Source organism: Dipteris shenzhenensis, chromosome 1 (genome assembly GCF_047967505.1).
Source record: "Dipteris shenzhenensis isolate YYH24624 ecotype China chromosome 1, Dip_SZ_1.0, whole genome shotgun sequence".
NCBI lineage: Eukaryota > Viridiplantae > Streptophyta > Polypodiopsida > Gleicheniales > Dipteridaceae > Dipteris > Dipteris shenzhenensis.
This window is the reverse complement of record NC_141596.1, coordinates 3254655-3398833: the sequence shown is the minus strand read 5'-3', so window position 1 is coordinate 3398833 and position 144179 is coordinate 3254655. Positions and strand designations below refer to the sequence as shown.

At 44.6% G+C, this 144179-nt stretch overlaps 1 protein-coding gene across 2 annotated transcripts; it reads left to right on the top strand.

The window, feature by feature from the left end:
* Positions 1 to 56919: 56919 nt before the first annotated feature.
* LOC147905265 (polyadenylate-binding protein-interacting protein 12-like) lies at positions 56920 to 120452 on the top strand. 2 transcript variants are annotated; one of them, XM_087396939.1, is made up of 11 exons: positions 56920 to 57665; positions 57797 to 57907; positions 58304 to 58348; positions 58461 to 58533; positions 58649 to 58761; positions 58969 to 59028; positions 59253 to 59291; positions 59405 to 59473; positions 77646 to 77707; positions 119870 to 119945; positions 120037 to 120452. In XM_087396939.1, the coding sequence occupies exons 1-10, from the start codon at positions 57162 to 57164 to the stop codon at positions 119925 to 119927; spliced, it is 1134 nt and encodes a 377-aa protein (XP_087253065.1). In that variant the 5' UTR covers positions 56920 to 57161; the 3' UTR covers positions 119928 to 119945; positions 120037 to 120452. The 2 variants fall into 2 exon arrangements, with proteins under 2 accessions (XP_087253065.1, XP_087252992.1); XM_087396866.1 differs by having other exon boundaries at positions 59244 to 59291.
* Positions 120453 to 144179: the final 23727 nt, after the last annotated feature.

The following is a 144179-nucleotide window of genomic DNA, read 5'->3' as shown; positions in this document are numbered from 1 at the left end:
CTTAATCTAGGTAGTATTGACTTGCGTGAAAACTAGCATCCCCATCGGATAAGCACTTGTTCAAATAACACACCTAGGACAGTGTTTTTTAATGGTTGTTCATGACACTGAGGCAAAAATTGCGTTTAATGCTTGATCAACCATGCAAAGCATATCCGATCAGCACAATACTTTTCACATACCTCAAAATAGGTGGTAATTACTTGCATGCAAAGTGGCAAACCCATCTGGTAATGACTTTTTTGAATAACACACTTGGGAGCGCGTTTTTTGATGAATGTGCATAACACTAGAGGGAAAACAGTGTATAATGCGTGATCGACCATGCAAAACATATTTGATGGTCACAATACTTTGCATGTATATCAAACTAGGTAATATTGACTTGTCTACAAAGTGGCGACCCCATCCAATAAGTACTTGTTCAAATAACACACCTAGGACCATGTTTTTTTATAGTTGGGCATGACACAAAGGCAAAAACGGTGTTTCATTCTTGATCGACAATGCAAAGCATATTCGATAGACACAAGACATTGAAAGTGCCTCAACCCAAGTGGTATTGACTTGCATACAAAGTGGAGCACCCATCCCATTAGTACTTGTTCGAATAACATGCCTATGACCATGTTTTTTTATGGTTGTGCATGACACTATGGCAAAAATGGTGTTTAATGCTTAATCGACAATGCAAAGCATATCCGATGGGCACAATACTATGCATGCACCTCAACCCATGTGGTATTTACTTGCATACAAAGTGGAGCACTCATCCCATAAGTACTTGTTCGGATAACACACTTAGGAGCGTGTTTATTAATGGATGTGCATCACACAGAGGCAAAAATGGTGTTTAGTGCTTGATTGACCAAGAAAGTCATATCGGATGGACACAATACTATGCAAGTACCTCAACCTAATGGTATTAAGGTGCATGCAAACTGGCATGCCCATCCCATAAGTACTTGTTCAGATAATACACTTGGGAGCGCATTTTTTAATGGTTCTACACAACACTTGGGCAAAAATGGTGTATAATGCATGATCGACAATGCAAATCTTGTCTAATGGGCACAATAATTTGCATGTGACTCAGAATAGATGGTATTGACTTGCATGCAAAGTGGCACCCACATCTAATAAGTGTTCGAATAACACACCTACGACCGTGTTTTTCGACAGTTCTGCATGACACTAAGGCAAAAATGGTATTTAATGCTTGATGAATCATAGAATTATATCCAATGGGTACAATACTTTGCACACACGTCAACCTAGGTGGTATTGAATTGCATGCAAAGTGGTGCACCCATTCGATATGTACTTATTTGGATAACACACCTAGGGGCATGTTTTTTTACGGATGTGCATCACACTGACGCAAAAACGGTGTCTAATGCTTGATCGATGAAGTAAATCATATCAAATGGGCACAATACTGTGAAAAGTGCCTCAATTTAGGTGTTATTGAGTTGCATGCATAGTGCTATGCCCATCCCATAAGTACTTGTTTGGATAACACACCTAGGAGCATGTTTTATGACGGTCGTGCATTACACTTGGGGGAAAATGGTATATCAGGCATGATCCACCATCCAGAGCATACCCTATGGTCACAATACTTTGTACGCATCTCATTCTAGGTGGTATTGACTTGCGTGCAAAGTGGCACTCCTATTCGATAAGTACTTGTCCGATTAACACAATTAGGACTGTCTTTTTTTACTTTTGTGCATGACAGTGAGACAAAATCGATGTTTAATGCTTGATCGATCATGTAAAGCATATTTACCTAGGTGGTATTATGTTGCATGCAAAGTGTTGCACCCATCAGATAAGTACTTGTTCGGAAAACATGTTGAGGAGCATGCTTTTTTATGGATCTACATCACATTGAGGCAAAAACGGTGTTTAATGCTTGATCAACCAAGAAAAGCATATAGGATGGGCACAGTACTATGCGATAACCTCAACCTAGGTGGTATTGAGTTTCACGCAAAGTGGCATGTCCATCCCATAAGTACTTGTTCAGATAACACACCTGGGAGTGCATTTTTTAACGGTTGTGCATAACACTAGAGGCAAAATGGTGTATAATGCATGATCGACCATGAAAAGCATATCCGATGAGCACAATAATTTGCAAGTGCATGAAAATAGTTGGTATTGACTTGAATGCAAAGTGGCACACCCATCTGATAAGGACTTGTTTGAATAGAACACCTAGGACCGTGTTTTTTTACGGTTGTTCACGACACTAAGGGAAAAATGGTGCTTAATGCTTGATCAACCATGGAAAGAATATACAAGGGTAAAATACTTTACAAGTGCTTCAACATATGTGGTATTAAGTTGCATGTAAACTGGAGTGCCTATTTGATAATTACTTGTTCAGATAACATACCTAGGATCGTGTTTTTTGACAGATGTGCATAATACTAAGGCAAAAACGGTATTTAATGCTTGATCGACAATGCAAATCATATCAAATGGGCACAATACTTTGCACACACCTCAATCTTGGTGGTATTGACTTGTGTGCAAAGTGTTGGACCCATCCCATAAGTACTTGTTTGGATAACACACCTGGGAGCACGTTTCTTGATGGTCCTTTATGACACTAGGGAAAAAATGGTGTATAATGCATGATCAACAATGCAAAGCATATCCAATGGTAACAATACTTTGCATGTGCCTCAAACTAGGTGAAATTGACTTGTCTGCAAAGTGGCATCCCAATCCGATAAGTACTTGCTCGAATAACACTTCTAGGACCATGTTTTTTTATGGTTGTGCATGACACTAAGGCAAAAGGGTGTTTAATGCTTGATCGACAATGCAAAGGATATCCGATGGGCATAATAAATTGCACATGCCTCAACCCATGTGGTATTGACTTGCATGCAAAGTGGCGTGCCCATCCCATAAGTACTTGTTCAAATAATACACCTAAGACTGTGTTTTTTTACAGTTGTTCATGACACTAAGGGAAAAATAGTGTTTAATGCTTGATCAACCATGGAAAGAATATACAAGGGGCACAATACTTTGCAAGTGCTTAAACATAGGTGGTATTGAGTTGCATGTAAAGTGGAGTGCTCATTTAATAAGTACTTGTTCGGGTAACACACCTAGGATCGTGTTTTTTGATGGATGTGCATAACACTAAGGCAAAAATGGTGTTTAATGCTTGATCGACAATGCAAATCATATCCAATGGACACAATACTTTGCACACACATCAATCTGGGTGGTATTGACTTGCATGCAAAGTGGTGGTCCCATGTCATAAGTACTTATTTAGATAACACACCTACGAGTGCGTTTCTTGATGCTCCTTTGTAACACTAGGGGAAAAATTGTGTATAATGTGTGATCGACAATGCAAAGCATATCCGATGGTAGCATTACTCTGTATGCACCTCAACCTAGCTGAAATTGACTGCAAAATGGCACCCCAATCCGATAAGGACTTGCTCGAATAACACACCTAGGACCGTGTTTTTTTATGGTTGTGTATGACAGTAATGCTTGATCGACAATGCAAAGGATATCCGATGGGCATAACACATGCCTCAACCCATGTGATATTGACTTGCATGCAAAGTGGCATGCCCATCCCATAAGTACTTGTTTAAATAATACACCTAGGACCATGTTTTTTTATGGTTGTGCATGATGCCAAGGCAAAAACGGTAATTAATGCTTGATCGACAATGCAAAGCATATCCAATGGGCACAATACTTTGCATGCACCTCAAGTTAGATAGTATTGACTTGCATGCAAAGTGGAGCACTCAACTCATAAGTACCTGCTCCGATAACACACCTAGGAGCGTGTTTTTTGACAGATGTGCATCACACTGAGGAAAAAGCGGTGTTTAATGCTTGATAGACCAAGAAAACCATATTGGTTGGGCACAATGCTGTGCAATTGCCTCAACCTAGGTTGTATTGAGCTGCATGCAAAGTGGCACATACATCCCATAAGTACTTGTTTGGATAACACACCAGGGAGAGTGCTTTTTTATGGTTGTGCATAACACGAGGGAAAAACAGTATATAATGTGTGACCGACCATGCAAAGAATATCCAATGGAAAGAATTCTTTGCACTAGGTGAAATTTACTTGCATGCAAAGTGGTGCCCCCATCCAATAAGTGCTTGTTCGGATAACACACCTAGGAGCGTGTTTTTTGATAGATGTGCATCACATTGAGGCAAAAACGATGTTTAATGCTTCATCGACTATGCAAAGCATATCATATGGGCACAATAATTTTTACGCACCTCAACCTAGGTGGAATTGAGTTGCAAATATATCGCTCTCCCTAATCATGCATTCAATCCCACTGTCGCCGTGGCTCTCCTTGGTCCCTTGGGCCTCCAAACTCTCGATCTCCATGCCACATGATTGCCAAACCACGTCATACTTTGTTTTCCCCAATTGCATCACTGCAAACTGTAGTATTAATCAATCGCCCCTCACATTAATTCTCTGACTCCATATTCCCACCTACTCGCTATCTCCCTTGACTCGTGCATGCACTTTGTTTCTTTTCCTACCCAAGACTACACCCAATACCCATGTATTTTAACCCCGGTGCCTGTTAGAAAATGTACTCCCTCACACTTTCAAAGACCTCCTTTACTAGCAATACCTTCTGCCATCTTTTCTCATGACCTAAGCCTACCACTTCCTCATGCCTCCCATCCTCTTGAGTCTTGACATCGGAACTGCGTGATCTTCCATCCATGCCCCTCACATGAATGGATGCATAGGTTCTTTCCTCTCCCTTTGAACAGATGCATTTGTCTTCCCCCACCCCCCGGCCGCCCAAACCTCTTCCTTTAAACTCTCATGCTACCCTCTCCCACCCTTCTCTTAAACTTTATCAAAATTCCTTATTTAATTTTCCCTTTTTCTCTTTATTTTCCCTTTCCCCCTTACAAACCTACTTCTAACCCCCCTTTTCTTCCTTTCAATCTTTCTCTCTCTCTCTCTCTCTCTCTCTCTCTCTCTCTCTCTCTCTCTCTCTCTCTCTCTCTCTCTCTCTCTCTCTTTTCTCTCTCTCTCCCCTTTTCCTCTCTCCCTAAAATATCCCTCTCTCTCTCTCTCTCTCTCGACTACCCATCTCCCCTACTTCATTCATTAAAGTCAATTGTGACCTTTTTTTTGTAAAATTAAAAGCAGGGATTCACCGACTTGTACAAACTTTTTCGTTAATGCAATTAGTCCCATTCCATTGTTTAGCTTCACTCTTTTGTCTTTTCACTATGCAAAGGGGTGTTGTCAAGTCTTCCACACACACACACACACACACACACACATACACACATATATGTATGTATGTATGTATGTATGCTTGAATGATAAAAGTCGGTGATACCATCTCCAAAATCATTCTAGAGAAATGTTCAGATGAAAAGGAAAGCAATGAATAAATTCAAATTGGACCCTTTTTTGGGGAAATGACATGATTTTTTAAGTTTAGGAAACCCTATCATTAAGAATGTAACTGCAATGGGCAATGGAAATGAATGGTAGGTGGTCACTAGTGTATATAGGTTGAGGAAAATCCGTTGGGAGTGAAGTTTTTAAAAAATAATTCAAGGTTTGATCATGAGACTATTCACATTTGGTAGGCCAAAAGTTCAATGTCATGTGTGCCAAATATAATGAGACCCCTCCCCTAGAGGAACCATAAATGGCCGTGAAGCTCTTGAAAAAGCTTCAAGAGCCGGGCAGTCTATTTAGGAATTTTCCCAAAATAATTTCTACTTCATTGTAATCTTGTTAGGCAGCAAAGCCAATAAGAGCAGTGAATGTATGGGTGTATGTAAGTATGCATGTTTTTTTAAAGACAAGGATGTGGGGGGGTTACGCAAGAATGAATCTAATGTTTTGGGTAGTAGGAGATAGGAGTCAAGTCCAAATTTTATGACCTCATATTGAGGAGTACAACTATGCAAATAAGAATATCTCAGATTTTAGCTCCCAAGACTTCTTGTCATGGATCTTCTTAATCGAGTTTGGTTCCCTAGGCCAATAGGTTTGGGTCACAAGTACATCTTAACATTTGCCAATTGAGTTGGCATGGAATTTAAATGTCAAGAGAGTAAATATCCCTTTTTCAATAGTAGCACCGAGAGTATCAGTGAAAGCATGTTGCACTTCAAAAGTGCAAAACATTTGTCTATCATTCCACAGGTATTCCAAAAGACCACATACTTTGAAACAATAACATTATCACAATCCTTTGCATCAATATGATCATCTTTGGCTTGCTTGAAGTTCATCACATGATACTCATAAATAAGCATCATTGCATTCATACTTTGAAGGAAAACAGCCACTACTTCATCTTGAGTGAGTTCCAAGTGTAGCACCAAAATCCATAATGCATATATATTACTTTGATCTCTTGAGCTCAGTCAAAGTGAATGCACAATAAACAATCAATCAATAGTAAAAGCCCCAATTGTTTGGTTGATTAGTCGAGCATTAACAAGTTAAAACTATCAAAATATGCTTGCAGAAATAGTGGAAGATTGGAGAGCAAATTTGAACAATCAGTAGCAGCTCTTTAAGGGCATTTGGTGCGCAATAAAAGGTCTATTGATAGAGAAGACCTACAACCAAGCTTGGGCAAAGAAATGCATCAGGTTGCCATTGCCAAAAGCTTCAATCTTGACTGGTTTTTTCATCAATACACCTTAGATAGTGGACCATTGGACTTCAAAATTCATTAGCAGATTCCTAATAAGGTCTCCCAGTAGCAGCTCAAAGCATTTGAGGAATGGTGGCTTCGGCAGGCTCAATTTCTAGAAACGACATGGGATGAAGAAGGAGACGGCATGGGCTGTAGAGACTTCTATCCTCTAATTCCTCCTAGCTAGGGGAGCGCCTCATCATGCAGATACTTGAGTTGAAAGGATGTGGGGAATGGTTTAGACATGGAGGAGAACAAGCTCAAGGAAATTTCGTGGGAAGGAAGGGGAGAAAAGCTTCAAAGTCCTTCATTGTGAAGAAGATGATGACATGGCACTCAAGGAGGTCTCAAGGAGGGTGAACCAATGCTCTGATACCACATGTTGGAGTAACAAGAAGGATTCAATAAGTGAAGCAAAAGGGAGTGTTTATTCAAGAGAGATAGGCCCAATATATAGGCACAAGTTACATAGAGTAGTGACATCATATGTGAGCTTAGTAGAGCTTCTAGATCCACAAATCTCTGAATCAATTACCACACACCTAGATTCACTCAATCCCACCTATTGACACCTAACCAAGCACACCATGTGTTCACATACAACCTTAGACATTTGGTATGGCCCCATTACATCAATTCGTCCTTCAGATCTTCTTGGCTTTAAATCCCTCAAGCCCAAACTTTGAAAATTAGTTAGGATTCCCATTCCATATATGAATCTTTGATTCTAGAAAAGGTAGGGTCTTGAAAACATTAAGTGAATTAAAGTCTTCTTGAAGGAAAACTAATCACTTGAACATGTTATGGATGGGATTTTACCTTATTACACCCAATATAAGCTATGTATTAGCCAGTCAGTTGATTAATTGATTGATCGTGGTAAGCTCTTGGCGTACCTATGTTAAGATCTTCTTAGAAGCATGCCACATATCTCTATTTGAACAAATGGTGGATACATGCTACTTGGAAACTAAGTAAAAATTGTATGGTGCCAAGGCTTTACAATAGGATCAACTGGCATGACACAAGTTCCACAGCCACTGAACTAAAGACATGGCAACCCAGCTACGTGCTCGCAATGAGCCATAACTCGAGGAAGGGTAATAAAATGGATCTAGGAGTATGTTGTCTATGTGCCAACATGGACTTAGATAGTATAGAATGTGTGTGTAGAGTAGTGGCAAAGCTCCACTTGTACTTGCATAAGGCTAGGAATTAATCCCTCTTAGAAATCCAACTTGCATGTTCTACATGCAAGTTCAACATATGATTCCTACATGCAACACGTGAGTTCTATATGCAACTCCTACATGCGAGTTCTACATGCAAATCGTACATGCAAGTCCTACATGCAACTCCTACATGCAAGTTCTACATGCGAGTCCTACATGCAACTCCTACATGCGAGTTCTACATGCAACTCCTACATGCAACTTGCAACTTCTACATGCAACTTCTATATGCAAGTTCTATATGCAGAGAGAGAATGTCTTATAATTCCTACATGCAAAGAGAGAAGGTCTCCAACTTGTATAAATACCCCATAATGGAATGAAGCCCACACTCTTTGGGGCATTGTGTTGAGTTCTACTTTGGTATTCCAAGCAATTCTCTCAAGTGTCCATGCTTCCTTGCACTCCACGTCCAAAAGCATGTCCTAACCTTGCAACTCCTCCTCCCCTCTCCTCCAACCTTGCAACCCATCCTCTCCTTCTCCTCCTCCTCCCTTCTCCTCCTCCTCCTCCCCCTCCTCCTCCTCTCTCTTCTTTCCCCCATGCTCTTACACCTTCTTCCTCTCCCACTCCTATGCTCCCCCTAATCTCTTAGTTCCTTAACTCTTAACCTCCATGAGCTATGAGGGAGGCGAGTTCTCCACCACGTACTCTACCCTGAACCTTGGATCCTCCCTCTAAACCTGGAACCTCTTCTAAAACCTTGGAACCTCCTTCTAAACTTTGGAACCTCCTTTTAAATCTTGGAACCTCCTTCTAAACCTAGAACCTCCTTCTAAACCTTGGAACCTCCTTCTAACCCTTAAACTCTTCCTAAACCCTGCAACCCCCAATGAAGGCGAAAGCCTTCATTACCTCAACCATGATGACTTACGTTTCTTTCACACATGCATGCACTGTGTTTGCTTACCACACTTAAGCTTATAGTATTTAAGCATATTAATATGAGGTGACACAATTTGAGCATTTAAGCATATTAATACCAATACTTATGACAACAATAATATTGGGGTCATTTCAATGTCAAGTAATACAATGACAACCTTTGAACAAAGATAAGGCACAAGTTAACACGAAAACCCCTGTTGAGCACAAAAAATGAGGATACTACTTGCAATTTTGGTTTACTAAATGGGATGGCAAGTGACATTGAGCTTGCCATCACTTGCCACCATAGGCAAAGTGGAGAGGCAAAGCAAACACTTCCATACTATCATGTTTGCAAATGTCATCTCAACCATTTATTCAAATGCAAGTTTTGTATAAATGTATGTATGTAGGACTTGAATGTTTAGAATGAGAAGCTAGATAGTAGTGTTTCCTTCATCTTGGAACATTACAATAGTGCACCAAAGAGATTATGAACTAGGGTCTAAAAACACCATCTGATGATCATCAAATACTTATTCTCAAAATCCAATAGTTCTTGATTGTCCTCCTTCATGTGGTTCTCAAGGAAATCCATAATCATAGTTGTTAGCTCTTGTCCTCCTTCCCAATGACGAGTGAGAAATAATCATTGGATACAACTTGAATCAACAATAGCAATTATCTATAGGTTCCTTCATATTAATTGCTTGTAGCACTTGGAGAAAATTCACTGAGAGAAAAACTCCCTAGCAAGTCATTGATGGCATATGTAAAAGGTATGTATAGCCCAATATTTTCACCTCTTTTTGCCAAGAATTAGCCTCTAAAACAAGGGCATACAATGTTGTACATAAGGATCATTGAAATCTATGAAGCCCATATGTGTGTGTGTTGTTGCCTACATAAAATTTAACTACTCATATAAATCAAACTTCCTACTATGCGTTTGTACATAGTAGGGTCTTCCAAAAGCTCACCTGCATCTGTGCTCAACTTCACATTCTACTCCAAAGGAACTGAAATAGGCTTACAGCCTGTCATCCCATATTTGGACAGCATGTCCAATCCATACTGCCTCTTTAAGAGCCATATCCCACTTGTGGATCTAATCACCTCAATGCCCAAGAAGTAACGCAGCTCTCCCAAATCCTTCATCTCAAACTTCTGCTTCAATAGCATTTTCACATGAAGGATATCTTCATCACTATAACCTCTGACGATCAAATCATCAACATAAATAACAAGCAGCATAATGCCTTTCTATGTTTTTCTCACATAAAGTGAGAAATCTGCCTTGGAAATCTGAAAGTCAATAGTGACAAAATACTATCCTATCTTGTTAGACCATGCTCTGGGTGCTTGCTTCAAGCCATACAAGGCTTTCTTCAACCTGCAAACAAACTCAGGTTGAACAGCATGAACATAACCTAGTGGCACCTCTTCCAGCATTTGAGTAGAAGATAGCTTCTTTTGAAGTTCCTCCTGAAGAAGATGCACCACCATTTCTCTGCTCTTCAGAAATTAGAAGAGCAATCAACTCCTCAAAATCAGGAAAATTCTCAAGGACGGCAATGGATGTCCAGAATTGTGCATAATCCTTTTCTAGACCATTCAAGGTCACAAAAACTAAATCATCATCTTCCACTGGCGACCTAATAGAAGCAAGTGCATCTGCAGTCTTCTTCACCTTCATGTGGTAGTCAATGCCTGCAACTCTTGTTGATTGGGAATGTTAGGAATAACTGGTTCTTGTTCAGCTCTAGCAATAAACTCCCAATAGCCTTTTTCCTTAAGGAAATTTGTCATTCTAAACTTCCATGCTTGGAAGTTGTTCTTATCAAGCTTTTCAGTGACAATCTATGAAAGAGCATCAAACGCCATTATAGAACACTGCAAAATATTCTGTCACTGCAAAAAAACACAACTTATGCCTCACAAGGGCAAATCTAAAAAACTGACGAGAGTGGTATTTGACCACACAGTCACTTCCTAGTGACGATTATGCATCAACAGGCAATAAGAATGATTCTGTCACTCCCAATATCTCTGCGTACACGCATAAGATGTAATTTCTGTGATAACTTTTCACCGACTTGTAGAATAGTGGTCGCACAACAAAACGAGGCACTTTCTTGAGATGTTAAGAGAGTGGGAGAGAAGGAAGGAGTCTCACTTGTAGCTTTCTCACATACAACCCTATATGTGGGTCTCAAACCAAACTCGGCTAACTAAGGTGGCATACTAACTGAGCCACTAACTAGAGTACATGAAGATAGCTGTCATCCAGCTATTATTCATGGGTGGTGTAGCAACCACATCTGTAGCTAACAAGTCGGTGACATAAAGCACAATGGTTACCCTAGCATATCACGAGTGGAGCTCGATATCTCAACACCTATGCATTGATGGAGTGGTAAGAATGGAGAAAGTCCCTGATATATGTGGTCATTGTAGGACTCTCCTCCAAGGATTTTACTCTCTCATGCAAACTACCTCGACCCCTTTGCTCTAAGTAAGATGTTGCTTTGTGGGAAAGAGCATAAGTCGATGTAGGTGGTCAAACAAGTTTCAATGACTGGGCCCCATCAATGATTATGTAGGCCGATGGTGACTGGGGTGGCATTTGTTCTTCTTGGTCATGCATTGTCTCCTCCTCAAAGCTATCGCTCTAGACCACAAATGCCAGTGGTTGCCATGGTTGAGAGGATGTAGATGGCTGTGAACTCTAGAGGGGGTCTCATGGTTGAGGCGGTGGGCTCTTTCTATGCATCCTCTTTAGTGGTGGCATTTTTTCTAAACTTGCATCCATGTGCATGTGGTGTACCATTGATCATTAGATTAGTTGGCATGCAGGTGTGACCTTTGTGTGTGTTTTTGAGAGATCTTATTTTTATACATGCTTTGAGAGTGTGAAATGAAAGTGTGTGGCACAATTATTCATGCAATCACCTATGTGTCTAAGCAAAAGCATGTGAGTGGACGTGACCTAGTAGCTAGGTAGGGACTAACTATATGCATTTTTTTGTTGGTGGGATTTCATAGGGCAGCTAGAACTCAAGCATCACTTCTGAGCCCTAGGTTAAAATTGATTGATGCTACCTATATGTGCAAAGATGTACATATGCAAGTGAGTGTTCGTGATACAATCTAATCCTAACTAAGGAAGACTTGGGTTTCCCAAATCTTTGTTTTTGTCGGGGATGGCTTGCGTGCTAAAGTGCGTAGGCTTGGTATTACAAATTTTAGTGGGACCACAACTTCAAGGCCGTACACCAATTGAAAAGGTATGTTGCCTGTACGGACCTTGAGTGTCGTTCTATATGCCTATAAGGCTACATTCAGTTTGTGCTGATGTGGATGAGCTTGCCTGCTCATTGATTAGTGGAGGTGGAGGAACTTGTGCTTTCTTTTTAAGAAGTGGCTTTGGTTGGATTGGAATGTTAGGGTCCTTGGTGGCCTCTTTCTGCTGGCATGTAATTACATTCACGAGTTGTGATATTATGCTTGCTGGCCCCAGACTTTGATGAGCCACCCCAATGATGTTGATTGGGACATCATGCTTAACCTCTGTTTGTTGTGGGACCTTATTTTTCATGGGACAATCCATACAGGCATGTCCTATGCCACAATCTCTACAGAGTGGTTGGAAAGTCGTGGGCTACCACGATGAGGGCACTCTGCGATCCGGTGATTTTCCCCACACCCATAGCACTTGATTGGCACTCGATATGTGTTGGGATGTACTTGATTTGCATATACATGTAGAACTCGCATGTAGGAGTTGCATGTAGAACTCACATGTAGGAGTTGCATGTAGGAATCGTATGTTGAACTTGCATGTAGAACATGCAAGTTGGATTTCTAAGAGGGATTATTCCTAGCCTTATGCAGGTACAAGCGGAGCTTTGCCACTACTCTACACACACATTCTGTACTATCGAAGTCCATCTTGGCACAGAGACAACAATTTCCTAGCAAAAATCTTATGGATGGAAGTTAATGGCTTTATGAATCCTCAAATAGAGCTAATTGAAGGAGCTTTACCAATGTAGTGATGATTTTATCAATTGTTGTGTAAAAAATGGTTCTAGGAAAGGAAATTTTAGAAGAAACTTCAAGGGAGGGAGCATTTTGCCCTTTTTTTTGTAATAGGCAATAGAATGACTTCTTGACATAAATGTTGATCAACATTACGCTTGAAACAATGGATAGCATTAAGAGAGTTGATCAATAAAGAAGTTTGAAACAATGGATACCATTAAGAGAGTTGGGAATGAGAGTTGCTTGCAAATGATGGTAGACAGGGGATGGTATTCCAAAAAGTATTGAATAATTGAAGAGAAGGGCCTAGTAATCCATAAGAGAGATGATTATTATGCAAATAAATTTTTGTTGCTTTAATTGGTATACTGGATGTGAATAGGGAATGCTGATAGCAAGAATCTACTTGGATATATTCCAAAGATTTCTTGACTATCCTTGGTTTATGACGAGTGATATTGTCTAAGCTCTTTTGACATTTTTCTGGCAAGCTTATCCATGTCTTTATTATGATGAAAATTTTAGAATTTTGGTAAAGAGGATAATGATTATAAATTGATATTGATGCTTGTCTTCCTCAAAATGACATTGGAATTTCTAACTTGATGCATTATGGGATGGTGTGATAGGTGAGTCAAGCCTACCTTCAATGTAGTGAGGATAAAATGAGAAGACAAATACCTGAGAAGCTACTATTGATTTCATTATTGGGATCTCTTATTATTGTTTAGTAGGTAGGTTATCTAGAAAACCAATCCTCATACACTCCAAACACTACAAAAGGCCCATGAAACTCAGAGAATCCCAAAAAATTTTGCAACCAGAGAGTTCCTAGAGAAAAGCAATAGGTTAACCTAATGTAGCAAACACGTCAAGATATTGACCCAGTGCACAATGAGTTAATTTTCCACTGGGATAGCATTGAATCCTCTGGGTTAGTATTGACAACATGGGGATAGGCTTGACTTTGTGGGGCTAGCCTTTTGTCACTCTGACATCATCTGACACTGATTGACAACTTGACATCTGACAAAATCCCTGACAGCTGGAATAATTAATGATCAAATATTTTCCAAAATAAGGGTCAACAATAAGCCAATGCATGCAAGGTTACTAACCCAATGGACACATAACTTTACAAAACCCATGCACACCAAGTTAACAACCCAACGCACGATGGGTTAACATCCTAGTGCACATTGGGACACTAAGCTGATGCATATGCCGAGTTAACTGGTTGACTGGTAGAGAGAGAGTGAAAACTCCATAGGCAAACACACATGGAGAGCTACCCTAACCCACCTACATGCTATTGAGATTTGGAAAAATCTTGGGAGCTAAGCCAAAACCGGAAGATAGTACCTCCAACAACTTGATATCCGACCAAAGAAGCACCCTAGTATCAACCTCATTCGAAAACTCAGTCCCGAGTTCATACTCTGTATAGAGCACTTTACAAGGCAATAGTTCAAGTTCGGAAGACTCAATGAGGTTCAATGCTGAGATGGGGGAGAGCTCGAATCTTGGGGCCAGCAAGGCTCCTAACTCCATCTCGATTAGGCCCCAATCCCCCACACCCTTGACCACACCCTCACGATTGAGGGAATCATTCTCTAATTTTATGGGGCAGTCTAGCTTGTTTGACCCCAACTTTAGTCAGCCCCTTCGCCAAGCAAACTTGAGTATCTAAAGAGTGGCAAGAGCCTTTGCCACTTTTTGCATCGGATAATGCTCAAAGTGACCCCAAGCCTACCCTGACCAGAGATCCTATGGGCCTTATGTTCAGTTCTATGAGGGTGAACCATCCTTTACTAGAACCTCTGAGCCGTGGTTACCTAGGTTTTGGCCTTCGAGTGCTGAAGGGCAAAGAAATGAGACAAATGGGCTTTAGGGTAAATACCTTTCCACATAGATGTCCTCTTTTCCTAATCTGTACTCAACTTGGGGAGGAGCCCCTGAGGGCACTCCTTTCCCTAAGGATGCACCATGGCAACTAGTGCCTAATGTAACAATTCCTATGTCTAGGCCCATATCGGTGCAGCCAATACACTCAAGCCCACCACGTGTGCTGGCTCCAAGTCCTATTAGGCAAGGACTAGCCAACTTAACACCTACTCAGGCTACAACTTTCTATAATCCACCCCAAGGACCACCCAATTACGGTACCATGCCAACCCCTCAAGCACCTCCGCCCCTCAAGCACCTCTGCTTGCACCACAGATGGTACTGACAGATGAGGAGATGAGGATCCTAGTCCAAGCTCATAACTAAATTCTTTAGAGAGGAAGATCCAGTGTCCCTTATCAAGAGGTTTGAGTAGAGTTGCAAGACCTTTGGGAACATGGGTGACTTGGACAAAGTTCATGCATTTGGGTAGCTGAGCCTTGAGGGAAAGGTAGGCCAATGGTATAGGGCGGCAAAGAAAATCAACTGGGAGTTGCTTAGACAAGCGTTCATAGTGGGATTTTCCCCCACTAGTCCCAGATGGAGCCCTATTAACGAGTTGTATGAGGTCAAGCAGAAGGAGCATGAGATATTATGGGAATATATCACAAGGATTAAACACTTGAATTCCTACTACTATGAGCCTCATGAGAGGATGAGTGATGAAAGCTTATTGCCTTGCTTCTTGATTGGGTTAAGGGATGCAAAGCTACATGGTCATCTGCTCACCCTTAACCCCACATCATTTGAGTTGTGCAGCAAGACCACTGTACTCCTAGATGACAATATGAAGGAAGACTACTAGCATGGGTGAGGCTAAGGAGAAAACTCTGATCACCAGAGAGTGAACGCTAGAGGATGTGGCCACCGATCTTTCAAACTGAGTGGCCCAACAACTTAAGAGGGGATTGGCAAGAGAGGGCCCCAACAATCCTCGCCTATTCCTTAGGAGAGATAATGTGTGGTGCAGACTGTGCATGGGCAACCACCGTACAAATAAATGCCCATGCCTTAGGGCTAGGTCGGCACTATACTGTGCCCATAATGCTAGATGGGGGAATCACAAAACCTCCCAATGCCATTATCCAAAGGTAAATCCATAGTTAATGTATCAATAGAGACAACCTTTGATATTATCGGTGCCACCCAACCAATTTAATCAAGGTCAACTAGCAATACATGGTGCCGCTCTTGCCAACCAAGTGTAATATAGGGCTCAAAACCTTCCATTGCCACCATTTGTATTAGGCCCTCAACCCCCACCACCTTGGGATCACTCCCATGAACCAGGTGATTATTGAGGGACCCCAGAGCGAGTGGGAGTAACTGGATTATACCCCATCGGCAAATGACTCTGGCCCATATGAAGGTTCTTCATACCAACTTGGCCAAATAACTCACTACATTTTGCAAGATGAATAGTATGTCTTGGTAAATAGAATGGCTCCCACCCCTCAATGGGCTAGTGATGTCAAGACCTTGATGCAAAGACCAGCCATACAATGTTATACATGCCAAGGCCCACATTGGGCTAGTGAGTGTCCCTACATGACTCAAGCCAACCAGTCGGTCTCCTACTTTAATGGCTAAGGACCTCACTTCCTAAGGGACTACCCCTATAAGGAGGACCAACCCTTACCTCCAACAAACACTTTTAACCCAAATTCCCCATTGTGCTTGGGCTGTGGGGCGGATTACCTCTTCAAGGACTGCCCAATGAGGAGAGCCCCAAAAATGACCTCAGATCCTAAGACTAGCATTAACCTACTGAGCATCAAGAGGGGTCAAGTCTCTTTGGTATCTTTGAATGTGATCATTAGGGCACAAGCTAGGGTCATGAGTAAGGAACTTAGAAAATAGGCTTAGGGGGATTAAGCAGCTTTGACCTAGTCTACAGACAAGATCCATTCAAAAGCAACTAAAATAGGGAAGGGATCGGATGAGGTTATCATCCAGAGTGGGTTCAATGAGGACACTGCCATCGTATTCACTTCCACCTCATCTAAAGGCACCTAGTTGGTGCAAGACCATGCCTACCTCTGGTCTATGGAAAAGGGTAGTGAAAGAGGGGTACACTCACATAGGTAGAACTTAAACTTGGCTGGGCACAGTGAAATCCCCCACCCAACAGTCAAGAAGCAACACCTCTTGGAGGCACAACTACTAGTCCATGACTGCCAAGAAAAAATTGAGGAAAGGCTCAGACCAATAAGGGCATGGATACCTTGCATCCAAACTAATAGGACCACAACAGAACCCCTTAGGCCATCCCTACCCTAGAAAGGGTGGTTGAGGAAGGCTTAGAAGGCAATTAGGTGGGACGGTTGGTCCTGAGACACCGGTCCTGAGACACAAGATGTTCGAGGAGGACCCCAAGTCGCACCAATCTGCAAGAGAGGGCCCTATGTCCTTTCATGGTTTCAAAGAATCGTAGTTGGAAGGTAGAGAACAAATCACCCAACCTAAGATGTCATAGGGCTAATCGCATTCTTGTCCATGGTGGTAAAAATGCCTATAGCAGCCCTGTTAAGAGGAAACCCCATCCTTTAGAGAGGTCTCTCTAATTGGATGAATCGGTAGATGGTCACTCCTGATGAAGTGGCTACCATTGAGGTAATTGAAACTCCCACAGAAGATTCTAGTCAACACACTGGGCCACTACTTTGAGAGCGATGATACAAATGTCGTACTCCCAATCACAAACCAAAGAAAGAATGCCATGGCAATCTTGGAGGGGTAGGTCTCAACATTATCACTAAACAGTGCTAGGCTAAGTGGGGAAGGTCTAAGATTGAAGGAACCAACATGGTTGTCAAACTAGGCAATGGAGCAATGGCCCAATCATCGAGGGACATTAAGATCCAAATTTTTGGCCTCACCTACTATGTCAGGTCTGTTGTAATGGACTTCCATGGGTAGCTAGATGGGTATGATGTCATTTTGGGAAGACCCTTTATGCATGCTAGAGGTCTAGTTAATGTGACTGGTCCTCAAATAGGACTTATATGTGCAAGAATGAACAAATTGTGAGGGTTGACCTCCAAACGTGGAAAGCCCACCCTATGACCGACAACTAATTTGCTGATGAGTCGGATACAACATAGAGGACTACTCCCTGCATGTATTTTAACCATGTAGACATGGGAGAGGACCAAGATGAAAGAACCCAAGTTCTCACAAAATTGGACACACATCTCACTACTATAGATGTTATTGAGAGGACAGGGACAAAGATGGCGGCCTACAATCCCAAGGTGCCCTAGAACATAGTTCCCTTAAACATGTTTAATATCTTAAGGAGACTAGAAGATGGCCAGGGGTACAAAAGGTAAAGATAGATCTTCACTGGTGGAGATATGTGGGTGCCATTATCGCACACCGTGAGTTCTCAACCAATTGGGGAGCTAGGTTGAATACAATGATCAAGGCTCCCTTATGATCCCTCAAGGTAGAGGAAATCCCTCTAGCTATGGCTAAGGGCATCTAAGGAGATAATCCACCACAGAAAGGCAAGGCTTCAAAAACCAAAGCCACCAAGACTTCTCCTAAGGAGAAGTAGCCTATCCTAAGTCTTAGAGAGAGAGAGAGAGACAAAGACAGAGAGAGAGAGAGAGAGTTCACGTGGAGCAAAAAATGCTCAACTAGTGCAACTTTGGTTTTCAACTCCAATTGTCTGAATTTATCATGCATGAACCAGATGGTGGCATTCAATAGAAGTAGCACAGTTTGTCTTACTACTGTAGTGGAGAGCTCTGTGAGATGTAGAGTTGTACCTGGTCATTTTTCATTGATTGTGTAGTGCAAGAGGAAACATTCAATGCAATGATAGTGCCAAATGTCAAGACGCTATTGGATAGAGAAAACATGGCACTCCGGTGCCCAAATCTGCAACCTCCAAAATCAAGGTTCCAATTTGAGCACCAAATGTGCATTGGAGTCGCATGAGTTGGGAAAACATTTAGGTGCATGAACAAAACTATTGGCAATCATTGGAAACATTAGCAAACACCTACTGGCTCACAAAACCACAATGTTACAAGCTAAACTAGCTAATGCGGCAAAACAACTACGATTTCATAGATGCACTAAACTGTTTTAGAACTTGTACACATAGTGTAGAGCAAATTAAGTACATCAATGAGCATTGCTATCATACACCACCACAAGACCCTACTTTCCCACACCTTTACTACACAAACTTGGACATGAACAACCATAACAAAAGAGTATTTCATGGAACAACAGGCAAAGAGTAGAACATCAAAGCAATAGATACATTCAATAACAATAGCCACATTCCATAAAAACTATTACAAAACCCTAAAGCAACAGACGGCCTAAGAACAAGTATACAAATTAAAGAAGGAATGTTAGTAGAAATATGCTCGAGAAATATTAATCAACAAAATGGACTAGTGAACGGTGTAGATGGTGTTTTCATGAGCATGTCCACATATCAAAATTCATGATGACATTATATGGATTCTATTTCAAAATCCACAAATAGGAAAAGAGACAAGTCAAAATAATTTCCATGCATATACAAGAACTAGTAATCGTAAATAGACACCAATATTAAGAATCACAAGAGAAACACAAATTAGCCCTTCTAAAAAAACAATCCTCACCTGTCAACAATTCCCAATCCAACTAGCTGTTGCTACAGCATGAACATTTCATAGAGCACAAGGGCATACAATGGAAAAGGTCACTTTTTCACCAATAGCAATTCTAACACATGGCCTCACGTACACATCTCTATCGTATGAGTCGCAACATTACGTTTTTCAGATCTATGGATACTCTAATCTTGCCATTCTTTTTTAGCCCTATCAGCTTCAAACTTGATGTACATGCTCTTGTACTTTTATTCTTTGAAAGGATCAAACATGTATGAAAAGAAATTTTTTTTGTCATTGGGTAAAGCTATCTCTAGAGGTCGGTATGGGAAAAAACACTCTATAAAACATCGCTATATAATGATCTTATTCAAGTCTGTCAAGTGTCACTATATAGCGACACTTTTTAAGCCTGCTTTGCATACAGATGATTAGCGTCCCACACGCGCTAAACATCGGTGCTTAACCGTCAGAATAAGGCCCGTGTGTGGTAGTGGTGATCACATCCAAACAAGTACTCAACAGTAATGCATATGTGCCACGTCTAAACGAGTACTTAATAAATAATCCATATGTGCCATGTCCAAACGAGTACTCAAGAAGTAATCCATATGTGTTCATTTGAAAGACGTTGAACCTTGCCATGTGCAAATGGGTACGCAATATGACCATGTCCAAATGAGTAGTCAATAAGTAATCCATATGTGTCCATCGTGAAAGCCAGATAAATATGTGTCACATCCAAATGAGGACTTAGTAATAATCCATGTACCACATCCAAACGAGTAAATATGTGTCACATCCAAATGAGGAGTCAGTAATAATCCATGTACCACATCTAGATGAGTACTCAAGTAGTTAACCATATGCCACGTCCAAATGAGTACTCAAGCAATTAGCCATATGTGTTCATAAATATTGTCACCTGAAAGATGTTGAACCTTGCCATGTTTAAATGAGTATGCAATAAGTAATCCATAGATGCCACAACCAAATGAGTACTCAATAAGTCAGCCATAGGTGTTCATCATGAAAACCATATAAGTATACCTCACCACATAAAGGGTGAAATAAAAGTATGCCTTGCTTGAACCAATAAGTAAATACATACCTAAGTCATCAATAAGTTACTGGACAAAGAAGGAACAAATCATTGGTCTAGCAAGACCTTGCATGCACTTGTAAATATAGATGAGTATGAAAAACAAAGTAGATGTACTCATCCTATAGGTATCGAATGTACACCTTGGAAATAAAAGAGTGCCTTGAAAACCACAAGAAAACATGTGAGAAGCACCTTTGCATATGTGAAGTAATGTATCCAAGGAGTAATGATATCAAAGCTAAACAAAAAATTAGAAACATAGAAAGAAAACATGTTAGAATGTTAGCAACATAAAACATTTGGTGAGTCCTTTTCTTTTATAGGATGGATCGACTTATGAAACTGAAGCTAGTGTTGAATACATGACGGGCAAGTCAAGCAAGATATTAGCTTATAAGAGAGAGAAACATTAGATCGACATTTTCTTTTGCATATCAAGCACACCTACATGATATTTAGACTTCTCCAAATCAAATACAATGGATGGCCTACAGGCATGCTTGATTAACAAAGATGAAAGAGAACCTGCTTTCAAAATCATAAGATAATCAAAAGTAACTCTCACCTTCAAAATAACATAAAAAATTAAGGAAATCAAAAGTAAATGATACTAGCCTCCAATACAGTACAAAATATTTTGGAAGCTCCTTTGAATCAATCAGCTCATGTTGAAAGTAAAGCTTGATATAGAATATTTGGCAAGTCTCTTTAACCGAGATTTATGGAAACTTGAAGCTGTAGCTAAACTTGCTAGCAAAACATAATAGTACATGTATTATCATTGTGAATAAAACTGCACCAAGCATATGAATGTAGTGGAATACAAATAACATAACCTTTCAAGTAGAATATCAAGAACAAAGCATTGTACTGCAATAGCAACTAGAAGTTGAGTAATTGTGGGCCATTGTGGTGGCTGGTAATTAACTGCTAACCTAGAGGGTCTAAGCCACCACCACACAATTGGCCGGGAATCTTGGATGCCACCACCTTTAATCATTCATTACCATGCAAGATAGTATTGCCGCTTTGAATTATTCAAAATTCAGGCCAACCACCGTGGCGGTGGCTCTCACCTTGATAGTAGTTGGGCTACATTAACTACCACGGTTAAATGTGGGATGCATTTCCAAGTGGTGGTGTTGTACCTTCAGCAATAGTAAGTGCAGCAGTAAGTATGCCATCTATAACATGTAGCTCTCAAGTTATACTGCCAATATCTATGGTGATAACTACGGTAACTCCGGCAAGAGTAACTACAATATCTGCGACAGTAGCTACAGTATCTCCAATTGTACCTACACCATCGATTGCTACAACTATAGGAACAAGAAGGAGTGATCGTGGAGCAGATTCAAGTTCTACAGCTATTCCCAGAAAGAGAGCAAAAATAACTCCTACTCCACGTGTAGATCGTTCAAGTGCAGGTTATTTAAAACCAGGCGAAAAATTGGATAGCGATGAACAGGAGGATCCGCAAGAAGAAGATACAAGTCTTGAAGACTTTTCTATAAGTGTGGCAGACTTACATCCTCCAGAGGATGAGGGGTACATTTGGGGATTTTCACAATTTAGGGTGGCCACAATGCTTATTGATCGAGCTTCGTTGTTCACAAATCAAAGAAAGCTAGATAAGACATTTGCACGCAAATTGTATGAAGATACAAAGAAAACAAGAACTCCAGTTGCCACTAACATCACTCTTCGTCCTATGGCATTTAAGATACTTCAAGAAGATGATCCTACATTGCCTGATGTCACATTTCAAAAGCGTGTGGACTTTCTTGATGCTTTTGAGAACTTTAGAAGGAGTGACTTTGTTCGTGGAGAGGCTTTGTACCAAAGCCGATATGGGACTGACATTGAGAAGAGATACATGCTGGCAAAGAATAGATTCTTGGGTTCCATATCCAATGCCAAAAGATCACTTGCAAACTCATAATGATTAGAAAACTTGATCCTGGCATCCTGGCAACAATGTCTGCTGATCATGTGCTGTCCATTCGCGATCTCCACTTTCAGACCATGGTCTATCTCTATAGCAACTAATCCCAATCTTTGCAATGTTCTACAATTAATGAAACTGTGAGTGCTACCACTATCTACCAATACATGGACAGATCTACCATTAATCATTCCCTAGGTTTGAGCCCATTGATGGGCAACACTTTTGTGAAGCTTGTAGGATCTCCCTTGATGAGGGAAGAAAAGGAAACTTGCCACAAATTGAGTGGATGGAATAGTTTCAATAGGTCATTTGTCATGTATGCATATTTAACGATGACTCGAAGTACATTCTAGAATTAAAAAGGCTGAATTCTGCTCTATTTAGGTTGAAAAAAAGCTCTTCTCTTTCTGAGATGTTGATAAAGGCAAGGGAGTTATGGGTGGGCTATGGAAAGCCACAAACAGTCAAGGGCAGGAGACCTACATCTGATGCTTGAAAGGTGTTGTAAGTAATACACAAGGCATACCAAGTAATAAGGTTGAGGCAAAGGATTTGAACACCGCTGTTGCAAGATACAGGGATGTTACTTGCATTTTCTTCCACGAGGACTCAGTGTTTCAGAGCATGGTGGATGTTTGCCAAGCATATGAAACAAGGAAGATATCCTTTGAGGCACCAGAGCACACTACAACTCAAAGCAAAAAAAATAAAGAAACCGATGTCTATTGTTTGGTTGAGAGCATTAAGGTTTGTTCCAGATGCAACAACATAAGAAGTATGCAAGAAGATCCTAAGTGGTGACTACTTCTTTGGAAAGAAGAGCAAGCATAGCAACTTGGATGAAGTGGTCATCCGAATGATTCAAAGTGAGGCTGCTCTCTTGGCACTATTGTTTTTATTGAAATCTGATGATGAGTTAGCTGGCAAGCCAATTGATGTGGATAAGATGAAAGCACTTAGCCTAGGTCAACTCCTTGATAAGACATGGGCTAGAAAGTGGTTGGCTTCAATGGATGCAGATGCCACACCAACAAAGGATCTAAGAGCTAAAATGCCAAAGGTTGTTGAGACAGAATATATGGACATCAAGAAAAAGGCCTTGCAGTCCACTGCCCAAGGTAGAGCAATTGGTGGTTTAGATTATGGTTGTCCATTCAACTTCTCCTATGATATCCTACTATCAGAGAATGATACAAAATTTGCTCTAGGTTGGGGCGATGCGATAAAACACTCTAGATGGAGGCTTAATTACTCCACACATCAATGGCATTGATACAGAGCATTTCATAACAATGAGCAGTCATGCTTGGGAGAAGCCATGCTTATTTTTCATAGATGAATTGCAAGACCTTGCACTGTCACAGATAGTTGAACTTGTGCAGTTTATCATAGAAGGTCCTATGGCAGATAAGAAAAGATCAACGTTGGTCCTGTTCGTGACAAAATCACAAAGGGATGCCTTGTATGTGAGTTTGACATCTGCATTTGGGTGTTTACTTTCAAAAGTATACCATGGTATAGTCCTACACAATCATATGACTATCATAATTCGATTTCCTGGAGAAACTATTCTGGAGGAGGCCTACCGCTATTCAAGAAAAACCTAGAAGCAGCTATCAGATTGGAAGGTCCACATGACAAATGGTCTTTGAAGAAAAACCTTCCCGGAGAGGTGAGATGCCCTCCGCTTCTATGACGAAATCATTTTTTCTTAGAATGCATGCAATCGTGATACAAGAGTAGGAAGAGTGACTAATCCAAGCAATCTATGCCCAAATTGTACATGCTGTGAAGTACTCGTGGAATAGAACTCTTCCACGAGTAAACACTATGGTATACCTTGATCATTACGGAATAGATGATGTGTGGCTTGGAAAGATAGTCTATCGGTAATAATTTCCCCAAGCAACCAAACACAATTAATCGTTAGGATGTAGCATATGCTATATACTAATTACTACTATCCTTGACATAAAGCACATTGCACAATGGATTACCTTCCGTAAATAACAAGAAACTTCTTACTCTAGGCAAGGCAGAGTTTACTCGTTGCCAAAAAGCCCATAAGCAAGAGCTTTAAGAATTAAAAAGTTAAAATACAAGATAGGAGCTAAACAAAAGTTAGCTGCAATCATTTTAGCATGACTTTGCTTCCTCATTCTACATTTTCTTGACCTAGATGGTGCAAAGAAATAGGGTTGGTAGACTTGAATCCCTTAAGAGAGAGAGCCATTAAATTGTACTTTTGCCGACATGTGCCTTATTTGAGCCACAATTTGTGAGGGCAAGGCTCTCCATTGCCAAGGCAGTCACATTGACAGTTGCGATTGACAACTTGGTGCACTTGCATTTCAGATCGTTTCAAGAGCTAGACACGTACTTGAAAGTAGTTGAGAGGTATGCATCTCTAGGTCCTTGAGTGAATATTTAAATACAATTATGGATCACTAGACGACTCAGCTAGATGCATGTATCTTGTGCATATCAAGGTCACTCCTTCGATTGCTACTGGTAATGTATACAGGTGGGATCCAAGCATTGAAAGATGTCTCTCGTAAGAGGCAAGGATTGTGTTCATGACGCTTAATAACACTGTCCATAATTGAGTGGATGAGGCATCCAAGGTGCAACGACATGATATGGGCATTTACCTTAAGCAAGCAATGAGTATCTTAATAGATCTGTCAAATTAGCTCCCACTTAGTCCTCACTAATGGAAATAGCTCCAGTGTGCAGGTGCGCTCCTGCGAGCTTCCCCTCCCCCCCTCGCCGTTAGCCCCTACCTCCCCCCTCGCTCCCCCCCCCCCCTCGCCGCAACCACCTCCACCCCTCCCGTCCGCCCTCGACCCCCGTCCCCTCTCCTCCCCCCCCGCCGGCACCCCGCTACCCCTCGCCTCACCTCCGCTCCAGCCGCCCCTCGCTCCATCCCGCCCCCTCACTCCATCCCGCCCCCTTGCCTCCGCTCCATCCCGCCCCCTCGCTCCATCCCGCCCCTCGCCCCCTCGCTCCAACCCGCCCCCTCGCTCCATCCCGCCCCTCGCTCCAACCCGCCCCTCGTCCCTCGCCCCCTCGCTCCAACCCGCCCCCTCGCTCCATCCCGCCCCCTTACCTCCGCTCCATCCCGCCCCCTCGCTCCAACCCGCCCCTCGCCCCCGCTCCAACCCCCCCCTCGCCGCCGCTCCAACCGCTCCATCCCGCCTCGCCTCGCCTCGTCCTTTTTTTTTTTTTTTTTTTTCAGCCCGCTTCGCCCTCGCCCCGCCTCCGCTCCATTCCGCCCCTCACTGCTCCCTCGCCATCCACCCCGCTCCAACCCGCCCCCTCGCTGCTCCTTCACCCCCTCGCTTCACCCGCCTCCGCCTCATTCCGCTCCCCTCGCCCCCCCGCTTCACCCCTCCACCCCCGCCATTCCATCTTCACCCCCCCCCCCCGCCCTCTCGCCCCCTTCCGTACTCCCCGCATCCCGCAGCCTTCGCCCCGCCCTCCGCTTCGACCCCTCCGACCCTTCATTTCGCCTCGCCCGCCTCACCCCCAGGCTCCACTGCCGCTTCATCCCCTTCTTGGGTGGCAGCCTGTTTTTCTTCATCGGAAGCTTGCAGTTAGTCTTGGCGGTATGGCGGCCCCCAGCCCGGATCCAGAGGCCCAGTCGGACCCTCCCTCTCCAGATGCCTACCGCGTTATCCTGACAGAGCAACAATCATCCCGTGTTCAGGCGGTAGCCAGTGACTTTGCTCGTACCTCTGTTTACGGTAGAGTCATTGGACACTCCCCCTCCAGGTCTACCATCAGGGACTGGCTCCAGTCCACTCTCTTGCTAGAGGATGGCCACATTGAGGAGGTGGCCCTTATGGGAAGGGGCATCTTCTGGCTCAAACTCTCCAGTGAGAAAGCTGCGAGCAATCTGATTGCCGGTTCCCCCACATCGGTGGATGGGAAGATCATCATGATAGTCTCGTGGTACCGTGGTTTCAGCGCAGCGGATTTCGATACTCGGTTCCGTATACCTCGCCACCCAGTGACACTAGTTTTTCCAGGGCTTGCTACTGAGCTGCGGCCGATTGTCAGGGACTTGGGCTCCCATTTTGGCTGGGTTATGCATGACACCTTTGCCGACGCGGTGACCACGGCAGGAGCTCCCCGAGTCCGTGTGGCTGTGGCGGATCCTGCGACTCTCCCTGCAGTGATCGAGATCGTGACAGGTGCCGGCAGTATCACCCAGAGCATGATAGTCACCAGACAGCCAGGTCAGTGCCTGCGGTGCCATGGCTTTGGGCACTTGGCGGCTGCTTGTCCACGCTTTGCCAGCTCGTCTCGACCCTCCCCGCCCCCGCCCCCTCCGCCCCCACCTCCCCCCCCCGGACAGCCACGTCAGGAGGAGCCGAGGCAGTCGAAGCCTGGGCCAGAGGTAGTGGGCGGTTGGACCGAGGTTCGAAGGAAAAGAGGAAAGAATAAGAAGATTTCGGATAAAGGCAAGGAGGCAGAGGTCACCCTTCCTGCAGCAGCACTCCAGAGACCTGACAGGCAGATGCCCCAGGGACCTGGGAGAGCTTCTTCTTCGACGGCAGCCCGCCCTCCACAGCCTCAGATCCTCCTCTCTCCCACCCCCCCGCCTTCTCCGCAGTTTCCCCCCCCTTCGCCCGCCCCGCAGTTTCAGCCCCCGCCTCCTTTCCCTCAGTCCCCTCCCCCTCCCCCTCCCCCTCAGCCCCAGTTCCAGATGCATCCCCATCCCCCTCCCCCCCCTGCTCCCCTCGCCCCTCCTACAGAGTTAGCTGCACCGTCGCCTTCCTAGCCGAGTGCAGCCTCCGTTCCACCTCCTCCACCTTCTCCGCCAGTCGCCTCCGTGGAGCCCGAGTCGCCTATCCCGCAGCCTCCTCCCCCTCCCCCCCCGCTTGTAGGACACCCGGAGTCTGTACCACCAGTGGAGCAGGTTTCCCTTCCCGCTAGCCCCTCAGTGGCAGACTCAGCTGGGTCTCAGCTCCAGGAGAGAGAGCTCCCTCGAGACTTTTACAGATCTGGCCCCTGGGATTACCTGGATGTGGCCGACCTTGGGACCTTCCCGGCTTGTCTCGACATTAGTATCTTCATGCTCCGCAAAGGGGCGGATGGGAAGATTGCTGCCTTGGCTCCCAGGGATGGCCCTAGCTTCGCCTTCACGTTCCTCAGCGATGGCACCGAGACTTGGACAGACGACTCGGTGTGGGAGGCTCTCAGAGAGCAGACACACGCCCAGATTTGCTCCTGGATAGGCCCGTCCGGTGGGCAGCTCCTCGAGACTCAGTGGTCCGAGGGCGATGTGCGCTTGCGGTGGCGTTGCGCTGCCAAACGTTTCCGATTGATCGTGATCCTCAGACCCCCCCTGGCATGGCCTCTTCCCCAGGATGTCAGAGCTTGGTCCCAACAGAAACTCCGAACCTTCTACGGGATGACCACTTCAGAGATCTCGAGTTGGCTCGAGAAAGCATTTGCTCATGGCACTAGAGGCCTCTCGCCATTGCTGAAGGTGTTGAAGAACGGGCAGGACGACCCCGTCTCCCCCTCCAAACCTTCTCACAAGCGGCAGCGCCTCCACTCCGATATGTCTGATTCTTCTTCGACTTCGACTGCGAGCAGACAGCTGTTCGCAGCCCCCCATCCCTCTCCATGAGCCTACACCTCGTATCCTGGAATGTGAACGGGTTTCACTCTTCGAGCACCCGTGGTCCCAGGAAGCTCATTTTGCGTCAGGAACTTCAGCCTGCAGTGATTGGTCGATTGGATGTACTGCTGCTCCAGGAGCACAAGCTTTCTGCGGCTCATGCCCGCAGCTGCGGGAAGGTTCTCCCTAGACGCTCATACACTTATTGGGAGCCTTCGATCGGCGCACAGGGGAGGAGCGGGGGGGTCTGTACCTCCGTGTGTGAGCAGTTAGCTCAGATAGTTTTCGGTCACGGCACGTTGATCCCAGGCCGAGCCCTTTGGGTAGGCCTGAATTTGGAGGGATCCAAGATAGGAATCCTCAACATTTATGCTCCCACAGACCTCCGTTGCAGAGCCACCTTCTGGAGGACACTTACAGGGTTTCTTCCAGACATGGATTCCTGGATTGTTGGAGGAGACTTCAACAACCTGGAGACCTTGGAGGACCAGCAGGGTAGAGATCCGGAGTTCACAGGTATGGCTCAGGCAGAGCAGTCAGCTTGGGACTCTTTCATCTTCGCGACAGGAGGGAGGGACAGTTGGAGAGACTCGTCCTTCCGGCGTTGGCACGGGAGCCTGGACTTCTCTTGGGGCTTCCGCAGGGAAGGAGGCAGACTCCTGGAGTGGCTTGATAGGTTTTATGTCAGTGATTGGGCCATCAGCAGAGGTGTCCAGGCGGGCATAGTTCCAGGGACGACACTCTCCGACCATGTGCCTGTGCTCCTTTCATTAGATTCGGCAGCCCAGACTCTCCCCCCCCGATCATGCAGGATTCCCGATTCCATCTTCTCGAGGGTGGACGTCCGTAGCAGCATTTGCAGTCTTTGGGACAGAGACTGGGGCGAGGCCGTGGATCTGGTAGACTCGGTCGCGCAGGCTCTGCAGGAGTCCAGCCAGATCTGCCAGCTCGCAGCCCTACAGGTTCGACAGGATTGGTGGGGCAGAGAGAGAGCTCTTCGGAGGGACCTCGCCTCCATTCAGCGACTTCAGCAGTCTTCCCCGTGCTCGGAGGAGCTTCGGATCCAGGCCCTTCGAGCCAGAGCCCTCTTGGAGGAGACCCTCCAGCGTCGCTCCGAGTTCTCCTATCACGCCTCTCTCTCCTTCTGGGCTCGGAAGGGTGACCGGATGTGCAGGGAGTTCTTCAGGACACACGGCCAGAGAGCTGCAGGGGATCAGCTACGGAGTCTCAGGACAGCGGATGGTCACATTGTTACGGACCCGGGGGAGGTCCTGGGGTTGGCCACTGACTTCTATAGGACCCTCTTCCAGCAGGAGCCACTTGCCCCTCGTGCTAGTCGTGACCGTGAGGAGGTGTGGAGGCACATTCCATCCCTTGTCCAGCCTAGCATGCAGGCGACGTTGTTGGCGCCGTTCACCTCGGATGAGATGTTGGAGGCCTTGATGGCCATTGATGGGCAGAAATGCCCAGGTGAGGATGGGCTATCCCGAGCTTTCTTCACCTCCTTCTGGGACCAGATCCATCAGCCCCTCCTTGCAGCTCTGCAGGGGATTTTCAGCAGCGGTCAGATGCCAGAGAGCCTTTCCTCGAGACTGATTTGCCTCATCCCGAAGGGAGGAGATAGACAGGAGATCCGCCAGTGGCGTCCGATCACTCTCCTTACCACTGCCTACAAAATCCTCGCCAAGATGATCAGTGCCAGAGTTCGACCTCTACTTCCAGACCTCGTCCATGACACTCAGACAGGCTTTGTCCAGGATCGCAGTATCCTGGATAATGTCTTCACCTTTTCAGAGGCGGCGGAGTGGGCTCAGTACAGCGGATCACACCTTGCCATTTTACTTCTCGACTTCGAGAAGGCCTACGATCGCGTGGATTGGTCCTTTTTGGAGGGGACTCTGGAGCGGCTAGGTTTCCCGGCAGGCTGGATTCAGGGTATCTCAGCTTTGTACAGGACAGCGTCCAGCAGAGTCATCATTGGAGGCAGGATGGGTGAGCGATTCAGCTTGGAGAGATCAGTACGTCAGGGCTGTCCCCTGGCTCCTTATCTGTTTCTCTTCTTCGCCGAGGCCATGACTTACTACCTTCGGGCGAGGTCCACAGGGCTCAGGGGTGTTCGCCTTCCACTCCGGGAGGACACGGAGCTTCTGGACTCAGAGTACGCAGATGATACAGCCCTTTATGTCCAGGACGATGAGAGGATGCTAGAGAGGGTGCGGATGGCCCTGGAGGTTTTCTGCTCGGCCGCTGGTGCGAAAATCAACTGGAACAAATCAGTTGGTTTTCTCACAGACCCGGGGGCGTGTTCTCAGTGGGGGCGATTTCTGGGCTTCAGATGGATTCCACGTGGACAGACAGCTAGATACCTTGGCTTCCAGGTTGGCCTAGACATTACGCCAGCTCAGCAGTTTCTCCCGGTGCTAGATTCCATCCGACGGAAGCTAGCTTTCTGGAGCACTGCTAAGCTTTCCCTTGCAGGTCGTGCTTTAGTAGTTAACCAGGTCCTTCTAGCCACGGCTTGGTATGTGGCTTCCTGTTGGTGGTTCTCGAGATCCAGCGTGGCACAGCTCAGGAGGTTGGTTCGGAACTTTCTTTGGTCTGGGGAGGATGGGCATAGAGATACCAGAGCCAGGGTTGCTTGGCAGACAGTCATTCTTCCGCAGGCTGAGGGTGGTCTGGGGGTCATTGATCCAGAGCTTCAGAGTCAGGCCTTGTTAGGCAAGCTTATCATCCGCGGTTTGACCCCAGGGGGGCAGACGTGGAAGATGTTACTTCAGCAGGGAGTCGGCTCTTGTGTCCCGCGCCGAGGTGGAGAGTGGCTACCGTCCTTCAGGTGGATCTTCACTTCCGCCCCGCTCACTCAGCCCCGCTCCCCACTCGTTCGTAGCCTCCTCATGGTTTGGAGGCGGCTCCGTCTCAGTCTCATTCAGTCCCAGCCCAGCTGTCAGGAGGAGATCGATCGCCAGCCGCTCGTCTGGAATGGGCAGGTCAGAGACACCGAGGGCCTTCAGTTGGGGGAGAGATCACATATCAGGTGGGACGGCTGGATGAGGGGGCCAGCCCGGTCCCTTCGAGTTTGGAGGGATACGTACAGACATCTGGAGATGGCCGATCTTGCAGACGCAGCTGGAGGTGCACGCGGAGTCCAGGCGAGACGCACGGAGATCGACGGTGCGATCCCAGCCGCTTGGTTGGCTCCACCTGAGCCTCAGGTCCTCATGCCTGGAGACACCCACTGGCTGGGACAGTTCACCCCCCGTGGCATCCCACTGGTGGTCGCAGGACGTTTGGATGACTCCTCTATCGCCTTCTTCGCGGTTTCAGGGGATGGACGACTCAGGAGAGAGGATGCGCTCATCGACCCCCTACTCCCGTGGCAGAGGGTTAGGGTCGTAGGCCTTCTGGGGAAGGTCTGGCATACCGACCCTAGTATCGAGCAGGACCAGTTGCAGCTTTGGCGTCTTTGGCTCTGGGAGGGGCGGTCCTTGTCAGAACTTGAGTGGGACCCAGGAGAGTGGCGGTGGCCAGAGATTGTGACAGGACAGGGGCCGACTTCCTTCTTCGCTTACAGCACGACTCTGGGCAGGCGAGTTCTCGGGAGGATGCAGAGCCGCCCCCCCACCCAGCGCCCTAGCTGGTACGCACAGGGTATTTCCAGGTTCTTTTTGCAGGCATTCTGGAAGGCCTTGTGGGAGAGCTGGCGGCCGCGGAAGATCTCATACTTCCTGTGGCTTCTTACCCACAAAGGTCTTCCAGTGGGGAGCTGGTTGAGGCAGATAGGCCAGGACGGTTGCTGTCAGATTTGCCATGCGGATGAGGAGTCACCAAAACACTGCCTGTGGAGCTGCACGCGCGCCCAGGAAGTGTGGAGGTGGACTTTCGGGCTTCTTGCTCGTGCAGCACCAGAGCTAGGAGTGATCACTTGGGGCGCGTTCTGTTGGTGCAGCACCGCACCTGGTCTTCATCACTTGTTCGAGGCATGCCAGCAGGACCCCACTTTCCTTATCACACAGGGGACGTGGGGGCCGCTCGAGGGTATCCCACAGCACCTAGCAGAGGCTGATACAGGATTTCGGGAGAGGCAGCCAGTCTGGGAGATTATCAGCAGCATTACAGGATGGCACATCTGGACCTCGCGCTGCGCGCAGATCCTCGGTGGCACCTCCTTATCGACTGCCCAGATCATGGCGGAGATTTGGAGTGAGATTATTCATACCCTCAGAGGCCAGTGGGACCAGATTCAGGGAGACTCCCGGGCCGGTCAGGAGAAGCGGAGACGCTTCCTCCAGGCTTGGGCCACACAGAGCCTCTTCTTCGAGCAGACTACGCAGGGCCTTCGGTGGCACTACTCACCACCCCGATGGCTGTTCATTCACACTCAGCATATCCCTCCGTGAGAGTATGATCTATTATGCTACCTTTTGGGCTGCGTCCGGTTTGTGAACGCAGCCCGTCAGCTATAAGCTGACCTCTTGTATCTTGTTCTCGAAGTAATATAATTAGCACTGTTTTTTCGGCAAAAAAATAGATCTGTCAAATTCTTTGGGCATGTTAGCTCGAGCAAATTGTTAGCTTTTACATGCTGGCCATAACTCTTAAAAGGAGAGAAACAAGTTAATTATATTTCCTATGACTCTAGTTCTAAATCACATTCCAATGTTTTGATATTTGTGATGACAATGGGCAAATGTGATTGCAAGCAAAGTCATGGAAGCTAAATGGGCAACATCAAAATACACTCCAGGATTGCAAGAGTAACTTGATAATGGGATTTATTCCATAGGCAATGGAGCCATTGCTATCACTACGTTAATGTTTTGTGGGGAAGTCTTAATTAGTGACGATATGTTGTCATATTTAGACTATCGATCAAAGTTTCTTAGGCTGATGTGCTTGGCATCTCGACTCACAAATGACATCCAAAAATTTAGGGTAAATGTCAAACAAAATTCCTTATACATTTTGAATAAAGTATGTACAATTAATAAATTTTTGAGATTATAAGTATCCAATTTCATCCTATCCAACACTCGATTATAAGTATCCAATTTCATCCTATCCAACACTCTTTTGGTCATTTTAGTTTTTATTCAGTACAACTAACTACTCTCTTGATGAATTTATGTAGCTTTGTCATAATTAATCAAATTTTAAGATTATAAGTATCCAATTTCATCTTATCCAACACTCTTTTGGTCATTTTAGTTTTTATTCAGTACAACTAACTATGCTCTTGATGAATTTATGATATAGATGAAGAAGGAACATGAATGACCATCCTGTCGAAATAGAGGAGACGACCTTAAAGTATGTTTCAGATCTAAAAGCACATATGCTCACAAAGCTAATATTTGAGTTCCTAAGAATGGATAAGCCAATGCCTACATCTTGTAAACAAGTGATCTATGAGGGCTTGGTAAGGGTCACATAGTTCTTCTACCATGTAAGGATGAATACACTGATGCACCCCAACACACCCTAGATGTCCTTTACAAGAATTTTGTTGAGCCACTACCTTGATACAAAAGGTAAATTAGACACATTTATAGGAGGACCCATTTATAGGAGGATCCATTGCAAGTTCTTTGATAGATTGGAAGATGATTGCTCTTTATCATCACAAACATGGCAAATTAAAGCACAAGGACATAATCGTAATATTTCAACCAGATTCACATAGATATTGATTCTCACCTTGCTGTATTTATGGAACTAAAGAAAGTCCATGGTTTTGAAGACTCGCACAATGCTTTCACTAAAAAAATGATATACATGTATTCAAAGAGAGAGAAAAATGGAATGAAAGCATAAAAAGTTTCCATGGCTACCAATTATTATGAAGAAATAGATGTAACCAATGTACTTAGTGTACAAAAATGTCCTTGAATGAAGGAGTATCATAAAAATTCAGACAATATAGGTTTTGCAATTGACTTTTAAACAAATTACTATCAAAAGCATAATTTTAAAATAATTTTCTATACAACTAAATTTTCTTGCAAAAATATTTTCGTCATGTTAAAAGAATTAAATTTTGTGTTAATTCAAGATTATTGTCAATCTACTAATTCATGCACTCAATCAACCCTTCCCAAAAAAGTATTTAGAAGTACAAATTCCATCTAGATCTTGTAACATAGGATTGTTATAATTTATTCACATTATGATATCAACTAACCACAAAATCTCCTCTACAGAGAGGAACTCCAATGGAAGAGGGAAATCAATTTTAAAAGAAGCCAAGAGAGTAACCCGATGTCATCATGGAAGTAGGTGTACTAAGACATAGGCACTTATTGGAACACATGTCAACATTATGTTGTACTTGATCCAAGTCTTTATGTACCCTAATCACCATATCCATACATTGACATGAACATATTTTTTCCCCAAAAGAAGGAAGTATCCCTCTCGATGCTTGATACATAGATCTATTTTTGTGAGATCCACCTATTCCACATGCACCCGTAAGATTCAATATTGTCTACATATCATTTAAAATTGTATGAAATATAATAAGGTGATATGATAGTAAGCATACCTGACAATGCCACTGATCTTTAGATAGTTTTTCTAACATCTTTTAATAAGAATCCTCTCACTATAATTGGGAGGATAAACTACCCAAGCAACAATGGAGTTATAACAATGTATCACAATCATATAAGTTACACAAAACCATCACAATCCTAGTTCTACTAAGCATTCAAGCTTACATGTAGAATACCTATAAGACCTTGTGCCAATCATTGGACTTGAGGCCACTAAGATTATTGTCCTTTGTAAATGCTCCCCTAAGGCAACACATGTGTCTTGTGGGGTGTTTAAAAAGATGCAATGTATGCCTTCACCCTTGGCTTCTCTATGTTGGAGAGGATCCATGGTGCCTTCGGGAGAACAATTCCAAGAGGATGCTCTTGGGTTCTTGAATCACCCTCTTGAGTTGTAGAACCATGCTCTTGGGTTCTACACACACACTCTTGGGTCCACAAGTGAGGCATCCTACCCATATCATGCAAGTCTTCTCGAACTCCCCGTGTGTATTTGTCACCAACCAAGTGTACCCAAATAGAAGCCCCCCCATTCTTGAACTCCCCCTAGTGTTATCCACAATCGTAAAAAAACACTCTAGGTGTGTTATCCAAACAAGTACTTATGGGACGGGCCTATGGCTTTGCATGCAACTCAATACCACCTAGGTTGAGGCTCTTGCATAGTATTGTGCCCATGCAATATGCATTTCTTGGTTGATCAAGAATTAAACATCGTTTTCGCCTCTGTGTGATGCACATCCATCAAAAAACACACCCTAGATGTGTTATCCGAACATGCACTTATGGGATGAGTGCTCCACTTTGCATGCAAGTCAATACCACATGGTTTGAGGTGCATGCAAAGTATTGTGCCCATCGGATATGCTTTGCATTTTCGATCAAGCATGAAATAATAAACACTGTTTTTGCCTTAGTGTCATGCACAACCATTAAAAAACACGGTCCTAGGTGTGTAATTCGAACAAGTACTTATGGGATGGGCATGCCACTTTGCATGCAAGTCAATACCACCTGTGTTGGTGCATGTGTAGAGCATTGTGCCCATCGGATATGCTTTGCACTATCGATCAAGCATTAAACACCATTTTTGCCTTAGTGTCATGCACAACAATAAAAAATCATGGTCCTAGGTGTGTTATTTGAGAAAGTACTAATCGAATGGGGGTGCCACTTTGCATGCAAGTCAATTTCACCTAGGTTGAGGTTCGTGCAAATTATTGTACCCATCGGATAAGCTATGTATCATCGATCATGCCTTATACACCGTTTTTCATCTAGTGTTATGCTAAATCATAAGAAAACATGCTCATAGGTGTGTTATCCGAATAAGTACTTATAGGATGGGAACACCACTTTGCATGCAAGTTAATACCACCTAGCTTGAGGGTCATGCAAAGTATTGTGGCCATCGGATATGCTTTGCATTGTCTATCAAGCATTAAACACCCTTTTTTCCTTAGTGTGATGCACATCTGTAAAAAAAAATGCTCGTAGGTGTGTTATCCGAGAAAGTACTTATCAAATGGGCACACCACTTTTCATGCAAGTCAATACCATCTAGGTTGAGGTGTTTGCAAAGTATTGTGTCCATTGAATTTTCTTTCCATGGTTGATCAAGCATTAAACACCATTTTTGCCTTAGTGTCATGCACAACCCTAAAAGAACACGGTCCTAGGTGTGTTATGTGAACAGGTCCTTATCAGATGGAGGTATTAGTTTGCAAGAAAGTGAATACCACTTAGGCTGAGGTGTGTGCAAAGTATTGTGACCATCGGATATGCTTTGCATGGTCGATCACGCATTATACACGGTTTTCCCCCTAGGTGGTATTGAGTTGCTTTGCATGCAACTCAATACCACCTAGGTTGAGGTGCTTGCATAGTATTGTGCCCATCCCATATGATTTTCTTGGATGATGAAGCATTAACCTCTGTTTTTACCTCAGTGTAATGCACATCCATAAAAAAACATGCTTCTCAACGTGTTTTCCAAACATGTACTTATCGGATGGGGGTGCCACTTTTCACACAAGTCAATACCACCTAGTTAAGGTGCATGCAAAGTATTGTGCCCATCGGATATTATTTTCAAGTTCGATCACGCATTATACAATGTTTTCCCCCTAGTGTTATGCACAACTATCCAAAAATGTGCTCCTTGGTGTAGTATCTGAACAAGTACTCATGGGATAGGCAGGCCACTTTGCATGCAACTCAATACCTCCTAGGTTGAGGTGTGTGCAAAGCATTGTGCCCAGCCGATATGCTTTGCATGGTTGATGAAGCGTTTTTGCCTCACTGTCATGCACATCTGTTAAAAAACACACTCCTAGGTATGTTATCCGAACAAGTACTTATCGGAGGGGCGCGCCAATTTTCATACAATTGCATACCACCTATTTTGAGGCATGTGCAAAGTATTGTGCTCATTGGATATGCTCTACATGGTTGATCAAGCATTAATCACCGTTTTTGCCTCACTCTCATATACAATCATAAAAAAACACAGTCCTAGGTGTGTTATTTAAACAAGTACTTATCGGATGGGGGAGCCACTTTGCATGAAAGTCAATACCACCTAGAGTGATGTGCGTGCAAATTTTTGTGACCATTGGATATGCAATGCATGGTCGATCACACATTATACACCATTTCCCCCCTGTGTTATGCACAACCATTAAAAACACGCTCGTAGGTGTGTTATCCGCACAATTACTTATTGGATTAACATGCCACTTTGCATGTGACTCAATACAACTGAGATTTATATGCATGCAAAGTATTGTGCCAATCACATATGCTTTCTTTAGTCGATCAAGCATTAAACACGCTCCTATGTATGTTAATCAAACAAGTACTTATTAAATGGTGTGACACTTTGCACGCATGTGAATACCACCCATCTTGTGCTTTGTGCAAAGCATTATGCCTATAGGATATTGTTTTCATGGTCGATAATGCATTATACACCATTTTTGCCCTAGTATTATGCACAATCGTCAAAAAATGCGCTCCTAGGTGTGTTATCCAAGATAAACGTGGGAAGCGAGAAGAAGGGGGTGGGGGGAGGGGCGGGTAACAAAAAGGTGTGAAAGAGTTCAATTTTAAGGAAAAAGTAGAAAGGGGGAAATACAATTGGGGTGGGGGAGGGGAATGTTTAGAAAATTGGGTAAAATCAAAAAAGAAAAAATAGGACAAAGTTAGAGTAATAATAGGAAAAAAATGAAATTTTAGGGAAATTTAGGGTGTGTTAAAGAGAGAAAATTTTGAAATTAGGGACAGGATAGGGAGATATTTAGGGAAAAATATTAGGAAATTTTTAAAAATAAAATTAGAGAAAAAAATAGGGAAAATTAGAAATAAATTGGAAAACTTTAAGAAGAAAGGGGAAAACGGGGAGGGGGGTAGGAAAAAGTGGGAAAATTTTAGGGAAAATAAGGGTAACTAAGGAGAAATGGGGAAATTTTTTTTCAAAGGATTAAAAAGTAATTTGTATGGTCAAAAAGGAAAAAAGGGGGTAGTATGTGTGTGTGAAGTTAGGAAATTAGAAAAATTTAGGAGAAAATTATGAAAATTAAAAAAGGTGCTAGAGTGGGATAAATTGAGAGGTTTAAGGGGAATTTAGGAGAAAGAGAAGGGAGAGAAGGGTACAGAGAGAGTGAGGGAGCAATGAGAGAGAGAGAGAGAGAGAGAGAGAAAGAGAGGAAGGGGGACATGTAGTTTTAAAAGGGTTTTCGAAGGATTATAAAGGAAAGAAAAGTAATTAGTATGGTCAAAAGGGGAAAAGGGATTGTGTGTGTGTGTGTGTGTGTGTGTGTGTGTGTGTGCACACGCACGCATGTGTGTGTGTGTGTACTCACTCTCCTTCACTATTAGGGTGACTAAATTGCTCCAACCAAATATTGTTTAAAATGGGTCTTTAATGAAACTTAGATTTTGAAGCATAGTTGTATTTAGGCTCCGTGACATAAGATCCTTTATTCAAAATTTAAAGCTCTCTAAGAGACTCAAATTGTTTGATCATTCACAACTCATCATTATTCCATGATTCTTTTTCATGATTTCCTCGGATAGATCCTGAGATTTAAATAAATAAAAACTTCTTAGTACTCATCTTCACACGTAATCCTTATGATGTTGAAGGTAGGCTGACTAACTACTTTGACATCCCACAATGCATCGCATTAGAATTTTCAATGTCAGTCATTGTTATCAATGCCATTCTAGAGTTGTTATTCATCGATGCCAATGTGGGAAGATAAAGCATCAATGACATTATATAATTATAATCCTCTTGACCAACATCTTGAGGATTTCATAATAATAAAAACACAAATAAGCTTGCTTCAAAAGTGTCATACTTCGAAGTCATCCAAGCCCTTAGCATTCCTTGTTCATTATCCAAGCTATCAATTAAAGTGATTAGCACTTATCCTCTTAATGATCATATCTCCTAGGATTACTAGATCCTTCTTTGCTCAATACTCCTTAGAATCTACCATCATTTGCAAACAACTCTCATTGGCAACTCCCTTAATGGTATTCAATCCTTGTGTCAAGAATTCACTCTACTAGCTTATGCATAAAGGAGGGCAAGTGCCCCTTCCCTTGGTGTTTCTTCCAACACTTTCTTTACTCTATAACTAATTTTTATGCAATGGTTGATAGAATCATTAGTACATCAGTATAGCTCCTTTAGTCAATTCTAGTTGTGATTCATAAAATGATGCCTAAACCGTCAGTTCTATGTTGGGGACTAGACTCTACATAGAGGGAAATCCACTGACATATTAGTTGGTACCATGATGTTTGTCCATTCTCCAATCATACTTCACCTTGAGCAGTCCCATCCAAATCTCCCCCAAAAGGGGATCCACATTTGAAACAGCTTGCTCTAGGAGGTAGAGGTCCAGCACTCCATAGCAGCGATGTGGCAGCAACTAAAGGGAGAACCCCCAATGGGATGGGTAGCTTGGGTAGCGGATGTAATCCAGTGAAGTAGCGCATAGTTACAATCCCAAGCACTTAGGCAGAAGCTTGCCCTACAAAAGAGGGAGAGAGCCCTAAGAAGGAATTTGGCCTCCATAGAGCACATCAGGGAGCAGGAGCCTGGCTCGCCTACAGCTCAGTGCGAGAGATGAGTTTACAAGGCTAATCTTGCAAGATATGGAGGTGCAGAGGGCCGAGTTCTCGTGCCACTCTCCTATGCCAAGATGGGTGCAGTATGGGGATAGAATGACTCGGTAGTTTTTCTAGGTCACCAAGCCACACTCAGTAGGGGCGCAACTGTAGTGACTGAGTGATGCATAGGGGCAGATACATACAAACCCCCAAGAGACTTTAAAAATGACCACAGGCTTCTACACATAGTCATTTCAAATAGAGGAGGAGAGCCCCGCTGCTCATGTGGCTAGAGAGGCAATGTGGAAGCGAGCTCTAGCGGTGGTCTCACGGACGAGGAGCTCTGAGATGCCCTCAAGGTCCTTCCCCCCCAAAAGTGCCCTCAGGAGGATGGTATGACTCCAACTTTCTTTTTTTTCTATTGGGAGCATATCCCCACTCCGCTCCGACGGGCTTACCAGGAGATTTTTGACATAGGCTCTCTCCCTCAGTCCATGAGTCATAGCTGATTTTGCTTACTCCCAAAAGGGAGGGACATGTCGAACATTCAACAATGGAGGCCAATTACCCTTGTAAACACCGCTTACAAGAGCTTAGCCAAGGTCTTGAGATTGGGATTGAGGCCCCCCACCTTCCCGATATCATCCACGATACACGAATTGGTTTTGTTTAGGAACATAGTCTCTTGAACAACATTTTTACCTTTTGGGAGGTAGTGGATTGGGATTGATAGGAGGCTCAACCTCTTGCTATCCTTCCCTTGGACTTTGAGAAGGCACACAGGAGAGGCATTTCTTTTATCCCGCTCAGTTCAACATGGCTTCCCTCTTGCTCTGTTCCTTTTCCTCTTTGTGGTGGAGGCCATGGGATATTTTCTACGTTCTCAGCCCACTAGTCTTTTAGGCATGCGACTCCCAATTCAACAGGAGGATGAGCTACTGGACGTAGAGTTTGTGAATGATACAACTCTATTTGTGGAGGGATAAGTTTCAAGCCTTGAGATGGTGAGGGGGGCTCTGGCCATTTATTGTGAGGCCTCTAGAGCACAGATCAATTGGACCAAACCCGTAGGTTTCTTCATCAGGCATGGAGGAGGTCCACGGGATCCGTGACTAGGGGCAGCCCTCAACTTCAGGTGGATTCCACATAGATAGACAACAAGATGCTTAGGGTGCTAGGTGGGGCTAGATATCACGGTAGGGTAGTAAATTGCTATGTTTCTAGAGAGTTTTGGTGCAAGCTTCTATATTTGAGCTCGACCAAACTCTCCCTTATAGGCAAGGCTCTAGTTGTCAAATCAAGTCTTACTCGCCACATCCTGGTACATTGCATCTTGCTGGTGTTTCCATAGGGGTTCTATTGGATAGCTCAAAAGACTACTGTGAAGCTTTCTTTGGGCGGGTTAATGTTGGAATGCCATTCTTAGTTATAAATGATATCTCATCCTTATAAAAATTGCTATCGTATGCAACTTACTTATAAAAAGGTTCACACAAACTTTCATGATTATCAGACATATATAATTAGATATGAGCACACCCATGCACAAGTTTTTGACACATGTAAATGCATGATTAAAAATTTGTGAAAATGCACATGCCTCACCATAGAACTACTATCTGACCTTTATAAAGTTTTGCAAGTAGCTTATGGGTTCAAAGCATGTATGTAGGTATTTCCTTAGTTATTAAATAATATACCTTGTGTTGAGATATCAAGCTCCACTCGTGATATGCCAGGGTGACCCTTGTGCATTTATGTCACTGACTTGTTAGCTGCAGATGCGGTTGGTACACCGCCCACGAATAATAGCTGGATGATAGCTATCCTTATCTACTCTAGTTCATGGCTCAGTTAGTATGCCACCTTAGTTAGTTGAGTTTGGTTTGAGACCCACATATAGGGTTCTTCTATTTCTTTGTACTAGAGTTCTTTTGGCTTTCACAACTAAGAAGAGGAAAACTGTTTTCAGCCTCCACCTGTGTGTGTATTCCCCCATTGTGTATGTGAGAAAGCCACAAGTGAGACTCCTTCCCTCTCTCCCACTATCTTCACATGGTATCAGAGCCTTGTTCGTGGTAAGGAGCTCAAGAAAGCAAACCAAGTTCGCGGTGTCCTGGTAAGAGGACTAGTGTTGCTTTCCTATTTCGAGTTTGGGAGCAAATCTCTGCAGGTAGCACAGCCAAAAGTGCAAGAGTGCACTGTCTCAGATTGAGATGCCCTTCGCGGTGTGACGAGAGGGCAGTATATGTTGCGGGCGAAGTGCAAAGCCCATAGTGACTTTATTTTTCTAATTCGAGGCCATTTCGGGGCCCGTTTTGAAGGCGGATGTTCTTTGCAGGCACTCAGAAAAAGGCCCTATTTTTGCTGTGCGACCACTGCTCTGCTGGTCGGTGAAAATTTGTCGCAGAAATTGCATCATATGCCTGTGTGCAGAGATATTGGAAGTTGTAGAATCATGCTTGTTGCCTATTGATGCAAAATCGTCACTAGGAAGTGACTGCGTGGTCAAATACCACTTTCGTCAGTTTTGCAGATCTGCCCGTGTGAGGCAAAAGCTATGTTTTTCGTAGTGACAGAATATTTTGCAGTGTTCTGTAATGGCGTCTGATTCTCTTTCACAGATTGTCACAGAAAAGCTTGACAAGAACAATTTCCAGGCATGGAAGTTTAGAATTACGAATTTCCTTATGGGAAAAGGCTATTGGGAGTTCATTACAAGAAATGAAGAAGAACCAGTTCTTCCTAATGTTCCCAATCAACAGGAAATGCAGGCATTTAAAGGATGGCATGAGAGAGCCAGAAAAGTTATGTACTGGCTGTCTATCAGTATTTCGGATTCTATGATTGTGCATATTCAGGATGCAAGTACGCCAAAGGAGGCATGGGATACTTTGGCAAAAATGTACAGCACAAATACACAAGCCAGGAAAATGCAGCTCAAACAGGAGTTGCACAATGTGCAAAGAGAAAATTTGAGCATAAATGACTACCACATGAAGGTGAAGAAAATTGCAGATGCACTTGCTTCCATTGGGTCGCCAGTGGAAGATGATGATCTAGTTTCTGTGACCTTGAATGGTCTAGGAAAGGATTATGCATAGTTCCGAACATCCATTGTCGTCCGTGAAAAATTTCCTGATTTTGAAGAGTTGTTTGCTCTTATAATTTCTAAAGAGCAGAGAAATGGGGGTGGGAACTTCAAAAGAAACTGTCTTCTACTCAAATGCTGGAAGAGGTAGAGGCAGAGGTAGAGGAGGCCGATCTGCAGGCCGTGGTAGAAATCAGAATATGTAGCAAACTCAAGAAAATCAGTCCTATGGAGGAGGACGTGGTAACTCTAGAGGCAGGGGGAGCCAAAGAGGCTGTGGTGGATGGCAAAGAGGCCAAAATGCAAACAACAATGTTGAATGCTACTACTGTGGTAAAATGGGTCATATGGCTAAGGACTGCTACAAAAAGCAGAATGACATTATGAATGGAAAATTGCAGCAAGGTAATTATGCATCTTCTAGTAGACAGGGTGATGACAGAAATGAGCATCTATTTATGGTGCAGCACATGACCAATTCTGTGACAAGTGCAGAAGAACGAAATGATGTGTGGTATGTTGACTCAGGTGCGTCAAACCACATGACAGGTCATGCAGAGTGGATGCAGGATGATGCAAGGAAAATGGAAAAACTAGGATTTGTGAGACTGGTGATGATACTGCACATCCTATTATGCAGATTGGTAAAATTCTTTTGTCTATGCAGGATGGGAAAAAGAAATACCTGTCTGATGTATTTCATGTCCCGAACATCACCAAGAACCTGGTTTCTATTGGTCAAATGGTTGAGCAGGGCTTGCAGGTCAGATTTAATCCTCATGGATGCTTTGTTGAGGATATGAAAAATAATGGTCGCTTGATAGCAAAAGGGAAGAAGAAGGGCAAGATGTTTAAGTTGGATGCGGACATGCCTGAATTGAGTGCAGCAATGTTTGCACATGGGACCGATGTAGTTGCAAATATTAATATCTAGCATAAACGCATTGGTCATGTTAATATACAGCAACTTAAATCAATGCAAGCCCAAAATATTGTTGCAGGATTGCCAAAATTCAAAGTTGCAGAAATGCATAAGGTTTGTGAAGCCTGTCAGTTTGGAAAACAGGCAAGGAAACCATTTCCTAGGCATGTTCAAGAGAGTAAAAAGCCATTGGAATTAATCCACTCTGATGTGTGGACTACTAAAGCTGCATCTATTGGAGGCTGCCACTATTTTGTCACTTTTATTGATGACTTCAGCAAAAAAGTTTGGGTGTATTTTATGAAAAAGAAAAGTGAAGTGTTTGGGCACTTCAAAGCTTTTAAAGCTATGGTTGAAAAAGAAACAGGCCTGCAAATAAAATGCCTAAGGTCAGATGGAGGGGGAGAGTACCTCTCAAATGAGTTTGCAAGGTTCCTGCAGGAGCATGGCATAAAGCAGCAATATTCATGCGGTCATACCCCACAGCAAAATGGACTTGCAGAAAGGAAAAATAGGCATATTGGAGAGGTATCTAGGGCCATGCTAAATGAGAAAGATCTACAAATTATTATTGGGCTAAAGCAGTTGCTACAGCAGTTTACATAATGAACAGGACTCCCACTACTGCAGCAATACATGGCATGACACCAGAGGAGATATATACTGGTACAAAACCAGACATTTCTCATTTGAAAATTTTTTGTTGCATTGCCTATGTTCATGTGCCAGATGAGCTGAGGTCCAAGTTGGATCCAAAAGCTGAAAAGTGCATCTTTATTGGTTATTCTCTGCAGCAGAAAGGGTATAGATGCTATAACCCTTCTACTCGTAAGTTTACAGTGAGCAGAGATGTTGTTTTTTATGAGATGAGTAGCTGGTATAAACCAGTAAATGTGATGATTGATGTAGCTGCACAGAATTCACAGCAGCAATCACAAAATATCAGTGGACCTGCAGTGTCCTCTAGCAGTGTATTCACATACTTCACCATGGACAGGCAGATTGAGATCAGGAGAATCTCCTCAAAGCAATGCAGATAGTGGTACGCAGGTATCACGAAAAGGAAAAGAGAAGGTAGATCAGCCCATGTTTGATGTGAATGTAGGTCACTCTTATGTGGATGGTGAATCCAGTTGCTCAGAACAGAGCATTGATGATGAGTTGGGTATTCCTTCTATTGTTACACCTGGAGTAAGGAAGACCAGGGATGTTTTGAGAGCACCTGGAAGTGAGCCTATTTTGCGTAGGTCTACTAGAGCTAGGTATCCTATGGATAGGCTGAAATATGATGGATTTACAGCCATTCACTATGCCTATATGGTCAAAGTGATACAGGAACCAGAACCCACTTCTTTTGAACAAGCCATGGGAAATGAAAAATGGGAGAAAGCCATGGATGAAGAAATCAATGCCTTGGAAGCAAATGCTACATGGGAATTGGTGCCTTTGCCTAAAGACAAGAATGCAATTAGTTGTAAGTGGGTTTATAAGATGAAGCACAATGCAGATGGTTCTGTGAACAAATACAAGGCAAGATTAGTTGTCAAGGGGTATGCACAGACATACGGCATTGATTATGAAGAAACATTCAGTCCGGTTGCAAGGATGGCAACTGTAAGAGCATTCATTGCTATGGCTGCATCAAAGGGATGGTCTTTACACCAGATGGATGTAAAGAATGCCTTCTTGCATGGCGATTTGCAAGAAGAAGTCTTTATGGAGCAGCCACCAGGTTATGTTCATGCTGTTCATCCTGAGTTTGTTTGCACGTTGAAGAAAGCCTTGTATGGCTTGAAGCAAGCACCTAGAGTATGGTCTGACAAGATAGGACAGTATCTTGTCACTATTGGCTTTTAGATCTCCAAGGCAGATTTCTCACTCTATGTGAGAAAAACAAAGAAAGGTATTATGCTGCTTGTCATTTATGTTGATGATTTGATCATCACAGGTGATAGTGATGAAGATATCCTTCATGTGAAAATGCTATTGAAGCAGAAGTTTGAGATGAAGGATTTGGGAGAGCTGCATTATTTCTTGGGCATTGAGGTAATTAGATCACCAAGTGGGATACAGCTCTTGCAGAGGCAGTATGGATTGGACATGCTGTCTAAATATGGGATGACAGGCTGTAAGCCTATTTCAGTTCCTTTGGAGCAGAATGTGAAGTAAACAGCCTACAGTTGCCTTGTCGAGCACAGAGGCTGAGTACAGGGATGCAGCAATGGCTGCATGTGAGGTAGCTTGGTTGCATAAGCTACTTTATGATATGCATCAGTCTACAGATGGGCCAGTTGTCATTTATTGTGACAACATGAGCAATATACACTTGGCAAATAACCCAGTCTATCATGCTAGAACAAAGCACATTGAGGTGCATTATCACTATGTGCGAAAGAAGGTTTTAGTAGGTCTTATTGATCTAGTTTATGTCAGCACAGAGGATCAGGTAGCTGACATATTCACGAAGGCATTGGGCACAGAGAAGCTGCGCAAGTTCAGAGACTTGCTTGGTGTGCAAGAATTGGGATTGAGCTCGAGGGGAAGTGTTGAGATATCGAGCTCCACTCGTGATATGCCAGGGTGACCGTTGTGCATTTATGTCACCGACTTGTTAGCTGCAGATGCGGTTGGTACACTGCCCACGAATAATAGCTGGATGACAGCTATCCTTATCTACTCTAGTTCGTGGCTCAGTTAGTATGCCACCTTAGTTAGTTGAGTTTGGTTTGAGACCCACATATAGGGTTCTTCTATTTCTTTGTACTAGAGTTCTTTTGGCTTTCAGAACTAAGAAGAGGAAAACTGTTTTCAGCCTCCACCTGTGTGTGTATTCCCCCATTGTGTATGTGAGAAAGCCGCAAGTGAGACTCCTTCCCTCTCTCCCACTATCTTCACACCTTGTCCATGTATTCTTGAGTTGCCTTAAAATCAAAATCTTATTTTAGTGGACTTGTTTGTTTTATAATTCCATTTGAGTGACAATGTGCACATAGATTTTTAACTTGCTTTGAGCATGCTATTGTGAGATATTCAAATACAAGGTGCCCTCAATCCAATATTTGGAAACAAGGTCTCAAATCTTTTGATTCATAAGGATGCCTCCTTGGCATGCATCATTGCCGTTGTTGTTAGTAGCTATTGTGACAAGAGACAACTACTTGCCATACTTTACCTTGGAATGAATATCAAATCAAAGAATTCATTCTTTAAGTGTCCTACAAGGTTGGATACTTTACCGTTTCTCTTTTGCATGTAGATCCTTTTTTTTCAATAAATAAAATAAAATGCCGGCTTTTATTAAGTAGGAAACAAAACAAGGGGGGCTCAGTCCCTTAAGAGAAACCCTACAAAAATTGGCCAAACTGGGGGCAAGATCCCGGAGCCTGCGCTCCCCTGAGCAACCTGAGCAAAGCTATCCTACCTTGAAGATTGCCTCTACCAAGAGGATGGCATGGCTAACGATGGGATTCATGCTATCAAGAAGTTTCCCGAAGTCCCTAAGATAGGTCCTCACAACCGCGAGGATTGCAGTGACTCTATAGCCAACTTGGATGCCATGTTTGAACACCATTTTGTTCCTGATATGAGGATTGCAGTGACTCTACAGCCAGCTTGGATGCCATGTTTGAACACCATTTTGTTCCTGATCTCCCAGACTCCTAAGATTATTGCCGCCCTAAGGTACGGCCAGCACGCAGTCAGGGTCGAGGGCATTCTAACACACTTCCCCAGCAATAGGAGCCTCCACCACTTGCCAATGGCAAACCTTGCCATCAACTCGACTCCTCTTACTGCAGCATCCATGTGTCCCCAAGCTTCTCTGACAACCAAGCACTTCTAGCACAAATGAATAACATCTTCACGTGCGCTTCCACAAAGGGGATAGTCGAGATTGGCCTGCATGCGCTTCACCAGCTTGGAGCGGGTCGAGAGCCACTGGTGAAGCATTTTCCAAATCATGAACTTTGCCTTCCCAACCCTGCACTCTTTCCAAATCTCGGTAAGCCTCTTTTTCCACCAAGCAGCCCCTCTCCTCAACCCCCAGACCCTGTTGAGCCTTGTAGCCAAGCCTCCCTGCTGGTGTAGATGTCTACTAATGACCCGGGTGGATATAATTCTGAGCGAGGTTCGCTCGACAACCCATTGTCCGTCGAGGCCATCCGGATTCTGAGCTTGGTTCATCGGCCACCCATCCAAGAGTCTCTCCAGCACGGCTCTCAGAAGATCTTCTTCCCCTTGGGAGATTGCAAACTCATCCGCCAGCTCGTCGAGAGTCTTCCAATCTGCTATGCCTTGGTTCCAAATGTCCTTCCATGTCCGAATCCCTTTTCGGAAGAGATTCCTTGCCCTGACTGGATTGTGGAGGCTGAAGGAGTTGCCTTGCCTACCCAGCGCGACGCTCCACCACAGGGATTCCATCAGGCTACCATCCCCCCTTAGCCCCTTTCTACCTTTCCAAGCGAGAAGCGGGATGCATTCCTTCCAAGCTCCGACCCAACGATCTTGCAAACCTGTCGCCAGGTCCGACCCAATGATCTTGCAAGGGAATTGTGAGAGAAGTGTCTCGCCCAACGACCCACACCCGTCGACCTGCAGTTCTCCAAACGGCGCTTGGTAATTTCGATCCAAGGAGCCTACTTAGTGAAGAGTCTGGGAAGCCATTTAGCTATCAGGGCAACATTTTTTTGTCTCACGTCGGGGAGGCCAAGCCCTCCCTGCAACTTGCAAACCTTCAAAGGCTCCCAAGCGATGTAATGCATGTGCCGACGACCAGCCTCCTTAACTCACAAAAAGCTCCTGAAGAGGGCTTCGATTTTGAGCTAGTGGGTCTTTTTGAAGCTCCAAATGGAGGCAACATATGTGACAAATGCTGCGAGGATGTGCTGCAGAACTATACTTCGGGCATTCCACCCCAGGCTAATGCCATGCTAGGCCCTGAGCTTAGCCTTGACCTTGTCTTTGAACCAGTCAAACCTTTGGCGCAGAGTAATCCCTAAACCCAAAGGGAAGCCTATGTATCTGATGACTTCTCCTCTTGTAGAGACAGAGAATCCTGTATCAACAAGCCATTCCGGGTCCAAGGGAGGATCGCAGTGCGAATGACTCCACTACAGATGGAGCCTAAGGCTTTATAGAATGTGTCGACCACCTCAAAGACGTGGCCTATACTCTCTGGGTCCTCGTTGGAGATATAAATTGTGTCATCGACGAAAAGTTGAGTGCAGAACTGCCTCCCGGACGAAAGGACCAGACCCTTGATTTCGCCTCTTCCTACCTTGCATTTCATCATGTGCATCAGGGGGACCGTCGCAATTGCAAATAACAGAGGAGCCACTGGGAACCCCTGGCAAACATACCTTCTCAGCTCAAACCCGCCAATCATCCCCCCATTTAAGCACAGAATTGCAGTCGCATTACCGAATAGGCATTGGACCTTGCTGGCGAAAGCTTGGCCAAACCCCAGGTGAAGCAACGTAGCCATGATATAATCCCACCTTATCTGGTCGTATGCCTTATCGAGGTCCAAGCCAAACATAACCACCTTCTACCCATGATCCAAGGCGCGGGAAACATTCAGCACATTCTCGAAGATATCCCTCCCTTGAACAAACCCGTTTTGTTCCTCATCAACAACCGAGCGGAAAATCTTGTGAATTCTGATGGCCAGAGCCTTGGCAATCACCTTGTAAGAGGTGTTTAACATCGTTAAGGGCCTCTAGTCACCGACCTTAAGCACGTTCTGCCTTTTGGGAATGAGTTTCATGAGCTTGGAGTTCACATCCTTTGAGAGGGAGCCATGGGTTGTCGCTGCATTTGCCATGTCGATCAGGTCCTGGCCCATCACATCCCAAAACGCCTTGTAAATTTTAAAATTTAAGCCATGTGGGCTTGGAGCTTTCTCGTCGGCCAGAGAAGTCAGATCTTCTTCCAGCTCCTGCAGTAGCGAGTAGGGCTGAGCTAGCCGCCTCTGGTGGTACTATGAGACCCTTGGGGTCATGCCCTCCAGCGCACAGTTAATGTTGGAATGCCATTCTTTGTCCTGGATCAACCCTTCCCCCATGATAAAGCTTAGCTCCTTTTAGAACACGACGACAATGTGCCAAATTTCATTTAATATGTTGCCTTGACAGTCCTGCACACGATCAATTAAATCTCTCCAGCGGTTTCTCTCAATCACCTAGAAAAAGGCCTTCGAGGGGTAGTCTCCCACTGCTAGCCAGGTCTGCAGACTCATGGTTCTCGCCACCTCCTCTTCTTGCACAGCCGCCTCATAGTTGACCACTAGAGTGGCCAGGTAGGGATCTTTAGGGGAGTGCATGATGGTGGCACGAAGGGATTCCTGCGTCGCCAGAGCAACCAACCACCGTTCCTTGTGGGCTTTCCTGTACTTCAAGTCTTCTGCCTTAGCAATCTGCATAAATTCTCTTAAGGCTCCATCCCATCGCTTCATTGGGTCGTCCACAAATGCCGCAGTCTCCCTTCAGGCCCTCCGAATCTGATAGCAAAAGCCTATTAAGGATAGCAGCTTCTTATTAAATGCGAATGGGATATCTTGGGGGCGATTGATGGTGACTGGAACCGCGAAGCTCCAAGTGACCGAAATGTGGTCAAAAAGCTCCATTCCTATTACTCCGCCCTCCATGGGGCCTCTCATCCACCACCCCTCATCGAAGATGTAGAACCGCCGATCTAGCTTACCAACCCTGAACTCACCTCTTTGCCTCCTCAATTGGTCCAAGTGAAACTTAGAAACCTGTCCGGGTCTAGCTCCTTTGCCTCCATAAAACCTTTTTCAAAGCAAAGCTCGTCCCAGGAATCTCTCTCCGCACCACCCAACACAGCCCCCCCATGCAAGCAATCCTCCCAGCTCCTCTCAGTCGCGTTCTAGTCCCCCCCAACAACCAATGCCCTTCCCCCACACATGCACCCAGCGCACTCCAGCAACAAGCAGCTCTGTCTTTTGAGGAATTAGGAACATAGATGCTTGCCACATTGAACAGTAACCACCCCCTCCCCCCCCCCCCCCGAGAGATCCTCACTCCGATGAACCACCCCTTTGGGCTCCTCCCTACTTCGCGGGGACCTAGGTTGGTCTACACTAGTACCGCTGATCCTCCCTTCCCCCTAACCGATGAATTGACAAAGGTTTGAAATCCTAGCTGACCTAAAGCAAACCACCAACTATCCTCATAGCCGCACTTAACTTCTTGTAGCAAGACAAGTTTCGGTTTGGCTTTCCTAATTACCTGCAAGCATGCTTTCTGTTTAACCTTACTGCTGCAGCACCCCCTCACGTTCCAACTTAGGACTTTAAGGTATGAGACAATCTCCTTATTCCCCCTAATCATGGACGGATTAATTGATGAGGGCCTTGCAAGCATCCTTAAGGAAATTGAATCTATTGCCTTGACGATGATCTCGCCACCTCCTTGATTCGTTTGGACACCGTTTTAGGCTTGGTGGCTGACCACCTTGAGGAGCCTCGTCCTGCATGGCTCTCTGCTTGCTCTTTTCCTCGAACATTCTTTTGCAGTGATTTGCTTCCAACATCTCAACTTCCTTGGTGCCCCCATCGTCTTGCGTGGTCTGTGCATTTGGTGACTCCGCTTCCATATCAATGTGTTCACCCTTCAGGAGGGAATCCTCATATGTATTGGAAGTACTAGGGTGATGGGAGATCTGTGCATCCACGTCCCTTCCATTGTGTGGATCATCATTTTTGAGCACCTTGGGTTCTTCCCCACCATCCTCCAAGGTTCTCCACCTGTGTGAGGTGTCTGATCATCACCATCCATCCTGTCTTCGTGAGAGCTCTTGGGCATCGGTTCAGTCTTGGGCATAGCTTCGTTGGGAGTTGACAAGACCACCTCATGCTCTTGCTCAATGCCAGGCATCTCTCCCCCATTTGCGAGCTTGAAATTCGTTGCTCTAAGTGGGCAATTCCTCGCAAAGTGTCCCATACGTTTGCATATGTAACAAGAGTCTAGGAATGGACTAAACCTGGCCTACTGTGCGATGACAAGACTATTTGAAGATTGGATCCTGACGAAGTTCGAGAAGTCTTGGGATCTATCCTACAAAATTCATGCCCGCTTCCTTCCCCCAGGTTGATGCGACGATGGAGGGATTTGAAGAACTTTTCCAAGCGAGCCTGCCACGTACTTGATCTTCTCGCACAACCATGATAGGAGGTTGGAAACTCAACCCATACAGGGCAATCACATGAACTGATCGATGCTGAAGTCCGAGGTCGATGCTGAAGCCCGAGGACCAAGGTAGGACTAGAACAGGTGCACCTGAGAATTGGAATCCTCTCCCCACCAGCTCAATTCTGATCACCTCATTCTGATCGCCTCAGAGGTGCACTGGAGTAGAAAGAAACCTTTGCCCCAAAATCTCGACGTGTAACATTCCTCTAGGAGCCCGCACTCTTAAACCATGAATTCTTTAAACTCCTCCAAGGAGGGGATTCTTCCCGTGAAGTATAGGTAAACTCCTCCCCTGGCCAGCCTTTCCAACTAGGGGCGCGCGTCTTCCAGCTCAAGCATGCAGATTGATGATCCGTGGGCCTTACCCTTCTCAAACCAAGGCTTCTTCTCCTTTTCTTTCACTCTTCGTGGCAGCTTTGCATGCAGAAGCCTTCTGGCCTCGTCCTCTAGCAGGGGAGTGAAGCCCCCTTAGATCTTCTTCATAAGGATTTCAAAGTAGGATGGCGGGTTGTCCCCACCTTCATCACCTTCCCCTGCTAATGCAAAACGGCGGGCCTCAAAGCCTGTGCCTCCACCATGGGGTTCCACCTCCTGCAGGTTGTTGGAATCCAGGTCATCATGCTTGCAGGCTCTAGGCATCTTAGATGAGGGTGTCTCAACTCTCTGGCATTTCAGAGCAGCACCTTATGAGTGTGATATCTATGCCTGGCTAATGTGCATGATTAAACAATAGACCTTTCTTGGACCACTGCTATTATGAGGACAAGTCCTATCAATGCCCTAATACTTGCATCAAATAAATTAGCTTACAAGGTTTTGAATTCCACTTGCATAACACTTTAACAAGATAATGTCTGGGAAACTCTCAATGTATAACACTACCCAATGTGGCAAAGAGCCAACGTTGAGGTGCCATACATTCCCATTAGCATCAAGTCTCAGGGAAGATCGTGGTTTTCTTAGAGAAATCTATATTTGTTGACTAATGGCCCTTCCATTTAGCAATATAGACTAGTAAGTCTTGCAATCAAGTTCACCCATTGGATTGGAAGGTATTGCAATCCAATAGACTAGTAAGCCTATTGGAAGGTCTTGCAATTCAATAGAGTGGTAAGCCTATTGGATTGGAATGTCTTGCAATCAAGTTCACCCATCAAGCCATGCACATTGGTTGTTCAAATGTATTGAGAAAATAAGCTCACCTTCTAGCTATAGTTACACCATGGCTAGTGTCATGAATGTTTCAAGCAAATCATCAATGCATTCTAGATTTAAAGGATGTGCTCCCTATCTTTGGAGCATGTTTAGTAGGATCAATAATATAAGAAGAGTAATGCTCAAAGGATCAATGGGTCCATAAAACATGCATCATTGGCAAGTTGAGAGAGCGTTAACATACGTAATAGACTTTCATGAGCAAATAATATGGACACTTGGCTGTCATTGTTGGATATAAGTGATGCACAAATTTCAATCATAAAAGATCACATAACCCACCCCTCCTAAAATAATGCTAGAGTATAAGTGAACCTCCCTTTAAGCAAATTTGCCTAAATTGAAACTTCTCAAAGAGAATAGATTGCTATGCATTCTTAAGACAATCATATACGAGTTTTCCTAAAAGACAACCCAATGTCAAATGTGATTTGAGAACCCTTTTTGTCTTATTTTTCGCTAACATGCTTAATCATTGGGGCCCCATTGCTTGCTTTTCAAATTTAATTTCGATCAACGAGGTTTTGAGAATGATAGGGATCTTCTCGACCTTGTAAAATGGTGCACCTCTCACAATGCATGCTAGCTTAGGACCCTTGTATTTACAAAAGTAATAGTTCATTTTGCATGCATGCGATCTTGATAGGGAATTGTGATCATGAAATAAATGTATGTTACAATTAGGCATTATATACATAAAAGATATTGTCTAATGATTAAAAACTAGAGGAATCAAGTTCAAGTTTTGTACACCATATGGCTTCAATGCAATACCATTAAAGTCATATAAATGACCTTCATGCATGATTGATTTACTTTCCCAAGTCTTTAACATATCTTAATCCTTGAATAAGCAAAAAAAAAAGCAAAAGCTCATGGAAGCCTCTTTTCATTGATCATCTTTCATGAACTTAAAGACCCAAAAGCATGTTGAGAAAGGGAGAGAAGCACGTGGTTGGCCATATTTTTAAATATCAAATCAAAATTTCAACACGTAGAGCATCGTTAAGCATGCAATCGGAAAATATATGCTAGGGCATAAACATTTTCCCTGTTCTTTGACTAATCAAAACTCAAGCCAACTTCGTAAGCATGCTTATTGAGTTGTTTATTGAGCAGAACACAATTTGTGATATTGGTTGTAAAATGTTAGCATTGGTGTTTATTACATGAAGCCTATTCATTGTAATGAAAGCATTCATGTACCTTGCCCATTGACCTAAGAATGTTTGGTTCTTCTTACATGGCAAGGCTTGCATCTCTCTCAAACGCCTAAAGATATTCAAGTTCCCTTCATAAGTTGAGATGCTAGATACGAAAGTTGGTGCATGAATAGTAAACAAAAAGCTAGCATTTTGATTATGAAGATCTTAATAAAGCTCCATTTTCAATTAGGTACATATCTACATGTAGCCAATTCCCTTAGTTTTGTCAAAGAGACTTTGCTTGCTTTTCTTGAATAATTTAAATACAAAATGTAAGAGCTAGCAGTGTAGTCACACCATTTAGTGTACATGTCTATTTTGACTCTCTCTCTCTCTCTCTCTCTCTCTCTCTCTCTCTCATGTCTCAAAAGAATAGTAGATGTTTGATGAGATTAAGTTATGGAGAGATGGTATAATGGGAAATGACCGAATGGGTACCCTTCACTGAAGGATGGTGCATCATCATTGAAAGACAGGGATGAGTGTGACCATTAAGTGAGAGGGAGCTAGAAATGTTTTTTTTTTGGGCAAGGGGGGTGGGAAGAGTTTTGTGAGGACGAGTGTGATAAAAGGGATGATAATATCCCATAGAGATTTCTATAGCAAAGATAAATTTTGCAACTTGATAATTGGATTTCCATTGCGTTACCAAGGGAGCACATCATTTTTTTTAATTTTTAAAATTTAAATGCCGGATATATTAAAAAAGGGGGGCGTTCAGTCCCAAACGTGAGTCCCTAGTACAAAAAGTGGCCTTTCAGAGGGCATGACACCCTGACCTACACTAAAAAGCTTAGTCCCTACGCAAGCACAAAATTGACCTGAACTGCCATCAAGGCCCCGCTAATGACGGGGTCCCTCTTCTCCATTAACTTACTGAAGTCATTCAGATACATCTTCACGATGGCCATTATCACAGGCGTTCTCAGCCCCACCTAGACCTTATGCTTGAACACTATTCGATTCCTGAACTCCCAAATCCCCAAAAGAATCGACGCTCTTAGCGTGAAGAGTTTCCATTAGGGTACTAAAGGAGCACACCCTTAGCTTCAATTTGGGCCAATTTGCCCAAATGGCATTGTAGTCGAACAACTAAAGTTTGATTGAGGTGCCAAAGGGAGCACATTCCCATGCGGAGTACCATCCACTAGATCCAAGAGGTTTGAGTTTAATGCAAGTAGTACCTCATCTACAGGGTTCTTATTTATTATTTATAGGTATACGTGGAACTTATGATTACATTCATGTGAAAGACTTCCATGGGACATGGATTGTGCTACGTACAATACCATAGGGTGTTGAGTACAACGTGCTCTTTTCCTAAAGATCAAAGTGGGAATACCCACACTTTAAACATTGATAAAATACCATGGTGGAAGTGGTTTGAGTATTTCTTTGGTCTATGAATGCCTATGTAAGAGAGCATTGCCCTTACTAGCTTAACTACCTCTTGTAGGATAAGTATGCCAACTATTTGCACAACCGATGCAATTATTACACATGGGAGCATAGAGGAACTTATCTACCTCTCTTGTAGGATAAGAATGCCAACTATTTGCACAACCAATGAAGTTTTTGCACATGGGGCATAGAGGAATGTATTACTAATGCATCCACGATCTTGCAAGTTTTAACACAGAAAATTGAAGTTTTTAATCTAGTGGTGGGACAAACTTGGTGCCCTTAAGCCAAGTGGGATGCTACTTTTGGAATGTGGTAGGTGATAGGGTTGCAGCACACAAGCTTAGTCTAGCCACCGTGGCTCCTTAAAAAAAAGGAAAACTAGCTACCATACTATCCTAACAACAAATGTGGAACCCATCGAAAAGAGTTGGTATTCAACATGGAGGTGTTGCTAATGAACAAGTTGGTAGGCTTGGTAGACAATCTTCATAGCAAGTGGTACACGGAGTGCATGAGGAGATCAATAATGTGAGTAGCAAGTAGTTGTGGCACAACTACAATGTCTCAAAGAAGGAGCAATGTGGTGTGTTTTCACCCAAAGAAAAAACAAGATGAATTGCATTCATATGGCCTGCCCGAAGACAGTCGGGAAGGAAAGGAATTTCCTTTGCCTCTTCCATGTACAACTGATTGACACGAGATGAAGACAAGAACGCCAAGCTATGGCATGGATGTGAAGCATGCAAAGAACCAAAGTCACCTAAAGGCCAGCGCAAGACCATATCCAGCAAAAACCCAAGTTCCAAACTAGCAAACCTAGTCGAGCACAAGTGAATCCTTCATGACCAGCACCTGAGCGCAGCCACGACACTTGTACTGGAAGGTCGTGCTAAAAAAGAAGCCTCCACAGGACTCCAAATTTCTCTTTGAGAGAAATCAAATTGTCACCAAGTCCTACTCAGGGGTGAGAGAGAGAGAGAGAGAGGGGGAGGAGGGGAAGTCGAGGCTTATAGTTGGGACAAGAAGACGACGAGTGCTTGAATGCTTTATAAGTCTAAGGAAAATTTCACTCTAAAGAGAGCAAATCTTAGGCCTCCTTGATGAACAACAAAACAAGAGAAAAAGAAAGAAAGCATTTGTGCTGCTGCTGCTGCTGCTTCTTCTTCTTCATGCATTTGCATTTGCATATGCATACAAACACACTCGCCAGCTTCATTTTCTGCATTTCGCATCACCTCGCCATGGCGAAGCTCTTCCCCCCTCCCTAGCTACCTTCCTTCCTCTTCTTCCCTCCCCTGCCCTCCCATCTCCCCTCCCCCCCCCCCCCCCCCCCCCATGGCCGTCGTCGAGAGCTCTCCCGATGGCCTCGCCTTGTCCCTTCCCGCATTGGGCCTCTCTTCCCCCCCCCCTCCCCGGAATTTCTCCCAATTCTCCCAACTTGATCCAGATCTCGATCAGCATCAGCAGCAGCACCATCAGCACCTCCTCCTCCACCACCACCACCAGCAACTGCTGCTGCAGCAGCAGCAGCAACAGCAGCAGCAGCAGCAGCAGCAGAAGCAGCGATTTGACTCAGGACAGGAGCCTCAATCTGAGCCAAATCAGCCCCCATTGCCGCACGCTCGACCCAATGGCGTTGCGCATCGTGAAATTGCGAGCGATGGGAGCTCTGCATCTTCCCTGGACGGACAGAAGCTGTATAATCGTGACAGCATGCGTGAATTAGAAGATCTTCTGTCAAAGCTCAACCCTTTGGCTAAAGAGTTCGTGCCTCCTTCCCATATCGATGGAAGCTCCACCTCTGAAGGAGCTGCGGCCGGCAAAGGGGCCAATCGCAAGGTAATTGTGTTAGCTCAGGTGCAGATCGGAGCATTTTTCCTTCCTTCAGAGGCCATTTCATCTAGAATTTGACAGCGTCTGATGGCACACGTTACTCTGTTTCCCCTCTTCCTCTAACGATCTCTTATCAGAAGAAAAATGGCTACAACCCGGGAAGGCGTCGAGCCACCAGTAGAACAAGCAGAGCGCAACGGGAAGATTGTGTCAGAAGGACTGTCTATGTTTCAGACATCGATCAGCAGGTTAAGTGATCTGAGGTGTACCCCTCCACACAACGTTTTCTAGCAGAGTCACGTCAAACGCACCGCCATGTACAATTCACCTTGATTATTGACGCGATTTCTGCCACTTGTTCGAATGGAAATCTAGTACATTGCCCTGAATCCAAATAACTTTCAACTTTCCGGGCACCATGTGGGTTTAGCTTGTTCTGCCGAAAGTTCAAAATTTTGCTTGTTCACAGACTGAAATTTTGTTTCTCCTCTTAAACAATCCATCGGAAGGGAGCACGGGTTGCGAATTTATCTGTTTTTTTTATTGGAAGCTTCATTCGTCTGGGAATCTAGAATCAGAGAAATGCCACATTATTGGAGGGTGCATTTGTTCTTTAATTCCGACATGTTGATGCTAATTTGCAGGTCACCGAGGAGCAACTGGCAGCCCTTTTCATCACGTGCGGCCAGGTCAGATCTTGTCAAGCTTTTCAAGTGGAGTCAGGATTTGCTTTCCTTTCAATGGATGTTGGTTGCACAATCGGTCACTCATAAGCGGAGACTTTGTGGTGGTCCATCACAGGTGGTAGATTGCCGGGTTTGTGGTGATCCAAATTCTGTGCTGAGATTTGCCTTCGTGGAATTTACCGACGAGGGTGAGTGCCAAAATCTGCTGTTTAGAGAGCGAAGTCTACCGGCAGCTTAGCTTTCTACTTCTCTACGGCTTTTGCTAACAAAAGCTTCCTGTCACCCCTTATTGGCTCTCAACAGAGGGTGCACGGGCAGCATTGAACCTTGCTGGAACTATGTTGGGCTATTACCCCGTTAGAGTGTTGCCTTCCAAGACTGCAATTGTCCCCGTAAACCCCACATTTCTTCCTCGGGTAATGAAATAGAATGTCTTTAATTCATATCTATACCACTGGAAATCAGCCCTTGGATTGTTGCAATGGTCCTGGGGTAATGAAGTAGAATGTCATTAATTCGTATCTATACCACTGGAACTCAGTCCTTGATTTGTTGCAATGGTCGGGCGTTCTAAGGGCTAATTCTAAACCAAATGCGGTACTCCTTGCATTTGCTGTTGGCAGTCTGAAGATGAGCGTGAGATGTGTGCGCGGACAGTTTACTGCACAAACATTGACAAAAAGGTGAAGTTCACTACATTGTTGATCTCAAACCTTTCATCTCATCGCAGAAGATGGATCATGGAAGGATAAGGTTGTCAATGGAATGGATCATGGGAGGATAACATTGTCAATGGAATTTCTGACAACTCATGCAATTTCAAGAAATTGAACTCAACCCCATGTCCAGTTGTGGGGTCACATTGAAGGATACCACCCATAATGCTTTCTGCATGCAGGTATCACAGGCCGATGTAAAGCTTTTTTTCGAGTCTTTATGCGGCGAGGTAAACCCTTCGATTTATATTGTGTTTCCAGAATGCTGGAAGCTCTTTGGGCTGCTGCTGGCATGGCTTAATCCTTAGCATGTTTGTCAGACCTTCACTTCTGTCTTGGACAGGTAGCACGCTTGAGATTATTAGGGGACTACCATCATTCAACCCGGATTGCATTTGTGGAGTTTGTTATGGTGAGTTGAAACTGTTTCATCCTTTTCTGATTTGATTATTGTGAAGTTCACAGGTATCAAGTTGATTGATATACGTAGAAGAAGAAGAAGAAGAAAGCGAATTTGGCAATCACATATGCTGCGATTTAAATTTATTCTAGCACTCCTCAGTCTAACCTGGTTGACTACAAGCTTGTGGCTATGTGGTGTTCTACTCTTCCTTTTGAGCCCTGTAAATGTGATGGATGATTTGAGATGGCGGCTGTCATGCCTAAAAATGCAGCTGCTTTCTTCTCTTCCAATGCTACCCTCCCTGCAGGATCTGGGGGTTGTTTGAACTCTCCACTCTATCTGCTGTTGAATAAGATATTGTTTCTTATATATTTGGTTGATGCAAGTTCGCTGCAATGGCACTTCAATCTGCTGTCTCAACAGGTTGAGCTGCTTGGTCTAAGCATTTTTTTGCTTTGATGCTCGTCTGGAAGAGACTAAAGTGAAATTGTAAAGTCTTCACAAGCTGTTGTACTTTTTGATTAGCCTTCTCCTTGAGTGCTTGCCTTTGTCACGAATGAGTCTGCCCTTCACCTCTGGAGGGCCGACAGAAACTCAGTATGAAGACCTTTGTATACATGCATGCTCAAGTATGTGTGGGTGTGTGGATTTGTATGTGTGAGAGCAGACGTTTATGCTACCACTGTTGGGCGCTGATGATGTCAGTGGGGATGTCATAGTTTGCATGATGGAGTTTATGGTTTTCAACCTTATGAGTGACTATCATGAGATTGAAACTTCACTGTGTTGTCTTTTTAGAGGATGAGTTTGGGCATGTTCCTGGATTCATCTAGGTATATGAGCTGCTGCATTACCACACCTCAGGCTGTGTGAGGTGGCATGGGCTGTTTGCAGCCTTTTTCCTGACTGCTTGCACTTCCATACAGCCGTCTGAATAGCTGCCTGAACTGGTTAAAATGCTGTACGAGCTGGAGGTCTTTGCCAGGGTCCAGCCCCCTTTTTTGGGCTAATGCTGGTCCTTATGGAGCATGGGGGTCTCAGGCATGTTTTTGGGATAAGCTATGTTGGTAAGTTGATTGTCTTCAACCCCACTTTGGGGAGTGTGTTCACATTGGGCCATGCATCCTAGAAGTGTGCGAGCAGGGCATACACTCTTGGATGACTTGAGCTGTGTGTTTCCCTTCGCTTTGATGGGAGTCTTTGTGTAGTTTCTTGTTCAGACATCAAGAAGTCTCACAGGTACAAGTAGATGGGACGTGCCTCCGTTGTGAGGACAGAGAACTTTAGACGATCCCACATGGCCAGTGGAGCTTCCCGCAACACAAAGGATCTGCAAGGGGCCCTCCGGATTGTGGCTAAGTCGTAGAGGATGCAGAGGGACTTCACCAATGTTAGACTCTCAATGTGCCCACCTGTGAGCCCCTGATTTTAGGGGACAAGGGGCAGTGGGAGGTAGGAGGGCTGGGGAGAGAGACTCAGGCCGGTATCGGAGGGAGAATATAGGCAACCAGCACACGGGCTGGGTTGCAGCCTGCAACAGCAGGTATAAAGGGGGGCTTTAGGCCTCACATGGAGGCACCAGCAGCAGCACGGACTGGCCGCCCAGGGCACCCTAATATAGGGGCCTGTGGCTGGCCAAGTCGGGCCAACCAGGGCCACCGACCAGGGCCAACCCTGGTCGGTTTATGGGCCCCATATAGTCGGCCACCAGACAGGGTACCGACCCTGCTGGTCGGTCATCTGAAGGGGCCTGGGCAGAGCCTATAAAAGGCCCACTTCTCCATTCAGCCTATTATCCAGTGCATTACAGAAAGCCCTCTCCAAGGTAGTGTTCAGCACTCAGATCTGGGTCAGTTTGTGAGAGAGAGTTCATCAGTTTTCTCCAGCACCCTGCTGTGTTTTGTACTGCTCCCTTGGAGCCATTTTCTGCCCACCATCCGGTGGATGAATATACTCTCTCTCTTCATCTATACTTGCTGTTATTTCTGAGTATGTTTCTGTTGCATCTGTGGTCATCTATCTAAGCTGAGTGTGTAAGAGTTAGAGAGGTCTTGGGTGGAGGATTGAGTGATTCATTTCCTCTTCATTTCTAACATGGCATCAGAGCCATAGGCTCTCAACTCTTGTTCATCAAAGCACTCTTTGAAGGAAGGAGTCCCTTGGCAGAAAGGCGATTCTGTTTTCAGCTTAGGCTAGCACGGGAGGTCAGTACATCTTTTTTGCTTCAGTTTTTCAGTTTGCTATTCACCGAGATGGATCAGCGTTCAGAAGCCTCTACACCCACTGCTCGTCCTTCCTCCTTCTCTAGTCATCTTCCTTCTTCATTCATTCCCAATTTTGGTGAAGTTGGAAAGCTCGATGGGACGAACTATCCAATCTGGAAAGTCAAGATCCGAAGCCATCTGTTGGCACGGAAGTTGTGGAAGATAGTGATTGGGACCGAGGAGAAGCCGGAGGACATTGTGGACAAAAGAGGTGAGGTTCTATTTGAAGCAGATGCGGATGAACTCCGTGAAGAGAGGGATGCTCAAGCCTTAGCAATGCTAATCGGCACGACAGCAGATGCTGTGATCCCTCATATCTAGTTGGTAGAGATGTCTTCAGAGGCGTGGGTGTTGAGACTGACATCTCCAGGCCTCCACAGGGCGCACACCAGCTCCCACGCAACAGGGCCGAAGCAGGGGGACAGAGGGTGTAGACCAGGCCGACCAGCCCCTGGCCGACCAGGTCCTGGCCGACCAGCCCCTGGTCGACCAGCTGGTCGGCCCAGTTGGCTGACCGACCCCCCCTCCTCATTTCACTCACCCACTCCAGCAGCTCCTCATTTCACTCACCCACTCCAGTCATTGCCTGCTCCTGGCCGTCCCTACCTGAGCCCCTTAGCTGCCCTGTTGGCTGCCCATGCTCCCTCTGCAGATCCCTCATTCTTTCCCAGGCTCCTGCCTCCTCGCTCTAGGCTCCTCCAGTCTCCTTGTTCCCAGGCTCCTGCCTCTTCGCTCCAGGCTCCTCCAGCCTCCTCGTTCCCAGGCTCCTACCTCCTCGCTTCAGGCTCCTCTAGCCTCCTCGATCCCAGGCTCCTGCCTCCTCGCTTCAGGCTCCTCCAGCCTCCGTGCTCTCAGGCTGCAGCCTCCTTGTGCCCCTATCCTCTGCTCCAGTTCAGCCCCTTCTGCAGCTCCTGTTTCTCATCCTGTTAAGGACTCCTTGTATTACAGTTGCTGCCCTGGTTTATGGGCTGAGTTTCAGCAGATCTGTTTGTGGCACATCTTGTTGTCTCTAGTGTTCTCTGTGTGATTCTGTAGCTTCAGTTTGCTTGCATCTTCCGCTGCAACTTTTAATATGGTATCAGAGCACCAGAATACTCTCTGATCTTGGAGCTCCTGTATTGATGAAGTTGAAGGAGCTTGTCCTCGTCGGCAACTCTCTTTCCCGCTGACTACAGAGCTCTCTTCTTCCCCTATATATATATATATTTTTTGCTGCCTTCCTCTTGTCGGCAGCCCCGTTCTAGATTTCGATCTGCTCACCAGCCCCGTTCTCTTCAGCCCCTGGTTGCTGTCCACTCCCTGGTTTCAGTCATGGCTGCTGAAACAAAGGATTCTGCTCCGGATCTTCGCGTTCCCCCTATGTCCAGCTTCTTTCAAGAGTCTGACAAGCCTGTACGCATCCCCACTCTTCCTACATTTCCAGATGCTCGGCAGTTAGATGGGACCAACTATTCCCTTTGGAAAATTCAGATGGCATCTGTATTGGAATCTTATGATCTTGCCGAGTTTGTTGATCCCGGGATCCCTCGTCCGTCTCCTGAGGAGGATCCACATGCTTCTCTTATCTTGGACAAATTGAATGCTCGTGTGCGCTCGTTCATCTTTCTCAATTGTCAACCAGGGGTTCTCAATCATATCAAGCACCTTACTTCTGCACGTGCTATTTGGGAATTCCTTGATGGCATTTACCTTCGCGTCACTCCCATGAAACGTATCTCCTTGGAAGTTCAGCTTCGTCGCCTCGATCCGGCTACTTCCCCTTCCATACGGGACCACATCAATAAAATGCAGAGCATGCATCAGGACATCCTCCATGTAGGCAAGGCTATCTCCTCCGAAGATATGGCTATTACTCTCTTATCTCATGTTATTACTGACAGTCGATACGCCGCATTCTATTCTTCTCTTATTACCTCTGGCCGCCTCAGCACCATCACTTGGGAGGAACTTGTCCCCATGATGATGGATCAGGAGGAACAGTTCATTAAATCCTCTGATGGTCCTTCGGAGGCTCTTGTGGCCCATCGTCCCAAACCTCGATCCAAGAATGCTCCGTCCTCTGCCACTAACTAATCTTCTTCAGATCCCTCCAGTGACCGTCTTGCTCCCAAAGGTAATTGCAATCATTGTGGCACTCCTGGCCATTATTGGCGCAATTGTCCCTACCGCAAACACAAACGAGCTGACGCACCCATGGCCGCTGCGGCTGATGCTTCCCTTACCCCCACCCCTGCATTTGTTCACCTTGAGCTCTTGAATTCGGTACCCCTTCCTGCAGTAGAGTCATTGGCTCTCCATAGTTCCGATGCTCGTGAATGGATCGTTGATAGTGGGGCCTCTCGGCATATGACCCCCTCCTCCTCGCTGCTCCAGGATCTCACTCCTTATCCTGGTCGTGTTTGCATCGGCGACAAGCACTCTATTCCTGTTCATTCAGAGGGCTCTCTTGATATTATTCCTGATGGCAAAGGGGGTAAACACTCCTCTCGTGTTCTTTATGTTCCGTCTCTCGGCTTTCATCTCCTTTCGGTTCATCAGATTTGTCAAAACAATATGAAGGTCGAGTTTGAAGCGGCCTCTGTTACCATCCGCGATCGTGCTACCGGACAGCCCGGTTTGGACTGGCCATTCTACCAATGGTATCTACAAGCTTGTTGCTCTTTCCTCCCTTAACTCGACTGGATCTCGGCTTCTCTGTCGGCACCCTCAGTACCTTTATGCAAACCCCTTCGCTTTCTCATTGGCAGGCTGCTCGACGTCTCCTCCGCTATCTTCAGGGGACCTCTACTTTCGGGCTCCTATATACTGTCGGTGGCTCCTCTCCTTCCCCGCTCACTCTCCGAGGTTGGAGTGACTCTGATTGGGCTGGCGACCCCGATTCTCGCCGCTCTACCACGGGCTATGTTTTCTCCTTTGGCTCTGCGGCTATCTCCTGGTCCAGTAAACGACAACCCACGGTCGCCCTATCCTCCACCGAGGCTGAGTATCGTGCTATGTGTAGTGCCACCTGTGAGGCTGTGTGGCTTCGGCGCCTTCTTCTCGATTGTGGTTTTCAGCAACATGCTCCTACCACACTTTTTTGTGACAATCAAAGCTGTATCACCCTTGCTCGCAATCCGGTTTTCCATGCTCGGACAAAACACATCGAAATTCAGTACCACTACACTCGAGAGAAGGTTCTTGACGGTACCATTTTGCCTCTCTTCAGCACCACTACCGACAACATCGCCGACATTTTTACCAAACCTGTTTCCTCTCCCCTTCTCCAGCGTCATGCCAGCTCTCTGGGTCTTGTGCCACACCCTGGAGCTGAGAGGGGGTGTTGAGACTGCCATCTCCAGGCCTCCACAGGGCGCACACCAGCTCCCACGCAACAAGGCCGAAGCAGGGGGACAGAGGGGGTAGACCAGGCCGACCAGCCCCTGGCCGACCAGGTCCTGGCCAACCAGCCCCTGGCCGACCAGGTCCTGGCCAACCAGCCCCTGGCCGACCAGCTGGTCGGCCCAGTTGGCTGACCGACCAAGCTGGTCGGTCTAGGCCAACTAGACCGACCCTCTGGCCTTCCCTGTATAAGGGCCCTCCCCCTCCTCATTTCACTCACCCACTCCAGCAGCTCCTCAGGGCTCCAGTCATTGCCTGCTCATGGCCGTTCCTACCTGAGCCCCTTAGCTGCCCTGTTGGCTGCCCACGCTCCCTCTGCAGATCCCTCATTCTTTCCCAAGCTCCTGCCTCCTCGCTCCAGGCTCCTCCAGTCTCCTTGTTCCCAGGCTCGTGCCTCTTCGCTCCAGGCTCCTCCAGCCTCCTCGTTCCCAGGCTCCTACCTCCTCGCTTCAGGCTCCTCTAGCCTCCTCGATCCCAGGCTCCTGCCTCCTCGCTTCAGGCTCCTCCAGCCTCCGTGCTCTCAGGCTGCAGCCTCCTTGTGCCCCTATCCTCTGCTCGAGTTCAGCCCCTTCTGCAGCTCCTATTTCTCATCCTGTTCAAGACTCCTTGTATTACAGTTGCTGCCCTGGTTTATGGGCTGAGTTACAGCAAATCTGTTTGTGGCACATCTTGTTGTCTCTAGTGTTCTCTGTGTGATTCTGTAGCTTCAGTTTGCTTGCATCTTCCGCTGCCACTTTTAATAGTGGGCCATATTGAAGGAGCTGTATGAAACCAACAATACAGCCCGTATCATTACTCTTCAGCATCAACTTTATAATCTTGATATGAACGAGGGTGATAGTGTGCATGACCATCTGACAAAGGTGAAAGTCGTGCGGGACCAGCTCGCAGCGGTTGGTCAGAAGGTGGACTCGAGCCAATTGGCGTTGCTCACACTCCACAAGTTGCAACGGAGTTTCAAAAGTTTTGTGACTACGGTCACTACGGGTCAACGGACTAAGCCAGTCACCATTGAGGAGCTTGGCTCGAGAGAAACTCTTTACGCAAACTGATGAGAAGGCATTAGTGGCCAAAGACAAGCCTGGAAAAGGCAAGTCAAAATAGTTCAAGAAGTCAGAGGACATTGACCGAAAGAAGAAAATGAAGTGCTTTTACTGTGAAAAGCTTGGCCACTCCGCTAAGGAATGCCGAAAGAAGAAGGCGGATCAGAAGCGGAAGAGAGAAGCCAGGATCAAAGAAGAGCCTAAGAATGATTCTGCCAATGTGATGACATGACAGTTGTTTTTAATCAGTGAACATTGTTCAGCGTTTGCAGTCAGTGAAGGCAAAGAGGGTTGGTATGTTGACAGCGGAGCTTCCAAGCACATGTCTAACAGAAAGATTTGGTTCAAAACCATGGAAAGTACACACCCGGATTCCAAAGTTTGTGTCGGGGATAGCCGGACATGTCCTGTGAAGGGCATTGGTAGCATTCCTTTCATTGCGACCTTGAGAGAGGAGAAGGATATCTCTGGAGTACTTTATGTACCCAACCTTTGCAAGAACTTACTGTCTGTAAGTCAGATGGACAAGAACAACATGTCAGTTCTCTTTGAGGATGGCAAGGTCACTGTGACGTCCAAAGCAAATGGACAGATGGTGGCCCAAGGAGTCGAAGAAAACGCACTGTACCGCCTCAGTGCAATGTTGGTTCATGAAGACAACGGAAAGTCCAAACTTTGGCATGAGCGCTTCAGTCACGTCAACTATGGAACCTTGGCTGAAATGTCAAAGTCGAAGATGGTGGATGGACTTCCACCCATTACAGGGAAGGATGGTGTCTGTCGGGCTTGCCTAGAAGGCAAGCAGCACAGGGACAAGTTCCCACAAGAGGCCTCGTTTCGGGCCAGCAAACCACTTGAGTTGGTTCATGCCGACATTTGTGGCCCAATGTCTACAGCATCATGGGCAGGCTCCAGGTACTCACTTCTCTTTGTGGATGATTTCAGTAGAATGACCTGGGTGTATTGCTTGGCTAAAAAGTCACAGGCTTTCGAGAAATTCAAGGACTGGAAGGCCAGAGTTGAAAAGGAGATAGGGGAGAATGTCAAGATTTTCCATACAGATAGGGGGGGAGCTCAACACATTTTGTCGCAAGCATGGGATCAAGTGACAACTCACCACAACACATACATCTCAGCAGAACGGGGTAGCCGAGAGGAAGCATAGAACTACCACGGAGACAGGGCTTGCTATGTTACGAGGGAGGAACCTTTTTAAAGCCTATTGGAGTGAAGCTGTAAATACAGCAGTACACATCCTCAACAGGACCACGACGAAGGCCGTCAAGGACAAGACTCCATATGAGGCATATTATGGTAAGAAGCCATGTATTACTCATCTTCTAATTTTTGGTTCTAACGCATGGGTGCATGTGCACAAGGAAGAAAGGACCAAGCTTGATTCCCGGAGCAGAAAATGTATCTTTGTTGGGTATAGCGAAGAATCCAAGGCCTATCGACTCTTCGACCTAGTAAAGAAGCAGATTCTTATCAGTCGGGATGTCAAAAGGAACCTGCACCCCAGGAGGAGCCTCAGATTGAGGAGGAGATTGTTCAACCCCCCAACTGACCCCGCCCCAGGTTGACCATCCAAGAGGTGGCGAAATCGGAAGCTGATGTTCCACAAGGTACTGAGAAAGAGCAGGATGTTCCAGAAGCAGTTTCAGTTCCTCCTCCCATTGAGAAGCAGAAGAGGTTGCCCCAATGGTACCTAAGAACATTGGAAGACTCTCGGGTCACCGATATACCTAAGAGTAGCAGTTTCGGATTGCGTCGGTCGCAACGTCTTAAGAAGACCCCATCCGTGAGCTTTGCGTTGGTGGCTCAGCCTGAAGAGCCAAGGTCCTTCGAGGAGGCGAAGGACAATCCAGAATGGCAGGCTGCCATGTAGGCAGAGAAGGCCCCCGCGACGGAAAGTCATCGGCACTAAGTGGGTATACAAACTTAAATTCAAATCGGACGGCAGCTTGGATAAGTACAAAGCAAGGTTAGTGGTAAAAGGTTTTGCTCAGACTGAAGGCATGGATTTTGATGAAACTTTTGCTCCCACAGCTCGCATGGTTACTATCCGGACAGTGATTGCCCTTGCTGTCCAATTCCATTGGCCTATATTTCAAATGGACGTGAAGTTCGCATTCCTTAATGGAACCGTGGAGGAGGAGGTGTACGTCGAGCAACCACCAGGCTTTCAAGATCCAGGGTCCCCATTAAAGGCCTGCAGGCTGAAGAAGGCAGTATACGGGCTGAAACAGGCCCCCCAGAGCTTGGTACCAAAGGATAGATGTATTGTTTCAGAAGATAGGGCTAAGTCGGAGTTCGGAGTCCTTTTGAGGCAAACCTCTACTTGTTCATTGAGAAGGGGTTGCGATTGGTACTCATTCTCTATGTTGATGATCTTATCTTGACAGGTGACCATGTCAAGAAGATTTCCCAGGTCAAGGAGCTACTCATGACTGAGTTTGAGATGATTGACCTTGGGTTATTACACTACTTCCTTGGGATAGAAGTAAAGCAGGCCAAAGACAGGATCTTCATTTCACAGGAGAAATATTACAGAGAACTTCTGAAGAGATTCCAAATGGAAGATTGCAGGACAGCAGTAACTTTCATGGAGGTCGGAAGTGTTCACGACACATCTTAGCCGGTCGATACTCCTTTGTACCGACGATTGGTAGGAAGCTTGCTTTACCTTACCAATACTCGACCTGATATTTGTTATGCAGTTGGGCTATTATGCCAGTTCTCTGCTTCTCTCAGGAAGAGTCATTGGGATGCAGGTTTACGGGTGCTGAGGTATCTAAAGGGTACTTGCACCTATGGGATCACCTACACCAAAGGCATCGAACTAGGCGGGTCCTGTGACAGTGAATGGGCGGGTGATGCTGACACCAGAAGATCAACAACAGGATATTGCTTCTTACTTGCATCCGGTGCATACTGCTTCTTACTTGCATCTGGTGCCATCTCTTGGCTGAGTAAGAAGCAACCCACAGTGGCCCTTTCATCTATAGAGGTAGAGTACAGAGCCGCATGTACAACAACTTGTGAGACACTGTGGTTGAGGTGGATTCTGGAGGACATGGACGTGTGTCAGGAGGACGCAATAGTGCTGATGTGCGACAATCAGAGTTGCATAGCCATTGCCAAGAATCTAGTGTAGCATGCGCGGACCAAGCACATCGAAGTTCATTACCACTTTGTTCGAGAGCTCATCATCGACGATGTGATCGAGCTCATGTACTGCCCGACGACCGACAACTTGTCCGACCTCTTCACGAAGGCACTCCCTCGAGAACAGATGGAGCACCTCATCAGACGTATGGGAATTGGCCCACAGTTGTGACATTGAGGGGGGGTGTTAGAATCTCACTGTGCCCATCTGTGAGCCCCCGATTTGAGGGGACAAGGGGCAGTGAGAGTTAGGAGGGTTGGGGAGAGAGACTCAGGCCGGCATCGGAGGGAGAATATAGGCGACCAGCACACGGGCTGGGTCGCAGCCTGCAACAGCAGGTATAAAGGGGGGCTTTAGGCCTCACATGGAGGCACCAGCAGCAGCGTAGACTAGCCGCCCAGGGCACCCTTATATAATGCAGAGCATAGCTCTTACAGGGTTAGACCAATCAGTCCTTAGCTTCAATGGTTAAAAGCCCTAGCTAATACCTATTATGCCTGGAAAAATAATGTGACCCTAACAGCCCTTCTAGAGCCAAAGCTGCCAACATGTCCGGTCTTGCCCCACGGCACTGGCACTTGGTCAACGCTACATCTCTTGCCTAGACGCCGCACTACTCTGATTCCTTGTAACTCTTAGCATCCGTAGGGCCACATCTATCTCTAGATCTCCCTTTGTGACTTGTCTTGGTTGTAGAAAACCCTGGGGACCCACTCTGTAATGCATGGAGTGGAAGGAGCCAAGGACTCTATGCATGTACCACGGGAGGGGGGGCTGGGGCATTGTATAGACACTCCCTCTAGGACTTAGGGATGGCTCCAATATCCTTGTGCCGGCCCATCTCAAGAGAGAGAAGGCTATGACATGTGCCTCTACTATTCCACTGCACCCAACTAATGTGTCCACTCCTCCCAGCATGAATCCCTCATGATCCCGGATCTCTGGGTGCCAGAGAAAGCGCCCACTCCTCAGACACCGGGGGTGGGTTGAGATGAGTCCCACAGATAAGAACTGCCATACCCTATGTAGAGTCCTCATGCTGTGGCTAAGAGGACCTGATTGGCTACAAGGGCCTGCCTTGCTAAAGAGAGTTTGGCCGAGCTCTAATACAATAGCTTGTGCCGCACGTTGTCTAGTATTGGGGCTATTGGTTGCTCCACTAAGTTGCCGATGCCCACCTAACATCTCACTACGTTGCAGTTTGACCACACGGGATCGATTGAAAACCCATAGCTACCCCCCTAGTCTAAGATCTCTTGAACCTCCTCGGTTGTTGTAAGGAAACCAATTGATTTGGTTAAGTAACAAGTTGATCCTAGCCCTAGATGCCAGACAATGAAACACGAGGGCTCCCCAGCCTCCCTCTAGACTTGCTGCCATGCCCTCCACAAAAAGGGCCTTGTCATCTGCAAACTGTAAGTCCAGTAACTCCTCTTGGCGGATCGGAAGATGCATCCTAGTGAGGACCCTGCATTGGAGCATTGGAAAAAGTGAAGAGCCTTTGCCCAAAAAGGAAAAGGAATGGATCAAGAGGGTAGCCCTGGCGTACAGAGTGAAAGGAGAAAGGCCTCCCCGTGTGACCCCTAATACTGGCAGCCTTCGTATATAAGGTAGAGTTCTCTCGAATCTATTGGTCTGAGAAGCCCATCCTGGTGCCTTTTAGAAAAGGCCACTAAAGCCTTCTCAAAATCCGAGAGGAGTGCAATAGGTTGCGTCTCCTTCTAGGTCCAATTGACTGCTACCCAAAAGGTGAAGATGTTGTGCAGGATGCTCCATTCCTAAACAAAACTTGTCTAAGTGTCGTGAATGATGTCAGCAAGATGGGGCCGTAGCCACAGACTCAAGGTCTTGACAAAGATCTCGTAGGCGGTATCTAGTAGGGCAATCAAGCGCCATTGTCAAATGTCTGCCCTATCTCCCGATGCGGGATGAAACAAATTCGACATTGACTTAGTGATGACTGTGGAGGTGCACTAGAGTCGAAGATCTCTTGGAAGGCCAAATGTAAGGGTGTATGTATGCACTCGTAGAAGCACTTGAAGAAGGATAGTATCAGTCCGTCCTCGTCAGGGCACTTGTGTGGTGGGATGATCTTCAGGGCCTCTAGGGGCACTTCTGTGGTGGGAGGGCCTCGAGGGTCTCCATGAGCTCCTCATCAGTGAATGGGGCCTCCACCTGCTTGCTGCTCATGCTCGGAGAGCCACTGATGGAGTGTGTGCCCAATCTGACTCCCGGGGCTGCGAGAATCTCAGAGGACTCCTCAAACTGAGATAGAAGGTAGTCGTCCTCTCTAAAATCTTCTAAGGGTTTGAGCGAATCTGGCTGATCTTATCTCGTAAGCGCTGTAACTGCCTCTTTGTCGAGCAAGGACCGGTGGTTTGGAAGATCTGCTTGGTCATCCTTTCCCTTTGTTGGACTAGCGTGCTCTCCGGAAAGAGGGTCACTGTTTTTGACATGCAAGGGCATAAACATATAATCTTCCATCCTCAGTCCAATCCAAAGCACCCATCCTATAAGCTCTCCCTGAACAAACACATTCGGGCCAGAGACTGGGCAATTGAAATATAAACACCCCCGCTTCTTGCCCTTTGCTGTTGACCAAATCTCCAGTCCTCAAGCAGCCCCTTTATTCCATCATTTCACAGTTCCTACAATGAGGGACCCTCCATATAGTACTTCTCTAGTCTTGTTGCAGTGAGGGTTTATTTCCTTCGTACAATGTTTATTCTTTCAATTGTATTCAGCCCTATTGGGCAGACAGATATTCAGCTGTTTATTTTTCCTCTTTGGAGGCCCATTATATTCCACCCTCAAGACTCTCACAGTCACAATGTGCTCGTGTCGTTACTCGCTCAAATTTGTTGCTAGTGCATACAGAAAAAGACACGAATATGTCTCATTTCCACTCAATTCGATTCCAAAATACATTTCAATGTTTTAAGGTCTCCTGCCATGTGCCATTCGACTTTGAAGGATCCAAACCCTTCTATTTGAAGCGACTCCCCTTTTGTTTGTGCATCAATAACACTTGGAATTGGAGATCTATCAAAGACCCATTTCAAGGAGCGTGTCTCTTTCGGAAGTTCAAATGCAGCAAGCCACCAAATGTGCCTTTTTTATTGCACACTAAAATCTTCTATAACTTCCTTATCTTTGGCATGTCTAAGGGATTTGTTCATTAAAGTAATACTAACCCTCTTCAATTTGTGGCCTCTTACAACTTCACACTCATCCAATTTGATAACCACATTTTCAATCTGTTTTATAAAAAAGTACATCACCATGCAACGTATCCAACAATAAATTTTTTCAACCCTTGGTAATGGATACACAACTAAAAGGCATCATCCTTTTTTTTCTTCAATATTGCTGGTGAAGAAAAAGCTGAGGAATTGGGTTACATCTGCCCCATGTTCATTCTTCTAGTTTCCTTCGCACCGCATCTTCAACCGATAAGGCGATCTATTCATAGAATCTTTTCCTAGAATAAGATCAATCTTATGTTGAACATTCCTTTTTGGATGTAACCCGTTCTCTAAAACAATAAATGAAATCACTCAGCTAAGAAGGCCATCTCCCCTTCTTGGCTAGCCAAGGAATCTTTGGTGCATCCACACATGACTCGAGATGCACAACAAAGAAATAAAAACTCAGTTAGAGTTTTACGAACTTCCACAGTTGAGATCAAAGGACTCTTAGGATTGCCTCCCAGAATATACCACACAACACCTTAAGCGTTGGTGTGTTACATGAACCATAATCGTGGAAGCATTCAACTTGGTTGTGGTGAGGCGGTAAACCAAAGGGCTCAACAATGCTTGCATTGATGGGGGCTTAGATGGCTGAGGTTTAGGATTAATCCTAGACTTAAGTATTAATGAAGTGGTGCAAAAAGAAGCCATATTGAGAGGGCTTTAAAGAATGGGTCTTGTAGGACACGTAGCGCCAAATGAACAAGTCAAGTGGCAAGCACTGGGTAAGGGTGAAGACTCTAGAGAGAGAGAGATGCATCTTAGAGGTGAAAAGGAACTCGAGGCGGATTTCATGAAAGAGATGATTGCGATGAAGCTCTCTTTTGGGGTCTTAACGCTGAGTGGTAAATGTTGAAGGAGCCCTCCTTGTATGTAGAGATTCACATTGGTATTAGAGCACAATGGATAGCTTATGGGAAAGAGGTTTCAGTTGCATGGTTTTATTTTTCTTCGCCATCAGATTGGCAAGGACAACGAATTGATTTGGAGGCCAAACATACGAACTAGAATGCAGATATAAAAGAGAAGAAGGCGAATCTTGAATTACAATAAGGGCTCAATCTACGTATTCTCAGTAGTGAGCTGCAAAGGCTGCGATTTTTAAGCAAAGGAGAACTCAGAAGCGAGAGTCCTCAACAACAAATTTTGTGGAGTGAAGAAGTGTGCAGTTTCCAGGAGAATCGTAACAGTTTCAAGAGCAAGCATATGTGTTATGGTTCTGTCTACATCAAGAGGCCCAATTGGATACAACAGTCGAGATCTTGTCTTGAAGCATACGCAAAAGAGCCATTTAATCTTGATCTTACTTCGATTGCCATTCCAATAATCCCATAACAAGGCAGATCACACTTCTCAAGAAATTAACACAATTCAATGATGAGCAAGCGCAGAGGCTTGGCAATACAAGATCTTATGCTAATACTGAGCTTATTGTGTGATATTTTGGAAGGGAAGCAAGTAATTTTTCTACTACGACTTGCTTGAAGAAGCAAGGAAGAAGAATCGGCGTTGACCTACGTAGAGAAAATACAAGCAAGAAGAAAATGGAGAAGCCATGTCATCCAAGGTTTTGAGCCTTTGGAAAAATCCACCTCATCAAATCTTTTTTTCCCCCTTCTAGTCTCTAAGGTTCATCTCGGACTACCTTTTGATTAGCCTTCTCCTTTAGTGCTAGCCTTTGTCATGGTTGAGTTTGCCCTTCACCTCCGGAGTGCCGACAGAAACTCAGTACGAAGACTTCGTATAAATGGATGCTCGAGTATGTGTGGGTGTGTGGATTTGTATGTGTGAGAGCATATTTTTATACTATGGTTAACACCCACTGTTGGCTGTTGGGCGCTGATGACGTCAGTGGGGATGTCATAGTAGCTAGTCCCTGCTATGCATGATGGAGTTTATGGTTTTCAACCTTGTGAGTGACGATCATGAGATTGAAACTGCACTATGTTGTGTTTTTAGAGGATGAGTTTGGGAACGTTCCTGGATTCATCTAGGTATATATTCATTTCCCTTTCTTTTGGGAAAGATCCCTCTCACTGAGTAAGTAGAGGGTGCATATACAAGATCTTTTTGTTGATTTCAGTTGGTGCATATGGTAGCATCCAAAACTAAAAGAGAATCTAAAAAGAATTAGAGTAGTATGTGCATATGTGAGCACAGTGACTATATAGCGGAAGCTTGTACAATGAGTACAACTTACATAGTATGCATTCCCCCTCTTAAGTTGTAGGTCATCCTTCGCCTTTGGCAACAAAACCCAGAAGATAGACCGAAGGGATGAGAAAGGAAATCCAAAAAATAAGAAGTCCACCTAGATCAAAGATTGGTTGATCAAGAGATGACTTTGTGAATAACTGCATGTATGGCTACATGCTAAACATCTCATGAGTCATTGTGGACTATGCCGTTGTTCTGTAGAAGAGGCATCCGAATATGAAGCTAGTCGGTGTAGTCGTGAAGATGTGATCCAATATGTTGTGACATAAAAGGGTGTCACTAACCTAAAAGAACTGACAACAATGTCGGAGGTATGCTCCAGTATTGTAATCTCTGTCATATGATATGGGGTCAAAGAAGACCGCATAGTTAGTGTGGACAAAGTATCTAGTATCTGCAAAAAGGTTGTGGCTGAAGGTGTAAGTATGATACTCTACTCTGCTAAAGGTCCTAAGGTCCTTCTCACTCCCTCTTTCCCTCCAAGGTTCAGTACCCATAAGCTTTCAAACTCTTAGCCTCGCCTATTTCAAAGTAAAGGATTGGAAAGCAAAAGCGAATTTGGAGATTGAGATCGAGGAAAGTGAAAGAGCAAGATTAAAAGGTGAGAAAGCGAGATAACTTCGAAGGCCAATCCAATGCCTCGGGCAAATAACATGGAAGTAGGCATTGCATTTTTCTCTTCGTTATAAAGCTTTTTGCTTTATAATATCTGGAAAATTCTCATTTTAAAAATGACGAGTCCAGAAAGAGATGAAATGATTAGGGAAAGCGAGGAAAGGACTAGAAAAGGTAAGGCTATAGTTAAAGAAGAAATACATGAGGAAACACATCAGGAAACTCATGAGGATACTATGGAAATGAAGGTTATAGATTACAATGATTACAGAATTCCGTAGATGGACCTCATAAAACCCTATGGAAGCAAAATAAACCCCTTCCACAAAACAGCCTGCGAGCAACGCTTTGATCCATTGGGCTACATCATTGGCAGAGGGGATTTTGCCGGGGAAGAAGATGATGACCGCCGTCTGAGACAATTTCTTTATCGGGGTAATCAGAGAGGGAAGCTTGAGCTTCTACTTAACTGTAGGAACAGGCAATGCCCATGCATCCCTACTATGCTGAAATTCTTCTTGCAACACGTCATAAACATATTGTGCCTCATTAGCGTCAAACCCAGAATCAAAGGGACTGTCAGTTTGCTGTCTTTTGGCATCAGCAGACCTATCCTTTCGGGCATACGCTTTTGGTAAGGAATCCTGAGACATTGAGGAAGGGGGAAAGCAAACGGCAGGCAGCTATAAAAGGAACACTGGAGCAGAGCGCAATTAGATACAGCAAAAGTGGAAGCGGCGGCTGATGACGGGGCAACCAGGGAAGCAGGTCAGGCTTCACACTTACAAATTAGCATTACTAGACGGATGTAGAGTACATCCAGTTTTTCATGTAAGTAGGCTAAAAAGAAAGTTAGGAGATGATGTTAATCTCATTGGGAATGAAGTCCTAGTTGATCTCATTGAACCTATGCTTTACCACATGAATCAGAAAGAATTTTAGACAGACAAGGGAAAAGAATGCGACTTACAATATGGCAAGAATGTTTGGTCAAGTGGAAAGATAGACCTAAAGAGACTTCAACATGGGAAACGGTAAGCAATCTCCAAAGGAGGTTTTCCAATTTTGTTTTCGAGGACGTTAACCATTCTTAAGGGGAAGAGAATGTTATGTCAACCTGGAACCATAATCGTGGAAGTGTTCAGCTTGGTTGTGGTGAGGCAGGAAATCAGAGTTGCATTGATGGGGGCTTAGATGGCTGAGGTCTAGGATTAATCCTAGACTTAAGCATTAATGAAGTGGTGCAAAAGGAGGTGATGTCGAGAGGGCTTTAAAGAAAGGGTCTTGTAGGATACTTGGCACCAAATGAACAAGCCAAGTGGCAAGCACTGGGCAAGGGGAAAGACTCTAGCGAGAGAGAGATGCATTTGAGAGAAGAAAAGGAACTCAGGGCGGATTTCACGAAAGAGATACAGAGACGAAGCTCTCTTTGGGGTCTTAAGGCTGGGTGGTAGATTGCCACATGGTGCCATTCAATACAATGAATGCCTTCAGAACCAAAGTTTACATTAAGAGATGCTGGGTTGACAATGCAGTTAAATGAAATCCCAAATACACACAAAAATGCAGTGTTTGACTTCCCTAAAGATAGTCATTGGTACCCAATTAAGAAGTGCAATCGCACTGCCTTGCCCTTAATTGTCATAATGTGACAACATAAGGTGCCACCTAAACAATTAGCCTTTTGTAGCGGTAAATTATAAAACGATTGTGCTATATTGCACACATGCTTTTTTAAGCTGAGTTTGACTCAAAATTCAAGACGTATAAAATGCTACAACATATTAATATTGGTGTAGGTATCGCTGACAAGCAATTCGAATTCTGAATAATTCTACAAATACCCAAAGATTTGCAAAAAATGTACCACTGTGTGCTGCAATCTTTATGTCAGTCGTAACTGCAGTGTATTGGGTAGAATACATTTTACATCTTGCTAGTGACAATACCGTTGATTTCAGTGCTTTCGAGGTTTGCACTGACTTTGTTTCAAAGGTTTACTGTTTGTAGTGATAACAGCCTTGATTTCGTGCTTTAGGAACTAAATCTTTGTTCTTATGTGTGTGAACATTTACAAGGTTAATAAGTCTAGTGTTTGTAGTTGTGTACTTCATGACTGGTCGCCTTTAGCTGCTTTGTTTCCATTGTGCTTTGTACCATTGTCGGCAGTGGCTTTGTTACAAAAATTTCAATAAAATGGAGTAAGATTGTCTTGTTCTAATATAACTGGGGTAATTGCAGGCTGAAAGTGCAATGGCAGCTTTGAACTGCAGCGGTGCCATTTTGGGTTCTCTTCCTATCCGGTAAAATTGCCCCAGGGAATTCTATTGGCTGCAACAAATACCTTAAAATGAACCATGTTTTCTACTTAATATAATTGGAGAGGTGAATCGTGGAGCCTATGGTGGGTTAATTATAATATCATGTGTATAGATTGTGTCTGCCAACATATAGGTAGAGATTGCTTTGAAAGAAGTACTCACAATCTTAGATATGAAGTCTTTTATCTACGGTGTATCAGCCTTAGGCATGCTTAGAATAATTGAACATAAACTGAAAACAAAAAGCGGGGAGCTGAACACCCCGTTTTTCTTTTAGTTTCAAAAGAGAGTTTAATTGAGTGTTCATGTGCTTTCTAAGTTAGGAACATAATTTTGCATCTTTGTAGGAAGCAATACATAAGTGTAAGTGGTTCCTTTAGTTTTGTATGCTTTAAATAATTCATTTATTCTGTAAATTCTTTCTTTAATTCATACATGAGAGAGAGAGAGAGAGAGAGAGAGAGAGAGATTGCTTTGCATGCAACCTTTGCATAAGGATGCTGGCACTTGTGAAAGAACCAAGATCCTGATTCTTGGTTATTTGAATGAACTTAGAGATATTTGAACTAGGGCCTTGACCACGGGCTCACCATTTCTTCAAAGGTATGAGTTATATCATGAGAGCAAGGCTTGATTGCAATCATTGATAGTGTCTAGAAGTCAATAGCACCATGGCATATGGTCAACTTCAAAGGAAGGGATCTCAATTGTAGTTGTATTTGTCTCGAGGGGGATTCTGCTTGTGAAGAATCGCCCATGCCAACGAGCCGGTAGATCCTCATGTGGATGACACAAGCACTCCCGCCAAGCGGTTAGCAATCTGTTGACCTGCTCCTTTCACGTGTGAAAACTGCTGATTGCTCTTGTTGATAACTTTGCAAGTTTGTTCTATGATCCCAAGGATCTGGTTAGGCCGCTATCCCACTATGCCCAAGCGATGTCCATGCAGGACCCTAGCATATCTCTCGAACCTTGGGAAGCCAAATGAGCAGTTGCTTCTTTGTCTCGAACCTTTGGATGCTAAATGAGCTCTGCTCTGCACCAAGGGATAGATTGAATGAGACTTGTACGAAGGTCCCTGCAAACCCTCATTAGTAAGGGGAGATCCATGTGTGAGGATGCTGCCAGGGTGCCCATGCCTAGGAGGGTCTCTGATGAGTCCATGTGGTAATAGATGCTTCTTAACCTTAGATGCTAGAGTGACACTTCTACAAATGAGCTTGCCAAATAATGTTCTGCTTTGCATTGTTAGGTCGATGGTGCCCAGCCCCCTCTATTTTGGGAAGGATCATCGTTTCAAGATTCACTGCATCTTTGTTGTCATGTGTACCATGTGACACAGGTCACAAGACATTGCAAAGCTAGTTGCCAAAGCTGCCCATGCATTCTCTATGAAAGCACCAACATGATGCAATGTATCAAGTGGTTGACCACCAGGGTCACCACAAAGCTCTATGTGTAAGAGAGAGATTTTGGTTGAGCTGCAATACAAAAGATTATAGCAAACTCTCTTAGGACCTGCTGCTACCTATGATGTCTGTCCCAATTTGGCATCCTAGATACTGTACTGGCCTCTAGGAATGCATCTAAAACTCAAGACCTCACATGAGACTTCTCAGTCTTTGTGAGAAATCTTCTTCTTAAGCTATTGCCTAGCCTTATGCACATGGATAAATTAGGAAAATCAGTGAAGGGCCTCCTATGGGCTGCTTGTCTACTCTTAATGGTTTGGAAATAGATGACTGAAATTTGTCATTTGCCTACTTCCCTCAACCACTGAGATACAAAAGGGATAGTTGTCTCCTTAGGTTAGGTGCTATTCATGGCCCCTCTAACCTATATACTCTTGCTTTTGAAGTTGGTTGGCCCTATTCCTAGATAGTATCACACATGGTGCTGAGTAACGCCTTTTTTTGTTGCAACCTAGAAGGAGGCCTCTTTGGCTTGAGTGCCTACTTTTGGTTGCATCTCCTTTGACTTTTCTTGCGTGAGAAAGGACAACCTCTTGTTGTTTTTTATGTGCCTTTGTTTAATTGCTCGGGGTCCTCTCAATTTCCCTTTCTACGGAGAGGAAAAATTTCCCACCACCTTCCCTCTTGCATTGTAGGTATAGCGTTCCTCTCAGTTGCATACTTAAGCTTTGACTTCACGGACTTATTTGACATACGAGTTCCAATTTTGTTACGTTCTTGTGCTTAGATACCTTTCATTTCTTGTTTGAGGATTACGTTTGTTGCTGAGAGTCTTTTTAGCTTAGCCTTCCAAACCATTCTCATTTGAATTTTGACTTGGTCTTAACATTCCTCCAATGCAACTTGGCATGCCGTACTTGCATCCTTTTGTTCTTGTCTTCTTTTCTTCAAATATGCTTTTTAATCCATGCTCATTTCCATTCCTTCCATTTGGTCAATGCCTTGTTTGAGAAAGAAAAGAAAGAAATAAATTTTATTAGAGTCATGGAAGACCGATGGGTCTATGAGACTGAAAGAAAACCTGATACAAATCACAGTAAGGGTGGAGCTACTCTAACAAGCATCATCACCCGTGCTGAATCCTAAGTCTGATCATACATAATCAAATAGATCTGGATGTAACAATGAAAAGAAAGGGACTGGAGCAGAGCGGAATCCTCCGTATGTCATGTCCCCTTGGCTGGTGCATAGCCGGTGATGGGACGTTGGTGCCCGTCAAGGGGTGCCGTGCGTCTCAGTCTCCGAGAGAGAGAGAGAGAGAGAGAGAGAGAGAGAGAGAGAGAGAGAGAGAGAGAGAAAGAAAGAAAGTCCATTAATGTCCACGGGAGACCAACAGGTCTATGGGACAGCAAAAAACCATCTAGTACATTTGCTTTAGGGAGGGCACATGGCAGCTCCCAGGGAGTGCAAAAGCAACCCCAATTTTTTAGAATACCTACATCATAGTCTGAAAAAGTAATCAGCCATACATCAGTTTAAGACTGAGAGTCTTTTGGTTTGGATTTAAACTCTTTGATTAGTGCTATGCCTTCACGATAAACTGCCTATTTTCCACCCTTCCTAGCAGCCCTGACTTTAGGTAATTCCATTGCCTTGTTCTTCAATTGAGCTCGTGTAAGTTCCTCAGCTATCCATAGCTTGGTCCCTTTCAACTTGTAAGATTGTTGAAGAAGCTTGATCCGTAAATCTCGTGACTTAAGTGTAAGAATAGCATGTCCTTTGGAGTGCCGGATATTAGTTGCCTCGTCATCATCATCATCATCATCAACCTTCCATTCAATATTAGGCATGGCTGCTTTGACATGTGCTAAAGTCTCAGTGAAAGAGTCATCATCTTTGAAGCATCCTTTAGGGAGGCCCCCCGCTCTAATCTTCAATGCATTATCACGTCTGGCTCTCATCTCCTCAAGCTCCTCTCCCTCAGACTCATTGGCAGTTGACGTAGATGCATAGAAGTCTGTAAAAAAATTCTGTGACCTGTGGCATCAGTCTCTGTTGCTCTCAAATCTATTGCATCAATGTGTCTCTCCTTCGACGCATCTCAATCAGGGAGATCCCAACGCAGACCTGATCGTGAAAATGGATCAGCCGTGTAAGTGGACCAAAGCCATGCCTCTCCTGAAAGAGGCAATGGTATCGTCCTCGTATCTCATAATAGATTGGGCAGACACATAGAAAATGCTCCTCTGTCTCGATCTCCTCCATTTGGCGTAGTGTGCAAGTCCTTTTCTCTCTTGGTATGCCTACAGCTCTCCCAACCTCAATCCGTAGCTGATGTGATGAGACTGACCGATGGCGACCCTCAGTGCATGTGAGACTCTCGTGTCCTCGAGATACTAAGGTCTGATGACAAGATCGTGCTCTGAGACCCTCAGGAAGTGGTCATGGTAGAATTGGATCTTGGTGGAGAACTCCTCTCCCCCCCAAGTCCTAGATGTATGGAGCTGCTGGAGGAGGTCCAACCGAATGATACGGTTGATCTCATCTCGTGGGATCATCTCGGGTGGTGCATCCAGACTACTGAAAAGGGGGAAGTCTATCCATCTGAATGCCGTGACTACCAAACCACGTGGATATCCGTGCATACCATGCCATATCAACACCGCTCTCTGCTAGTCGCCTGGAGGACTCTAATGCTAGCCTCGGTAATCTCCACAGGGGTAAGGCTCAGACTCTGTGGAGGAACGTCACTATCTGAAAGATGGCATCAACTTGGAGAGGGGTCATGGCGAACTGTGCCTATATAATCTGGTGGGGGATTGAGGGTTTACTCCGAATCATCGTGGATCCCATAGTCACTTGTAGCCTCTCAAATCTCCTCAACTCTGTCGCTGAAATATCACTCCCCCAGAAGGGTGCTGCATACATGGCAATCGGTCTCACCAGTGTGTCAAAAAGCCAACCCTTTGTCAGAGGGTCTTGGAAGTGTGCCTGGAAGCATCGCCTCTCTAGTCGGGCCGCCCCGTCCTCGTGTGAGTCGTGCCGTACCTTCATGGATCATCGTGAAACCTGGTCCGGTGAACACTACCCCCAAATATGTGTAAGATTGCACTATCTCCACAGGCTCGTTATGGTATGTGAAGCTATGTTGATGGGACACTGCTCGTTATGGTATGTGAAGCTATGTTGATGCCAAGGTTAACAGTCAAATCTCTCTGTGTGCAGAACATCTCCAGAGCCTCTAGATGTTTCTGCAGTCCCTCTGTTGAGGAAGATATGAGGGCTATGTCATCGGCGTACAACAATACTTGCACCATCAGGTCAGCCAGAAGCGAGCCCTCTCCACCCAGGCTATCGACAAAAGAAGTGATCTCATCAATATAGAGCCCGAAAAGGGTAGGCAGTAGGGGGCGGCCTTGTTTTACTCCGATAGTGCTCTCAACCCAGTTTGACATGCCTCTTGGGGCACGTATCCTCCCTCTGACAGACTCATATAGACTCATGAACCCCCGAATCATGATCTCTAGGATGATGGGGAGAGGTAGCATGAAGTCAGAGATGGAATGCTGCCGGTTGGCTGTGGACGCTATCCAGTGCGGTATCTTGGCCATGACTCTGCATCTGACAAGGGCTATGGTGACCCTTGTCGGTCGCGCTTCAAGTCTGAACAAGGAGGGGATGTCTCCAAGTGTAATCTATGGATTTGTCCTCTGTCGGATTTGTCGCGTCACTGGCTTTGGGTCACGATCGTGCCGAAGGCCCGTGGGGTGAGAGTTGGTATGGCCCGGATGGAAAACTCAGTGATCATAGTCTGAGAAGAGTCTACGAGAGGGCTCTGCTCCTGTCTCTGTATGTTAGATTCTCACTGTGCCCACCTGTGAGCCCCCGATTTGAGGGGACAAGGGGCAGTGAGAGGTAGGAGGGCTGGGAGAGAGAGTCAGGCCAGAACCAGAGGGAGGATAGCATGGTAGATATTGGCGACCAGCACACGGGCGGATCGCAGCCTGCAACAGCAGGTAAAAGGGGGCTTTAGGCCTCACATGGAGGCTCCTGCAGTAGCGCAGACTGGCTGCCCAGGGCACCCTTATATAGGGGCCTGTGGCAGGCCAAGTCGACCCAACCAGGGCCAGTGACAAGGGCCAACCCTGGTCAGTTTAATGGGGCCCATATGGTCGGCCACCAGACAGGGTACTGACCCTACTGGTCGGTCATCTGAAGGGGCCTGGGCAGTGCCTATAAAAAGCCCACTTCTCCATTCCCAGCATCCAGTGCATTACAGAAAGCCTTCTCCAAGGCAGTGTTAAGCACTCAGATCTGGGTCAGTTTGTGAGAGAGAGTTCATCAGTTTTCTCCAGCACCCTGCTGTGTTTTGTACTGCTCTCTTGGAGCCATTTTCTGCCCACCATCCGGTGGATGAATATACTTTCTCTCTCCATCTAATCTTGCTGTTATTTCTGAGTATGTATCTGTTGCATCTGTGGTCATCTATCTGAGTTGAGTGTGTGAGAGTTGGAGAGATCTTGGGAGGAGGATTGAGTGATTCATTCCCTCTTCATTTCCAACATGGTATCAGAGCCAAAAAGAGACTCCAGTTTGGTATTTCCAAAAAATCAAAATAATACATAGATTTTACAATACTTGGTCCAAACACGTCCAAATGCCTTCCAATTCCACTGACACTAATGAGCCAGTGCTAATAAATGTAGACCCCTTTATTCTTAGCTTGCTCGTTTAGTGTGTGACCCATGCATTTTCTCATGCTTGGTGGTTTGTAACCACACTGAGGTTGATAATACTCACTGGCCATCCTCCAAAAGATGGTCTAAAGGGATGATATCTGTTGTTGGTCCAATGGTCCCAGATACTAACAAAGAGATTTGCATCTAGCCCATGAAGTCTGTGCACTCCATGGCCAACTCTTCCAACTTCTACACAAATCACACAGTCCCTTGGCAGAAAGGCGATTCTGTTTTCAGCTCAGGCTAGCACGGGAGGTCAGTACATCTTTTTTGCTTCAGTTTTTCAGTTTGCTATTCACCGAGATGGATCAGCGTTCAGAAGCCTCTACACCCACTGCTCGTCCTTCCTCCTTCTCCAGTCATCTTCCTTCTTCATTCATTCCCAATTTTGGTGAAGCTGGAAAGCTCGATGGGACGAACTATCCAATCTGGAAAGTCAAGATCTGAAGCCATCTGTTGGCACAGAAGCTGTGGAAGATGGTGATTGGGACCGAGGAGAAGCCGGAGGACATTGTGGACAAAAGAGGTGAGGTTCTATTTGAAGCAGATGCGGATGAACTCAGTGCATGGGAAGAGAGGGATGCTCAAGCCTTAGCAATGCTAATCGGCACGACAGCAGATGCTGTGATCCCTCACATCCAGTTGGCAGAGAGGTCTTCAGAGGCGTGGGCCATACTGAAGGAGCTGTATGAAACCGACAATACAGCCCGTATCGTTACTCTTCAGCATCAACTTTATAGTCTTGATATGAACAAGGGTGATAGTGTGCATGACCATCTGACAAAGGTAAACATCGTGCGGGACCAGCTCACAACGGTTGGTCAAAAGGTGGACTTGAGCCAATTGGCGTTGCTCACACTCCACAAGTTGCAACGGAGTTTCAAAAGTTTTGTGACTACGGTCACTGCGGGTCAACGGACTAAGCCAATCACCTTTGAGGAGCTTGGCCCACTCCTGCTTCAGGAGGAGGCTCGAGAGAAACTCTTTACGCAAAGTGACGAGAAGGCATTAGTGGCCAAAGACAAGCCTGGAAAAGGCAAGCCAAAGGAGTTCAAGAAGTTGGAGGACGCTGACCGAAAGAAGAAAATGAAGTGCTTTTATTGTGAAAAGCTTGGCCACTCCGCCAAAGAATGCCAAAAGAAGAAGGCGGATCAGAAGAGGAAGAGAGAAGCCAGGATCAAAGAAGAGCCTAAGAACGATAGTGAACATTGCTCAGCGTATGCAGTCAGTGAGGGAAAAGAGGGTTGGTATGTTGATAGCGGAGCTTCAAAGCACATGTCTAACAGAAAGACTTGGTTCAAAACCATGCAAAGTACATACCTGGATTCCAAAGTTTCTGTTGGGGATAGTCGGACATGTCCTGTGAAGGGCATTGGTGGCATTCCTTTCATTACGACCGCGGGTGAGGAGAAGGATATATCTGGAGTACTTTATGTACCCAACCTTTGCAAGAACTTACTGTCTGTAAGTTAGATGGACAAGAACAAGATGTCAGTTCTCTTTGAGGATGGCAAGGTCACCATGACATCCAAGGCCAATGGATAGATGGTGACCCAAGGAGACGAAGAAAACGGACTGTACTGCCTCAGTGCAATGTTGGTTCATGAAGACAACGGAAAGTCCAAACTTTGGCATGAGCGCTTCGGTCACGTCAGCTATGGAACCTTGGCTGAAATGTCAAAGTCGAAGATGGTGGATGGACTTCCACCCATTACAGGGAAGGATGGTGTCTGTTGGGCTTGTCTAGAAGGCAAGCAGCACAGGGACAAGTTCGCACACGAGGCCTCGTTTCGGGCCAGCAAACGACTTGAGTTGGTTCATGCCGACATTTGTGGTCCAATGTCTATAGCATCATGGGTAGGCTCCAGGTACAAATAACTACACTGCACCAAGAAATAAACAAACGTTAGCTCATGGAATTGATTTGCATTCAGTAGAATGATGTGGGTGTATTGCTTGGCTAAGAAGTCACAGGCTTTCGAGAAATTCAAGGACTAGAAGGCCATAGTTGAAAAGGAGACAGGGGAGAATGTAAAGATGTTCCGTACAGACAGGGGGGGAGAATTCACTTCCAATGAGTTCAACACATTTTGTCGCAAGCATGGGATCAAGCGACAACTCACCACAGCACATACATCTGAGCAGAACAGGGTAGCCGAGAGAAAGCACAGAACCACCACGGAGACAGGGCTTGCTATGTTACGAGGGAGGAACCTTTCTAAAGCCTATTGGAGTGAAGCTGTAAATATAGCAGTACACATCCTCAATAGGACCATGACGAAGGCCGTCAAGAACAAGACTCCATATGAGGCATTTTATGGTAAGAAGCCCTCCATCACTCATCTTCGCATTTTTGGTTCTAACGCATGGGTGCATGTGCATAAGGAAGATAGGACCAAGCTTGATTCCCGGAGCAGAAAATGTATCTTTGTTGGGTATAGCGAAGAATCCAAGGCCTATCGACTCTTTGACCTAGTAAAGAAGCAGATTGTTATCAGTCGGGATGTCATCTTCGAGGAAAAGAAACCTGCACCCCAGGAGGAGCCTCAGATTGAGTAGGAGGAGATTGTTCAACCCCCGAACTGACCCTGCCGCAGGTTGACCATCCAAGAGGTGGCGAAATCGAAGCTGATGTTCTACAAGGTACTGAGGAAGAGCAGGATGTTTCAGCAGTAGTTCCAATTCCTCCTTTCACTGAGAAGCAGAAGAGGTTGCCCCAATGGTACCTATGAACATTGGAAGACTCTCGGGTCACCGATATACGTGAGAGTAGCAGTTTCGGATTGCGTCGGTCCCAACGTCTTAAGAAGACCCCATCCGTGAACTTTGCGTTGGTGGCTCAGCTTGAAGAGCCAAGGACCTTCGAGGAGGTGAAGGACAGTCTAGAATGGTAGGCTGCCATGCAGGCAGAGATGGATGCTATCCTGAAGAACAATACTTGGGACTTAGTGGCCAGGCCCCTGCGACGGAAAGTCATCAGCACTAAGTGGGTATACAAACTTATATACAAATTAGACGGCAGCTTGGATAAGTACAAAGCAAGGTTAGTGGTCAAAGGTTTTGCTCAGACTGAAGGCATGGATTTTGATGAAACTTTTGCTCCCACAGCTCGCATGGTTACTATCCGGACAGTGATTGCCCTTGCAGCCCAATTCCATTGGCCTATTTTTCAAATGGACGTGAAGTCCGCATTCCTTAATGGAACCCTGGAGGAGGAGATGTACGTCGAGCAGCCACAGGGCTTTCAAGATCCAGGGTCCCCATTAAAGGTCTGCAGGTTGAAGAAGGTGTTATACGGGCTGAAACAGGTCCCTAGAGCTTGGTACCAAAGGATAGATGTATTCTTTAAGAAGATAGGGCTAAGTCGGAGTCCTTCTGAGGCAAACCTCTACTTGTTCATTGAGAAGGGGTTGCGATTGGTACTCGTCCTCTATGTTGATGATCTTATCTTGAAAGGTGACCATGTCAAGAAGATTTCCCAGGTCAAGGAGCTACGCATGTCTGAGTTTGAGATGACTGACCTTGGGTTATTACACTACTTCCTTGGGATAGAAGTAAAGTAGGCCAAAGATAGGATCTTCATTTCATAGGAGAAATATTGTAGAGAACTTCTGAAGAGATTTCAGATGGAGGATAGCAGGACAGCAGTAACTCCCATGGAGGTCGGGCTCAAGCTAAGTGTTCATGACACATCTCAGCCGGTCGATACTCCTTTGTACCGACGATTGGTAGGAAGCTTGCTTTACCTTACCAATACTTGACCTGATATTTGTTATGTAGTTGGGCCATTATGCCAGTTCTCTGCATCTCCCAGGAAGAGTCATTGGGATGTAGGTTTACGGGTGGTAATGTATCTAAAGGGTACTTGCACCTACGGGATCGATCACCTATACCAAAGGCATCGAACTAGGCAGGTTCTGTGACAGTGATTGGACGGGTGATGCTGACACCACAAGATCAACAATAGGGTATTGCTTCTTACTTGCATCTGGTGCCATTTCTTGGCTGAGTAAGAAGCAACCCACAGTGGCCCTTTGATCTACAGAGGCAGAGTATAAAGCCTCGTGTACAGCAGCTTGTGAGACACTGTGGTTGAGATGGATTCTGGAAGACATGGACGTGTGTTAGGAGGATGCAATAGTGCTGATGTGTGACAATCAGAGTTGCAAAGCCATTGCCAAGAATCCAATGTACCATGCGCGGACCAAGCACATCGAAGTTCATTACTACTTTGTTCGAGAGCTCATCATTGACGACGTGATCGAGCTCATGTACAACTCGATCGCCGATAACTTGTCCGACCTCTTCATGAAGGCACTCCCTTGAGAACAGATGGAGCACTTCATCAGACGTATGGGGATTGGCCCACACTTGTGACATTGAGGGGGGGTGTTAGATTCTCACTGTGCCCACCTGTGAGCCCCCGATTTGAGGGGACAAGGGGCACTGAGAGGTAGGAGGGCTGCGAGAGAGACTCAGGCCAGAACCAGAGGGAGGATAGCATGGCAGATATAGGCGACCAGCACACAGGCTGGTTGCTGAAACGAACAATTTCTAATCTCTCTGGTTTTCGAGCCAATCTCATGGATCGCATGCTCACACAAGATACGTAACTTTTTTTAATCCTTATGCCTATCCACAAGCCCACAACTCCCTAGATGGTTCCCTCTGCCACATGTCATCATTTTAGACCTTTAACTTGGTACACCATTTACCCCTCTCTTGGGGCACAATTAAAACATTTGCCCCTTGGCATTATTACACATTTAGGTGCACCTAGGCCTTAGTACTCAGAACCACCTAGTCGATGCCAATACACCCTCACCCAGGACCTTGGCAGTTACTTCCCTTGACCATTTTATTTACGCACATAAAATATTACAGAAGTCGGTCATCTAAGGGAAAATGCCCACCGATCTTTCCGAGGTCATGCTATCTCGGCTAGAGCATAACATTTCTTCCTCTTCAAGCATCAGCGTCCTCGATGATGAAATTTGGGAACACTCTCCGTAACTGGTATACGGACTCCCAGGTAGCTTCCGATAGAGGTAAATCATGCCATGTAACCAACACCGTGGGTATCTTCGGATTGCGCACTTGCATTGTTCCTCGGTCCAGGATTCTTGTCGGTTTGCGTCTTGCATTATCCTCTATCTCGTGAAACAAAACCACACCTTCGATTAGTGAGTCACCAGTATGCAAAAATTTCTTTAAACGAGAAACATGAAACACTGGGTGCACCTTACACCCCGGTGATAATTCTAATTTGTAGGCTACCTTGCCTATTCTTTTTAGAATTAATCATGGCCCACAATATCGACGTGATAACTTAGCACACTCTCCTGCAGTCAAAGACTTGAGAGTGCGAAGGAACTCTGAGAAAAACTTTTTCTCCTTCCTTAAATTCTCTAGTGGATCGGTTCTCATCCGCATACACCTTAGCTCTATCCATAGCTTGGCGGATGTTAGCTCTCGCAAGTGCTAGCATCTCCCGCATCTGAACCACAAAGTTCGCGGCACTAGGCACTTTTTGAGGTACTCCAACTATAGTTGGATTTGCTGGTCTATAACCATAGTTCAGCTCAAACGGACTGAACCCTGTAGAGGAATGTTTTCTATCATTGTAGGCAAACTCCAACAATGGCAACCACTTGTCCCATGTATGTTGCCTCAATGACACATATGCTCTAAGCATATCCTCTAAAATCTGGTTGATTCTTTCTGTTTGACCATCCGTTTCTAGATGATCCCCACTACTCATTCCCAACTCAGTCCTTAGTGTCTCAAATACCGCAGTCCAAAAATGACCGGTAAATTTGACATCTCTGTCTGACACTATGGATCTGGGTAATCCATGCAGACAAAATATATGTCTAATAAACAAATCCGCCACTTGCGGGGCACTAACAGATTTTTTAGTTGGAATGAAGTGAGCCATCTTGGTAAGACGATCAACCACCACAAGGATAGAATCATATCCACCTTGTGTCGTAGGCAGACCTACAATAAAGTCCATGGAAATGCTCTCCCACTTACTTAGTGGTATCTCAAAGGGCTGTAAAAGTCCGGGTGGCTTCACCCGCTCGGCCTTACTTACCTGACACGAAAAACAACGTGTCACATATTCATGAATATGCTTTTTCATCTTTGGCCAAAAGAAATCTCGCTTCACGAGATCATATGTCTTCTCAACTCCTGGATGTCCTGCACACGGGCTATCATGGCACTGTCGAATGACTCTCTGCCTGAGATCATTCTGATTAGGTACTACTACCTTGCCATTTCTTTTCAGCATACCATCTCTTATGGCATATCTTGCATAAGTTTGGCCTTTTCTGGATGCCAGGTCATCCTTTTCGTTTTCCCCGGGTTTTAACACATGAGCCTTAGGCCATAGACTTTATACAAACTCGTCCATCTTTTGAGTTTCTCTAATCTCGGCCATTAGAGCACTCTCTAACACCGTGAAACTCATATTATGCATAATGCGTGACAACGCATCAGCAACCTTATTATCCTTCCCTCTTCGGTACCGAATCGTCAAATTAGACTCCTGCATGAGTTCTGCCCACCTAGCTTGGCGGCCTCTCAAGTCAGGTTGTTTACAAAAATGTTTCAGAGTATCATGATCAACATCCACATACAACTCTGATCCATACAAATAATGTCGCCATGTTTTCAAAGCATGGATAACAGCATACAACTCTAAGTCATGAGTTGGCCAATTCATTTGAGAGGGAGAAAGCTTCTTGCTTTCAAAGGCTACTGGCCTTCCCTCTTGGAGGAGAACTGCTCATCGGTTTCCAAGAACAACGGTTTCTGGGGATCAACTATTTTTAACACTGGTCCTATGACCACAGCTTGTTTTATGGTGTTAAAACTTTCTTGTTGATTCTGTCCCCATATAAAAGGTACTTTATCTGAGGTCAGATCAGTCAATGGCGATACTATTTCGGAATATCCTTTGATATGCCTTCGATAAAATTGGATAAATTCCAAGAATGATCGCAAAGCGGTCAGACTCTGAGGGATTGGCCAAGTCAGTATCGCAGCCACTTTCTTTGGATCCATTTCTACCCCCTCTGGAGTAATTATGAATCCTAAGTATTCAAGTCTAACCATACACAGTATAGTTTTCTTCTTATTTACATAAAGACTGGCTTTTCTCAAAATACTGAACACTATTCTTAAGTGTTCACGATGCTCAGTAATACTTTTATTGAATACTAGAATATCGTCAATAAAGTATTACTGAGCATTGGTAAGTCCAAAGGGCATTACCAAAAACTCATAATGACCAAACCTGCTTCGAAAAGCGGTTTTATGCACATCCTCGGCTCTAATGCGGATCTGATGGTAGCCACACTTAAGATCTATCTTACTGAAAATTATGGCCCCATGTAATGCATCTGGCAAATCATCGATTCGAGCCATCGGATACCTGTGCTTAATAGTGATATTATTCAATGCTTTGTAATCTATACAGAGACGAAAAGTATCATCTTTCTTCCTCTTTAATATCACTGGCGAAGCAAAAGGTGAAAAACTGGGTTGAATCTGCCCTAGCTTGAGGTATTCTTCTAGTTGTCTTCGCACCTCAGCTTCTTCTGTAAAGCTTAATCTATAGGGAGGTCTATTTACAGGTTCTGCCCCTGGGATAAGCTCAATTTTATGTTGAACATTCCGCTCTGGAGGTAACCCATAAGGTAACTCATCCCTAAAACAATCAGAGAACTTCTCCGATATCTCTTTAGCCAACTCGGCCATTTCCCCATCTTGGGTAGCCTCAGTGCTAGTCGACGCATCATCAATCGACTCTACTGATGCTATATACAGACACAGAAACTCTTTCGGAGTCTTCCGAATTTCCATGGCTGAAATCAATGGTCCTCGAGGTAAATCCTTTTCACCTCGCAAAACATATTCTACCCCGTTCATCTTGAACTGGTAAATATGCTTTTTCCAATCAATGGCTGGATTTTTTTAGAAATGCCAAGCCATGCCTAGGGCTATATCTGCGTGAGCTAGCCTGGTCAATTCAAAGTCCAGCTTCTCAACATAGTCCTGAATTCGAAGTTCCAATTGGGTAACCCTCTGGTCCCATACTTCAGTTGCACTTCCGTCCGCCATCCTGACCGTATAAGCATAGTCAGACGGACTAGTTTTCAACTTGAGCCTCTTAATAAGCTTCGAGTTAATTACATTGTGCGTTGACGCTGAGTCAATCAACACAATCACATCATGATTGGCTACTTGCCCTTTCATTTTAATCAACTCGGGCTCATCGAAAATTGTATACCCCGTTGCTGCGGGCTTTGAAAGGATGTTATTAGGTGCACCGCTTACTAACTTAGTAACAGACACACTTAACAACACAGATACTAACCTCTGAGAAGGTTCCGCCAATTGCATATGCATATGTTCTGCATTGGGACTCTCCTGCATTTCCGCGTCGCATTCAGATATTATCATGTTGGCCATGCGACGGTCTTTATTTAGTGGACAATCTTTCCACTGATGTCGCTGAAGGCAGTCGAAGCACAATCCTTCTTTTCTAGCTTTCTCCTTTTGCTCAGGGGTCAACGAGGACTTTGACCAAGCCCGGGCTGCCATTGGAGTTACTTTCCTTTTCACCCCAACGGTGGTACTTGTCTTTGCTGGTCCCTCAACCGGCTTCACCTGCTTGGTTTGGCCACTTGGCTGCGAGACACTTGTCTTTGAAGTCCATTTCCTCTGAAATCCCCCTTTTCTCGGATACTCATGCTGATTCCCTGCCTGCACAAACCCACTAGGTCTGCCTGTGGCATCTTCATAGTTCAGGGCTACTGCAATAGATTCATCTAATGTAGTCACATATTTAGCCCCAACTTCCATTTTAATCTTGTCGTTCAGTCCATAGATATAGTCTTTTAACTGAACCGACATAGGGAGAGGGTCTGTTGTTTTCTTAACACATTCCCTGAATTTGTCAGTGTACTCTGCCACCGACAAATTCCTTTGGCGAAGGTTTCTATAAGCATCCCAAGCTCGGGACTCTTCGTCGGGTGGAAGAAAGTGTTTCTTAAATTCAGCTTTAAACCCTTCCCAGGTGGTAGGGGCAACTTGATCTTTCTATTGCTTAATCCACCATCTATCCGTTGCCTCAATAAACAGGTGAGTGGTCTCGCGGATTTTCTTTAGATCAGATCTGATTTCACAAACGGTGAAGGCTTCTTCCCACTTGTGTAACCAAACCTCGATCACATCTCAGAACTGCGCTCGGTCATCCGACCAGCGTACTTCTCCGGTCTATAGTTGGCAATATTAGGTACCTTGACCTTCGCACATTCTGATGAGTGTATACTGGGCTCTGGCTCTGCTGGAGCTTTGCCCTTTTCATTTCTAGATGGTCTAGCCGACAAGGCTTGCACCATCTCCCTAATTTCATTTTGACCAACGTTCACTTGAAGCTGCTGGTTCATGATCTGCTGTAAAGCATCTTCTAGTACAGAAATCCTACCCACCAGAGTAGGTGTTGTGTGATGGGACACTTGTCGTGTAGACTGCACCTAGATTCGCTAGGATTTACCTTGGAATCTTGTCCCTCTGCCTCCATTCTTTCAAAAGGGAAAATAAACTTTTTTTTTTGTTCAACTTCTTTCCGTACGTCAAAATCCCAAAAGTATATCACACTTCGAATTCCCCTTTTGCTGTACAGGAGTAAATAGACTGCAAGCTGAAAATTTGTATAAAAGGGAAAAAAAAGATGCTCCCAGGATGTTCCACGTAGTGCAGATGTCCCGAACTTCCTTCTTCTGCCCAAGCCTTTGCAAGTCTCTAGATTTATGCAAAACTCTGTCTTTCTGACAGGAAATTAACTGACAGCAGATAAGTGGAAACTGGTGACCAAAAACCTCTTTTTTTTTTTCTCTTTTTTTTTCTCCACAGTAACTGGATGGATAACTGTCTGGTTACACTAATTGGATCAACTGGCTCTGGTTTGGTGAATAGATTGGTAGGCTTGTTCACGCGTAGGGCTTCGAGCTAGGCAACGGCCAGCCTCGAGTGATTATCAAATTTTTCAATGCAGCCCAACGTTGACGATCCCTTACGAACCAAAAAAAAGGGGATCATTTATCGCGTCGAAGGACCTCCAATCTACAAAGCTTGCAAAGACGTACGTGGTGACAGATCGCAGAGCGGGCTTCTTGACGTGAGGACCTGGCTTCTCGCATCGGGATTGCTTGAAGAGCGGAAATTAGCGCTTCCTTCGTCGATGAGGCCACTGATATGCTTGACACCGCCAACACCTCGCTTACGGGCTATATCGCTGTCCGTGCATCGTCCATCGCTATGCCTGATTTACCAAAGTTCGAAAGGGTGCACTTGCTCCAAAACCTGTTTCCTCATTTTGCAAAACCACAGCCTTGCGTTTCCTTACACAGGTGAAGTTCCGAATGTGGCCAGCAGAGTAAGAGCTTAAGCTTCTGGCATCAACCACCAGCACGCGAGGCTTGTCCATCAAATAGTTGAAGGTGCGCCATGCCATCACAGCTCATCGTCAGCCTACCCCGCTGCTTTCCCCCTCGTCAAACCTCTCTCCACGAAGTAATCCTCCGTCTGCGCTCCTTTCATCCAGCCTAAACGCTCACCTGCTCTGATACCAAATGAAACGAACAATTTCTAATCTCTCTGGTTTTCGTTGATTCTGATTAGCTCACAGGCGCTGGCATTAGTATTTCCTCCCAGCCAATCTCATGGATCGCATGCTCACACAAGATACGTAACTTTTTTTTAATCCTTATGCCTATCCACAAGCCCACAACTCCCTAGATGGATCCCTCTGCCACATGTCATCATTTTAGACCTTTAACTTGGTACACCATTTACCCCTCTCTTGGGGCACAGTTAAAACATTTGCCCCTTGGCATTATTACACATTTAGGTGCACCTAGGCCTTAGCACTCAGAACCACCTAGTCGATGCCAATACACCCTCACCTAGGACCTTGGCAGTTACTTCGCTTGACCATTTTATTTACGCACATAAAATATTTATGAAGTCGGTCATCTAAGGGAAAATGCCCACCGATCTTTCCGAGGTCATGCTATCTCGGCTAGAGCATAACAGTCGCAGCCTGCAACAGCAGGTAAAAGGGGGCTTTAGGCCTCACATGGAGGCTCCTGCAGCAGCGCAGACTGGCTGCCCAGGGCACCCTTATATAGGGGCCTGTGGCAGGCCAAGTCGGCCCAACCAGGGCCAACCCTGGTCAGTTTAATGGGGCCCATATGGTCGGCCACCAGACAGGGTACCGACCCTGCTGGTCAGTCATCTGAAGGGGCCTGGGCAGTGCCTATAAAAGGCCCACTTCTCCATTCAGCCCAGCATCCAGTGCATTACAGAAAGCCTTCTCCAAGGCAGTGTTCAGCACTCAGATCTGGGTCAGTTTGTGAGAGAGAGTTCCTCAGTTTTCTCCAGCACCCTGCAGTGTTTTGTACTGCTCTCTTGGAGCCATTTTCTGCCTACCATCCGGTGGATGAATATACTCTCTCTCTTCATCTATACTTGCTGTTATTTCTGAGTATGTTTCTGTTGCATCTGTGGTCATCTATCTGAGTTGAGTGTGTGAGAGTTGGAGAGATCTTGGGTGGAGGATTGAGTTATTCATTCCCTCTTCATTTCTAAGACTGTGATCTAAGTAGGCGCTCTCGGTGCTTGACTGCCTCGTGAATGAAGGCAGCCAAGCATCTCTGGTCCAAAAAAGAGAGGAATTCGGCGAAGCATCTCTTGTCCAAAAAAGTGGGGAAGCGGGATAACAGCCCGGAGCTATCTCTAAAGAGACAATTAAAGCACCCTCGAACCTCATAGTACATTGGGCATTGGTAAATGAAATGCTCCTTTGACTTGATCTCTGTAGGTGACACAAGGTGCATATGCGCCTCTCCTTGGGTAATATCTCTGCCCTTCCACCATCAATGTGGACTCTATGTGAAGAGACTCGGAACTGCCCAATAGAGATCCTCAATGAATGGGGTAGGTGAATCCACATATATCTTGGAGAGTCAATAAAGCCCTTCTTTGAAACGCGTAGGCAATGATCTCTGTATAAGCTGAGCTTCATTGAGAGCTCACTCGGTTCCAACCAGGTCCGAAATGTGTGTAGCTGTAGAAGATCCTCACGTACGACCTTGTTGACCTCGTGATACTTGAGTGGGAGAAATGGCATGTCAATGCTGTACTGGAAGGAAGGAAGTCTATCCATGTGGAGCCCTAGTCGCTTGAACCACCTGCTTGTGTGTGCATACCAGTATCTCTTATCACTTGCAGCTGCTAGGGCCATAGAGGACGATAATGGTAGCCATGGTAGTTTGTGACGTTTAGAAGTGCAGTCCTCGTATAGATAAGTGATGATTTGGAATGCTGCATCAAGGTGCAGTGAGATGACCCAAACTCAGCCTGGATGATCTGGTGAGGAACCGACGGCTTACTACGAATCATCCATGATAGCATAATAACCTAGAGGCGCTCCACACGAGCCCACTCTGCATCTGAGAGATCCGTCCCCCAACAAGGGCTGCCATACATCCTTGTTGGTAGGACGAAGGAGTCAAACAGGAGGCCTAGGTCCTGGTAGTGTGAGTGGAACCATTGCCTCTCTAGCTTGGCCACCGAAGCATATCCTCTACTCAGACGGCCTGCATCGCTGGTCTCATAAAAATAGGGGGAAAAAAAAGAACCCTTAAGTATGTGTAAGACGAGACAATCTCAACCGGTATTCCTACGAAGGTGAACTGCTCTTTATGCATGGCTGCCCGAGATGTATTGAAGATCATGACCTTGGTCTTACCAATATTGACCTTCAAAGTATGCGAATCACAAAATGACTGTAGTGCATCTAAGCATCTCTGGAGACCCTCTGCAGAGGAAGATAGGAGTACCACATCATTTTCATACAATAAAATCTGAATCAAGGCGCTAGCGAGAGAGCATCCAAACCCTCCCTAGTGTCTGCGTAAATGTCTCAAGCTCATTGATGGAGAGGCTAAACAGTTTCTGTGAAAGAGGACACCCTTGTTTGACGCCAATAGTACTCATAATATCCTCAGTCCATCCAGCTCCTGTCCGAACTCTACATGAGTAAAGTGCCATGACAACCCAAACAATCTCCTGGTCATAACCCCACTCCTGCAGATGTCTGATGAGGCGGGCTCTCGGTACTGTATCAAAGGCTTTGCAGAAATCTACAAAGCAGCAATAGACCCTCTGCTTCCGTGCCCTTGCCTCCTCAGTGATACACTTGAGCGTGAGAATGTGATCCGTGGTCCCACGATCCTGTCGGACTGATGTAGAATGTCATATAGTGTGCGTATACCAAACCTGAGTGTCTGTGAGGGATGAAGGGGACCGTTGCTCGAGAAATCTTCACCAGAAAAGGGGAGAGAAGAAGAAGAAGAAGAATGTATTACCGTCCTCTGGGGGCCGAGAAACCGACCCATGGGACCCATGAAAATCACAATACAAGTGTCTCCCTTCTTTTATGGAAGAGAGAGAGAGAGAGAGAGAGAGAGAGAGAGAGATGATATAATATGATATGATTGTATTACAGTCCTCGTGAGACCCTTCAGGACTGTTGATCACTATCAACTAATAGTGATCCCTTACATCCAATGACGAAATATTACATACTTCTTACGTAGTGAGTACTTGTTGGGCTAGCTTGTGTGTTAGTTTTAGTATGTTGTTGGTAGCTCCCTAGATTTTTAGCTGGCTGCTCTAGCAGATTTGTCAGATTATCTCTGCTTACCCCATGACCTTCTTTGATATGTCCGTACTGCATCTTAGGAGTACATGCTGCTCATTTTCTACCTCCCCTGTGGGGCATATTTTGAAGTCCTTTCTTTTCTGGGGATCTTGGGTCTTGGCCACCTACCCCTCTCCACCTTGAGATCATGTGAACTAGTTTTGATTTTGTAGATAATATGCCTTTATAATATTGATATGTCTTCCCCGAGGTATTCTGCATTCTGTAGCTTCCTCGAGGCGATTTCCTGTTTGTAGAACTGCATTTCCCCCCCGGGTTTCGCCATAGTTTCTGTAGCATTTTCTGCGTCACTATCTCCCTGATCTCATGTGCGTTTTCTGGTACATCAGCAGCTGTTATACTCCTTGATTCCATCCACTTCATTCCCTCTTTGTGCCAAGCCATGATTGTGTAGCTAAAGACTAAAAAAGTGAAAAATGTCAAACTCATACACCCCCTGTAGGGGAATTGGAGGTCTCTAGAAAACACACAGTGGGAAGACAATGCCGAGGGTGTATCAACTGTTAAGATCACTATAGCCTCAAGAACATGTCCAAGATCTGTGTTTTGTAGGTTGCTCTATGTTCTTGCTTTGGGCGCTATGAGATAGTTTGCTTTGAGGTAGACTGGCATCGTGGTAGACTTGGCCTAGACTATGCTATGAGTGATTAGAGTTATGAATGGGCTAGGTAGGATAACCTCAATTTGTTGAACATGTGCAGAATTTGTTGGACATTTGCAGTGTGCACAGCCCACGAGCTGTTCATTCACAATAGATCGTAGAGATGGAGGATATTAGAGTGATACATGTAAAGCTCCCATGGGGTGGCCATAGTATATGGATTATGTCATAAGGTCTCATGCTTTTGTGTCATGTATTTCCTACCTCACAGCTCACCCATCATGCGAGGGGAAGAACACGCTTCTTTATCCCATCTTATCCCGCCATCATGCTTTTGTGTCATGTATTTCCTACCTCATAGCTCACCCATCATGCGAGGGGAAGAACACGTACACGCTTCTTTATCCCATCTTATCCCGCCACGTTCACCTCACTACATGAACATATTATTATGATTTTGACCACTCAATTTACCACATATACAATAGATATCTAGTCTCAGCAGGAAAGTAACATGGTGCAATGTAAGCATCTCTGATGGAGGGCCTCTCGAGATGGACCCACATGTGTCTCACATTCTCATCCATACTGAGCATCATGATATGGGGCTGTAAGTCTGAGTGACCAAGAGTGACATCTTTCAAACCATGTACACTTCCATCTGTACGTGAACTAACAATGAGGTGTGTCTATGAATTGTGAAGGAGGTGGGGATGCAAACAGATAGATTGTATGTCTTTACACCCTATGTCAAGGGAACTTTGGGATGCCACTCCTAAGACAAAGAGCTTAAAGTAGAAAAAATTGATACACTAAATGTGTGCTTACTCTTGAGTGCTAGATCATGTGCATGTTGTGAGTGTAGTGTGTGGTGGGAAAGTAGTGCTTGGTTCCATGTGGGATTTTTTGTGCCTTTCAAGCAATTCGAAGATCCTCGCTTGGCATGCTCTGCTCGCCTTAGTTGGCACACAGGAGATAGAGAGAGAGAGAGAGAGAGAGAGAGAGAGAGAGAGAGAGTTGTGTTACCGTCTTTGGAAGGCCTTATGGGCCTATGAGACAAAGTACAATCAAGAGAATAACTCATACAAGCCACTATGGGCTGAAGCAAAGGGCTCACTAAGGCTCTTGCTGAGTGCTAAGCTAATATTCTCAAAGCTTAGACATGCGAAGGTAGTGTTCCAAATACATATCCGGGCACCATGGTGGCTCTTCGGTGAGACACGAAGATGTCTCGTATCTGCGTTTGTTGAGCCGTCTTGGTTCTCCTTGATTTCTATATCCGGTGGGCCCATATCAAGAGTGGCACCTCGACGTGGATGGTCTCCTCTAAGTAGAGTTGTGATGGATTGGACCTCTATCATGTGTGCTCTGGTTAGCCTTTGCGTTGTGCGTGGTTGATTCACCGCTCCATGCCGTCTCTACCCGTTGGTCTATGCTGCTCTTACGTTGGCTATCTCCTCCTCTCTATCCCACTATGCCTTGAGGCCGACTTGAAGGCATAGAAGTCGGCGACTTGTCGTTATGCTGTCTCCTGTGGCACGGTCACATCCTGCTTGCTATTTGATCTGCTACAATAAGTTCTCTCGGTGTCGCTACATCTCCATCAAATAGAGGTTAATGTAGGCTTAGTCTTGGCAGTGGATTCATAGTAGGCGGGGCACGTACATAGGAAGTGCTCCTCCGTCTCTAGCTCTGTTAATGTGCATAACCTACAAATCCGCAGCTCTAGTGCTTATCACTCTCCCTACCTCGATCCTTAGCTGATGGAACAAGATCCGCATTGGCTTGATGGAAATCCTTAGTGCGTGAGAGAGGTGTCTGTTTCAAATATCGGGCCTGATAATCACTCCATCTGCTAATACTCATGGGGAACTCTTGGTCCCCCCCCCCCTCTTTTCCCCCCTCCCCCTAGTCCGTGAGGGGGGGAGAGAGAGAGAGAGAGAGAGAGAGAGAGAGAGAGAGAGAGAGAGATGTATTAACGTTCGCGAGGGGCCTCGCAGGCCAACAGGACAAAGAAAGTACACCAAAAGGAAAAACTCATACAAGCCTCAATGTGTTGGGGCAAAGGGTGTGCTAAGACCCTTGATGAGTACTATGCACTATGCTAAAATAAAGGGCTCAATAGCTTGAGCAAAATCAAGTACAAAGCATATGCTATCTGGAATAGGCTGAGAGTTGGGACTCAGAAACCAAAACCCGACACTGTGGTGGCTCATTTGTGAGCGGTGAAAATGTCTTGGATCTGCCGTTTTCGGGCTATCTCACGCGTGGTAGCGGAGGGGGGCGTGGTCTCCTCAATCTATGAACCCGCTGAGCTATGTTCAGAGTGACCCCTCGTCTCGGGAGGTCTCCTCGTCTCGGGTGGTCTCCTCTGAGGAAAGGTGTGATAGGCCGGACCTCAATAGAATGTGCTCTAGTTGCTCTCCGTATTGCAGGTGGCCTTTGCATCCCTCTCTCGGTAATCCATACTTCCCGCATATCAGCTAGCTCCTCCTCCATTCCACTGTGTCTTGAAGTTGTCTCATGCATAAAAATTTGTGACACACCGCTGTGTCTGGTCATCTTCTGTATCCTATGGTCTGGTCGCCTTCTGCTGCTCTCTGATCTGCCGTAGTAGAGTCTCCTTGTGTCGGCGCATTAAAGCAGATAGAGCACAATGCAGACCTGGTTATGGAAGTGGATCAATCGTGATAGTGGGCCAAAGACACTCCCATCGTGATAGAGGCAATGGTATCGTCCCATGATCTCATAGTAGGTTGGGGAGGCACAGAGAAATGCTCCTCTGTCTCAATCACTCCCAATGTGTATAGCATGCAGATCCATTGCGCTCTGGGTATACTTGTTGCTCTCTCTGTCTCAATCCTCAGCTGATGGGATGAAACCCGCATCTGTCCAATGGCGATTCTCAATGTATGCGAGACTCCTCTGTCCTTGAGATACTGGGGCCTGATGATGAATCCCTCCTCCGATACTCTCAAGAAGTGGTTGCTGTAGAACTGGGTCTTGGTGGGGAGCTCATGATCTCCCCCGCAAGTCCGAGATGTGTGGAGCTGAAGGAGATCAAACCGTATGATACAGTTGATCTCATCTCATGGGGTCGACTCATGGGTGCATCCATGCTGTACTGAAAGGGGGGAACTCGTCCATTTGGATCTCGTGCCCAGCAAACCATGTGGATATACGTGCATACCATGTGTCTGCTCCACTCTCTGCTAGTTGTCTGGATGATTATTGGGCCAGCGTCGATAGTCTCCCTCGAGGTAAGTCCCAGACTATATGAATGAATGTGACTGTCTAGAAGATGGCATCAACCTGAGTGGTGTCATGGGCGAACTCTGCTTGTACTATCTCATGTGGAGTTGAGGGCTTACTCCGAATCATAAAACTGCCTGCCCAAAACGTCATTTTTGCTTTTGAAAACGGTGCCGAAACGGTGAACCGTTTCGGGTGCCTAGAAACGCCGTTTTCGGGCACTATGGTCGTGCCTGGGCTGCATGGGTCATAGTGAAAAGGGGTCCTATGAAGACTGCTCCCAAATATGTGTAGGACTACACTATCTCCACTGGTTCGTCATGATAAGTGAAGCAGAGTCGACGGAGCACTGCGTGTGAGGTGTCGAAGACCATAACCTTGGTCTTCCCAAGGTTGACTTGAGGTCTCTCTCTCTGCAGAACACTTTTAGGGCTTCCAAATGTCTCTGTAGCGCCTTTGCTAAAGATGAGATAAGGACTATGTCATCAGCATATAGCAATATTTGTATCATGAGATCGGTCAGTAATGATCCTTCGCCTCCTAGGCGGTCTACGAAGGAAGTGATCTCATTGATGTAAAGTCGGCGAGAGAGGGCAACCCTGCTTCACCCCAATTGTACTCTCAACCCAATTCGATAGACCACCTAGGGCACGAACTTTGCCTCTGGTTGACTCATATAGGCTCATCATTCCCTAGTTAAGTGTCTCTAGAATTTGCATCTCCTATAGTCTCTTGATCATGTGGGATCGTGGGATAGTCTCGAATGCCTTACAAAAGTCTACAAAACATGTGTATACTTTCTGGTGTCTGGACCTCGCCTCCTCAATGATAGCCCTCAGAGTAAAGATGTGATCTAGAGTAGAGTGCTGTCTCCAGAACCCAGCTTGTCCTAGGCCCGCTGCCCTGCCCTCGAGCCTCTGTGTGATTGCTGAGTTCCCTTTCTAACACCGGCCCATAGATCTTGGCCAAAGTGTAGCCAATCATGAGGGTGCAATAGTTCCTAGTATCCATAGGGTCCCCGGCTTTGTGTATCGGCACAATAGTGGTGGTACTCCTAGCAGGTGGGAAGTGGTGGCATAAGCTTAATTGAACATCTGTGCTAGGACCAGGGCTAAGACATCCTGCCCATGTGCAAAGTGTTCATTTCGTAGGCCCTCATGATCCTGTGCTCTCTGATTGTGTGGCCAACAGAGTGGAGACCGTACATTCTGTGTGGTGAACAAGTGACAGGTGTGGGCGTGGGCATAGACAACATGTCCGATGGTGTCTGCATCTGGGCATCATAAAGGGAACATGCATATGCGTGCCATACACTGGGTCAGTGATGGGAACATGTGGCTTCCACTCCGATAGAAATCCCCACCTAGTGGTCGGGTCTCCTCCTCAAAAGGATTTGGCAATCTTATCCATCTTGCGTGTGGGTAAGGCCCGCTTCTTACTGCATGTTAATCGACCGAAGATCCGCTGTGCCTCAGATGACGTCAGATGGCCCAAGGCCTGCTCTTGTGTGAGGTGGGCTCTTGCCTCTCTACACTCGTCGTCAAACCAAGGGTTTTGAGGCATCTTCCCATCACGGACGTGTGTGGATTGGGTCGTGGGAAAGGATCTCATGGCAGCATCCTGTACCACTGAGACAAGGGTATCCTAGGCGCGTGCGAGGTCTATGTCATCTCCAAGCAAGGTCAGAAGCTCCCTAGCTAAGTGGCTCACATATACTGGGTCGAGGGCACAATCAAAGTGGATATGGACATGTGCAGGTGTGGGGAGCGCTCTCCCTTTGGCTGATATAGTAGCAAAGATACGGAAGTCCAGGTATGAGTGGTGGACAGCTACCCCTCTAGAGCCGCTTACTCTATTATCTTTCCTCAATTCCCTCCTATGAGCAGACTCCCACGTGCATCCTGTCACTGTGGGCAGCCCTCTCTCTAGGCTCTCATGTGTCTCGATGTAGAAGATCATATCCTTGTCATTGTATGTCTCCAAGAACCCTCCCAGATGAGACCATAGAGTGCCATTACAATTCCATACTACTATGTCCAATCCAATGTGTGTACTCGTCCCATGGGTTCGACACCATGAGAGAGAGAGAGAGAGAGAGAGAGAGAGAGAGAGAGAGAGAGAGATCCTTAGGAGGCCTTGTGGGCCTATGGGACAATGTACACCAAACAAGAAATAACTCATACAAGCCTTGAAGGGTTGAAGCAAAGGGCACGCTAGGGCCCTTGCTGAGTGCTATACTAAGGTAAAGAGCTTAAGAGCTCAGACAAAACTCAAATAGAAACTGAAGTTGAAAGCTGAGACTTAGAATCCAAAACCCGCCACCATAGTGGCTCTCCGGTTTGGTGCGAGAATATCCCGGATTTGCATCTGTCAAGCTGTCGCATTGTGGCGGGGACATGGTCTCCTCGATCTCTTCATCCGATGGGCTATATCAAGAATAATGCCTTGTCTCTGGTGGTCCTCGCTGAGGAGAGTTGAGATAGGCCTAACCTCGTTTGTGTATGCTTTGGCTACTCTTCGTGTGTGTCAGGTCTCTGCATCCCTCACTCGTGTCGGCTCTCTCTGCTAATCCATATTGCCCTCATATCAGCTCTTTCCTCCTCCACCCTGCTGTGTCCTGGAGCTGACTCAAATGCATAGAAATATGTGAGCATGCCTCTATGCTTGATCTGCCTCAATAGCTTGTGGCGTTGTCTCCTCCTGTTGCTCTCTCATCTGTCTCGGTAATGTCTCTTTGTGTCATCGCATCTCAATCAGATAGAGCCTACTGCAGAGTAGGTCATGGAAGTAGGTGAGTCGTGAGAGCGGACCAAAGCATGCCCCTCCTGAAGAGGCAATGGTATCAGTCTTTCCCATAGCTTTTGTCGAAGGCTTTCTTTAAGTCTACAAAGCAACAATATACAGCCCCTTTCTTATTCTTGGCTCCCTCCATTGCCGCTCTTGTGGCAACTAAATGATCCATCGTCGAGTGCTTGGATGGAACGCTGTTGGGAATGGTGCCCTAATTCCTTGTGCCTCTACCTATCTGCCCATTTGCTTATTTTTGCTCAATGATAGTGCCATACAATTTGGCAATTAGGCTGATCACCATGATTGTTATGTAGTTTTTCACCACCTTGCTGCCCCCCCCCTTGTGGATTGGTACAATCTTGCTAAGCTGCCATTCTAAGGGAATATACCTTTCTCTAGAGTCTCATTTAGGAGTTGGATGAGCATTGTCTTTGTCTTCCCCCCATGTCAACATATCAGCTACTAGCCCTTGTGTGTCTGGGTCCTTCCCGTTTGCTAGCTTCTTCAGACCTCTCTCGTTTCGATGCCAATAGCTGCTTTTATAGAGAAATCATGGTTAAGCCTCTCTCCCCATCTCTTTTGTAGAGGTCCTTGACAAATTGTATCATGTCTTCCCCATGATGCATTCCTCTCTTGATGTATTATCATGTAGTTTTTGTAGGCCATTCTATGGGCTATCCATAGGTGCCACTTATTCCTTGTTATGTGCCTTGTAGGCCTAGTTACAGTCAGTTAGGTCAGTTGGTATAGTTAGTACATGTACCAGTTAGGACAGCTAGGACACTTAGTCCAGTTAGGGCATTTAGCCCTAGGGTTTTGTTATGTTGGCTCTCTCTTGAGCCTCCACTTTGAGTTTTGCAGCAATTCATTACATCATCTCGTTTTTTGTCTTCTCACCTCCATTTTTGAGCTGGAGCTTTTTTGCATCAGGTACACCTTGGGACACCAGAGTCTTTTGCAGTGATGGTAAGCTTTGAAGCTTGAGCAGAATTTTGCCTCTTGATTTTGAGAGGTTGCTTTCCTCTCATTTGCATTGTCAGATTGGTGCTTTTGCCTTGCATTTTTGGCACAATGGTTGGCAATAAAGATGATTTGTTTGGGATGCTTGGGGTTGATGACAAGCTTGATGGCACAAATTACCCCATGTGGTCATACATGATGGGGCATGTATTGTAGGCCATTCTATGGGCTATCCATAGATGCCACTTATTCCTTGGTATGTGCCTTGTAGGCCTAGTTACATTGAGTTAGGATTGTTGGTACAGTTAATTCATGCACCACCTAGTTCAATTAGGACACTTTGTCTAGTTAGGACATTTAGCCCTAGGGTTTTGTCATATTGGCTCCCTCTTGAGCCTCCATTCTTGGTAGCAACATTTTCAATACAAAAGCTCGTTTTTTGGCTTCTCCCACTCATATTTTGAGCTTCCATTGCTTGCCCTAGTCTACAGTGGTATCAGAGCAGGTCACGGTTTCACCCCACAGCCATTTCCAACCACCCCGGTGTTGGTGGAGGCTGGTCTTCTTCCATTTCAGGGCAGCTTCTTGCTGGTCGGCCAGGCGACCCTTGTCTGGGCATCTGCTGCTGTTATTCAGCATATCTACAGCCTCTTCTCCAAAATTGGGAGCTGTTTCAAGGCCTTTTGCTGCACCGCCTTCACACATGTGAATTTCATTGACTTCTGGGGCATCTGCTTTAGACGGTTTTGGCATTTGCAGCGTGCATTTGCATTTCCGAGCTCCTACAGCAGCATTTCGGGATTCACATCTGCATTTTGGATACCTGTAGCTGCCGACTTAGGCTTTTCAGAGCTGCTACAACGTTTTGCAGAACTTTACAGCACCGACTGAGCCTACTACAGCATCTACATTCACCAACCTTGGTATTTGGGCCCTCCTACTGCTGTTCTGACACCTTGGGCTACAAGCTTTTCACCTCTAGCTCTTGCTGTAATCTTTCTGAGGTGTTTTTGACTTGTGGGATCTGCTCATACCCCACTCATTGGCCATCTGCGGTCCCCTTCACCTCTCCTACAAGGCTGATCATTTGTGCTCGCAATTGGAGCTCTTTCTTTGCTGCATTTTTGGGTATACATCATTTGTAGGTACCCCTTGTGATAGCCACACATTTGTAGTGAAAATCTTTGAAGCTTGTGCAGAAATTTGCTTATGGTTTTGGGAGAGTGCCCTTCTCTCATTTGCTTTGTCAGATTGGTGCTTTTGCCTTGCATTTTTGGTACTATGGCTAGCAGTAAAGATGATCTTTTTGGGATGCTTGGGGCTGATGACGGGCTTGATGGCACCAATTACCCCATCTGGTCATACATGATGGGGCATGTTTTAGTTGCCAAGAATCTATGGCACATTGTTTGAGGTTCTGAGGCCAGACCTACACGTAATGCAGCTGCTAGTGCTCCACCTTTTGCCTCTGGTACTACTTCAGATGATGGGTCTAATGCTACTTCTAGAGCAGCTGCATCTACTACTACAGAAACTTTTCCTCCTACACAGGAGCTGATTCAGTGGGATGGTTGTGATGCCAAAGCACATGCCTTGATTGCTCTTTCAGCCAAAAGGATTATTATCCCTCATATCCGGTCTTGCAAGACAGCTAAGCAAGCATGGGATCAGCTTGCATCCTTATATCAGGTGCAGAATGAGGCAAGCGTTGCCTATCTTCGCAAACAGTTAAAGGGCTTGAAGCTTGAAGAGGGTGGTAATATGGATGCCTATCTTAGTAATGTGAAGGATTTGAAAGAGCAATTGGCCAATATTGATGAGGTGATGCTTGATTCTCAACTTGTTTCTAATACCCTTGATGGGTTGCCTGATTCTTATCAGGGCTTTGCTACTACATTGAGGTTGGTTGTAGGTGGCAATTCTTTTGACCAGCTGGTTGCTCTTCTCCTTCAGGAGGAGCAAAGTTGTGCAAATTGCAATGCTTCTATGGCTAGTGATCAAGCCTTTGCTGCCCAGCATTAAAAAAAGGCAAAGGCAAGGTTTCAGGTGGTCAACCCCCTCATTCACCTGCTAGTCATTCTCATGGTGCCTCTTCTTCGAGGGATAACAAAAAGAAGAAGAGATGTAAATATTGTAGGAAACTTGGGCATGATATCTCTGAATGCAGGAAGAGAATTACATCTGAAAAGAAGAAGAAAGAGTTTGGTCTTGTAGTATCTGGTTCTCCTAGTACAGAAGATCGACATGAGTCAGCTAATTTTGCACAAGACCAGCATTGGGCTTTCTTGGTTACATGTCAGTATAATCATAATGTTCATGATGTTCTGCATGGCAGTTTTCGATGTTCATGATGCTTGGTTCTTTGAGAGTGGTGCTAGCAAGCACATCACTTCCTGCAGGAAGTTATTTAGCTCACTAGAGCATACATCTAAGGGCCGGAGTGTCACATGTGCCGATAATGCATCATGTACCGTGAAAGGTATTGGGCAAGTTGCTCTTACTTCTGTTTCTGGTAGTCTTGTCACTCTAGAGAATGTGCTTTATGTTCCAGGCATTCGCAAGAACCTCATTTCTATTTCAGCCAGAGGACTCTATAGACTTGATGCTTATGATAGATGTTTGGATGATGTTGCACTTGCAGATGCACATGCCTTTGGTGAAGTTATATAAGGATGGTATGGTCGTCGATCTTCCCAAAATACATATGCCTTCAAAGCATGTTTGTGAACGTTGCTTGCTTGGTAAGATGCACCGTTCTGCGTTTCCCAAGGATGGGACTGTTGGTGCCTCACGCAAGCTTTATCTGGTTCCAATAGAAAACGCGTTTCTTCATGCTTCAGGCATTTTATTGCCTTCGCTGAGAATGAGACTGGGCTGCACATTGCTCACCTTAATACAGACAGGGGGGGTGAATATATGTCAAAAGGAGTTTCCTGTTTTTTTGGCTTCACGTGGCATACATCATCGATGCACGGTGCCTTATACTCCTCAACAGAATCCCGTGGCTGAGCGCAAGAATAGATCAGTGATAGATGGCCAAGTGCATGTTGAAAGGTAAAATTTGCCTAACAAGTTGTGGTTGGATGCTGTCATGTGTGCTAATTACATTTTGAACAGATGTCCCACAAAGGCATTGCAGACTATCACACCTTATGAGGCTTGGATAGGTCGTAAGCAGCGCATTTCTCACATGAGGACATTTGGATGCTTGGCATATGCCCATGTGCCTTCTCAGACATGCATCAAGTTGGATGATGAAGCTCAAGTGCATTTTTATTGGGTATAGCTCAGAGAGCAAGGGCTATAAGCTCTACCAGCCCCACACGGGAAAGTTTTGTCAGTCGAGATGTTGTGTTTGATGAATCTTCCACTATGGCTTTGCTAGATTGTAAAAAACAGAGTGTTGTTGATGCCCCAGATATCTTTGACAGCTTGATGCCTTTGTTTCCGTCAGATTCTCATGATGATGTTCCATCTGAGATTGTACGTCCTCCATCTGTTGGTCATTTGCAGGCAGGTATTCAGCCTGATATGCCTCCGATTGATCAGGACAATGTGCACATGGCTATTGTCCAGGAAAGAGTTGAAATTTAGGAGCCCAAAAAGGTCCCGTGTTGGCTCCTTGACACATTAAAAGACAGCAACCAAGATACTCCTCTGCCAGCCTGTATTAGAGCAGCTGTCCGGAAAGAGCATGCTAGTTTTGTTGCTTATGTATTGTTCGCTACAGCATGCAATGAAGAGCCATTATGCCATAAATAGGCCTTTCATAATGATTTTTGGTTGAGGCTGTGCAAGCTGAATTGCATTCTATCTATCAGAATAACACTTGGGAATTGTGTGACTCGCCTCCTGGTAAGCATGCCATTGGAACTAAGTGGGTTTATAAAATTAAACGGAAAGCAGATGGTTCAGTGGAGGGTTACAAAGCCCGTCTTGTTTTTTTTGTAAAGTACAAAGCCCGTCTTGTTGCTAAGGGCTATGCTAAGTAGCAAGGCATTGACTTTGAGGAGACTTTTGCTCCCACTTTCAAGATCACTACTATTCGCATTGTTATTGCATTTGCTGCCCACTTTCATTGGGAGGTACATCAGCTTGATATCAAGACAACTTTCCTTCATGGGCATTTGCAGGAAGAGGTCTATGTTTCCCAACCTCCTGGCTTTGAGGTTGAAGGTTCTGAAAGCAAGGTCTACCGCTTAAAGAAAGCCCTCTATGGATTGAAGTAGGCACCTCGGGCTTGGTATTCCCGGATACATACTCATTTGCTCACCCTTGGCTTTCAGAACAGTCCCATAGAGGCTACACTTTACATCTGCAAGAATGGGAAAGATTTGCTGATTTTAGTCCTCTATGTGGATGACATGCTTGTGACTGGGACACATGCTAAGCAAATTGCAGATTTTAAGCTTGATTTATTTGCTATGTCTGATCTTGGTCTTTTGCCCTACTATCTGGGCATCCAATTTGCTTAGCAGTGGGGGGGGCATTTTGATGTTATATGGGACAGCTTTTGCAGCGTTTTTCGTTTGAGGATTGCAAGCTAGTATCCACACCATTAGAGCTTGGTTTTCACTCCTCTTCTGAGGATGGCAGCGGTGCACCATGCATGTGATGCCACTACTTGAATTCGACCGAAGTGGTAGGTGCTCTACCTTGCAAGAGAAGGTTGGTCCACCATTTGAGCGCATTGCCCTTCAAAAAGGCGGCTGCCTTTCAAACGTTGGAGGATTCTGTGAAGTGTCCACCTGAGTAGGGAGCATCAAACTGTTTACGAATGTCAAAGCCTTCAATCTGTCCTGCATCCCATTGAAGGTCTCAAACTTTACAGTTGCCCCTCCCTCCTTGTAATCTTTCAATTTTCCTTTAGTGCCATAATCAAGGGGCTGTAAAAACGGTGGGGGCATCATTGCTCCCGCATTCTGAGCCATTCCACCCATACCCATGGTGGGGTTTGGCAATCTAGGTCCCACTCCCTGCATTTGTGGCATATTCCAAGTATTGCCCATTGTCCTAGGCGTTCTTGTCTGCATTCCAGGTTGCATCCCAATGTTTGAGTGAATCATATTGGCATTTGTAGGGGGCATTCCACCCATCAAAGGTTGCTGGAAATTCTGCATTCCGAGCTGTGTGCTATCCATAAAGCTACGTGGCATTCCAGATGCCTCTGCGGATGGTGCCACCATTGCTTGAAAAATTGATCCCCCTTCGAAATATCCCGGATGCATCGTGGGATGAGGAAGGGCTTGCTGTCCTTGATTGACTGAATGAAAGTTGTTGGCATTACCTGCTACAGGGGTGATCGAGGGCATCTCTGAAGGCTGTCCACTGAAAGAAACATGCCCAGGAGTCTTCTTATGCTTCTTGTGTTTCTTCTGAGCTGACTTTTTGCTTCCAGGGGAAGCAACCATAGGGGGAGGAGCTTGCATGACGGCATGTTGCAACTGCGACAGGGCTCCCGCTACACTTTGCATTCGTAGCTGAAAAAGGGCATTGGGATCAAACTCCTCTGCCTCATCTACCTCATCTTGTGAGTCCTCAGTGGCATGCTTAGGAGAAATTGGCTGTGCCCCACTATCTTGCTGGTCATCACCCCCGCTGATGCTGTGCTCCTCTTCAATGCTCTCTGAGGCTCTGTCTTCCTCTTGCCCCTCCTGTTCAGAGATAGTCAACAACCTCTCACGGCGTGACATGCTTGCTGAGATTGATGGCTAGAGCAGCAATTGCAATGAAAGTGTCCTTCACCCAACACTATCAGGGCTCACCTTTGTGGGAATATGGTGACTGTCCCGGCAACGGAACCACTGAAACCGACCTTCGATAAACAAAATGGCAGTGATCTTTTACTAAGTCATACACTTCATACTTGTAGGATCCCTGAAAGGACTGCAAACAACACGCATGCACTACAAAAAGCTACAAAGCAAGGATGAACAAAGAACAATAAAACTTGGAATCAATTCCCGCTGTCTGTGGCAGAGGGGCGAGCTCCTTCCTTGCATCTATCCTCTGTCCAAGCTCCCCGCAAGGAGCAGCAGGCTTCCAATTATCGGGAGATGAGAGATATGAAGGAAGAGAGTGGAGAGAATGCAAGAAAGAGCTGTAGAGGTCAACAGGTAACCATATTTGCCCCAAAGTCTCGACCTTGGGATTTGATGCCTCAATCTCCATGCTCCCACAGTCCGTAAAACACCTCGGGAGGGCTGTGAGAGGGAAAGAGTGGGGGAGTGGAACGATGGAGACAGAGAGAGAGAGAGGGAGACACAAGAAGTGTGGGTGTGTAAAAGTGTTGAGCCACACCACAAACTCAGGTTTTATTAGGATTAGGTTTTTCACCCTATGACTGTCTTAAGACAGTCATAGGTGTCATAACTTTAAAAAAAGGGTGGCAATGTGCCTTTACCCCAACAACCTCCCACCTAAAGGCCAATGTGCCTAAAGGGGAGAAAAGAATAAAATTACAGCAATATACAGTTACTGTATACAAGACCATAAAATAAGAATGGTCTCATCCTAATCCCATGATGTGGCGGCAATGTGCAAACCGCTCTGTAGGCAAGCTCTTAGTGAGCAAATCTGCAGGATTATCATCAGTATGCACCTTCACAAGCTCAAGTCGCTTGTCTTCCAGTACCTCCCTGATGAAATGGTATTTCACATCTATGTGCTTGGTCTTCTGATGAAAGACCGAATTCTTTGCCAACATGATAGCACTCTGACTATCACAATGCAAAACTGGCATATCTCCTGTAATGCCCAAATCTCCCACCAGCCGAGTAAGCCATATTGCTTCCTTGCAAGCCTCAGTGGCTGCAACATATTCAGCTTCAGTGGTTGACAGTGCAACGCATTTCTGCAACCGAGACACCCATGATATAGCACCTCCTGCAAATGTGAAAATATAACCGGTAGTAGACTTCCGGTTATCTGCATTCCCTGCATAGTCTGAATCTGTAAAACCATGCACCAATGCATCCTGCCTACCATAGCATATGCACAAGTCTTTGGTACCCTTGAGATACCTCAAGACACCTTTCACTGCTTCCCAGTGCCGCTTACCTGGATTTGCCATATACCTGCTGATGACTCCCACCGCAAAAGCAATATCCGGACGAGTGGCAACCATGGCATACATCAAAGAACCAACTGCAGATGCATACGGAACCTTGGCCATTTCAGTCTTATCATCATCTGATCTGGGGCTGTCCTTACTGCTGAGTTTTAAATGTGGAGGCAACGGGGTACTAATAGACTTCCCCCCCTCCATTTTAAACCTCTGCAGTACTTTGTCAATGTACTCCTTCTGTGACAGAAACAAAAGTCCTTTGAACCTGTCACGGATAATCCGCATACCAAGAATATGGTTTGCATCACCCAAGTCTTTCATGTCAAAAGATTTATGCAGTTGCTTCTTCAAAGCACTAATCTCCTGCTGAGATTTGCTGGCAATCAGCATGTCATCCACATATAGAATGAGTAGCATCAAACTGCCATCCTTTGCCCGTTTGGTGTACAAGCAGTGAGATCGGTCTCACACCTATGATACCCTTGGGACTGCATGAAGGCATCAAACTTCTTGTACCATTCTCTTGGCGCCTGCTTGAGTCCATACAAGCTCCTCTTGAGCTTACACACAAGCTGCTCTTTCCCTTTAACAGCATATCCCTCTGGCTGACTCATATAGATCTCATCATGGAGATCTCCGTGAAGAAAAGCAGTCTTCACATCCATCTGACATAAGTCCATGTCCTCATGAGCAACAAGAGCTAACACTGCTCTCAAAGTAGTCATCTTGACTACAGGGGAAAAGATCTCATCAAAGTCAATGCCCTTCTCCTGCTGAAATCCCTTGGCAACCAATCTGGACTTATACCTCGGTAAAGCATTTGAATCCACTTTGACTTTGAAAACCCACTTGCATGGCAAAACCTTTCTGCCTGCAGGTAGCTGCACCAAGTCCCATGTATCATTTTGAAGTAGGGAGTCCATTTCTGACTGCATGGCTTTCTCCCACTTCCTTTTCTCTGTTCTTCCCATAGCTTCCTTGAAGCTGGAAGGCTCACCACAATCTGTCAGCATGATAAAATCAGCCACATTATTGGCTCCTGGAACAAACCTGTCAGGAGGTCGTTGTACACGGGTGCTCCTCCTAAAAAAATGTTCCGAATTAGGCTGCTGTCTAGCCTGTTCGTCATGCATGATGGGTGGCTGTACCACCATATTTGGCTGTTCTACAGCCCCATTTGCTGGCATATCCAGTGGTGCATCATTGGCAAAATTGTCTGGCTGATTTTCAGCCTATATACCCTCTTGAACAGGGTTATCTACAGCAGCCTGCTTCTGCATATTAATGGGCATTCTTTGCTGTCCGACATCATCATAAACAACCCTCCTGTATTCCACAGGTTGCACGGGTTCTTTGTGTACACTATCCTCCTCAAAGATGACATCATTGCTGCGTATAATCTTCCGTTTGACGGGATCCCATAACCTGTACCCCATTTCACCTTCGTCACCGTAACCCATGAAGATGCATCTAAAAGACTTTGGCTCCAGTTTGGTGCGCAGTTCTTTGCGTATATGAGCAAAGCACTCGCAGCCAAACACACGTAAGTGCTTATATGAAGGTGGCTTGCCAGAGCACACCTCCTCTGGCACTTTCAACTCCAAAGCCTTGTTCGGCGACCTGTTAATTATGTGAACTGCTGTTTGCACGGCTTCCGCCCAAAAGCCATGGGGCAATGCAGCATAAGACAACATACATCGAACTTTCTCCTGAATAGTTCGATTCATCCACTCACTCACACCATTTTGAGATGCATTATGAGGGGCTGTGAGTTCCTGTTTAATGCCCTTAGCTTCACAAAACTGTACAAAAGCATGTGACACATACTCACCCCCATTATCGGATCTGAGGCATTTCAGCCTGCGTCCTGTCCGATTCTCAACCTGAGCGACAAACTTCTTGAAAGCATCTAAGGCATCGCTCTTACGCTTCAAGAAATAAACCCGCAATCTGCGTGTGGCATCATCAATAAAAGTAATGAAATACTTTGCACCCCCTAGTGATAGTTGTGGCATCTCACACAAATCAGTGTGCACTAGATCAAGCGGTGCTCTATTTTGGGGAGTTCTCCTCTTATGAGGAGTCATAGAATGCTTGCCAAATATGCAATGATCACAAGTAGGCAAATCTGAAAATGAAAGACGGCAGATAACCCAAACGTGACAGTTCTTGCATTCCTTTAACGGACATGTGTCCCAACCGGCTATGCCACAATGAAACCTTTGGCAGCTCGGTTATGGCAACAACATGATTACCTACACTGGAAACATAAAGAGGGTACAAGGTATCACTCTTATAACCCTCAACCACTACACCCTGGCCATCAGTAATCACCCATTTGGAATCCCCAAATGTGGTGTGGTAACCACTGTCATCCAACAAGCCAGTGCTAATCAGATTTTTCTTGATTTGCGGCACATGGCGAACACCATCAAGCATAAATATGCGTCCATCAGGGAATACTATCTGTATACTGCCAATCCCTGCAATCTGACATGCATAGTTGTTCCCAAGGTGAACAACTCCATGAGTACCTGTGTAGGAAGTAAACCACTCCCTATGAGGAGTAACATGAAAAGAAGCACCTGAATCCAAGAGCCAGGTGTGCATGTCATGGCCATCAATAACCAATGTATGTGCAATTACAGCAGAAGAGCATAAAACATCATGTCTGTCACTTTCACTGTCCTCTGCTGCAACATTCACTGTATCCAAGTCATCTGCCTTGGCCTTGCCTTTTCCTTTGCTTCCACTGCCTGCATCCTTTGCCTCAGCCTTCTTGGCTTTCTGATCCCGTATAAACTTGAAGCACTTAAACTTCACATGTCCCTTCTTGCCACAGTAGAAGCATTCAATATCCTTTTTGCCACGGGACTGACTGCGGGATTTGGACTTGCCAGCAGATCTCCCCTTCTGCTGAGTCCTACCTCTTTCCTGTACCTGCAAAGCATTGGAAGACTTGCTGCCCATATTATTCTTCCTGCTCATCTCCTCCACAAGAGGAGAGCTCTCCACATCAGCATACATAAGAGTGACATTTGAATTAGACAGGGTGGTCTTGAAAGTGTCCCAACTCTCAGGGAGGGTACACAACAAGAAAGTAGCCTTGAACTCCTCATCAAGGTTCAATCCCTGTGCAATAAGCTGTGTAAAGATGGCATTGAACTCACTCAAGTGTGAGGTCATAGCTGTACCTTCCTTCATGCGAAGGTCTACAAGCTTTTTCAACCAATAAACCTTACTGGCTGAACTCTTTTGGGCATACAACTCTTCTAGCCTCTGCCATAGGCCATAAGAGGTCTTTTCAGCCTGAACATTGAACACAAGAGAATCACTGAGAGTAAGCATGATAGCAGCCCTAGCGGACAAATCAAGCTCCTCCCACTCATCATCTGACATCCCAGATGGCTTGACACCCTTCACCCTTATGGGCTTAGAAATCTTCTGTAGCAGAAGTACATTCAAACACTGTTCTGCCCATAATGCATAATTGTGTGCCCCTTCCAATTTCTTTATGTTCAGAATTGAAGATTCACTTCCCCCTGATGCCATATCAGATAAGGAAAGTACCTGACTCCCTGTAAGTCAAAAAATGACTAAATAAAATTCTGATTTCTCAGAAAACCTGCTCTATCAAGAGCCAGGAGCACTCACAATAGTGCTGTTTTTACTGTCAAAAAATCTGCAGCAAAACAGAAAATTTTCCCTCCAGTCACTGTACCTTCTGACACACTGTACCGTGCTCAAATAGGCATAAAACAGTAACTTCAGAATGCTGCAGCTGTTCCACAAGTGCTTTATCAGTGCATCATCAACTGACGAAGCACAAAACACTGCTGTCTTGGACACTTCTCCCACCTCAGATGAGGTATTGCACTGATTTTATATGCATAAACCACTTGTCATACACTGTTTTGTCCACTGAAAAAAAAAAAGGCTCCAAACACCTCAGCCTGTCACAAAACCTGCAACAAAGTATGGGACAAATCCCAAACAATCACCCTTCTGCCAAGGAGATAAAAGGCATCTGGAGGTCTCAAACAGTAACTCAAGTGCTCACAAGCAGAATCTGGGCAAAAGCCCCTTGATTTGACACCTGTACCAAGTGAAAAACACCCTCAACACTGAGATAGCATACAAAATACAGCGCTCTCCTGGCACTTTCACCTGACAATGTAATGCATAAACGGCCCTGTGTACACAGTAGCAACACAGATCCCAACGTACAAACACTGAAGAGAAAATCTTTTGAGCACTGTCAACGATGGACAGTTAGGGACCGAGTAAACTCGATGCGCCCTGGCCAAGCGTGGCTCAACTGAGATTTTCAAAGTGTCGTACACAGAATGTGACCTGCAAGAAATGTCACTGAATACACTGCGGAAACAAGACCAATGTGGGCAACCTGGCTCCACACTGCCTCAAGGCATACACTGCATACACTTCCAGGCAAAAGCCCTATGAAATTGTCACCCGAAAACTGAGATTTGCACTCAGCAGAAGCATAAAAGCCCTCTGCAAAATCAAGGCATCTGACCTCCCCGAAACAAAATAACTGTGCAACCACCACACACTGTGGCAATAGTCACCTCAAGCACGAGGGACACGAGTGTACTTGCTGTACCTCAAACACACAGTTTTAGAACTGAACAAATTCCGGGAATGAAGAGCAGAGTGCTCTCTCTTTTCCTTCTTCCCCAAAACAAAATTTCTGTGCCTGCTGTACCTCCTGTACCTGCGCAGGGTACTTGCTGTACCCTGTACCTGCGAGGGCACGAAATCCAAAAAATTTTTTTTGACCTGAACCTCCTGTCACAGCGTCCGTACGGTACGGCTGCCTTGCTAGTCACGCGACCGTACAGCCGGTACGATGGCCTGTACGGATTCCGTACAGCCGGTACGGCTGGCTGTACGGGTCGCTCTGGTACGGTTGCCCGTGTGCAGCCTGGGTGTGCGCCGGTGCTGCACGCTGGCTGCGCCCGCTTGGTAGCGGGTAGCAGCTAGCAGCAGCTAGCTAGCTGCTGTTGCGGCTGCCCGCGCGCGACCTGCGCGCGGCTGCTGCGCCCGCTCGCACGCGCTGCCCCGCGCTGCCCCGCTCTGCCCGCGCACGCTGCCTGCTCCTGCTGCCGCTGTCCGCTGCTGTAGGGTGCGATGCCCGAGGGGAGAGGAAGGGGTAGAGGGAGGGGTAGACTGGAGTGGAGAGGGAGAGGTAGAGGCTCTGATACCAGTTGAGAGGGAAAGAGTGGGGGAGATAAACGATAGAGACAGAGAGAGAGAGAGAGGGAGACACAAGAAGTGTGGGTGTGTAAAAGTGTTGAGCCACACCACAAACTCATAGGTTTTATTAGGATTAGGTTTTTCACCCTATGACTGTCCTAAGACAGTCATAGGTGTCATAACTTTAAAAAAAGGGTGGCAATGTGCCTTTACCCCAACAGGCTGCACCCTGTTCCGTACAGTTCGTATGGCTGTACGGACTGCAGTAAATGCTAGACTTCCTGCATTTGGGATCCACGCCAGCTTTAATATAGCCTCTCAAGATTCGTGCCTGCAGCCAAACTGTCTCGAGAAACATGCCCCGGGGGGGGGGGGAGGGAGCAGCTAGAGCAGCAACGCACAAGAGTAGGAGCAGCAAAAATGCAATGAAAAACACACAAGGAGCTTTTGCTTGACGTCCAACATCTCTAGGAGGGTGAGGGGAGAGAGGTGGAAGGTGGGGGAAGGGCATGCATACACATGCATGACAAATGGCACCTCGTTTTTGCAGTTTTTCCCTTCATTAAAGTCCTAATCCCTATACCAAAGGACAACGTTGGTTGTCCTTGGACCCAACCTTTAGACCCCTCTTTTAAAGCCTTTTCTTGCCCCTAGGACATGGTGGTGCGCCTAGACTTTGTCCCTAGGAACTCCTAGGAAGCGTGTATTTCCTCTAGCCAATCCCTCATGGCCAAACCAATACTACAATTAACCATGGTTAACCCTAGGTTAAGCGTGGGTTGAGTTACAAAGATACTTTACATCATTCACTTTTCACGTCCCCGTGACAAGGATGTATATGGTGATGTCTCAGCCTCCTCCTGTACTTCCCTGACAAAGTGTGAGGTCTTTGGTGGGAAGTAGTAGATCGCTATGAAGAAATTACGACTGGTGATGCATCGTAGTCGGATATAAAGAAACCTAGAATGTGGATCTCTTCTCTCCACGGATATCGCTCCAATAAGAGATGATCTATATAAGACTGCTACTCCTCCTGATCCCTGTACTCCACGTGTCTCCCTTGTCTCCTTCTTGTAGGCTGACTTCCTGTGTATGACTTAGAGAAATTCCCAAGGCCGGACCAGAGGGTACCATTACAGTTCCAAATGGTGAGAGAGAGAGAGAGAGAGAGAGAGAGAGAGAGAGAGAGATGATATGATATGATTGAGAGAGAGAGAGAGAGAGAGAGAGAGAGAGAGATGATATGATATGATTGTATTAAAGTCCACGTGAGACCCGTCAGGATCTATGGGACTGGCATCACTATCAACTAATAAGGATCCCTTACGTGCAATGAGAGAAAATATTACAAACTTATCATGTATGGAGTCCTTGTTGGGCTAGCTTGTGTGCTAGACCCAGTTTTTTGTTGCGATGTTCCAAAATTTCCTTCAAGTAGCTTCCTAGCTTTTTGGCTGGCTGCTCCAGCAGACTTTTTAGATCTCTGCTGTCTCCACAGCAATTTCCTTCAAGTAGCTTCCTAGCTTTTTGGCTGGCTGCTCCAGCAGACTTTTTAGATCTCTACTGTCTCCACAGCCTTCTTCGAGATGTGTGTAGGCTGTAGCCTTCTCCTTTAGTGCTAGCCTTTGTCATAGCTGAGTCTTCCCTTCACCTCCGGAGTGCTGACAGAAACTCAGTACAAAGACTTTGTATAAATGGATGCTCAAGTATGTGTGGGTGTGTGGATATGTATGACTGTAGGGCGCTAATGACGTCAGTGGGGATGTCATAGTAGCTAGTCCTTGCTATGTGATGGAGTTTATGGTTTTCAACCTTATGAGTGACTATCATGAGATTGAAACTGCACTATGTTGTGTTTTTAGAGGATGAGTTTGGGCATGGTCCCGGACTCACCTAGGTATATGTACATCTCAAGAGTACATGCCGTTCATTTTCCACCTCCCCTGTGGGGCAGATTTTGCAGATTCTTTCCTCCCTGATATGAGAGAGAGAGAGAGAGAGATGGTATGATATGATTGTGTTAAAGTCCACGTGAGACCCTTCAGGATCTATGGGACTGCTGGTGATCACTATTAACTAATAGTGATCCTTTACAACCAGTGAGAAAATATTACAAACTTTATGTAGCGAGTACTTGTTGGGCTAGCTTGTGTGCTAGTAGACCCAATGCCTTGTTTCGATGTTCCAAAACCTCTTTTAAGGAGGACCAACAATTTTCAAATTGGAGAGAGAGAGAGAGAGAGAGAGAGATTTGTTATTGCTACGTGGGACTTACTCATACTGGTTGTACCTCATTGTTTTCTCAGGGTGAGCCCATCAAAGACTCCAGTCAGACCCCGCTCACCTCGCCCGCTTCTACATTAATTTAATGATACTATTGAGGTTGGGTAGATGCAATGTTGGGAGAATTTATCAGTGTCCATCGTTTTTTACAATCATGGTTGATTTGCATCCTGTTCATTATCTATGTCAGGTCTGCTGCAATTGTAAACCTGGAAAGCACCTGTCAGGGCATCGGAAGACTTTAGCAGGAATATCATGAAATTTTCTTCCCGTTAGTGATCCAAATGTGAATCACAGCGGTCTCTGCATATTTATTTACTGTGTGAAGGCCTTTCAGAATTGAGTGGCACCTCCTGATGCCAATTGGCTTTCTCTTATTTCAAGAGTAGATTAACATACTTATCAGTGAAGGCTCTTCAAAGCAATGAAGCCCTCCTACTTCTGTACAAAGTAATCTGCTGTCATGTCTAAGCAGAAGGCTTTGGGTGGCAACATTTTGTAGAAGAAGAAAGGATGGATAACAACTTTCACAAACAGTTTTGGATCTTCTGTTTGCTACCCATCATCAGGAGCTCTGTTTTAAAACCTTTTTTCTTTTTTGGGGGGTGGGGGAGGAATTGGGGGGGGGGGGGGGGGGGGGCTAGGCTAAATAAGGATTCCTATCCATTTTAATTCAAGGCTTCAAGGATCAATAAACATCGACATTGCTTGATGTCATCAACTTTGATGTGAAATTGAAGGTGCAAAATAAGACGGAATGCATCCTTTGGGTGGCTTGTCTTTATTGAGGTTAGTCTGGGTTCCTTTATAACAATTGGCAAGGCTTTCGGGCGTAAAATATATTGCATAAGCCAAGATAATGAATAGAAAGTTTTGCTTTGTTGTTTCCTGTTCTGCTGTTTCAGTTGTCCATCTGTGATCAAGCTCCTGCAATGCTGTGGAAGCACTTAACTCACAAAGTGTGATAAAGCACATAAAGTTGCATAGATACCGTCACTGAATTCTAGAAAAGTTTGAAGGGTGGCTTGGCTGATGGTGGAAAAGTGCGGAAATTCGATAGTGGCTTTTGAAAGAGATTATCACTCGTGTTTTAAGATGTATGCTGGGATGATAGATTCCATTTTGATTTGTTCCCTAACAGAACGTTATCTAGCCATGATGCAATTTCTGATTACTTTACTAATTATTTTTAGAGTTTATAGTGGCTTGGCCTGTTGGTCTGTGTATAAATGTATTTTATCTACCCTACACTGTTGGCAGTGGTAGGGTTGCATAATCTTACATTACTGCTTGGCAAGCTTTGTACGTTTGTGCAAAGGGTACATATATTTGGACATGCTTCCTCTTAAAATTGGTCTCATCTGTAAGGCATACAATCCAAGGCTTTTCACGAAAACAAAGGAATGATGTAGGTCTTGCTTGTTGTTCTATTCTTGACCAAATCTCCTACTCAAATTGCTACCTAAAGATATAGACAGTATGAGACCCTTAAACATCCCTCTAGACTCTAGCATGACAAATCTATGGTATTCGGCCAAAAGAAAGTTGTCTTCATTCATGTCCATGAATTGTATCTCTTTATAAAAAGCTCTTATGAAGCCATTTTTTGAATAATTCTAGGAGTATGTGGAACCTTTATATAATTCTTCCTATTATTTCAACTTCCTAGACAAAAAGGGTTGCGTAAACAAGTTGCTAGAGAGGTAATGAAGGATTTCAAGGGCCTCGTCCAAGCAAAGGAGGTGCTTGGAGCTTGTGATGCTGTTGGTGTAAGTCGTGAAGCTTACAACTGTGTTTTTAAAATTTTCAAGTTTGCTATGGAGAAAAAGTATAAGATATCTACAATGCCATCGCCAACACCATGGTATGTAAGGCTTGCATGTCAAGAAACAAACCAATGTGCTAGAGAAAAGCTTGGAGGATACCATTGTGTAAGTGGCACAATGACTTGGAAGAGTAAAAAGAAATATGGCATCCAAACGTTTGAGATGAATGCTTTCAATAATCTTTACGTGAATGTAGAGAATTTGCAAAGAGCCATGGTCAAATTCAATGGGATGAGAGAAGAAGGTAAGAGAAAATCCCTCTTCATATTCAACTTTATTTCTTCTGATTTTTATATCCTTACTGAATTTCTCTTTCATTGTACAGATGGCTAGCTAGTATTTGTTATAAAAATGAATGAAGCTCAGTTGGTAAAAGAGCACAAGCTAGAGAGGGTGAGCAGTTGTATTATGAACGACGCCTTGCGTTTTGCTCAAGGGGATGAGGAAGTTGAGCAGGGTTTCTCAGTTCAATCTGAAAAGGACATATGGTGGCTTGCAGCCTTTGAGACCCCAAAGGAGTGCCACTAGACATTGAAGTGGGTTTTGGAGAGAACCGGCATCCCTCGATTATTCGAAGACAAGAGGCAGGGCAAACATTAATTGTGGATGGGTATGGAATGTTTCAAGTTGAATGGCATCTAGCTGGTGATTTGAAGACCCTCAAGTGCTTGTATGGTTGTGATGCATGTGCAGATGCAAAATGGACATGCTTGTATTGCACCCACTCTCAGAAGATGCAAAAGGAAAGCCTACAGTGGGAAAATGGCATCCTTTCTTGCAACCAAAGTGCAGTGCCTGATCGTCACAAAAAGGATCCTAAGTGGGATCCCATTCTACCAATTCCATTGGAGCAGGTACACGAGTGTACTTTGCATGCTGAACTGCGTATACTTGATAAGTTACTCTATCTCCATCTAGTTTATGCTTGGAATTTGAGGCCACAATAAGTATCTGCACAATGCATTGTAAAAGCTGAAGAACTACTCTCACTAATGGGACTTCACGGAGGCAATGTGAAGCTTAAGTGGGACAAGAAACAATCAGGAAAGACACAAAATCTTCCTGCTAAAGTGTCCATGGGTGGATGAAAGGCAAGGAGGTTCTTGTCTAACCACAATGCTGATAAAGAAAAACATACATTGGATCAAAGCACCCTAGGTTGGGAGTACTGGAAAGATTTGTGTGAGTGCACCACAAATCAAGCTTCACATCCACAAATTGCTACTTTGAGAGTAAAACTGTGGACAAAGCTTGATGCATTTATAAAGTTGCTTAGACAAGGTCAAACAGATGAGCTTTATTATGAGAGATTCAGGACAGCATTGGGAGAATTCATATCATTGATGGTAGAAGCATGGGGGGAGTCACATATTACACATTACATGGTAATCCTCCTTAGGTTGAAATTTTGTGCTTTAAAGTTGAGTCAGTTTATGTTTTTAATACAATGTTTTTCTTTACAACATATTCTTTACACACATGCACCATGGTTTGTGGAGTAATGGGGCCCTCTGTCCATATGGAATACTCAAGGAATGGAGAAATCACACTACAGAGCAAAGGCAGCATACTTCAAGAATACAAGGCATGGGGGTGGTATTGCGTGAAGCAATGCACTACACGAAATGTTCGATTGGTTTTATAGATGTCTAGAGGCCAGGACTCTCAAGCGTGATAAGGTAGAGATCTCAAGTCTCGCAGAAGCGGTTTAACATGTCAAGAAGACAAGCAGATATGCTGCTTGGAAGTCCTCAACAAGGAGCCAAGGGGTTGTGCTTTGGTTGCAACGTAGAGTCAGACAAGGGAGGCGTTGGGTCCTAAGAGATCCCCAAATGTAAAATGTTTAATGAATAAAGTTAACACTATTTTGAGTCAACTGCCCCTCCCTCCTCAGTGGGGTCCTAGCATGGAGCATCTAGACGAATAAGGGGAGCAAGAAAGGCAAAGAGAGGAGATGGAGAGATTACAGGGGCCACAACAAGAGGAAGTATTTGGCGGGCTCGCAGATATAATGGACCTTGGCCCCAATCCTCCAACCAAGCAGACCACACGGAAGAGCACCATTAACCCTCTGTGCCTCGAGATGATCAGATATGAGGAGCCTCTAGTACGAGTTGAGCAAGAGCCTCAGCCTGCTGTCTCATGGCCTCGTGAAAAGGAAAAGAGACCAAGGACAAAGCAGACCCCTCGGCGCGAGAAGCCACCTCGAATGACCCACCAGACACAGGAAGAGGAGTCTGAAGAGGTGGTTGCAAGGGAGGAGAGGCGAAAGAAGTTCAAAGCGGACAAGCGGCCATGGAGCCATGTCCAAAGGCTAGTGCAGGGTCCCCCAAAGATTACGAGGTGCAAAAAATTAGGCGTGAAGGCACTTCACGAGATCTGCAAGTTCCAAACCACTGTGGACAATCTCATTTCCCGTGCATCCTTCCAACGTGTTGTACGTGAAATAGCACAGCATTACAAGAGTGATGTGCGTTTCACTTCAGGCGCTATGGGAGCAATTCAGGAGGCAACGGAGCAGATGACAGCATGTCTTTTTGAAGACGCAAACTTATGTGCTATCCATGCCAAAAGAGTAACAGTGATGGACAAGGACCTTGCACTCGCCAAGCGCATCCACTCCGATCCCTCCCTTAGGCCCTAGATGTTGTTTAGGTTCATTTGCTGTAACCTGAATCATTTTTTGTAAATCTCTGTCCTTTGAGGCCAATGAATAAAAGATATCTTTATGTTCTATTATTGTTCCCATGTTATTATACATGTTACGTGATGCTTTCCATCAGTTTATGCAAGTTCAGTGTGAATTTGAGTGGTCAAATGATGTTTTTTCACCATGTGATAGAAGGCAAATGTGCTCGGCATCGTGCGGGAAGCCCAAAAATGGTAAAAAGCACGTATGAGGCCCGTTTGACTTGGTCAAACAGGCCCCATATGCGCCATAGCAGGTTTTACCATTTTTGGGCTCCTCGCGCGATGCCGAACACATTTGCCTTCTGCCGCGCGGTGAGATTCTTACTGGATTGCTCAGAAATGACCATTATAGCGCAAATATTTATCTGATCACATGCTTTTGAACAGAATAGTGAATGAAAATATTAATGCCAACAACAATTAAAGTTACAAAATACAATGACAGTATAAAATAAATTTTGTAAAAGAACACAAAATGGGGCACTGTATAAAAAGTATAGCTGTATTCATATAAAATAAAATTTCTATACAATAAGGCTTCAGAGCCTTTCTCTCTTCTCTAAAACACTGAGAACATCGGGCTTTAAATTCCCAAATACACTCCTAGCTCTAAACCTACTCGATAGAGAGTCAATGCTATTGTCATTGTTGGCCAGGGACATGGCTGCTGCCGTCAATGCCATACCTTGAAAATTGGTTCCAAAGGCATTGAGGGTAGCCATGCGGTTCACCAAAATGACCTTGTCAGCATTGTGATTGATGTTAGCATGACCAATCAATCTTGACAAGGCCTTGCACTTCAGGAGGTCATCAATGCCATGTGGATAACCACAAAGCACCCTTTTGCTTGGCCAAGGTAATGTGCCAGTGAGTGATCTTGGCCGAAGCTATTGCGAACAAGGCGATGCCGAGATGAGAATAGGTCGATCTCAAATGCCTCCTGCAACAGTCCAACATTACATTAGAATTCCATTAAAGCAAAAGTATACCAAGAGAGAAGAAATTCAAAGCTCATAGTTTCTTACCACTATGGAGTCATCATGCTCAATCCCTTCCTCTTTGTCAATGAGGATGGATCTAGAGGCCTCCTACTGTCTGGAGTGAGATGTGGAGGCTTCTTCTAGAACATCAAGTAGGTCGGACTAGATTGATGTCTTTGCATCTTCGATTTGGGCCAATGTTAAAGCAAGAACCTCTTCTATTGAATCATTTGCTTCTAAAAACCCAGGTCTTTGCATAGTCGTGTCCACCTCGTATCCACACAGGATAGCAAGAGCTTCATCCTCCCAGAGACCAAACATAACCTCTATGTCATGGAGAAAGAGGTATTGTTCTCCATCGACAAGAAGGGGAGTAAGAAACCATATCATTGTTGCGGGGTCAACACAGGTGGTGCCCGAGGTGGATGGAATTTGAGAAGTAGAATGGGGTTCAAGAGGTCACTGGAGCACTTCCAGGGCCAATGCAGCTTCCCGCTCCTCAGCTTCTTCATCTATGGGCTCTTCATTGTAGATGTTGGGCTCATCTACATAAATAAGAGGATCGGAAAAGGTAGGGCCAGGGTCAAGGCTTGAGGTCGAGGCCTCCTCTTCCATTTGTCCCTCCTGGAGAAGGAAAATAAAGGTCATTTCCTAGGATAGGAACCTATTTCCTGTGTTTCCGATGACTCCACATGCTAGGAGGTCATCAGTGTCCACCTCCCTAAACCCTAGGGGTGTGAGCTGGGCTTGAAAGCGATCTAAACGCTTCATGAACCTGGGTTCTTGATTGAACAAGTACTTCAAATAATCAATTGGGACCCATATTTTTGTAGATAATGAAGTTAATATGCAAAACTCAGGATGTAGTCTTGCACATACTTGATAAGGTCTTCAAAATCGTCTCGGGCTCCCAAGTAGGTGCCTAGGACATCTATGGTCTTATCAAAGACTGGAAATAACTCCTCCTCTCTATCAATTAATGGAGTATGGGAGATGAAATCGTGGAAGGCACAGAATCCATGGTAGTTTGGTAGCTAGGAGAACTATGGCTATGATAGTGAAACTTTGAAACTAAAGTAACTTTATAACCTATATATACCCAAATGTTCTAAATATAAAAAATAAAAAGAATTATAAAATTTTTGGAAAAAACTTGACATTGACATGAAACAAAACCATTCAAAACATCAAAATTAATTGCACCACTATTAATTGGAAAATGTCAAAATCCACAATTATTCCACCCCACATTTTCTAGACAATCTTCAATATTGCAGGAGGGATAAAAGTGGCACTATGCACGAGCTTCTCTGCACGCTTTCCTACCTTTTTACCATTTAAGGTAAAGTGAAAGGACTCAGATATGCCATCCTCCATGACCAATAGGTGTTCCCGCACGTCCCTGAGAGTCCACTGTGACGTGACAGTCACATTCTTGACATCTCCTAAATGAGAACCAATACATAAACTTATCCGTGTATTATCATCATCGTTAGAGTCAAGGGGGAGCCAATTGCCACCTATTTTCTTTCAGCGCCTATAGTGGAAAGCAAAATATAACATTTGGTGGGAGATGTGGTACTTGACAACCATGTTGTCCTTACATACATGGCATTGAAACAGATCACCCTTTTGTTCACCTGACTTGCTTCCCCAATTCACCCCAAGCAATTCCTCAAGGGCATTCTCATGTAGGCACTTGCATGACCACATGGTTTTTGTTCTGTGCATCTGGATGTTATGAAAACAAGAAGCAAAAATGTGCAGAGGCATAAACCAAGACAACCTTACCCATGTAGAGCCAAATGTAAACTTCATGGCCATGCCCACATCCTTTGTAATCTTTTCCTTGTATGATTGCATTGTTCTTGTGTCCACCATGCTGCAATCCATGTCTTCAAGTTGTGGTGTTGCAATGCATTGAAGATGGCCATAGCCTGATGCCGTCCTTGGAGTAATGTACTTGGCATTATACCAATAGATATTTCTGTGTTTCAAAGCAGAGGACTTCTCTCTAGCATGCATTTGCCTTCCTAAATCCTCATGAATGGCAGTAAACTTACCTAAGAAGCACTCGACTGGTTCCCACTCCTCAAAGTTTGAAGGAAATACATCTACTATGCACAAGTGCTATTTTAAAATACAATATCAAACTGACTCATTACACTGGTTCTATTTCAAAATACAATTTCAAGCTGACTCATTACACTTCAAAATCTTACACAAAATGCAGACTTACAATGCGATGGTATTGTCGATTGATTACTTGATGGAGGAAGGCACATGTCCTTCCCCATGTAGATGTGTTGCACCTTTGCAAACAATCCTTTCTTCCCAAGCTTGAACTTCATGATGCGGCCCTTCCATTCATGCAAAAGATCACCTCTTTTGCTCTTGGGAAGCTATGTGGACCCTTGGTAGATCCTCTCATGACTATCCCCAATCATTCAAGCTATAGGTGCAAAAGGCACCCATTCGCCCAGTGCATTTTTGCTCCTGTGGGACACAGAGTACATGTATGGTCTCCTCACCATGCTTGTACAGAGGTCACAATAGCAATAGTGGACTAGAAAGTGCAACTTGGGGGGAGAGAGCAGCTTCGATAGAGGGAAAGAGAGGGAGAAGGTATAGAGGGTGCAACTGAAGGTTGAGAGAAGGTCCAAGAGGTGCTGAATGGAGGGAGAAAGAGTAGAGGGGGATGAGCAACTGCTCCAGGAGGTGTTGTAGCTAGGAATGGAGGGAGAAAGAGTAGAGGGGGATGAGCAGCCACTACAAGAGGTATTGTAACTAGGAATGGAGGAAGAAAGAGCAGAGGGGGATGAGCAGCTACTACTGTAAGAGGTGCTGTAGCTAGGAATGGAGAGAGAATGAGCAGTTGCTACAGGAGGTGCTGGAGAGGGAGAAACACAGTGAACCAGAGCAGGAGGGGATAGAGAAGATGCCAAATGAGTTCCCACATTTGAAAAATGGAGAGAGAATGGAGCTGGACCAGGCCTGTAACAAGCTGAGAGGGGGAAAAAATTTGCCCAGAAGGGCCCACCGCCTCTTGAATGACTTGTAGGTTTGTTTGGGGGAGGTGCATATGGGAGAAGGGTCAAGCATGGGTTGAGGGGGGCGGGGATGGTTTGAGTGGTCCTCGGTGTAAGAGGAGTAGCCAATAGGGGCTGTTTGCAGGTCTGCCCACCCTCCACCTCAACATGGCATTGCCCCACAAAAAGGAGCACTCCCATTGGTACACCTCAAATACCTCACTAATCACTTGAAATTAGGAAACACTAATTGGAGGCCCTTTGGAGACCCCAATTGTCCCCTAATGAACACTCTTGTCCAAAGCTATGTCCATGTCATTTAAAAACATATGTAAAAAATGTATGTACTAGTCTTTTGAAGGCAGTGCTTACAATTCTCTAGATTATGTGTGGTGCATTTGTAGCCCAGTAGCATTGATTCCATCCTTTTATAGCTAGCAAAACTTAATTGATCTTTAGCGATGACTTGCAATGGAATATACCAATTGGGATCATCTAAAGAGGTGGAAGAATTTTTGGTCACCATCTCGGTTGACTTTCTTTATCAAAGGTAATCATTTACTTACTTAGGTTTGTTTATGTAGGTTTTTTACTTTTTTGGGTGAGCATCTTCCATTATATGTACATTTTGAACAACCTTTTATTGGGAAGTGTTATTTCCATTTATGGTAGATCATTCTAATTGATGTAGGTAAAAATAGTGTTTTTGTAATCCAAACTAGTACAACGTGAGTAGGGCTCCAATATGAGCTCCAACCTCTTCATGGACAACCACCGGCTTTATTATGACCATGTGAATGCGTTGATGCTCATGGACCTCCAGGAGCATCATTGAGTTCATGAAATGTTGTAGACAACTCTTGGATTCATTGGAACCTGATATTCTTCTTGGTCATTTCATATAGAGGTGGTGCAATTTCATCAAAATCCTTCGCAAACCTCCTATAGAAGCTAACAAATGACTTGAGTTATATTAGATTCTCATGTTTTGGCATTTGTTGAATTGCTCGGGTCTTACTTGGGCTTGGTTTGAATGCTTTCCTTGAAAATTACATAACCAAGCAATATACTAATCTTCACACATAAAACACACTTGGTTATGTTAGGGAGATTCTTGCTCGTGTGTGGCAAAAACTTTTCAAGGCAAGCAAGATGCATAGATATTGTCGAGTATACACAAAAATCATCCAAGTAAATGGTGATAAACTCGGTTAAGTAACCTAAAAAAGTCTCAAACCATGAATCTCAAATTTTTTGATGATGATGCATTATGTAGACAAAATGGCATTACTTTACAATGATATGTAGCCCATTTTGTGATAAACATAGTCTTTTGTTGGTCCTTGGGAGCCAAAGAAATTTGATTGTACCTAGTATAGCCATCCATAAATGAGTACATCTCGTGTCTTGTAGCTTGGTCAAGTATTCCATCAATGAACGGAATTGGAAAATGATTTGGCATTGTTTGAGCATTAAGCTTCCTATAATCCACACAGACTTGGAGTTTGCACTCTTCTTGGGCACCACCACGATTGAATAGCCAATTGCTTTGATCAATTGCATAGATGAAGCTTGCTCGGATCAATTGGTTGAGCTTGGATTTAACCTCTTGGCATCTTTGAATTCATCATTTTTTTTTTTGGGTTGCATTGGCTTAGAATCAGATATCAATGAAATTCGATGTTGGCATATTTCCAGAGGAACTCCCCATCAATCCATTGTAGCTCTATGGAAACACGTCTTATATTGTAGAAACACACTTTTGATTGCTTAAAGTTGATCATCCAAGAGATGGGCACTTATGATCATTGTACGTGACTCCTTGACCATATCCAAGTTGAGCTCCGAGCCGGTTCTAGAATCAAGTGTTTAGAATTAAGTTGAATGATGGTTATCTTAGGCTCGGTTAGCTCTCATTCACCAATCTCTTCAATGAAATGACCAGTGTACAAATATTGTTGTTTTGATAACTTCAAGTCTTTCATTTTTTGTTTTAGCTCGGCAGCCACCTAGTGTATGTCAATTTCCCCCAAAGGCAAAATATGCATTTTCATTAGCCGAGACTCAACATCCGAAATTGATCTTTCACCTCTATGTCCTTGGGTCGACAACTGCTCAATAACTTGATTAGATTAGTAGGATTCACACCTCAATATCCCCAGTCTTGTTTATCATGAACTCGGAGCCCCAATCATGCAAAACCTTGGCACCTTTCAACCATGGTCTACCCAACAAAATTAGATAGGCATTCATTTCCATTGAAATGACACCTTTTAACCATGGTCTACCCAAGAAGATTAGATAGGCATTCATTTCCATTGAAATGACGATCAAACTTAAAGCATAATATACTCCTTTGATGTTGATGGCTACATCGGTGAGCATACCTTTAGGCTCTAGCAGTCACTAATCGACCATGTGTATTGAAAAATGCTTCAAGTTCTTGAGCTTCAGTCGCTTAACCACAGATTTCGCGATAAGACTGACTTTTCCACAATCACATAGGGACATTTTGCTTTTTGACTGATACACACTCAGAGAGACATCGAATGTACGTGGCTAGGATGGAAGAGTACATGCTCTGTGGCAGAAGAGGTTGGTGAAATCTAGTCAACAAAGTTGGTATGGAATCAAAACCAGGAATGACAATCAACAAGGATGAGTGGATGTAAGAGGGACCTGAGAGCTCAAGGATGGAGAAGGCACATCCATGCATATGGAGAGATGGTCACAACTACTATATTGACACTAAGAGTGAATCTGTTTTCCTGAGTTTCATCCAAGATGACCTGAGGAATGTGACATTTGGCAAGTCCTCAAGGTGGTGATACGAAGAAATGGAGCATTCTTCCACAAAGCACTAGGATTTTGAGGAATCCAACAAGTCCCTTCATGAGTCCATCCATAAGCATGGATGAAAACTTGGAAGGTGTAAATCAAGTCCAGAGGCCAGATGAGCCTCATGATCATTATTAAGAAGAAGACTTGCCTGTAAGACATAGATTGAGATAGAGCGTGGATCACACGATGCATAAACTATCCTATTGGTGGAAGATGATTCCCTCAACAAAATACATTAGGGTCTAAGGGATCATCTATGCCATCTCGACCAAATTGTGCTCTATGTGCTCGTCTTGAGATTGGTCAACAAGGAGGCCAACTTCTCCCTTATATGCAAAAAGTAAGATTTTAAAAAATCAAATTAGAAAAAATGACGTGACATGTTATTAAAACTAGAGTACATCAAAAAAAGAGGACATCACATTGTTAAAAGAGACAAAAAGTAAGATTTTAAAAAACCAAATTAGAAAAAATGGTATGACATGTTATTAAAACTAGAGTACATTTAAAAAAAAGCATGACACATTTGTACAAGAAGTAGATCATATAGCTCAAAGCCATATGGTGTTAAAAAACACCTTCCATTAGCTCAGCCTAGAAGATCTCGTCTTTATCTCTCTTGTCTATTACAACTTTACATTAGAGAACTAAAAAGTCTTTGTGGAACTATAGTTTCATTTCTTGTCTATTACAGTTACTTTAGAAAACATATAAGTCTCTATGGAATTAAATTTCCATCACTTGACTATTAAGTCATTAGAGAGAGCATATGTCCTCGAAAGTGCCTACTATGGCATTGGCTTCATGAAAACAAGCAGACTTTAAACTTGCAGGCCATGCATAACTAGGGCGGGCATCGCAAATCTCCTCACAGACTCTCCTCACAACTTGTTTCGAATCTTGCGCCGACTTGTAAGCATTCAACAACTCTTCTTTTCTCTCTTGGCTTTCCTCATCTTCACCATTTTTTTCAATACAGCTTCTAGCCACCGCCATATCCTGTACAAAAATTTAACTCGTTAGCATAAGAAGTACGTGATTAAAAGAAGCAAAAAAGAAAGCTAGGGATATTCACCTCTTCTGCTGAGTTCAAATCAAGTAGCCATGTGCGTAACATATCCTCCTCAAATGATTTTCCCTTCATTGGTCCATACAAAAGAGATCTAAGACAGAATTTGAGTTCAATAAATGAAGTCGAGTAGTAACTAGTCATTGTCTTAGAGGGAAAGTGGGAGAAGGAGAGTGAGGGAGCGATAGCGAGGGATGCACAGTGAGCTGCCCCTCCTTCAAGAGTGATAGAAAGTCAGGGAAGACGTAAAGTGAAAGACGAATACAAGTTAATCAGAAGGACTAGGATGTAAGAAATAAGAGAGTGTTTGTGGAAGGACTACGATGGAAGAATATAAGTGCACTAAGGCACGATGTGTTCGCTATGATAAGGATAAGGGTTGGAATAAGTGAGAGACGCATTGGAAATGCTCTACTTTAAGTGACTGGAGACTGTCCAACTGAATAAAATTTTGCAGAGCATTGGGAATGTTGTACTTTAAGTGAGTGGAGCATTGGGAATTGATACTTTGGAGTGAAATATATTACAAATATTACATCATCACATATTCATATCAAAATTCTCATCACACAAGGTTATATTTCCAAATAATTACATCATCACACATTCATATCATAAAATTGTCTGCATCAAATAAATATATAAATATCATGACTAAATGCCACTTAAGTAATAAGTCACAAATTGGTGTATAATCAACAAAAACTACATCATGATTCATACATTGCAACAAATAAATGTCAACCATAATATTCATGGAATAAACAACACCATGAGAATATGCTCCTCATGCATATATACAAACACAACATCATACTGAGAGTGCTCTCAACGGAAGCAAGAATGGAAGAAGGAGAGAGAGAGATAGAGAGCCACACAAGTTTGGTGGGTGCAGAACCACCCTAATCTTCTTTTTCATTCATTTATATGTGTTTGAGTATTGTACATAATTGGGGTAAAGGCACAGTGACCTTTAACCCCCACAACCTCCCACTTAAAGGACAATGTGCCTTTAAGGGAGAACAACCAGTGAGCATACTATCCAACGCCCATCAATACACGACAATACTCAAACTGCTGACTAGGTAGACTCTTTGTCAGCATATCTGCAGGGTTATCATCTGTATGAACCTTGACAAGCTCTATACGCTTGTCCTCAAGTACCTCCTTGATGAAATGGTATCTGACCTCAATGTGTTTGGTCTTTGCATGAAAGACCGGATTCCGTGCTAGCTGAATAGCACTCATGGAATCACTATGCAATGTCGGTACACCTGTATGAATCCCCAAATCTCCCACTAGCCGATCAAGCCATATAGCCTCCTTGCAACCCTCTGTGGCTACAACATACTCAGCCTCTGTGGTAGACAAAGCAACGCACTTCTGTGCACGAGACATCCACGACACTGCACCACCTGCAAAGGTGAACACATAACCAGAAGTGGATCTCCTACTATCCACATGCCCTGCATAGTCTGAATCTGTGTACCCAAGTACACGCATGTCTCCTTTACCAAAGCAGATGCACATCTCCTTGGTACCCTTCATGTACCTCATGATGCACTTAACTGCCTCCCAATGCCTCTTTCCTGGATTAGCCATATACCGGCTAACAACTCCCACTGCAAATGCAATGTCTAGCCTAGTAGCTATTATACCATACATAAGACTCCCAACTGCTGATGCATAAGGAATCTTGGCCATCATGGCCTTTTCCTCATCTGATTTGGGACTATCTGTATGACTCAGTTTCACATATGGAGGCAATGGAGTACTCACTGCCTTCCCCCCCTCCATATTGAAATGTTGCAATACTTTTGTAACATACTCTTTTTGTTAAAGCCAAAGGAGTTTCCTACTCCGATCACACGTGATGCGCATACCAAGAATATGACCTGCAAATCCCAAATCCTTCATATTAAAGGCCTCATGCAACTTGGCCTTTAATGCATCTAGCTCATAAGTATTCTTGCTAGCCAATAGCATATCATCCACATATAGTGCCAGGATTATCAGGCTACTATCTTTAGCCCTTTTATTGTAGAGGCAGTGATCAATTTCACTCCTTCTAAAACCCTGGGACCGAATGAAAGCATCAAACTTCTGATACCATTCTCTAGGCACTTGCTTAAGACCATAGAGACTCTTCTTCAGCTTGCAAACTAAATGCTCTTTGCCCTTTTCTTCAAAGCCTTTCGGCTGCACCATGTAAATTTCCTCATGCAAATCCCCATGCAAGAAAGCTGTCTTGACATCCATTTGCATAAGCTCCATATCCTCTGATGCCACTAGTCCAAGCATGCATCTAAGTGTGGTCATCTTCACAACGGGAGAGAATATCTCATCAAAGTCCACACCCTTCTCTTGCTTGAACCCTTTAGCAACCAAATGGGCCTTGTACTTAGGCACATCATCACCTGTGACCTTCATTTTGTAGACCCATTTACATGGCAATGCTTTCTTTCCATGTGGCAAAGAAACCAAGTCCCAAGTCTTATTCTTCATAAGTGAACTCATCTCTGATTGCATAGCATACTCCCACTTGCGTTGATCCTCACGCATCATAGCCTCTCTGTAGCAAGAAGGCTCCCCGCAATCAGTAAGCATCACATAGTCTACCCCTGGAACAAACCTATCAGGCGGTCTAGACACTCTAGATGATCTTCTCAAGGGCATTTCAGCTTGCTGTCCCACTTGCATATCAGCCACATTTGGCTCATCATTTCCACCAATAGATGATCCATCATCTACCCTTGATTGTATACCTATGGGAGTACTTGGTTGTACCATTTCTTGCACATTTGGTGCATGGACAGCTTGCTGTCTATCAACATATGCAGGTGGATTCACATCCTGGAAAGTGATTCTCCTCATTTCCACATCCCTCATGGGTGCCTTATGCATCTTCTTCTCATTGAAGACCACATCATGGCTGCGTATGATCTTCTTTACTTATGGATCCTAGAGACGATAGCCCATCTCTCCACTTTCACCATAACCCAGAAAGATGCATTTCCTAGACTTAGGATCTAGCTTCTTTCGAAGCTCTTTTGGCACATGTGCATATGCCTCACACCCAAATATATGCAAATGAGAGTAAGAGGGCTTCTTGCCACTCCATGCCTCTTCAGGAATACCACCATCCAAACTATTACTAGGTGATCTATTGATCACATGCACTGCAGTCTTCATTGCCTCAGCCCAAAAACCACCAGAAAGACTTGCATTGGAAAGCATGCATTGCAACCTTTCTTGAATGGTACGGTTCATCTTTTCTGCAACTGGATTTTGCTCTGGAGTACGAGGGGATGTGAGCTCCCTCTTAATCCCACGTGTATCACAGAAATGCTGAAAGTCATGAGAGAGATACTCTCCACCATTGTCAGTCCGTAGGCATTTAAGCATTCTACCTAACTGATTCTCAACCAAGGCCAGCCATTTCTGAAATACCTGGAACACATCACTCTTCCGAGCTATAGCATAAGCCCACACTTTCCTAGTTGCATCATCAATGAATGTCACATAGTATTCAGCCCCGCCTAATGACCGTGTAGGCATGGGACCACATACGTCTGAATGCACCAAATCAAGCATTTCAAACTCTTTCTTTCCCCTTCTTTTATGGGCTGATTTAGTCTGCTTCCCATAGAGACAATGCTCACAAAATTCAAAATCAGAGAAACTCAAATGCGGTACATAACCCAAACAGCATAAGAGTTTCATTCCATTCTGGCTCATGTGCCCCAACCTGCAATGCCACAAAGAAGTGCTTGGCTGCTCGGTTATTGCAACAACATGATCAAATACCCCTGATACATGTAAGGGATACAAAGTCCCACACTTGGCACCCCTGGCCAAAAGCATAGAGCCCTTCTGAATTTTCCAACTCTGAAAGCCAAAAGTGGTATGAAAACTAGCATCATCTAGCTGACCCACTGAAATAAGACTCTTGGTCAGCTTAGGCACATGTCTCACATGTTTCAAAACAAATGCAGACCCATTTGCAAAAGAAAACTTTGTCACCTGCTCCCACTATGTCACATGCATAGTCATTTCCAAGATGCACACAACCTGTCTTTCCACTATCATAAGTGGAGAACCATTCCCTATGGGGAGTAACATGGAATGAAGCACCAGAATCCAAAATCCAATCCTGGGAATATGCATCATCTGAAGTGGTAAGCAACTCTGCAGATAAACTAGACATGAAGAGAACATCATTGTCACTATCATGTGTGATTGCATTGATCTCCTCGATCTTCACTTTTCCTTTGTCCTCCCTTGGACTCTCTTCCTTTTTTTGCACCCCAATTTGCATTCTTTTTCTTATCCTTTTGCTCTCTTTTCAGCTTGTAGCAATCCTTTTTCATATGGCCCTTCTTGCCACAATGGTAACACTCAATGTTCCATGCCTTGGATTTGCTACGGGACTTTCCTCTTTCTTGGGACTTCCCCCTGAACTGTGATCTGCCCCTTTGCACATTTAAGGCTGCATCCTGCTTGTTGCCATCCATAGACTTCCGTCTAATCTCCTCGGCTAACAAGCTACCCACAACATCATCAAATTTCAGTACTCCACCAGGTGCAGAGTTACTGTCAGCTGTACGGAAGGTATCCCATGAGGATGGCAATGAACATAAGACAAATATTGCCTTAGTCTCCGCATCAAAAATCATTTTCTGAGCCTGAAGCTGGCTGAAAATAATATTGAATTCATTCAAGTGAGAAGCAATGGAGACCCCTTCCTTCATCTGCAGCTCAAACAACCTCTTCATGAGGTAAACTTTATTAGAGGCAGTTTCCTTCTCATAAGTGGCACACAGTTTCTTCCACAAATCTTCCGTAGTCTGCTCATTTACTACAGTGAAATAAACTGACTCTGCAAGATGAAGTCTAATAGTAGACTTTGCTAATGCATCCAACTCATTCCAATCATCCTCAGACATATTTGCAGGCTTAGCTTCAATCCCTGCCAAGGGTTTAATCTGCTTCTTTTGAATAAGCACATCCCTTATTTGTTCTTTCCACAAAGAAAAGTTTGTCCCATCAAACTTTTTGATGCTGAAAAACTCCTTTTCAGGCATGGAAGAGGATGCCATGATGCAAATGAAACAAAATCCCAAATGCTAGTACCTGCAAGAGAGAATCACACCAAATACTAGGTGCACCCAAATGTGTATGCCACAATAGAGTGAAATATCACCAAAATTCAAAGCTCAAAGCATCAAAAGATGCATCTGACTCGTGTGCATATACTATGCATCCATATGAGCAAATCTGGTCCAAAAGAAAATGCCAATAAGTGCCAAATGACTCAAGCATAAACACCATCCACTGGCATACGCATCAATAATATCTCATCCAAGAGAGCATAGCACTATCAGTGCATCACCTGCAATGTGTCAAAGCTATCCCTCAGCTTAAAATAGCATTCATGTGCAAAGCGTCCATAAAAATAGCATCCCACAAGGCAATTTGGGCCTATCAGCGCATCCAACAAGGATCACAATGCATCCAAATGGCCTATAAATCATCCATTGCAACCCAATGCATACCACGAATGAGCACACACTGCTCAAACTGCAACCAGAGTGATCTGCATAAGGTATGCTCAAGAAATCATAGTCCCACAGTAATGAGCGCTACTGAAAATAGAACCTGAGATGCTTCAAAACATGGGCGCCATTGCATAATCGGACTCAGCAAGAAAATCTGCAAATATCTCTCTTCTGCCAGAACTCCAAAATCCCAACCGATGAGTGAGAAATGGGAGTCAACACTTATCCACTGCCATGTGGCATAAATCTAAGGTTTCAAAACCTTAGTATGAAAAATGCATAACAGAGAGACGAAATCGAATACACAGAGATTTATAACTCTGAAAATCCTCCATCGAATCGTGCAAGAACTGACACGTAGGGGTTTTTGGGCATTCGGAACGCAATGGGACAGACGGTTTTGGAAACTGTGGTCTCAATCACTGGGTCTAACACACGGACTGAAAAACGTTTTTGGAAACAGAGCTATCTGTAAACTCCACCGGAGTGCGAATGATGAGCAACATAGAAGTTTTAGGACCTCCTGAGTCCACCGAAACTGACAGATCTGCAAATGGTTGCTCCAAACTTGAGTTCCAACACCCGGGCAAAAAACACAGGAACTGACACAGTGACTCAGAAATCCAATGAAATGATCCCAGATTCAGGAATGAAGGTGTTTCCAAGCTCCTAAAGTAATGTGGACACCAAAAGCAAGCAATAGTTGCCTCTACAAGTCAATACGGAGTCTCTGTCATCGAACGGAATAGGGAAAAGCTCAAAAAACGACTTTTTCTTTGAAAACCACTTAACAGGCTCTCAAAACCACTTCGCAAAGCCAAAGTGACTTTTCCAAAGGTTCCTCCAAGGTCTCTGCATACTCGGATGTAAGTAAAGTCACCCACAAAGCTTCCCACAGAGCTTCTCCTTCCTCCCACAGAGCTGCTGAGCTTCCAGCATTCACGCATGCTCAACTAGATCACTCGGGCTCTGATACCAGTTGAGAGTGCTCTCAACGGAAGCAAGAATGGAAGAAGGAGAGAGAGAGATAGACAGCCACACAAGTTTGGTGGGTGCAGAACCACCCTAATCTTCTTTTTCATTCATTTATATATGTGTTTGAGTATTGTACATAACTGGGGTAAAGGCACAGTGACCTTTAACCCCCACACATACATGCATCACAACTCTTCTAATGCTTCTAGTGGAGACTGTGGCAACTCTTCTGATGCTTCCAATGGAGGCTGTGGTGCTCTAGATGTACACTCAGTCTCTACTTCTTTTGTAGTACTTTCGGAGTAGACTCAGTATCCTCTTCCTTAAGCGGAGGCTGTGGCATATCCTCCTCTGAATATTTGAGCTCCAAAGAGTCTTCCGATGAGACCTGTGGCTTAAGTGAGAAAATTTCTTTGAAAATCAACATGCAGTTATAGGCAACTCTCCACCCACCACTATGCCCATCTTCTTGCTCTACTATTAAATGCTTTTAGAAGTCTAGCGAGTCTTTGTACTGTCCTGTTTCTCTGATAGCAAATACTAACTTCTCAATCGACCTGCTCATCATGACATATTAGAAAAAATTAGTGTGTCTATTACATAAGGTACATAATATAGAAGTAATAGCAGATTAATAGAATACTTATGTTTGCACTGAGCCATGAAAGCCTGCAATCGAGTTGACAAACCAACAATAGTTGTCTTCAAGGTCCCAAACCACCAGACTCCAATGTTCCCTACACGAATAATTAAGAACCATTATTATTTAACACAATGTTGCCAGTATAAGATGAAAATAAAGGTTGCCATGATACTTGCATCTCGTGATATGCCATAAATAGGACTCACACGCCATGTAAATGTAAAGGCTATAACCATTTACAAACATCGGCTATCGTCTTTCTGCTATCGCTAAGTATAGGAGAAAGGAGGGAATCCAACATATACACACGGTTTTGTACAGCTCTACAAAATCGTGAGATAACTATACTGCACCAATATATAAATGAATATTAGCTTATTAGATTTAATCAAAATATTGAATTATCAAGCAGAGAAAAAGTTTGTATCAAACCTGACAATGGCCATCATAACGTTGTTATTGACCTCATTTGAAGCTCTAGAGAGGATTGAAATCTCCTCTCCCCCAAATTCAAGATACTGAGGTCTATGTTGAATCATAACTCTAACATTAAAAGAGCTTCCCAATTCTTCCAATGAAGCCATGTTTGTAGAGTTGAGGTCTTCTATCCCCTTTGACTCTTTGACGGCATTCATTTCGCACTCCTCTGAGCCATTATCTATTTGCCTTGTGGGAGGGTCCATAATGTCGCCCTTAATGATTGCTCGAATGGTACATGTTATAAATGCATAGAGATGCAAATCCGTATATGTTGACAGTGTGGTGTCATTTTGTATCTCAAAAATTTGACCAAGTACCAAAAAGCAATTGTAGACCACCCTCCATCCACAATTATATATGTGGCTATCCTCTTGATGTGATACCTGACATGTTATATACTCTATTTGTTGTGCCAAGTCACATTGCCGCATTACTATGTCAATAGCACCTACTAACTTTCGAGCCGATCTGCACATCAAAACATATAACAACAGTGAATATGTGCATTGCATATCAATCTACATGTCAAGAAGTGACAACAAGTGTAGTCTATACTTACTCTAACACAGTGCCATGGATGGATGTCATTGAGTTGGTAAAGAAGCACTTCTTAGCAAAGATGTCCATGACTACCAAACTCCAATGTGAGCTGCATTATCAATAAAGAATAATTATTGTGTTTAAGACAATTCTAGCAATGCATATCAATCTACATGTCAAGAAGTGACAACAAGTGTAGTCTATACTTACTCTAACACAGTGCCATGGACGGATGTCATTGAGTTGGCAAAGAAGCACTTCTTAGCAAAGATGTTCATGACTACCAAACTCCAATGTGAGCTGCATTATCAATAAAGAATAATTACTGTGTCTGAGACAATTCTAGCAATGCAATAGAAAAAACAAGTAGGGTTTGATGCTTACTTCTCATAATATGATGTAAAGATAACTCGTGCCTCATTCATAGGAACGTGCTTCAACCACTTGCAAACATCCTCTATGGTTTCTTCTTTGTTGCTAAGCACTTCCGAAATAAGAGGATCGAACATAGATGAAACGCTTTGTATATTTTGAGGAAAATTTGCTATAACATTACTATATTTAAAAAAAAAGTATTAGCTTCTTGGGTTTAATCAAAATAAGCAAAGTATAAAGCCAAGGAAAAGGTTACATCAAACTTGAGGATGGTTGTAATGACTTTGACATTAATCTCTTTCTTAGGATTCAAGAGGATTAAAATCTCTTCTTCACCAAATTCAAAAAAATGAGGTTGTTGTCGAATTGACAACATAGCAGTGAATGAACTTCCAATCTGCTACAATAGAGTCATATTTTCATGACTCATCTTATTGAGAGAGTAGTCTACATCATATTCTTCTTCACTTGCTATGTCTTCTACATCCTCCTTCTGCTATAAAAATATAAAAAAGTTATGAGATGTACACATCCCAAATAAAGGCTTAAACAAGCATAGAAATATAAAGATAAGATTTCATACATGCTGCAATGTAGTCATATTTTTAGGTTGTTCCCCAACATTAATAATGGTTTTTTCATTAGACTGCATAGAAGTATACAGATAAGGTTTCATACATGCTTTCATTAGAGTGAGTCTCTCCTTCTCTTGGAGCAAAAATTTAAAAAGTAAGGTTTCATACATGCTTTCATTAGAGTGAGTCTCTCCTCCTCTTGGAGGAAAAATTTAAAAAGTTATGAGACTTACACATTCCAAATAAAGATAAGGTTTAAATAATCATAGAAGTATAAAGATAGCATGCTTTCATTAGACTCAATCTCTTCTCCTCTTGGAGGAAAATATAAAAAAGTTATGAGATTTACACATCCCAATTAAAGGCTTGAACAAGCATACAAGTATAAAGATAAGGTTTTATACATGCTGCAATGTAGTCATATTTTCAGGTTGTTTCCCAATGGTAGCAATTAGATGCTGAATACTCTCAGCCCGAAACGCTAGTAGATCGGCTTCTGTATATGATTCCATTTTGACTGGTAACTCCAAATCAAGAATCTCTCTAAGAAACAACATGCAGTTGTAGGCAACTCTCCACCCACAGCTGTGCCCATCTTTTTGCTCTGCTGGTAGACGTCGTTTGAATTCTACTTGGTCTTGTTGCTTCGTGGTTGTTCTGATAGCAGATACTAACCGATATGCAGCACTGTCCATCATGACATATTAAATATATTAATATTTCATTATCATAAGATACAAAATAAGAAAGTAACAAAAATATTAAGAGAATAATTACCTTGGGGAGTTGGCATGATAGCCTTCCATTGAATTCACAAATCACAAATGGTTGACTTCAAGGTCCCAAGCGATCAGACTCCAATGTGAGCTACACGACCAGAATAAAAATGATTATTGTTTTACACAAACTTGCCAAAGAAATAGTAAAAATAAGGTTGGAGTTGATACTTACTCCTCATGATAAGGCATAAAGATGACTCGCACCCCATCTAAATTCAAAGGGCTTAACCAGGTACAAACATCTTTTGAGGAGAGCTAAGAATAGAAGAAAGGAGAGCATCGAGCATGTAGACACAATTCTGCATTGCACTAGGAAGCTGAGAAATAACTACACTGCACCAAGTTTTAAACAAAGATTAGCTCATAGAATTGATTTGCATTCTGCACTAGGAAACTGAGATATAACTACACTGTAAACAAATAAACAAATGTTAGCTCATTGAAGTAGCAACAAATAAACAAATGTTACTTGAGAATGGCCAGGATAACATTGTCATTAACCTCTTTTAAAGGATTGGAGAGGATTGAAACCTCCTCTCCACCAAAGCTCAAATACTGAGGTTCTCGTTTCAAAACGATCCTAACTTCAAATGAGCTTTCCATTTTATCCAATGCAGCTAAATTTGCAGAATGGGTCTCTGTCATAGCTTGTATTTTATGTTTGTGGTCATTCTGCTTTTCCATGGTGTCTTTAAAGCTCTTGTGCTCATGGGATTCTTCAATTAAATTTAGAGGTGGTTGCATTGCTGAAGTAGAAGGGAGTGCCTCCATATTGACTTCATCCATTTCTTCTCCCTCTATTGCCTGTAAACAAATATGAGAGATTAGATTCATTATCTTTAAATTTAAATCTTATTTAAAAAATTGTATTTAGTTGAGAAATAGAGAGTTCATACTGCTAAGTATTATCGTAGTGGCCTTTTTACATAACCCTGCGAGCCATAATTATCAAAGAAGGCATCATCATCTTTCTCTTCATCCACCAATCTCTGAACGGGTCATGTAAGTCCATCTTTTCATCATCATCAACTGCGACATTATGATCTTCAAGGTCATCATCATGTCATCAGTCTCCTTGTGCTCTATCTCTTTTTCATAGCCTGTGGTTAGATCTGCTTGAAGCTGAAAATAAGCCATGAAATGCTTGTTTTCAATAATATTTGTGGAGTTGCCTTTTCTGAGGAGATCCTCAAATAAATATCCCATCCTGCACAAGGTGACCTCTCAACCTGCCGGTAGCAAATTCTCCATCATGGTAAGCAAGAGACTCCCACTTTTTGCAGGACTTCCATAGTTGTTTTTTTGATAATGTATGGACCTGGGAATATCTTGCTCTCTAAGCATCAATCTCAAATTATTTGAATTCCCTCTTATGTTCTTTTGTAAGGAGTGATCAGGGTTGGGACTCTCCATACACAAGAAGAATGATTCAAGAGATTGAATCGCTATGCCACATTCTCTCTTGCCTCTCTTTGCTGCATAAACTGTAAAGAATGAGGGAGAGAGATAGGAGACTCAAGTTCAGCTTTCTTCACAACACACAAAAGGGAGAGGACACAAAGTTGGAGGGTGAAGCCTTTCTTCACTTTTGCACACAACAACAATACAATAGAAGAGGGAAATACCCTATATGTCAAAACCTAGAATACGTGGTTCATATGTGAACCCAAACCAAAAACATACGTGGTAGTCTAACTACACCACGAGTACAACTAACATAGGCGGTGACATAAATGATAGTCATCCAGGAGATATGTCGGGGATAGAGCTTGATATCTCAACACTCCCCCTCAAGCTCAAATCCATCTCACGTACACCAAGCAAGCTCCTAAATCTGCGAAGCTTCTCGGTACCCAATGCCTTCGTAAAGATATCAGCCACCTGCTCCTCAGTGCTGACATAGACAAGATCAATCTCACCAGCTAGAACCTTCTCTCTCACAAAGTGATAATGCACCTCAATGTGCTTCGTT

Bases quoted from the DNA above. Each gene is read 5' to 3' on its own strand.
- LOC147905265 (XM_087396866.1), top strand. From the start codon at position 57,162: ATGGCCGTCGTCGAGAGCTCTCCCGATGGCCTCGCCTTGTCCCTTCCC. The intron at 57,666-57,796 runs GTAATTGTGTTA...ATCTCTTATCAG, and splicing joins GCAAAGGGGCCAATCGCAAG to AAGAAAAATGGCTACAACCC. The intron at 59,292-59,404 runs GTAAACCCTTCG...TGTCTTGGACAG, and splicing joins TCGAGTCTTTATGCGGCGAG to GTAGCACGCTTGAGATTATT.